We start from the raw sequence: 136,131 nt of genomic DNA, 5'->3' as shown, positions 1-136,131 counted from the left end.
ACATATTTTTTAAAAAGATTATTATGTATGTGATTTAAATATCATGCAAAAGAATAGTGGCATTTACAAACATTAAGTGCTACATAAGCTTTTTCTTTCTTAAAAGGAAATCAAACCCTTATATTTAGTGAGTAAATAATATGTATATATAGTTCATGTCTCTAAAAGGAAAATGAAACAAAAACTAAGATTAACTATCTAGATTCAGGTCAAAAGAATTTATTTTGCCTTAAATTATCAGAGTAATTGGAGCAAATTTGTTACCTGCTATGAAAGTGAATGGAATTTATAGTAGGTTTTCTTTTTTAAAAAAATGTTTTTATTGATTATTTTGTTTCTTGGAGTTTTTAAAAATTTATATATATATATATATATATATATATATATATATATTTGATTTCAGAGAGAAAGGAAGAGGGAGAAAGAAATAGAAATATCAATGATGAGAAAGAATCATTGACCGCTGCCTCCTGCATGCTCCCTACAGGGGATCGAGCCCACAACCTAGGCATATGCCCTTGACTGGAATCGAATCTGGGACCCTTTAGTCCACAGGCCAATGCTCTATCCACTGAACCAAACTGGCTAGGGCTATAGTAGATTTTCATAATAATTTTCAATTCAAGACCTAGATAACTTTTGAAGAGTTTTTAGAAAATCCAAATCATTTGGGCAAATGGTATTTGTTCCAAAATCAGCAGGAAAAGGTAAATGTGCAAACATTCTCTTTGCTTTGGCTGCCGTGCTTCAGCCTGTGTGAACCTTGGTGATTGGGTGGGTCACACGTGGAACATGGGCTCCTCTGTCAAACCCAACCTGAAGAATTACTATAAAACCTCTTTACAAAATTTAGTGTTTTTTAATGTTCATTGTTTTCATGTATTGATGTGATTTTTAAGAGTAGCGCATGCCCTTGTTTATCATCCATTGTCTTAATCACTTTTTTGGAACTTGATCTTGCCTGATCACCGTCAGACAGCCAAAGCTAAGCTACCCACTTTTCTGTATCAGGGGAGGAAATGGAGATAAAAGCGTAAAGGAAAATTCAGATTGAATTTTTCAGAAACGAATCCTTTCTTTTGGTGATCGCTGCAGAAAAATGTGGGCCAGTGTTTGTTAGCATGAAAGAAAAACTGTCCCTCTGCTCCCCACTCCCACCCATGAAAAGAAGTGTGAGTATGTAAACCCTATGTCTCAGTCTAGAACAGGTCTCATTGCAGTCAAGGGAAAGAGAGTAAAAACAACAGTCAATTGTCTTAAATAATAAAACCAAAAATATGTAAAGCAACCCCATCCCTCCAAAAAAAGCAAAATGATATATTGACTATTCCAATGTGATCAAAATACCGTGCCATTACTCAGTTCACACACGTGCACACACAGTTCACACAGGTATGTGCACGCGCGCGCACACACACACACACACACACACACAGGTGTCTGGGATGCTAGATTAAGGCATAACATTTTTCCCAGTTTATGACGTTATACATCATTAATTATTTTTAAATTATTTTCTATTTTATAATTTTTACATGACTACCAGTTTTGAACAGGTACTTGTAAAAGGTACTTTTTAAAAGACTGGAAGTAACATCAAAATGGTTCTCTCTGAGGAGAATTTAGAAAGGAGGTTTTTTTTGTTTGTTTGTTTTTGTTTAAATATATTTTATTGATTTCTTACAGAGAGTAAGGGAGAGAGATAGAGAGCCAAAAACATCGATGAGAGAGAAACATCGATCAGCCGCCTCCTGCACATCTCCCACTGGGGATATGCCTGCAACCAAGGCACATGCCCCCGACCGGAACCGAACCCGGGACCCCTCAGTCCGCAGGCCGACGCTCCATCCACTGAGCCAAACCGGTTACGGCTAGAAAGGAGTTTTATAATTTTTCTTATGCTTTTGTGTTATATTCTAAAATTACCTGCACTGAACTCATATAACTTTTACAAACTAAAATATAACGTTTTTTAAGATCTCTTATTTATTACAGGAATTTTAGAGTAATTTTTTGAGATTCAATAAGCTTGATATTCTTATAGGAATATCAATCGTCTTTATATATTTTCATAATTGTTGGCAGCGTTGTTTTTAACTACACAGAGATTTTTTCTTTTTCTATCATGAAAGAAGCAGAGCTGAGGAAACAATTAGCTAGGATCTGTTTATTGCTTCTGCTTTATAACTGTTTAAAGAACCTTGCTAATCACTTAATGTTATTAAAGAAGAAAGGAGGGAGGGAAGAGAGAAGGGGGAAGGGAGTGCAGGAAAGGAAGGGGAGGAGGAGAGACAGAGCCGAGGGAGGAAGAGAAAGGAGATGAGAAAAGAGGGAGAGGAAAACCCCAGGAAGAAGGAGGGGAGAACTGCCATTACTCACCATAACCATTTTGCCATCCTTAATTTCTCTTACAAAATTTGTTTCTTTGCCATCCCATTTCTGTACATGAACGAGTTTGTCTCCATCCAGGCTAACAACAGACTGAGAACAATCACCAGGAGCAGAACACAGAAATAGTTACAGACCCACTTTCTGAGATAAAAGTCAAAGGAAGTGATTTTTGAAAGAGCTGTATAACTGAATCAATTGTGTTCAACTAATTACTAAATTAGTACCATATCTTGTGTTGTGTCTGGAGTCATTGCTATGCACACTCTAATAATTCATCATTTGGTTGAAATGTGTACACCTAGATGCAAAAACTTCATACGTTAGAAATAAAAATTCTGAGCAGGGGCTTTCAGACTAGCCACCCTTCTTTAAGCAAAGCCTCGGAATGAGGTAAGCTGTTTATCCAATCTGAGGCAATCCGAGAGAGTAAATAAAACGCAAGCATTCTCTCAAACAAATGCTATTAAATACTTTTTGAAAAACAGGTTTAATAGGTAATGTGAAAACACATTGCAAAAAAATAAATTCAAGTTTTGAGTTACAGCAAGTACCCATTTTCCAGAACATAACCTATGCACGGGAGAATGCAAAACCAACCCTGATCTCCTTCTCTGTGAACTGAAATACGGAGGACATTCTTCCCTTTCCAACATCTAAAAAAAAGTCATCAGGAATCTCTTTTTCACCCCACCCCTCCCCGCATCCTCCCCCTGGACAAGTGGCTTCTTACCTTACAGTTTCTGTCGTCTGCAGTGGTTTCATCAAACTCTTCTCCAAGGTGGAAACTAATCTCCGTGTTCTTGAATGTGCTTTGAGTCCGGATCACCACCTTGCCCCCCTCCTGACTGATGATTACTGTGGGTTTTGTCACATTTCCCACCTGCCGAGTGGCAAAGCCCACACCTGAAATAGCAAAGGGAAGCAATGCAGGCAGCAGCAGCTTCCAAAATAGCTCCCTAAGCAGAAAACGGCTTTCCTAGTTTGGAATCCAGGTCCTAAGGTATAGGTTTCATGAGAGCATGTTTAGGTTCAGCCCATTCACCACGCAGCACAACTACTGCGCTGTAATAATATAGAGATGCCCACGTAGGGGCTGCTGGAGAGGAGAGGACACTGCAGACCATCAGATGCACCATGACTTGGCCCTGGGCAAGGAAGCAGGCACCTTCCACATTAAAAACCCACTCCCTGGGAAATGCACAGCCTGGGGAATGGATATTTTATTGCAATGTGATCTGCCTTTGTCACTTGCCAATCTAATGGGTAAAAAAAAAAAAAAAAAAAAAAAAAAAAAGGATGCAAGTGTCTGAAGCCGTAGGTTAAGAGAACATATTTGTACCCACCTAGAGCCTTCATGTACTCATCAAAGTTCTGGCTGTCCGTCAGCTTCCAGGTAGCACAGAAAGCCTCCACCATCCTGGCCCTTTCCCGTTAGCTCTGAAAACAGATGAGAGAGACCTGAGCGAGGATTTGTGAGTCCCAGGGCCTCTGCAATTCAGAAGATCCCCCCTGCACCTCGTAGCAGCTCCTGCCTTCTTATTTGGAGAAGAGGCGGGCAGAAAGCCAAGGATTTAAATTGCAAACACACCCCTCCAGTGTCCTTCCCAGGGGGCTGGTGCAGGGGGAGGGTGGGGGTGGGGGGAGGCTCAAGTGAGGTTCCAATCCTCTCTGCGATTGGCTCAGGCCACTAGGTCAGCGGAGTAGGTCGCGGTCTCCCAGTCCTCACGCTGCCGCCCTCCTGCCTGAGAAAGCTCCGCGAGGACTCAGTGGGGCTGGAAGCAGGGCACAGGGGAAATGAGAGAGGGTCTTTCAGGTTCAGCTGGAAAACTTGGCCATGGCAACTTCAGACTGTGAGGAGAGAGAAAAGACGCACAATAGAACATTCAGATTGATTTCCGTTAATGGCAAAGCGGGTTCCAAAAATGGGGACCCCTCGGAGAAAACCACTGAAATGCCAGACTTTGCAGACAAAGGCGGCTGAATAGTGTCTTTTACTTTCTCCCATATTTACAGGAAGAGCAGAACACCGGCTAGACGATGCCAAACGAGGAAAAGAAGAGAGGGGAGGTTGTAAATGCCTTCCTAGACTGTGCGGCTAGAAGGCCATTCTGAGGATCAGTGGGACACTAACTAATTTTGGCCTCTTCCCAACACCAACTGAATGAATTTAAAGATCCCATTGTTCTTTCTAAGAATGTGAGAACCAGACTGAGATGGAACAGTATGGTTCGGATTCACTAATGAGGTATACTAGTAAAAATAAAGAAAATAATGAGGTTTTTTTCCTTCTTTCAATAGATTATATAATCCACATGGGAAAACTGGACAGAAGACCATTTAGTAACTTTTAAGTAGCCTGAGCTACAGAACTTTTTATTTCTCAGAGGCTGCAATGACATGCATGCGATCTACATCTAAGCTGGGAGTCAGCCGTAGGGAGGGTGGGAAGTGGAGGAGCAGGGAGACTCAGAAGAGCTTTGGCCGCGCTTTGGCCTGGCTCAGGGTACCCCAAGATTGGCAGAATGCCTCGAGGATTCCAAGCAGAGTATTTAAAGAAGTCCTCAGAGCCTCCTCTTCACCAGAAGTTCTTCCTGCTTTACTAGTGTCGACCATGGATGATACACAGCAGGCTCCCTCCTGCTTTTCAGGACAGGGGAATCTGATTTGGCAATCCCTGCTCTTCCCTCTCCTCCCATTTAAACTTCTGTCCACACCAAATACAAGACAAGGCCCAGCACACATCTGACCCCAACGGCCAGCTCCAGGATTCTACTTTGGTGCCTCAAAGGGACCTCAAAGGTGCTCATGTAACATAAACTCAACCTTCCACCACGCCTGGTCTTCCTCCGGCTTCCCCATGTTTGTGAATGGCATCGTCGTCCACCCAACTGCATGAACCAGAAAACTTGGAATCATTTCCAACACTTTGCCCTCTGAAACCAAAGTCAATGTCAAGGCCTATCCATTTTGCTTCCTGACTATTTCCCTAATTTGTCGTTCTTCCCCTATCTCCGCAACCACCACCTCAATTCAAGCAGCCACTCCCTTTTACTAGTCCTAGGGCAATAGCCTCTGAACTGTTCTCTCTGCAGCCACTCCTGATCCCCAGCCCTTCCAGGGCATGAGGCCTGCGGGACCTTGGAAAATGCAAATCAGCATTTTCCTGGTGACTAGTGGTGCTGACACCTTGTCATGTGCTTCTCTGATGGGTGTATATCTTCTTTGGTGAAGTGACTGTTCAGATATTTTGTTTATCTTTAATTGGGTTATTTGTCTCCTTACTGAATTTTCAGATATATAAATATATGATAGATAAAAGTAATTTGTTGAATATGTGTTTTTAAAATAAAATTTCTTTCATTTTCTCAATTTGATAATGGTTTCTTTCATTGGTGTGCCAAAATTTATCAGGTGTATGCATTAAATACGTGCAACTAACTTATGTCAATTATACCATAGTAAAGGTATTTTTAAAGATCTAAATTTTATCTTGTCCTTCTCCTGCTTAAGCTCAAAATGACTTTTTCATGCTCTCAGTTTAAAGAGCAAAATTTCGGCCCTAACCGGTTTGGCTCAGTGGATAGAGTGTTGGCCTGTGGACTCAAGGGTCCCAGGTTCGATTCTGGTCAAGGGCATGTATCTTGGTTGTGGGCACATCCCCAGTAGGGAGTGTGCAGGAGGCAGCTGATCGATGTGACTCTCTCATAGATGTTTCTAACTCTCTATCCCTCTCCCTTCCTTTCTGTAAAAAAAAATCAATAAAATATATTTTTAAAGAGCAAAATTTCAAATGTTGCCTAACCCATGCCTGCCCCTAACAATTGAAGGACTTGGAGTAAGAATCCAAACAGAGGTTCACATGCCATATGTTTAAACAGTGAAAGCTATAGACCAAAGGATACTGAGGACTGGCCTGGAGTCCCAGTGGGGACTCAAAGCCTAGCCCTTCAATCCCTTCACTCCTTCCAACAGGCCACTCTGCAGCTGCCTGCAGGACTGAGCATTAACACAGACCCGGGGGGAGGGAAGGGGCACGCAGGAGTGTGGCTGGAACCTAGGGTTTCCAGTCAGTACCTGGAAAGCCACTAAACCTAGGATTGGGGTTTGGATTTATGCAGACATGAGTCTGAAGATGCCAGAATCCACCATGAAAATCTTAAAACTATTCCAAATGGCATTATTCAAGCCTTTGAACCATGTCCCTGAAGCTATGAACTTTTTATAAATTCTCTTTTTTGCTAAATCTAGATGACTAATTCATTTATGCAGCCCATTCCTTATGCCAGAGGTTCTCAGACCAATTCATTTTGTTACATCAAAGTATTCTTATATGTTCTATTTAATAGAACATATTTAAACTGTAGAATATTTAAGTATTATTCTAACATACAATAAATTATTTATTTTTCATAGTCTGAAATGTAAGATTGTCAAGAATAGGACCCATGTGATAGACATTTTCATCTTAGCTCCTTATAGATGTGGTGCTGAAATAGTTGTTCACATTCATTTCTTTCTTTTACTCTTTAGATGAGAAATATGAGCTGATGAAATATTTATCCTAACTTAAAGCATATATTCCTGTAATTCTGATTCTTTCGTACTTTATATAAAATGTAAAACCCCAGCAATTCAGAGACAGTGTTTTGTTGTATGTTAATTTAGTAACAAGTGAAAGAAAATTTTGCTATACAGATTTCTATAGTAGAAATTTTAGGAAAAGCCACTTAACTATTTTGTAATTCTCTGAATTGACACATTTAACCTGACTATTTTTAATTATTTATGAGGCAATAGATTTATACCTAAAATGGTTACTTTCAAATTGTAGATTTTTCTGATTATTGAAGATTTTATTTTATTTTATTTTATTTTTTAAAATATATTTTATTGATTTTTTACAGAAAGAAAGGGAGAGAGATAGTTAGAAACATCAATGAGAGAGAAACATCGATCAGCCGTCTCCTGCACATCTCCTACTGGGGATGTGCCCGCAACCCAGGCACATGCCCCTGACCAGAATCGAACCTGGGACCTCTCAGTCCGCAGGCCAACGCTCTATCCACTGAGCCAAACCGGTTTCGGCAGATTATTGAAGATTTTAATAAGAGAACAAGTGAAATAATAGAGAAGAGACTGTGTTGTGCTAAGAAGAATTAAACTGTATATTTTTTCCCCCAATTTTTCTAAATCTAGGAGCAATTTATGATTTTGTTGTGGCTTTTATAATATAAACTAGAGGCCTGGTGCACAAAAATTTGTGCACTCGGGGGAGGAGGGAGTCCCCCAGCCTGGCCTATGCCCTCTTGCACTCTGGGACCCCTCGGAGGATGTCCACCTGCTGGCTTAGGCCCGCTCCCTGGGGGATCGGGCCCAAGCTGGCAGTCAGACATCCCTCTAGCAGCCTGGGAGCCTCGGGGGATGTCCACTTGCCAGCGGGGACCAGGCCTAAGCTGCAGTTGGACATCCTTAGCGCTGCTGAAGAGGAGGGAGAGGCTCCTACCACCACCACTGTGCTGGCAGCCATCAGCCTGGCTTGTGGCTGAGCAGAGCTCCCCCTGTGGGAGTGCACTGACTACCAGGGGGCAGCTCCTGCATTGAGCGTCTGCTCCTGGTGGTCAGTGTGTGTCATAGTGACCAGTCGTTCTGCTGTTAGGGTCAATTTGCATATTACCCTTTTATTATATAGGATGTATCTACAGCAGCGGTTCTCAACTTGTGGGTCGTGACCCCTTTGGGGGTCGAACGACCCTTTCACAGGGGTCGCCTAAGACCATCAGAAAACACATATATAATTACATATTGTTTTTGTGATTAATCACCATGCTTTAATTATGTTCAATTTGTAACAATGAAAATATATCTTGCATATCAGATATTTACATTACGGTTCATAACAGTAGCAACATTACAGTTATGAAGTAGCAACGAAAATAATTTTATGGCTGGGGGTCACCACAACATGAGGAACTGTATTAAAGGGTTGCGGCATTAGGAAGGTTGAGAACCACTGATCTACAGGCTTAAAAAAGGAAAGATTATGACATCATGGCAATAAGGACTCTAAGTAATCCATTGTAAATACTTTCTAATAGTGAAATAAAAGTAATAAATAAAGAGAAGTTGCTTTGGGAGGTCTTGGCAAAATTTCCATATGAGGCTGAATCTCCTGGCACATGCTTTATGGCAATTTTTACTTTTTAAGAAAACAGAAGGTATTAATAAATTTGTATCACTGCTCTTGAGCAAAAGAAGCCAAACAAGGCCACAACACTATTTCTTATAAAATATGCAGAGATCTGTACCAAGAGAGGTTAAATGGCATTCAAAGTACTTGCCTGAGGTTCTTTTTCTTACTAAATTACACAATAAAAATGGTAATAGAACATTTCCATAGTTGGAAATAGGTAATTACACAATGTGATAGCAACTCTCTCATGATAGGCAATAGGTAAGGTCAGACAGCCCTCTTTTCTGAAACAGAGGTACAAAGTTACCTATGTGCTCAGCTGGCTGTCATGTGCACAGTTATACCCCCATCCCCCAAACAATCCACCAGCTAAACCAGCTTTAGGTGCCAGGAGTAATGAAGATTCCAACCTTCAAGCAGAGGGTTAATGTGACATTAGTAATAGAATTTAATGAAAGTGTGTATGTGGGGAGGAATTCTGTGAATTATATGTCTCTTGGTTTTGTGAATTTTTATATCATTGCACTTTTAATTTTTATTTTATTTTTTAGAAACAGAGGAAGGTAGAAGGAGAGAGAGAGAGAGAGAGAGAGAGAGAGAGAGAGAGAGGGTTCCACCTATTTATGCACTTACTGGTTGCTTCTTATATGTGCCTTGATCAGAGATCAAACCCACAACCTTGGATTATCAAGATGACACTCCAAGGCTATTGCACTTTTTCAAATTTGGAGTAGAGCAGAGAGAAAGTGCACCTCCCGGAGTGGCACACTCTTAAAAAGAGGTGTTGTGCTTGTCTACTGGAGAATGAAAAGCTGACAAAGACAGTAGGAAGTACTGACTGTCTTTCCTATGTCCTTCTCGTGGTTTTCTATCTTCTGCAGTTTGTGCTCCTTTATCTCCCATTGGCTAGGTATTCCACTCTCCGTATTTTCTTGGGCATAAAATGTAGAGGAAGTCCTTGACTTGCTCTCTTCAAGCCATTTATATTCCACAACTCTACCATGAAAACACCCCTCTCCAGCCCCCTAGTTCATTTACACTTGCTTTTCATAAGTTATCTCATATATTACTCCCTCAAGGGAGACTGGATCAGAATCCCAATGATGTCACCCCATGGTTTTATGTCTTTTTAAACATACTGCTATTTTAATTAAATGATTTTGTAATTAGTTGTATAATATCTTTCTCCCTCATTAGAACATAAGTTCCCTGTAGCATCTATGTTCTTTATTCTCTATTGTGCTTTATCTCTATTGTCTAGCACAGTATAAAGTCCACAGTGTTTATTCAACAAATGTTAAAGGTATGAACCAATATATAGAGTGAACACACAGAATCAGATGATTTTTTTTTAAAAAGGTAGGAATTTAAACTATTGTACATATCGTCTTTTTCAAGTTTCTATCCCTTTGCAACATATATAATTCCCCAGTAAGGATATCTAAACCTCTTTCTCATTTGTCATGTTTATTTGGGGAGGAAGGCTCACTGTTTTTTCTTTGAAATAAAAGCACATAGAGTAAGTAGTCTCAGAAAACTTCCAAATGCAGGATGGATTTACTAAATGCAAGAGTAAGAGACTTTTGTGACATGCCATATATAGAAACCCAGTGCCAATTAGTATGCATGCAAATTGTTCTTTCAATGGACCCTCCAGTCTGCTTATTAAGGGTTATTATAATTTACTAGAGGCCTGGTGCACCAAATTTGTGCACGGGGGTGGGGGTGGGGGGCACGGTCCTTCAGCCCTGCTTGCACCCTCTCATAATCCAGGATGCTTGCCTGCCAGCCTTCCTGATTGCCCCTAACCACTCTGCCTGCCTGATTGCCCCAACTGGTCACCTGCCTGCCTGATCGCCCCTAACTGCCTTTGCCTCGCCCCGCCACCACAGCTTCATCTGGAAGGATGTCTGGAATGATGTCCAGAAGGTCATTTGGCTATCCAGTCTAATTAGCATATTATACTTTTATTATTATAGATAAATCAAATATTTATAAGATTTTCTTTTTTTTTTTTTAGGAGTGGTGGTCTTAAAATCTTTGAAGATCTCTGTTGTTAACTTTGTAATATGAAGTCCAAATAAGCTTTGAGTAAGGATTACCAGACAGGCAGCTATAAAAGGAAGGCATTAACCTGGGATTAGTTGAAGATTAAGGAAACTGCTCTACCTATTTTTAACAGGGCAAAATATAGGGAACTCAATCCTTACAAAATTCTTAGAAGAGTTGAAGGACTAGGTTTTAGGCAGAGCTGAGCTTTTGGGAATACTCCCAAATACACAGCCACACCACAGAAACTGAGCTGTGAAGGAAACAGTTATCTCTATTATAATTTCAAAGCTGATGAGCCAGGAAGCTGTCTTAGGAATATCCTGCCTTAACTGTCACCAGCAATATTGATTCCAGAGCCAAGCCACCTGGACCAGATCTCAATAGCAAAATGGATGTCTCGGGTACATTTTCTTTCACCACTTAACTGAATTCTGATTTCAAGTCTTACACAAGTACATATGACAGGCATGACCTAAATCAAGTGTCAGGGTAGAAGTTTTAAATGTTTTACTCTCTGCTATCTCTGCAAAGCAGAGAGGACCACAGAAGCTAGTGGGAACAGAGATCAGGTGAGTCAATCTACCACACCCCATCCAATACTCAGAGATGACTGGATATGCTGAGGGAGGGGAATAAAAGACAGATCTATGTCTGGAAGCATTCTAGAGTAGTAGTTTCTAAAACTGAATGATCATTAGAATCACCTGGGGAGAGTCATAATAATGCAGATTTCAAGGTTATCCAAGAGATTTTGATATAGGTGTTGTAGGGTAAGGCTAGAATTTATAGTGAAAAACAAAATCTTAAGTTAAAATCCTATGCATTTAATGACTTATGAGTTATAAAATAAATAATATATTCCAGCCTGTCAGAATCATATGAGTAAATTTGAATTCAATGCTAAATAAAAAAATAAGTATAATTCGACCAGTAATGCGACTAGTTCCTTGACCCTACCCATAATTCCAGAAATGGTTTGTGACTCCTACCAAGGGTGCCTCCACAGTAAAAAAAAATGTATTATATGATACTCAGCAAAGAAGAAACATGACCCAATTATCTTAAGGGTAAAGTATGTTAAGCCAATCTAACATGTAAAGTTCTGTGTTGCAATGGAGCATATCCTAAATGATAATACAAATTTCTAGGATTCATAAATTTAATCAGTTCTCTGTTCATTTATACTGAGACATTTCTGAGAACATAGAAAAGTCTTATTTCAAGAGAGCATGTGGTCAACCTGCACCTTCTGATGAATAAGATATTTTCCTACTCATTTTATCGAAGAAACACAATCCTTAAATAAGTGTTTTCCACCTAAATTTTAACTCTTTGCAACATATTATTTTCCAGATTATTTATTGGAGCAGCTTTTTAAAAAATTTGTTTATTTATTTGAGAGAGAGAGAAAGATAGAGAGAGAGAGAGAGAAACATTGATTTGTTGCTCCACTTATTTATGTGTTCATTGGTTACTTCTTGCATGTGCCCTGACTGGAGATTGAACCTGAAACCTTGGGGTTTCAGGACAACACTCAAATCAACTGAGTTATCGGCCAGGGCTGGAGCAGCTCTTGACACAGTGTGATAAATGCCATCATTACAAATTATAAATGGGCTATTGAGATTTGTGGTATTTTTCACCCAATAGTTTATTGGAAAGCATAGTGTTATAAACACATCTTTAATGCTAGTGATAATTAAAATAAAATAAAATTGAGGAACTAATTCTTATTTTTTTCCTATCCAAAGCAAGTTTTTAAGCTGGAAATGTCTATTGAAATCATTATTATGATTATGTCATTTTTATTATTGGTTTTAAGCACATAGAAGTAACTTTACAAATGTTAGTGCTCATCAATTTGGTGAAACATGAGACTTCATTTGAGATTGTTTTTAAAAATGCCAGAATTTCATCAATTTATTGCTTTCTATGTTAACTTTTTATCCACTTGGAAACATTTAATATTTTAAAAATAATAACCTTGTGAGATAAATAAATATGAAGGACTCTATGGAGAAATTGCAGTAAGTTTGTTTCTGCAACCTAAATGCACTCACCTAGTATATCTTATTTCTCCCATATTGCTACGTATGAAAAGTGTTCATTACTGAAGAAACTGAGATGTCTATGTAAAACATATATAACAATGCATTTTGTGTATTGATGTGTTTTTACAAATAGGGCTTACAAAAGAATATAATTATACATTAAATTATTATAATTTTTCTTATAAATGTAATTTTTCTTAATTATAAAAAGCAGCAATTTTGAAAGACTATTGAATCATGCATGGGGAGTATATGCTGCTCATATCCCTAATCTGTAATATTTAAAACAAAATTGAAGGAGGCTAGATAACACTATCTGGACAGCCCTTCCATGTCCTGTGGAAATCCACATCATCATGTCTTCAAATGGCCCGAGATGAGTTTTCAGGGTCACTTCCAGATTCTTGTTGCTGTCAGCAATGGGAAATTTCAGGGTATGGCCTTGCAATCCTCATGTGCTCAATGTGTTTTGTATCTTGTCACATGGGTGTGGGAACTGTCCGTCATTTCCATAGAGAAACCAACTGAAAGAGGAAATTTGCAAAATTGGCACATCTTCCTAAAGGTTAGAGAAGACAAAGTTTACATTGCAAAAACCTGTATTTAAATGTATAATATCCCTACTCCTTCCCCTATTTCCCCCCTACAAGCAAATTTCTATTCATTTCTCTTTTTTTCATGTTCATTTTTAATGCAACTTATTAGGTTGACATTAGCCACCTCTTTTATTCCCTTGACACCTGTCAGCCCATGACTACAGTGTTAATTACTAAAGTATTTCCCAACAAAAGATAGGTCCTTCCTTGAGAGAAAATTCTGATGCAATAGGGTTATTATCTGGAACACTAAGTTTGTTTAATTATACTCCTTTGTTAATGTCATAATCTTATCATTTGTCTATACAGGGCCAATTTCTATTTACTTTATGTTACTTTATAACTAATTATTTTCATTAATATGATAAACAAACACAAGTGGATCCTTCATCCAAAACAAAGCCTAGGACTTTGACACAATCACGTGGTTTTTCTACATCCATTTCCCTGCTTCTTTCCACCAAAATACCCATCTTCCTGAATGTCATGTTTACCTTATCCTTGCTTTATTTAGTTTTAGTGTATCAATATGTTTTTCTGAAACATATATTAGTGTAGTTTTCTTATCTTTATAAAAACTTTTACACGATTATATAATAACCTGGGTATTAACTTTTACATCTGCAATAGTTTTTTGTGTGTTCGTTTTGTTTTTATTGCTTTTTTGTTGTTGTTGTTGTTGCTTTGCGGGGGGGCGGGAGGTTGGTATATAGTTTGAATTGGGATTGCTGGGTCATAGGTTAACCTTCAGTCTTAAACAATAATGCCAAATTGTTTTCTGAATTGGCTTCACCCACTTAGGCCTTTACCACTGGATTCACATCTTCCCCAACACAGTATCGACAGGCTTTTTAATGTTGACCAATCAGAAGCATATAAATTGATCATTAATTTTGTTTTGATTTGTACTTTCCTAACCAATAATGAGGTAAACATCTCTTCGTGTGTTGATTGGCCTGTGGTTTCTTTCTCTGTGAGATGTCTGTTTATCTTCTCACTTTCCGTAGGTGGTATTTTTCTTCTTGTGCATTATTGATCCTAATCATTTTGGAGTGTGGGCATCATGAATGTCTTCTGCCAGTGTGTGGCTTTCTCTAATGTAGCTTCCGATGGCCAAAACTTCTTCCTTTTAATATTGCCAAATTTATTAATGCTTCATTTTTATGTTCAGTATGTTTCATGTCTTGTTTAGTGAAACAGCCTACCTAAGGCCCAAAGATAATCATCTATATTTTCTACCAGGAGTTTTATGGTTTTAACATTGAGTTTTTAACTATCTGGACTATTATAGTTCTGTTCCCTCTTTCCTGTACTTTCTGCCTCCTCCCCGCCCCCCTTTCCCCAACCCCTTGAAATTATAGAAGGATCCGAAGTAGCATATTGCACCCTGATAAGTGTGGTTTCTATATACAAGGTACTATCATCTTGAACATATATTTAAAAAACAGTTAAAGCAGTAAATAATGAATATGGTAGTTCTTCCTACTTACTAGCCTATGTCAAAAGCAACAGAGAGTTAGGCAGTAGGGCAGAGAAGAATATGTATTCCAACTCACTTCACAGTTGTTTGACAACTGGTAGCTGATCCTAGCACCCTATAGCTAAGCCAAGCTATGCTCCTGAGAGGAGAGTTCTACCAGTTACCATCTAGACAAGAAGTTTCCCAAAAAATAAAAATTAAAAATACTATCATTGTTTGTAACAAATCCCAGGTCTGTATAAATATTTCTCTTCATTTAAAGAGGAGAGGCAGAAAATAATAACCACATGCAGCATGAAATCGGTGGGCATATCTATTAAAAAAGTAGAGAACCATTATCTGAAAATAAAGAATATCCTTAAAAAAATGACTTATCAAAGCAGACAGAAGAAAAAAAAACCTGAAAAAATATCTATTTGGCATATCAATAGGTGCAAAAAGCTGTAAGCATAAAATAGATTGAAATAAAAAGATGATCCAGATGAAAATTTTAAAAAAGACTGAGATTCAAAAATAAACTGGATGTGATCAAAAGACTCAAGGAAATAACTAAATAGAAGGAATTAGATCAACCAAGGAGACAGTAATAAATAGCATGATATTGTTTGAAGAGAATTTTCAGAATGCAGAGACATTATGAATAGTGAAAGTAAAAATGTTAGACATGAAGAGCCTGGAAATACTGCCTGATAAATACAGCTATTACTAAGAAAGATATTGAAACAGTTGAAATAAGATATGTAATAAACAAAACTATAATTGAGGAAAGCTCTGCAGCTGAAAATAGGTATTAGTACAGGGACCAAAAGGCCACACCATTTAATATAATGAATGAAAAGAGAACCAAACTCTCTAATTCTAGTGATAGTTTTGAGTCAAATGCAATTCAAAAAAATAAATCTAAAAATAAGGAATAATCAAATAAGCATTCAGTCAGAAAAAGATGCATAAAATATTGTAAGAAGTATGGCTGACCATAGTCTTTTCCATTGTAGCATTTAGATACCAACTAAATATAGAGCAATGTTACAGAGTTTTTTGGGGGGAAACACACACACACACACACACACACAAACTGTGGCTCAATTTTTTTTGTTATTGTAAATGTAGAAGAGATGTGCTCTTTGAAAATGAACCAGCATTCTCATGATACTGTTTTTATATGTTGCTTGTCTGCAGAAAGAGAATACATTCAGCAATGGACCTGAATGATATTGAGTCTACAATGATATTTCTCCTGCAAATTAGTAAATTCTGATTGCATATTCTGTCTTAACAGCTTTGTGTCTGCCGCTGAGATGATATTTCTCCTGCAAATTAGTAAATTCTGATTGCATATTCTGTCTTAACAGCTTTGTGTCTGCCGCTGAGATGAAACCAAACTTTGCAGTCAAATCATGTTTCAAAATCCTCAGGATCAAGTACAGATTATGAACAATAACAAGCACTTTAAGCTACTGATTTTCAACTTATAGATACACATGCACATCCCTTCCCGGAGGGGAGATCTTGGGTGCAGGATGGGTGGATGTGTTCAGTTTAAGAAACCAAGGTCAAATTGCTATTGTTTTGGCTTACAATGTCAAGGGAAAGCATGTAGGTTTTTAAAATATATATATATATATATTTTTATTGATTTCAGAGAGGAATGGAGAGGGAAAAAGAGATAGAAAGATCAATGATGGCAGAGTCATTGATCGGCTGCCTCTTGCACGCCCCACACTAGGGATCTAGCCCACAACCAGGGCATGTGTCCTGACCAGAATCGAAACGTGACCTCCTGGTTCAAAGGTCAACACTCAACCACTGAGCCATGCCAGCTGGCAAAAGCATGCAGTTTTTATCAAAAAGAGAATAGGTTGTAAAGTTTGAAGTAATGCCTCAATTCAGCATTTCTTGGGAATCCTTCGAGATAGGATTATCCTGTTTCTTTGAACATCTTCCTTTCTAAACTTTATCAGATCAGAATTGAGTTAAAATTTATGACTATTTTCAGAGAGGATTGACTCATTATTACACGTAGTCTTTCAATTTAGAGACCATAAGGTTTTAGCTCCAATTATTCAAAAGTGTGACACTTCTTTCAGTAATGTGTTTATTTTCTATATATAATTCTGTGTTCTTAATCCTTATACTTTCTTCAACATAGCCTTCGGTTTAAAAAAAAAATTAAAATAAAAACAAAAGGATTAGCATTCTTGATCTTAAATCTGTTCAAATCCAATACTTAAATAAATTAATATGGTAATCTTTGACTGCCCTATATTATAATACTATTATGAGAAGATTTTTTTTGTTTTAACTTTGAAAGATTGCTAGTTAGGTTCAAAACATAGGGTTTATTCCACCAACTATATATTTATCATTAAATTATCTCATCACTTTAGCATTTGAATCATAGCCTGGAAATGATGGTTGCTACTCTGGATCATCACTTATGTTCCTTCTTCTGTAATATCCTAGGACTTTTTGGTATTTCTACATTATGTTGGTCTGTTTTCAGATGTTAACAGTCACCCAGTCACCTTGAAGAGGTCTCATACCTCAGACCTCATGAAGTAATCCAATTCTAATTCAGGACAAACAAAACAATTCTACTGAAGTAATACTTTTTTTTTTATCTTTAAATTCTTTATTAGTTAAGGAATTACAAATGTGTCCTTGAGGACACATTTGAAGTAATACTTTGAGAGAGAAAACACTTTAAATGTTTATCTGAGGATGGAATTGGGAAAGGGAAAAGAAACTAACTAGCTATGTTTGATTTTCTTGGGTAAATCAAGCTAGATTTAACCTGGAAATATCATAAATTTTGCTTCAATGTGAGTTTTATTAAAAATCCGATTATCTAGTTAATAAGGAATTGTATACTAATCATTTGCAAAACTACAAAAACATTCATTTTTAGTTGTTATAGTGATATCTGCTCAATCCACTTTTCTTTTAAGTATTATGATTAACAAAGTGGCCCTAGTCAACATCAAGAAAATGCTCATCAAAGACTAATTTTACTGTTCACATCAATTTTTAAAAGAATAGTATATTAAGGAGCCACACTTACAGAGTCATCTTTCAAAAAAAATCCATCTTTTCAATTCTTGTATTTTGTTGCTTTTATTATATCCATTATGTTAACCATAACATAACAATGTTATTTAATTTAGATAAAGTTATTCCCATGTAATATTATAATAAATTAAGCCATTCATTATTACTAAAAAAAGGGCCACTTATAAAACATTAATTATTCCATTGACCAATTTAATAATTAATGTAAATTAGTCAACAGTCATATTTTTGTAGTCAAAAAATGAAGTGGCATAGCTAAAAAAATATTTGTGCCTCAGTTTCTCTTTAAAATGAGCATTGTCATAATTAATTGGTCAGTAGAATGATTATACAAGTTGATATAAATAAAGTGTTACAGCAAGTACTCAATAGATGTTAACTATTATCCTATTCTGTATCCTCTACTTAATCCTGATTGACAGTGGAGGCTTCTGACAATCTGTAACATTGTTTTAATGCAAAGATAGGAGGAAAATAGGAGGAGGAGTAAGAAAAGTACCTCTTTATTGGAAATCAGTTTTTAAACTAGGAATTAACTAGAATTAATTTGCATGCCCAGGTTTTTCAGCTTGAGCAATGACAGACCTCTTCCTGTAATTTTGATTTGCATAATTGGCACACACCCTATGAGGAAAGATGGCAACCCAATACAACTTAAAATTGTTGCCAAGAATTCTTGTTACTTGATTTAGAAACTCAGGAGGAACCTATGGGCTCTGTCTTGTCACACTCTCCACATAGGATGTGCTTAATATGTATGTTTGCATAAATTAATGAATGAGAGGGTGTGGGAGTAATTCTGAGTATGTGACACTAGTGGCCCTGCTTTATAACTTTACAAAGGAAAACTCCAAGAAGAGAACAAAATATGATATTGGTTCCTCATCAAACTGATGCCGTTGTAATAACCTGGGTATTATTTAACAGCAAAGGAGGAAAGGAAAGACAGAGTAGATATGGTTAGAACCTTGGGTTGTGAAACCAGATAGACTGTAAATTCTGAATGCTATAAAACTTGGTTGGTTGATGGGAGAGAGAATATCCCAAATCACACTTGTTGTTCTGGCATAATAATCAACAGTGTCTCCTTTCACCCTCAGAAGTGTCATAAACTAAGACGAAGGGTACAAAGCACCCTATCTATAAGCGAAGCCAACTCCTCACCACTTGTGCAAGAGGTTTCATCGGGGATTATTCATGGACAGCTTTAGTCTGCATCGTGGCCACTGTGTCCAGAGGAGGGTAAGGAAGGAGGGGAGAGGCCTAGGCCGGCAGGTAAAGGCAAGTCTAGTCAAGGAAGTTGCATATGGAACCTACTGTTAAGGCTTAACCCTGGAGAGGACTAGAAAATGTCAGCCAGAGAACCACGGGCTTCATTGATTACCTAACGAGAAAGTTACTCCTCTTGTGAAATAAATTCTGTATAGGAAACTGGTCCTCACCCTTTGATTACAGACGGGCAAACACACCTAAATGAGAAGTCAGTTTTCCTCTTCAGAACACAAGCAGCAAGTTTAGAATGATAAGTCATAAAAATTTTAAAACCTGATAATCAGTTGCCTAAAAGACCATGTAATTCCAAAAACAAAATTGAATGAGTTCATTATCAAAAAGCCAGAGGAAAACACTAATTTGATTGAAGTGTTTCATGACACTATATTGGAAATTAAGATTAAGTCTTTTTACTGTTTGAAAGGAATTAAGAATTACCATAGGAAGGGTTTTACATACGAGGGCATTATGATAGTCAGCTTTTTATAAATATGCTGTCATTCTTATCAAATATTTAAAAAGCTTACAAGTATAAAAGTATTTTCTTGATTGATTAAAAATGTTTTATGCCTAATATCTCTATGTTTCTTGGAGATTAGGTGCTATATAAGTAGCTATAGGCTTATTGTAAACATTAAATAAACTAGAAGATTTTATAAGAATTCCATATCTAAAAAGCAATGTGGTTAAGTAATAGTTATTTGACTATGAGAATATCAATATTTTTGCAAATAAATAAGTTTATTGAATTTAAGCATTAATTTGTAAGTAGTTGTGCTTTTAAAACTGTATAGCTAGGAATTTTAGAGATAATTTTTAAAAAATTGTTATACCTCTGAAAAATACACCTGAAATACATTTTTTTATTTCCATGAAAAGAATCTCATGTTCAAATTATCAAAATAACATGCAGAATTTATTATGCAATGGTGATAGAAAACATATCCTTTAAGAACCATTGATATTAACAGCTTTTGCTAAAGGGACAATCTAGGAACACTGAATTCATTGTGGTTCCCAAACTGGGACTGCTAGATCCATTTTCCAGTGTTATTAAAAACGATTGAAAGCATGTTAAGGACTACTTAATATTTCATCAATCCATTAGCCAAATTGCTTATTAAAATGTGTGTCACTGTACATTTTCACCAGCATGAGAGCAACAATAATTTATTAAGATTAAACTCTTAATCTGTGCTAGGCACTGTGCTAAGCACATTAAAGTAATCCTGTTTAAATCATCATTAATCACCCTATGGCTAAAGGCTATGGTTATCCCCAGTCTACACTGGGAACATGGAGGCTTGCTCAAGGCTTGCAGTAGGTAAGAGATACAGCAACTCCCATCAGCCTCGTCTGCTGCAGAGCTCATGCTATTAACCAGTGGTTCTCAACCATCCTAATGCTGCAACCCTTTAATACCGTTCCTCATGTTGTGGTGACCCCCAATTTCATTGTTACAAATTGAACATAATTAAAGCATAGTCTTAGGCAACCCCTGTGAAAGGGTCGTTCGACCCCCAAAGGGTCTTAACCAACATGCATATTGCTTTATCTTGGCTAATTCAACAGTCAAACATTAAATTTGTATTTTATTCACATTCTCTTATTTTTTCAAATATTTGTTTTTCCTCCTTTGTGAACTATTGTCTGGAGTTGTCCTATATTTACTTTTTAATCTAAATACTAACGTATTTTTATTGTTTTATTTGTCTAAGCAAATATCAATATTTCTCTCAATTTTTTATATTTCCTTTGTTTTTATATAAGAAATTCTTTTTTGCATAGCAGCACCTACAGAATTATTTTGGAATAAAACGATTAGAAGAGCATTTTGGTCCATTTCCTCATGTAATATTTGAGGAGAATCAAGGTCATAAACTCAGCTAATTGCTAATTCCCAGATATAACTTGGAAGGCAGGAGCTAAGAAATATACTATATTAACATTATAATAAAGATTTGATTGGAATTTTTAAAATTATTTATTTTATTATAATCTTTATTCTTGAACTAGATTATTTTTTGCTCTTTTGCAAGAATTATTAGAATTAAAATGTGTGGCTGTCTTGCTCAACTAAAACATAAAGACCTATAAACATATACATACCTACATAAACTGTGCCTGAGTGGTTTAACATATATGAGCTATAAAATGTATACCTGACTTTTTTTCAGTGTTACCTAGGTCCAGTAAAATAAATAAATATAACCAGAACAAAAATCCACCATACTTTTCTTGGCTTTCTCTCCCCTATTCCTCTTTTGGAAAAAAGCTTGGCCTTAGTCCAGATAGGTGGCCAAAGGTTGAGTATTATATTTGCTTTGCTACTAGTCTTGCTGTGAACTTCTTAGATTTTATTTTTTCCTACGCTAGATGAAAGTAAGGAGTAGTAAATGATTGACAAAATGAATTCAAAAGAGGAAATCCAAACAGTTGCCAAAGGGTAAAGATTTTGTTGTCGTTTTATGCTATGTCTTTCTAATTTGTTGTCTATAAGCATAAATATTTATGACTTATGATTCATTCTATCCCACAGATTAGCATATGGTTTTCCCTTATAGAAAACCTGTGTTAATGTGAAAGGAAAATAGAGTGCTGTAACCAAAGTATGTTTCCAAACAATGGCACAAATTCTCACATGCTTAACTCCTTTTTTTTTTTTTAAGGAAAAAGAGATGGTGTGAGAAAAATAATGGAATTTGATAGCTTTCATCTCATTGCTTTACTACTCACTCTGAATAATCATCTCTCTAAATCCTGTTGCCCCCTCTCTCCTATCCTCCCACACCACTTTAAACACACACACACACACACACACACACACACACTCACACTCTCACAGACCAAGAATTTTGCCAAAGATATGCAATAGAAATAGGTTCATTTATAAAAATGTAATATTACAATTTTCTAGAAAATCAGTAAACTATAAGAAAGGCAAATTCAAATGGGAGCAGTCAAGCATTTTTTAATGTTCTTTGTTCTTTAAAATCCTTTGATTAGAGGGAAAACAGTGATAATAGAATGCATAGGAACTGCATGAAAATGGAAGATAAAAAAATTGCTTTGTAATGTAAAATTTCTTTTGCCTCTACACTACATGACCCCAAGTGTACCAAGCTCTTTACATGGAAAAATGGTTTTCAACGGCATATTGTCACACTGTGAAGATGGTCTCACATTGCCAAATGGACTTTGAGCTGCTTCCTAATTTACTTTTTCCACGGTGTGTTACTCAATGTTACACATACTAATGTGCCATCCTAGACTAATCTGACTTTTCAAAAATTTCAGCATGCCTGTTTCAATCTTACTGATCCTCTCCTATTACCCTCCAAAAGTGGTGAAATCAAACACTTCTACTGTTAGGGGAAAAGCATGATGTGGAAAAAATGGTGCTCACAACCAATATGTCTGAAATGTGTTTGTTTTCCAGTTGATAATGGCAGAACCAACAGACTCTAAATACAGTGTTCTTCAACAACGATTCAGTAGAGAGAGAGAACCACTCCTGGTCAAGTTTATTAGGCAACCATTTGGTGAAAAATCTGTAGTTATATTTTTTCTCTCACTTTCTATTTTTCTAGACTGGCTAATATGTTCCCCTTATCTTCTAATACCCATTCCTCCTCACATTTCTCTCTATACATTATCTTTAGTATTTCTTCTCCTTTTGCATTTCTCTCTTAGTCTCTTTGTTAGTGTAGGCCAAGCATATCAAACTCAAAGGCTAACATGGGCCAAATAAACAAGGTTTAAGTTTATGTGGGCCGCAAAAAAACAAAAGCTTCAATTTTCATAGAAATGTAGGTTTATTTCGATAGAGACATGCTGAATATAAAGGGCTGAAATAAATGAGTAATCATTAACACAAAATAATATAACATTTTAATAAAAATTAATATTTTTCTTGAACATTAACTTACCAGACACTGAATAACTGCACAAATTAATAAGCATAATGCAAATAAACCTATTTTTCTTGTTCTCTGAAAGTGAAATATTTCCTGTTGCGCACACCACGAGTCAGTCCAAGACTAATGACGTGGCCATCGGCTGCTAGAATATTCACTGCTGGTATTAGTGGAGGAAAATGGTGCGCCTGCGACACGATTATAGTAATCGGTCATTAGCGAACGTTGTAGTTCGTTATTAATAACTATGTATAAAGGATATTGTAAAAAGTAAGTTACAAAAATTAAAAAAAAACATTTCTTACATACCGTTATATTGGCTGGGCTGCAAAAATATTCGTTGTGGGCCGCAAGTTTGACATGCTTGGTGTAGGCCCGTGGTCGGCAAACCTCGGCTTGTGAGCCACATGCGGCTCTTTGGCCCCTTGAGTGTGAATCTTCCACAAAATATCGCCACACTCAAGGGGCCAAAGAACCGCATGTGGCTCGCGAGCTGTGGTTTGCCAAGCTGCAAGTTTGCCGACCACTGATGTAGGCAGTTAGACAGACATAAGCAGAGTAGAAATGATAAGCCAAGTACAGAAGGTCACCAGAGTGGAAAGTTTTGGGTGCCTAGCAATGAGCAAAACTGGGAAAGCAAATATTATAAAGTGGGACCTCACCCCAGGGTGACCTTTCCTCCCCTAGCATATCGTTACTCATATGGTTTAGACCCCCAGACCTTTCATATTGCTGGCCATGCAGTTCAGACCCTCCCCTGACCTTTCTTCCCCTGGCTGTTGCTAGGCAGGTGGTAGACGCCCTTAGAGGAGGAACAAGGGGGGCAGAGAATAGCATCATGTGACTCCCATATAAGCCCTTGGACAACCACTTCCTTGAGCATTAAGGCCTCAGGACAGTGAGGTTCTGGCCCACATCAAATATCTTAAGAACAAAGCCTTGGGTCTGCTGACCACAGAGACAGTTAACATCTAGGCCTTAGTTGTGTTTTGGCTCCAAGCCCAGAAGAATAGTAAAACCAGATGAAGCAACACCACAGTTGACAGATATCAGGTGCAATAACTAACAACCCTCTCCCCTATCACCAGCCCATCAGTAGAGACCAGGACTCTGACAGGACATACCTGGAAAGCTGATGGATATTGCATCTCGAACCTTCCCTGAATCCTTTGGAAATCCTTAAGACAAGGACCCAGTGCACTCGCTCCTTCTCTCTCTTTCTTGAGCACACCTGTGCCTTTTCTCCCCCCTTTAATCCCGAAAGGTGTGTGCCTTTGTTTTTTTCTAAGCTCTAAGGGCCCTTCTTTTGCCTCTGCAACTTGATTCCTGAGTCTACACAGCCCAGCTGACTCACTTCTTTCACCTGTGACCTTCTAAATCTGTGGTTCCCAACCTTGGCTGCACATTAGAATCACCTGGGAATCTTTTTAAAATCCTGATTTCTGGGCCTCATCCTTCAGAAATTCTGTTTCTTTGTTATGGGGTGGGGCCACAACATTAGTAACAAAGAAACGGAATTTCTGGGGGATGAGGCCCAGAAATCAGTATTTTATAAGTACCGCGCGCTAACCGATTGCGCCACTGGAGCCCCTAGAAATCAGTATTTTAAAAAGATTCCCAGGTGATTCTATTGTGCAGCCAAGGTTGAGAACCACTGTTTTAAATAAACTGTTGCTTGTATTTGAGTTCTTGATTCTGAATTCTTTCTTCACTGAACTCAAGGACCGAGGTCTAACTCAACCAGTAACATCTGGTGCCGTTCGCAGTTAGCATCTTTTCTTCTATTAATTATTTTTTCCCCTTAGGAAAGATATCAAAACAAATACTTGCCTTTAAAGTTGGCCTGCCAGCTACTCCCTGGTTACTGATTTGTCCCTTCTTAAAAAATCAACCGTCAATACTTTGTGACTGTGGAAATTCTGCTCATTTGTGCAAGAGAGCATTGTTGTTAAAATGGTTAAAAACTAGCCTCTTGCCGAAACCGGTTTGGCTCAGTGGATAGAGCGTTGGCCTGCGGACTGAAAGGTCCTAGGCTCGATTCCGGTCAAGGGCATGTACCTGGGTTGCGGGCGCATCCCCAGTAGGAGATGTGCAGGAGGCAGCTGGTCGATGTTTCTCTCTCATCGATGTTTCTAACTCTCTATCTCTCTCCCTTCCTCTCTGTAAAAAAATCCATAAAATATATTAAAAAAAAAAACTAGCTTCTTAAAATGCAGACGTCTTAGTGATAGAGACAAAGTGGTTCAGATTCTAATTTCCACATCCACCTGCTTCTCTGAACGCTGAAGGCATTTGAAATGTTATCTCTTACACACCACTAAAACCGACAAACAAACGAAACAGAAAGAGTGAAGAAACGTTATCTGAGGCGAGACCATTTTTGTTAGCAGGTCACCAACTAAGGTCAGTCAGATATGCAAGAAGCACACCAAGTGTCCTGGGAGGGGAATGTGTGAATGCTGACCGGCCATTTGTATGGACTGGGCTTTCTCACAGCATCCAGGCCTTGTTCTCGGACGTGAGGATCTTTTTAATGCAGTTGGCTAATTTTTGTTAGGTGCCACCCATTTCCCATGTATTGACTATGAATAAGGGATGAAATATTTTCATTTATATAGTTTAAAAATCTATAGATGTTTGATGGATTGAATCTCATTGCTTCACTACTCAAAACAATTTCTTTTCAAGCTTTCTTATTGCCTACAGATGAGCTCCAGATGCCTTCGCCTGCCTTTCCCAAGTCTCTAGAATCTATTCTGAGTCTCATTTTCAGTCTTATTTGCCATCTCTCCCATGACTTCTCTCAGCACCTTAATGCCAACCACACCAGCCCATTTCTTTCCGCATATGCCTGGGGCATATCTGCCTCCTCTCAGCCCCTTGGTCCAATCTGAAATGCTTCCCCAGTCTCACTAATAGTGTTGTCCGTCATCTGCAGTTGGGCCTGTATTCAGGGAGGAAGTAGATGCTCTGAGAGAACACAGAAAGGCAGCCACGGTAGTTTCCCTTCCTCCCTTTTCTGACCATTGTTCCCAGAAGACCTCAAATGTGGTAACTCCAGAGCCACTAAGAATAAGGACATGATGAGATGAAGAGGAACAGGAAGATTATTTCAAGGGATGAAAGTCAATACAGGCGAGGAATGGCTTATGGTCACTGGCCACTGAGATGGGGTGGCTCCTTACCAGGTGTAACATGGTGTTTTAGGACATTTGGGAGTTGGACGTGTGTCAGTGTGGAGCTGCCTGTTTCTACCTCTTGGGAAAGCAGGGAGGGGAGAGTGACAGCATTAGGAGAGAACACAATGTAATTAAGTTGAGTAAGTGAAAGGTTTATATTGCATTACTTACTTGCTGTGCAGATTCTGATCATTTCTTCAGTACTGAGAATTTATCTTGTCACTCACTTGTTGACTATGCAGTTGTGAAGACGGCACACACAGTGTCCAGTCTGTTTCTTCTTAGCTGGGAAACTGAAATAAATAGCACAGAAAACAACTTTATTTAAAAAAATTTTTTTAAAGTATTTTTTTTTCTTGATTTCACAGGGGAAGGGAGAGGGAGAGAGAGATGGGAACACCAAAGATGAGAGAGAATCATTGATTGGCTGCCTCCTGCATGCCCCCCACTGGGGATTGAGCCCATAACCCAGGCATGTGCCCTTAATGGGAATCAAACCTGGGACCCTCCAGTTTGCAGGCTGACGCTCTATCCACTGAGCCAAACTGGCTAGGGCTGTTTTGTTTGTTTTAAAGTTGTTTACCCTAGCAGATGTGGCTCAATGAATAGAACGCTGGCCTGCAGACTGAAGGGTCCTGGGTTTGATTCTGGTCAGGGGCACATGCCCGGGTTTGGGGCTTGATCCCCAATAGGGGGCATGCAGGAAACAGCTAATCAATGATTCTCTCTCATCTTTGATGTTCCTATATATATCTCTCTCTCCCTTCTTCTCTGAAATCAATAAAAATATATTAAAAACAAAACAAAAAATAAAATAAGAATTTGTACATATGCTACTATTTTTATTCTCTCAATTTTATTCTCAAAATATCTCTTAAAATGAGTCCAAAAATCAGAGACTATCAGAATCCGGTAGATTTTAGAGGATTTTTCAGTAAGTTCATTCTACACATAAGAAAACCAAAGTTCCAAGAAATAAAAAATGCTTTTTATTTTAAAAGATCCTGTGAATGGGGGCGGGAAATCCAACAGCACTCTTCCTTCTTCTCTTGGAGTTCCTGTCAGTGGCAGAACCAGCAGGCTCCTTGGCCTTGTTTCCTGCTAACAGGTGAAGTAACACGTTATCTCCCTGGGTCTTTGACCTTTGATGGAGCAACCTCCTCCTCACATTCTCTCCTGACCAACCATCTACATACCCATTGCTGTAGGGAGGCAGGTGTTCTCCCCGGAAGAGTGGATCTCACGCTGTAAATGAAAGTAGAGGAAACAAACATTTACCGAGGAGTCCAAGGCCGTGGCTGTGCGGGGAGCTGAAGAGAGGTAGAGAGAGGCACCCCTGGAGGGCAGGATGGTGCTGAGAAGCAGGCAGGCTTCAGTGAATTTGCCCCAGAACCTGGTTGCTAAAGTAGCCGTATCTCAGGGTGTAGTGCTCAGTGCAGAGGAAGTTAGTTTCCTGTTCTCCCTCTGTATTCAGTGTCTTGTTGTTCTTTTTTGTTGTTTACATCCCACCCTTGACAAGAAGCACCAAGAGAAGAAGCTCATTCCTGCTTAGACCAAAGCCACCAAAGAGAGGCGGGGAGGCTCGCAGGCAGCCTGGAGGGAGGGGGCCATCAGTGGAAGTGAGAGAACCTCCAGGAAAAGGAGAAGGGGGAGGAGGTCAGAGCTGAATTCCATATCTGCTGTGTATCTTTCAAATGGACTTTATTTTAGTCTTTTTTTTTTTTTTAATAAATCTTTATTGTTCAGATTATTACATTTGTTCCTCTTTTTTCCCCCCATAACTCCCCTCCTTCCAGCTCCCACCCCACCCTCCACCCTCACTCCCCACCCACTGAGTTCATCCATAGGTGCATGATTTTTGTCCAGTCACTTCCCGCATCTCCCACACCCCTTTTCCCCCCAAGAATAGTCAGTCCATTCCCTTTCCATGTCCCTGATTCATTATAGTCACCAGTTCATTCTGTACATCAGGTTATTTATTCACTTGATTCTTAGATTCATTTGTTTATAGATGCATGTTTGTTGTTCATAATTTGTATCTTTACATTTTTCTTCTTCTTCCTCTTCTTAAAGGATACCTTTCAGCATTTCATATAATACTGGTTTGGCGGTGATGAACTCCTTTAGTTTTTCCTTATCTGTGAAGCTCTTTATCTGACCTTCAATTCTGAATGATAGCTTTGCTGGATAAAGTAATCTTGGTTGTAGGTTCTTGGTATTCAGCACTTTGAATATTTCTTGCCATTCCCTTCTGGCCTGCAAAGTTTCTGTTGAGAAATCAGCTGACAGTCGTATGGGTATTCCCTTGTAGGTAATTGAGCCTCTTTCTCTTGCTGCTTTTAAGATTTTCTCTTTGTCTTTTGCTCTTGGCATTTTAATGATGATGTGTCTTGGTGTGGTCCTCTTTGGATTCCTTTTGTTTGGGGTTCTCTGCGCTTCTTGGACCTGTAAGTCCATTTCTTTCTCCAGGTGGGGGAAGTTTTCTGCCATTATTTCTTGAAATAGGTTTTCAATATCTTGCTGTCTCTCATCTTCTGGCACTCCAATGACTCTGATATTAGTCCACTTAAAGCTGTCCCAGAGGCTCCTTACACTATCTTCACACTTTCGGATTCTTTTTTCATTTTGCTTTTCCAATTGGGTGTTTTTTGTTGAATCTTTGGTAAGATTCTTGTGCTCCTCTGGTCTGCTATTGGGTATAATATTCTTTATTTCAGTCCGTGTATGCTTACTTTCTAATTTCTTTATCGTAGCATCGAGGGTCTCATTAGTTTTCGTGAGGCTCTGCACAAATTTATGGCAAGCCCTCAAAATTGCGATTCTTAGCTCCATATCCTCCATTTCTATCATGTTTTTTTGTCTCCGCATCTTTTATGCTTTCTTGGTGCACCCCCTTGTGGTCTCTGTGCGCAGTCTTGTTCTAGCCAAGCCTTAATTGTTGTAGTTAACACTAGAGGGATTTGACCACCAGGCCGACTGGCTGTGGAAATCAGCTGTGGGAAAACTTCAGTCCTCAGGGGAGGTGCTAGTCCAGCCCTTGCCTGAGGCGATCGGCAAATGGCTCTGCGTAGGGCTTGGGCGGGGCGGGCTCAACAGGGCGGGGGGAGGGAGCAGCTATGGCCGCTCTCAGTCCGTCCCCAGGGGCTCTGCCTCTCTGTCCCAGCAATCGCTGCAAACCTCGGAGGGGCCGTAGCCAGACAGTCCCGCTTCTCCCGTTTGAGTCTGGGTCCCTAGAGACTCGCCCGGATCTGTAGCCCAGAGTCTGAGACCCGCTCCTGATTGAAAACGACAATCGCGCCCTCAGCCGCCACCCGCTTTGCGCGCGCACCCTCACCACCGCACCGCCGTACCTTTAAATTTTCCACACTGCGCCTCCGCTGAGCGTTGGAATGCTGTTGTTTTTGCTTCTAGTTGAAGAGACTCTCCTCAGCCAGCCTTCCCGTGGTTCTGGTTGATGTCCGCTCCGACTTTTAGTTGTATTTTTGAAGTGGTTGTCCACGGCGGCAGTCTCCGGTGTTTACCTATGCCGCCATCTTCGATTCTCTTTAGTCTTATTTTTAATTACACACTCAACTTCCCTCACTCTTAACCTTTTAACTGATCCGTACCTCAGTTTCCTCAGCTGTAAAATGAGGGCAATAATACCTACCTCATGGGGTTGTGAGAATTGAAAGGGTGAGGGCTATGCCCTCCCCTCCATCTTGCCTGTATCCTCCATGTTGGGGGCCACGTGTAGCCTTCTTCCCGGAAGCCCAGGCCTCTGCTGGCCATGCCCGGGATTTTAAACTAACCAATGACAATCAAGGGAAGTGCGCGCCATAGATATGACCACATCCTGTGTAACAAGACCCGGCTCACGCCTGGCCAATCGGCAGGGCCCACAATCCCCTTGCGTCACCCCCCCTATTAAAGCCGGTTTTTTCCATGGGAGGGGACTCTGTTCTTGTCGCCGGGGCCGGCTGGGAGCAGGGCCGGGCCGGCCGGGAACGGAGTCGGTCTAGCTAGCCCAAAATAAAAGGACCTTCTGCTTTTGCATCGAACTGGCTCCCAGTGTGGTATTTTGGGGATCTTGGAATCTGGGCATAACAAGAATGAAAAGCATTATGGGTAAAGCACATATTACAGTATCAGTATCTGGCATCCAGTAGTCACGGTAGAAGCATTTGCTCTTATTTAGGGAGATGATGTAGGTTCATGGTTAAAAGCACAGATTCTTGATTCAATCTTGGGCAAAGACTTCTCCGGGCCTGTGTTGCCATGTGCAGGGCTATTGTGAGGCTAAATAAATAACACATACAGTCTTTAATGCATATTACGTGTCAGCCATTCATGCATATTAAGCATTACCCCCCTTCCCCTCCCTACTCACCCACATGCAGTCCATCACTGAATACAGGGCTTCTTGTCCAGTGACAGCACTCCAGGGATAGGAGGAGCTGTGCTCAGGACCTCTTGCCCCCAGCAGGTACCTTGCCAAGACTACTTGGTGGGCATCTCCTTTGTGTACTCAACTTTCCCACACAACTAACAGCAGGATTTCTGGGAAAAGTTTTCTCTGTTTTCTATTCCTGCCCTTGGAAGACCAGGAATAATCACTTAGTTACCCCCCATTCTGTGTTCATGAGACCCGTCTTTCTCCAAAGTGAAAGGGGAAACTGTTAAGTGATAGGAGGTATTTAAATTTAATCAAGAATAAAGCTATACATTCACATACCATTTACTTGGGCTCAAGGTGCCAGGCGGGGGGGGGGGGGGGGGGGGGGGGAAGGGGGGTGGGGGGGGCGGGGGGGGGCGCTTTTCAAAGTCTCAAGGTCACAATGGAAAAGAGTACTTTTAAATTGAAAACCATCAAAGGCCAATTTTAAATCTAAGATTGTAGAAAATTCAGAATTGTTTTTAACTTAATTTTAATGATTTGCGCATGACTATTTTAAATTTAAAAATAGGAAAGAAATCCGGTGGACCCCACTATACAGAAAAAGAACTCTTTGTCACATGAAAGTAAACATTCTATTTTTGCATTCCTAAGAAATGTATTTTAAAAATGCATTAGAGCACTCTTCTTGCCTAAAAGCCTAGAAGCAGTAGTTCTCAAACTTCTGGCCCTTTAAATACAGTTCCTCATGTTGTGACTCAACCATAAAATCATTTTCGTTGTTACTTCATAACTATAGTGTTGCTACTGTTATGAATCATAATGTAAATATCTGATATGCAGGATGGTCTTAGGCGACCACTGTGAAAGGGTCATTCGACCACCAAAGGGGTCGCGACCCACAGGTTGAGAACCACTGGCCTAGGGTATTCTAAATAATCAAAAGCCAAAGATTAGCACACTTTTTATCACTTTCTATTATAATTTCCTTTCCATACTGCCTCTCAGAAAAATTGTGTTTGAAATACTAAAGTTTGTGTTTGTTTTATTTTGTTTTTACAACAACCCTGGTCAACACATCTAGCAGAACTGGTAAAGCAAACAGATTGTGGAATCTCAGAGGGAAGGTCGGGGAGGGAGGGTGGGTAGGTGGGAAGAGATCAACCAAAGAACTTGTATGCATATATGCATAACCCATAGACACAGCAATCGGGTGGTGAAGGCCTGGGGCCGGGCGTGGGGGCAGATTAGAAGAGGTCAATGGGGGGAGGGGGGAAGGGGGTCAAATGTAATACTTTCAACAATAAAGATTAAAAAAACAAATTGGAAACAACAAATCTGATTAAATTTGACTTTTGCGATGTAAGAAGTGTAATGCCAGCACCACCTAGTGTCGATTTTGAGTAAATCTCGAAAATGAAAACTAAAGAGGAAAACAATTTACCCAAAGGCACATAGTCAGGTTAGGTTAAATTTAGGCCAAAATCCACATTTATTGACTGAGAGTCTCCTGGGTAGTTTTTTAAAAATTATTATTATTGTTCCCTACAATATCAAATTAAGGAAATATTTAAAAAGCAAATCCCTTCTACTAATAGAAATTTAACTTAGGTGGAAATCCTAATATATAAAGAGCCAGGGTCTATAACGTCCAAAACAACCGAATGGATGACTAAACACCAGGCTGTGCACGCAGCAGGCTCGGGTGGACGGGGACTGGCGAGCGGGCTGAACTGCTGACCTCTTCGTCTCTCCTGAGTCGCAGGCTCCGCGGCGACTCAGCACTGACTGCCACCGCCAAGACGGGTGCGATGCAATTGGTTGGGGTCCCCGCCATCGCCCCACGATTGCCCTGCATAGGGAGGCCCAAGCCACCAGCAGGGAGGCTCTGCGATTGCCCCAAAGAGGGAGGCCCAGACTACCTGGCCAGCGGTGGTGGGCAGGGCCTCCCTCTGTGGGGCGGTCGATCACGGGGCTCCCAGACTGCAAGAGGGTGCAGGCCGGACTGAAGGACTCCCCTACCCTGAGTGCACAAATTTCGCACACCGGGCCTCTAGTTTTATTATAAAACAGGAATATTTGAATGTCTAGTGTGTCTAAAGCACCGTGAGAGCCTTCACAGAGCTGCCGAAGTCAACTTCATATACTGTAAGGTGGGGCAAGACTGTTTTCTGGTTTCTTGCTTTGAGAAGAGGCAACCCCCATCTAGTACTTCTGGTACTTCTCTGCTAATCAGTACTGCCAAACAGTATTTGACCTCTGTAATATTCGACCTCTGTGATACATGGAACAAAGGTATTATGTTTGCCTATGTGGCCCTCCTTTTATGATATTTATAGTTAATTCAGACTCTGGAGGCAACTCCTCTGAGACCACCGGTGTAATAAAGCTGTAAAGTCCATTTCTCTAAGCATTGCTTGGGTTTCTTCGGTCTTCTACAACACCATAAACCCGCTGCTTATACAGGGTAAGACCAAGATTACTTGGGGAGGTAGGGATTACAGGCATGGGACGTAGGCAATGCAGGCCGGGGTGGGACTCCACTGTTTGGGCAACAAGGATGTTAATCTTTTCATGATAATCAATCTTGAATAAGGCTGGACCACATTCCAAGGTGGACTCCCAGGTCCCCGATTGCTTCCCAGGTCTAAGGTTGACTCCCAGGTCCCGGGGGCATAAACTCCCAGCCAGGTTAGAATGACCTTTCTTTAACCAACAGAAGTTCAATCATGATTAACAGAGCATGATTAATATTTCCCATAACCATAGCTAGTCCCCAATATTCTATTTTTGCCCCTAACAAATACACAATACCACATATAGATGATGGATTATAGAATTTTACACCTGAAATATATATAATTTTATTAACCAATGCCACCCTAAGAAATTCAATAAAAATTGAAATATTAAAAACCCACAAACACAAAGCCCATAGATGTGATGGTTTGGGGCAGAGGACCTTTTGGTGCGGGCGAGGCAGAGTATGTCCTGGATCTGAGGACCCTGTCTCAGACCACAGTTGCCACTTTCTTGAGTGAATTCTGAAAGGCAATCCCTAAATCCATTTTCTTCATCTGTAAAGTTGTAACTGGACAACCAATGGGTCCGTGCTGCCTGTCACTACTTGAGCCAATTAAGCAGAGACACAGTTGAATCATATATGAGCATTTATTCCAATACTGCTGGCACTATGGGAGAGGATTAGGTCATTCACAAAAATCTGCTCTGCAGCGCCCCCATAAGCCCGCTGTTTATATAAAGTAGGACAACGATTACATGGGGAAGTAGGGATTACAGGCATGGGGAAGTAGGAGGCTGAGGTGGGACTCCATTGTTTGGGCAACAAGCTTGTTAATCTTTCCATGATAATAGGCAGTTCTTGAATGAGAATGGTTGCAAGGTTGATTCCTAGGTCCAAGGTTGACTCCCAGGTCCTGGGGGCATACAACTCCCAGCCAGGTCAGAATGTCCTTTCTTTAACCAACACAAGGCAATCGTGGTAAACAGAGCATGATTAATATTTCCCACACCCAAAGCTAGTCCTCAATATTCTATTTTTGCCCCAAACAAAATGAGAAACATTAACAACTATCTTGTATGATTATTATCATGAAGCTTCAAAAGGATCTACTAGGGTGCTGAGTAATCACCAGTCACACAAAGCGTGGCTGTAATAATAAAATTATTCCTATTGATATGTGCTCAGTAAGAAATCCATTCTAGGTTTTTAACAGGTAGCAACAGAACCTTCCCTTAGCCCTTTGTTTGTTATATTTTAAATAGCTGCAGATTATTTTCTTAGAGTTGCCATCAATAACTCTTGGAAAAAATCCACTCTCTTTAATCAATCCTAGTTTCAGCTAAGCAGTTGCTGCTTGTGGAAAGAAAAGAAAGAAAAGGAATAAAAGGAAAATCTATAGAAAAATAACATAGAAAATGTTATTGGCAAATAACATAGAAAAATATCAACAGATGTAGGACATTCACCTTAAAGTCACCACCACCCTTTATTCTCAGAAAATTAATAACAACGTTTGCTATGTATCAGGCACTTTCCTTAGCAATTTATCAGTGTTCACTAATTTAATTTCCAAAGTAATTCACCATTTTGCACATTGAAGAAGTTGAAGCATAGAGTAAAAAAACCAAAGTCATGAGAGCAAATGGCAAAGCTGTAATTTGAACTTGAGGAGTCTGTTTCCACTGATAAGGCATCAGGCTAGTGTGCTTTGGTAATTCTTCCTCTTGTTCCCTCTTTTTTTCTTTTTTAATTTTTTAAATATATTTTATTGATTCTTCACAGAGAGGAAGAGAGAGAGATAGTTAGAAACATCGATGAGAGAGAAACATCGATCAGCTGCCTTCTGCACACCCTCTACTGGGGATGTGCCTGCAACCAAGGTACATGCCCTTGACTGGAATCGAAGCTGGGACCCTTGAGTCCATAGGCTGACGCTCTATCCACTGAGCCAAACTGGTTAGGGCTTGTTCCCTCTTTCTTCATCACCTACCCAAGCTGCTCAATCCCCTGAGCAAGCAAAACTGAAGCAAATGCACCATTTCCTTTGGCCTCCCCCTGCAGTCACTCACATTGTAAGGAGGTTCAAATCTTTGCAGCCAGATCACAAAAATATCTTTGGGCACATGACACAGAACAGTTTCTTTTTGTTTCTTCTCTCTCCTCTTTTGTATAGAATCAAGTTTCCAGACAGCTGGCTTATCGTCCGCTTTTGTCTTGGTTTATCTCACAGTATTAATTAAGACTTTACAGCCACTAAATAAAGCAAGAGGTTTGTAAAAAGAAAAAGGCAAAATGGGCATGAAGACTTCCTTAATGAGCCTCAACTGGGTAGCTTTGTTGAAAGTATGTACTTGCTATGACAAAATACTGTACTATACATTCCCCCAAATACCTTGATTTAAAAAAAAAATTGGTAGATGGATTCAACTTTGTCTTTAAACTATTGATCTCTTGTTCTTTGTCTGAATTCCTTCTCAGGAAAAAAAAAATCTGTTGGCAAATATTCAACAAGCTTGATACCCTCCGTAATGCAAAAATACTTATAAATATGTATATGATGGGACATTTATGTGTGCGTTGTGGTGAATAAGTGATTTAGCACATACAGCTCTCAGACTATATGTCATCACTAGCAATAACGAGGGAGAACATGGCTTCATTTCTGGCTTCTAAAGGAGAGATGAGCACCCAATAAAACTGTGACCCAAGAGATGGGTTGCTTTTTTTTTTCCTACATTTTCATGGAACAAGTTACTCATCTAGATACTGACACGAAATTGTTTTGTTGCAGTAACTGTCATAACACTAGTGAGTGACTCATCGTTAAAGCATGTCAGCAGCTCATTAGCATGATTGAATTGGCACTAATGTGGTAATTACCATGAATTGTCAATTTCCATCACAGTGTCCTCTCCCAGCACCAAGAATTGGGGATGTTTGTGAAATTGCAGAGGAAGGCAGAAGACAGCCAAATGAACAAATTCAGCTGCTGCCACCTTCACTCTCAGAGAATAATGGCAAAAGCATCTGGAGTAAAAAATGATGACAGCTAATATTTATTGAATTGTTCTCTGCCAGGAATTAGTCAAGTGTTTTACATACACAGTAAGTCCTCACTTCACATCGTCAGTAGATTCTTGGAAACCACAATTTAAGTGAAACTCTGTGTAACACCACCAAAACCCCTAGGCTAATTGATATAAACAAGAGTAAAGTCCTTATGGCATATTTCTGGTCACAAAAATATCACCAAACTTCTATCTCAAGACCCAAAACACTTTTCACATTAAACATTGAAATAAATGTGAGTGATACATAAACTTAACAAACATTAATTGAAACAAGTAAGAATTACTTTCCAACTTGCTTGTTCTAGTTTAGGGATGCAGGTGGCTGGAGCCTATCCTGGCAGCTCAGGGCACGAGGTGGGAACCAACCCTAGACAACACGCCCCACCGCAGGACCACTCACACACACTCAGAGTGGGACAAGGTAGACACACTAATTCACCTAACATGCGTACCTTCGGGGTGTGGGAGGAAGCGGGAGTACCCAGAGAAGAGCCACGCAGACATGGGGACAAGGTGCCAACTCCACACAGGCAGTGGCCCTGGCCTGGAATTGAATTCTTTTTCTCTTCACCAACATTGTAACAAAACAACGTTGAACAAAACAACCGTATTTGAGGACCTGCTGTATTGTTTTGTTTACCACTTCCACCAGGCCTATAAATATGTGCTATTATTAATGCCATTCCAAGAGGATTACACTGAGACGTAGAGTCATGATGTAAATTGACAAAGGTCACACAGATTGTGAGCAGCAGAGCTAGAATTCAAACCCCGATCATCTGAATCCAAAATTCATGTGCTTGCTGATTAAACTGTACTCCGGGGTTTCTCAGCCGCAGCAACACACACACACACACACACACACACACACACACACACACACACACACAGGGCCAGATCATTCTTTGCTGTAAGAGTCTGCCCTGTAGGACTGCAGGATGCTTAGCAGTTTAGCAGCATGCCTGGCCTCTGCCCACTAGATGCCAGTAGCGCCCTCTCTCCCCAACCCACTCCCCTGTTGATGGCAGCCAAAAATGTATCCAGGCACTGCCCAATGTCCTTTAGGAGGTAAAATTGCCCCTTCCCCCAGGATGAAAACCACTGTTCTACTCTCACCCATCTTTACAATGATTATACAGGCTGTCCCAAAAACATGTATACACACTTTAACAGCTGATAACTTACTTTTCACTCCTTTTCAGGTTTAACTGATTTGAAATAAAGGTTGAAGCCAGACTAAGCTTTGAGCAAAGAAAATGTATGCATTAGACTTTTTAATGGGGATACATAAAAGATAAAGTTTATGGTACTGTTGTATCGTAAATTAGCGAGTGAGATACAAGACGCCTTAATGAGCCAATTAATATGGAGTCTTATTGCACCCGGCCCAGAGGGAGGTGTTTCTTCCAAATCTCTGAGCCAAGTCATACAGGAAGTTTTCCCATATTTATACCTTTTGAGCTTCTTTGTCTGCAGATTTAATGAAGAGCTCTGTGAGAGTTATTGTTACAGACAGTTTGTAATCTTGGATACATAAAGAACAAACATTTGGCATAAGAATATGGGAATTATTATCAGTATTAGTCGATTATGTTAGATGGCTAGCTTGCAAGGTCAGACAGTTAAGTTTTTATCTTTTTCTATTATTCAAACTAAAAGTTATTTTATAGAATAAGAGACTGTCTAAAAATGACAGAGTTTACAGAACAAGGGACTATCTAACAATAGCAGAGAATTTCAAACAGCAGTTTTTATACAAGATGGAGGTTACTATGCTTCAGTACAAAACCAGCAACCACTGACGAAGTAAGAGTGCACAAATACCAAAAGAAATGATTCTTGATGTTTGTGATTCCACTGTCCCATTATCAGCAGTCCCTGGACCAGAACGGTCATCAGTTTGAAAACAGGCATTGACAAAAAAGTTTATTCATTTCTGTAGATTCTTTTAAATTTTGAAAATGAACTGTATCTTAATAAACACTGACTTTATAATCATTTAAAATGTGTATACATTGTTTGGGACACCCTATATAATATTGTGTTATTAAACCACTCAGAAATATCATTTTAATGGCTAAAAATATATTTTATTGAATATTAAATAAGTGCTACACCTAAAATAGTACTTTTGATTAATTTATAAAGAAAAATTTGTATTTGAGAATTTAAAATAATCAGGTTCTTTGAAATCTACCCTTTTGTGTACATTATATATGAATATGAACTTCATAAATAATAATCAGGAGGTGTTTTATATCACACAGATTATTAATTTCCTCTTTTAAAATACATTGTCAACAAATTTTAAAAAATGTGTTGTCATTTTTCACCTGGTATACTTTAGAAGATAAAAACGAAGGACTCTTGTGTGGGTAACAGATTTAACAGTGAAAGAGTTTATTTGATTACTGTATACAGACATGGCCCAAGTTACAATCAAATAAGGTAAAACTGCAAGCATATATATCTGAAAATAAAAATAATTTATTGGTAATTTTTTAAAAAATTCAGAATTCTATTCTTTTCCTAAAATGTCTAATAAATCAACATTTACTAAGGCTTTGGTTTTGTTTAAAACATACTTAGATATATATTAAAAGCAAGTATTTTGCTATTTATACCCACCTCATTCTTCAAATATTTAAGTGCCTACTCTTATGTTATCTACTTTAGGAAAGATATAAAAATTAAAGTCTGAGAAAATTACTTTAGAAACAAGTCATATATACCCAAAAGCCCGAAGAATAAGAAAAGACTATAAAGCAAGTAATAAAGTGTTTTTGCATAATTCACATTAAATAAAAACATACACATACACACACCAAGTTAAGGAAGATAATAAAATTCATTTAATAGGCATATTACATATAAACAATTGATCACAAATTTTGGATCTTAAGAGTCCACATGAAAAGTCACAGTATGCATAGACTAGAAGCAATGTATGTCAGACAAAAACATCCTGGAAATGTTCAGATTGTCAAGGTTTTACACTTTTCCTCTAAATCTTTTTAGGGGTTGGGACCAAAAAAAAAAACCAGTTAAAAACATTCTATCCTTGTGGTTTGACCTATTATTCCTTCTTACCAAAACAAACCACCAACCAAACAAAAAAAGCCCACCATAAATTCCTCCAAATTCCATACATTAGTGGTGTTTGGTTTAAATGTTTTATCTACTACCATAAAAACAGAATTAAAACCACATCTGGCTAAATAAATCTAAAAGAGAACAGTGGATTTTATTGGATTTATAGACAATGATATGTATTTAAATGACCATACATTCTTAATCTTTTCCTTGGGTGCAATTTGGATGTAATCTGCCTTTTAATAACCTATAGTGGACATCATGGTTGCAATCCAAATGAGTAGCATCACAACAAAATTATCTAGTACACACATGTTGCTTAGGGCTGCAATGTTACCATGGTTACTACCAGATCGAACATCTCAGGAAAGCAGAACCACTAAAGTCTTTCACCTTGCAGAAATTCAGCACTCTTGATAGGTTATGAGCCTTCATTTTCCTTCATTTGGGGGCTTTTCCGGTTGGTCTTGTGTTTTTCCTTCATCTTTCTTTTTTACATCTAAAAAATAAATAATTTTCATTCATATATGTAATATGTTAAGATTTTCCTTTATGCACCCTAGTCATTTTCTACTTGATTAAGACATACTTGCCATCAGTCCAGACATGAAAACTACACAAAGAAAAGTCAGACCCCAACTTTTTTTTTGATTAGCAATTGGAAACTACTAATTTTTAAACACTTAATAATATCTGTACTTAGCTAACCAAAAAGAAAATAGGCCTTAAATCCAGTTATTTATAGCTCTGTTAATAAAACATTGTCTATGCCATCTACCTCTGTAGATGCGCTTCCTTTTGTGTATTCTTTAACATCTCGTGACTGTATTTTTAGTACTTTAAGTTTCTTAGTTGATGCCCTTGACTTTATTTCAAAACGATTTAACGAATCATATAAAAATAGTAGCAATATTCTTTCAGATAATAGTTTCTCTAGTGATCAGAATATAAAACGATGAAGACTACTAACTCTCTTCCAGTATATTAGCTTTCGTTACCTTAACTGAGTAATGTCAACATGTATTTTGTTGTGTGTGTCTGTGTGTGTGTTTATAAACTTTAATTAGACCTTTTATATTAACAAGTAACTTCTCTACCTCATTAGCTAGAGATGCCCAGTCAACAGCTACATCATGTTCTGATAATCATACAGTTGTCCCCCCCTTAACCACGGTTTCACTTTCTGCAGTTTTAGTTACCATGGCCCCAAAATATTAAATGGAAAATTCCAGATATATACATTCACAAGTTTTAAATTGCACACTGTTCTGAGTAGTTGTGATGAAATCTCATGTCATCCTGCTCCGTTCCACCTGGGACATGATTCATCCCTTTGTCCAGTGTCTCCAGGCTAAACATACATGCTTCCCACCAGTTGGTTATGTGGTAGCTGTCTTGGTTATCAGCTGGACTGTTGCAATTTTGCAGTGTTTATGTTTAAGTGACCCTTATTTTAGCTAAAATGGCCCCGAAGCCATTCCCATAATTCTATTCCAGTATATTGTTGTAATTGTTTTATTTTATTACAGTCATTGTTGTTATTGTTACTGTGCCTAATTTATAATTTAAACTTTACCGTAGGTATGAATATTTAGGAGAAAACATAGTATATGTAGGGTTTGGTAATATCTGTGGTTTCAGGCATCTACTGGGAGTCTGAGAACATATCCCCTGTGGATAAGGGAGGTCTATTGTATATGGCATTTTCAAACTTAAAAAGCCAAAAAAACATATTTACTTTATTTCTTTTATTTCTTCCATTTTTTTTCATCTTATGTGTATACTTTTTTAAAAAAGATTTTTTTTATTTAGTTTCAGAGAGAGAGGAAGGAAGAGGGAGAGAGAGAAACATCCATTTAGGAGGGAAACATCAATCGGCTGCCTCCTGATTGAGCCGGAAACCAGGGAATGTGCAACCAGCAACCTTTCCATGCACGGAATGACACCCAACCAGCTGAGCCACACTGGCCAGGGCTTATGTGTACACTTCGTAACTTTTACTTGTAGTGTCCCATATGAGAAGTGCAGTGACCTTTGGAAAAAGGTGAGGTAACCACGGGACTCCAGGATCTGTCCACAGCCCCTGGCCTAACAATGGCATGTTTATTTCATGGGAATCAAACCAGGAACATTTGTAAGTTTACCAGGTAGTAAATAACCTCCTGAGGCAAAGAACTAAGAGCCTTCTCTGGGGCTCCCATTAATGGGGTAGATGTGAAGAAGCTTCCAGCTCTCTCATTCTTCACTGTCAGCAGGAATACATTTCTATACACACACACACACACACACACACACACACACACACACGTCTACCTTGACATCTAAAATGGGATGACCCAGCGATTCCACTTTTGGAAATATATCCGAAGAAACCTGAAACACTAATTTGAAAGAATATATGCACACTTATGTTCACTGCAGTGCTATTAACAATAGTGAGGATTTGGAAGCAGCCTAAGTGCCCATCAGTAGATGATTGGGTAAAAAAGCTGTGGCACATTTACACAATGGAATATGACATGGCTGTGAAAAGAAAGAAATCTTACCTTTTGTGATAGCATAGATGGGCCTGGAGGGCATTATGCTAAGTGAAATAAGCCAGTCAGAGAAAGACAAATACCATATGATTTCATTCATATGTGGAATCTAATGAACAAAATTAAACTAACCAACAAAATGAAAATAGAAGCATAGATCTAGAGAACATACTGACAGCTGTCAGAGGGGAGGGTGGTTGGTGAGCTGGGTAAAAAAGGTGAAGAGATTAAAAAGAAGAAAAAAACACACATAGGCACACACCACAGTGTGGTGATAGCAGAAGAGGGTATAGGGGGGAACAAATGGTGGCAGAAAGAGATTTTGATTTGAGTAGTGAGCGCCAATGCAGTATGCAGATGATGTGCTATTGAATTGTACACTTGAAACCTGCATGGTTTTATTAACCAATGTCACCCCAATAAATTCAATTTAAAAAAATTAAAAAATAGAGCACATGACACAGGCATTTTGGTAATGACTTGGAACTGAAATTATCTTTAACTTCTTTGAATGTTTTCAAATGAAGGGACTTTTATAGACCTTTATTGAAATTATTATTATATTTAGTCTCAGAAAACAACTCTGCAAAAGCTAGATGGGCTGTATGTAAGCCATGGGGAGAAAGACTCAAGATTTTCCTTCATTTGCTTGACAGCTCTTTTTTTTTCTCTTAATTCAACTACTGGTTGAAGTCTGATCACCTTTTATACAAATGCCTTAAAGATCTCATCTCTAGTTGATAATAAACTTCCTCTAAGAGAAATAGCTAAGCTTATGGAATACTGCAGTGAGCCTGGCTGGCGTGACTCAGTCAGTGGTTGAGTGTTGACCTATGAGCCAGGAGGTCAAGGTTCTATTCCCGGTCAGGCACATGCCCCGGTTGCGGGCTGGATCCCCAGTGTGGGGTGTGCAGGAAGCAGCCAATCAATGATTCTCTGTCATCATCGATGTTTCCATCTCTTCCTCCCTCTCCCTTTCTCTCTGAATCAATAAACATATATTTTAAAAAATTAGTGCAGTGAAGCAGAGGCTCCTAAAGTGATTTGTCAGTGGGTGGCAGAAGAGAAATTATGTTCTTTCTGAGAACTTCTCAATCAATTTTGTAAGCTCCTTGAGGGAAAGGATAATATGTGCTGTCCTTTTACTCCCAATCACCAGCTCTGTGTATGACAATACACATCCAATGAATACATAAATGCTCAGTTTCCACATACAAAACACCAGGAGACAAAAAGATGAAACTGTCCACTTTCGGAAAGCCTGAAAAATCTACTGAACCATAAACACAAAAGATGAAAGGTTTTAGTAAACAGTAGGAGAAACCAGTACTTAACAGGGAGACTTGCAGAGGAAAGAATTGCTTCAGAGAGAAGTGCTGCTGAATTTAAGAGAAATTTACTGTTACCTTCCTTTATGGAGAGGGTCTCCAGTTTGACGGGCAACTCGGAAGTCCCACCTGTCCCTTCTGAACCCTGGATATCTGGGACGGCATTCCGGCGGCCTGCCCTTGCTGAAGATGCAAAATTGTCGACCCCAAGCTCCACATCAGTCATTTCTGGCGAATCTGTCCTCATAGCAACATCTACAAATAGAATGTGCACATGAAGAAGAGGATGAGCCTATTCCGAGGTAAACACTCACCATGGTGGCTGGAAGGCATGGCTTGCTCAAAACCACAACAGGCTTGGGAATCTCATGGTTGCTCACACCCTGCATCTACGTCTACTGTTCTGGTCCCAGAGTTTCCATCTGCACAGAGTAGAGCAGGAAGTTCTCAGTGTGAGCCAGATTGCTAAAAATAACCCCTGAGCCAAAAGAGCCACTTGCATGTTTTAGGGTGCAGCAATCTCTTGCCTTTTGTTCTGCTTTTCTATGGCAGGATCAGCCAAAGGGGGCTGGGAAGGAAATGAACACTGACTTGTTTGGCCACTCCCAAACAGACTCTGCCTGCCAGGATCTGCTTTGAGTGTTTGTTCAGCCTAAAACCAAATCACTATAATCTGTGAGGAGCAAACGAAATACACGCTGTTCCTACTCTTTAGAAATAAGAAATTCAACTTTATCTCAAAGGCTCCCCCTCCACCCCCCAGGGACAGCTGTGTATTTCTCTCTGTGCTCTTCTCAGATCTAATTTTTAATGTTGCATGTTCTGTTGGGGAGAGTAGGACTCGTTTTATCTTTTCTTGCCTTCAAATGGACATGGTAATTCCTAGCACTTTCCTAAAGCATCCTTCACCTTCCCAGCAATTGTCGGTCTCTACGAAAAGGTTCTCAAGAGATCATTCACTATACAGAGAGAGAGGTAGCCGATATTGCTTATTCTAAAACTATTTCATATGATGTTTTCTTTTTTCACCTTTGAAAAATGTTTAATTACAGTTGACATACAATAATATATTAGTTCATGGTGTACAACCACATGATTATATATTTATATGACTTATGAAGTGATCCCCAGTAAGTCTACTATTCATCTGACACCATATATAGTTATTACAATATTGACTATATTTCCTATGCTGTACTTTACATCCCCGTGACTATTTTGTAACCTCAATTTGTACTTCTTAATCCCTTCTCCTTTTTCACCCATCCCCCTGCCCCCAACTCTCCTCCCCTCTAGCAATCATCAAAATGTTCTCTGTATCATATGATGCTTCCTAATGAATCTATCCTAAGAAGTCAACACCGAACAGTATCGCAAATGCAGCAGGAGCAGGAACAAGAATTTACTGAGAAGCTATTAAATGTTAGTCCCTCAGCTAGGCATTGAGAGTACAGAGGAATGACACATTCTCTGTTTTTAGGGGACTTGTACTCTCAAAGGGAAGAAAGAAGGTAAGCATGCAAGCACAGATAACAACACAGAATGTGCGGAGTATCAACCAAAGGATGGAGATAATCATCACTTGTGGCTCGTGAGGGTAGAAATTTGTGAACATTGGCCTATATACACAAAGCAAATCAAACTTTTCATGAAGAGAGCCCTTTCCAATCAGTGAGCTTCAGTTCAGGAAATGCTAAAAATGAAGGGAAACAGTCACATAATATGTGCATTTGATATTAAAAATGCAACTCTTTTGGGCCCATAGCATGCACATTGAGTTTAGTGTTGGCCTGGGGAATCCAGGAGTAACTAGGCTACTTCTCCAGACAGTTTCATTTTTCTAGGAATTAGGGGAAATTTGAGAACAATTCTATAATTTAAGACACAATTTTGAGCTCAATTAGACTTCTAATTGTTTAATATTTGCCAACTGTCTGGCATTGAAAGAGTACAAGTTAATGTAAAGAGCACTGGACTATTATTCAAAAAGAACATTCCTGGCTTACAAAATTATATTGGTTAATTCATTTAATTTCTCTGAGTCACTATAAAAAAAATGACCTGACTCATTCAGAGAATTCTTGCAGAAAAACTAACGAGATAAAGGGTATAGAAACTCTTTGTAACTACAAAACCATATGGTTGATTACTGGCATCATTGCTCATGTCTCACTAAGTTTTATTTACTATACCACTCTCCTGTGTGCCCACTTTAATCCTAACAAGAAATATCTTCTGCCTGGAAAACCTCCTAAGTTTTCTAAGAGGGAAACCAGCATTTATTCAACACTGCATGAACATTTTCATGTCTATTATTCTCACTTAAACCTCCCACTAACCCTACGAGGTAGTGAGGGATCACCCTCACTATGTGGATGTGGAAACTGGAGCACAGGGAGGTTAAGTGACTTATTAGAGTTGCACAGCTGCTAATCTAGCATCTAGTTTCAGCTTACTCTGAAAGAGGACAATGTGGGTTACCACAAAATTAGCTTTCCAAGTCTCTGAGATATGTCTAAACAGCTCTCACCATTGATGTTTCTATCTCTCCCTCTCCCTTCCTCTCTGAAATCAAGAAAAATATATATTAAAAAATTAAAGATAATGACAGATATAAAAAATTAAGATGAATAATTACATACTATATAATTTATGTTAAATAAAAATGGGTAGACTCTTTTCAGCAAAAGGGGATATGTTAAAAGAGTCCTGGGTTAGCATTTGTGCATTGAAAGAAAACTTCCAAAAGGTCGCTGGGAATAGGTCATCCACACGGAAGAAGGGATGCTGGCCTCCAAGTTGATGTCAAGGTTTCGTTGCTGCTGGCTGCTATTTTGGAAGTTTTTGCTTTTGCCTCTATTATTTTTCTAAATTAGTCCTTTTTTATAAACTGATGCTAGAAAACAAGCTCATCACAAAACCAAATGTTTGTCAACGTTAACTCACTAACTACCCTTTTCAGATAAAAAACAGAACTGGACGTGCAGGGAGGCTAAGCCACAGGCCCATTTCTCTGGAGCTTGCCTGGGTCATCTCCCAACTCCCACCACTTGGCACCGTCTTCCTCTGAGAGCCACATGGACGGAGTGACCAGGATGCCATGCTCCACCACGAGACGAGCACTTCCGCCAGCCCATTCCCACGGGGCTGTGGGGAGGAAGCCCCTACAGTGACAGGCACTTGACCTTCCTGACAGAAGGTGTCTGTGATTTAGAGGTCGCTGGCCAGGCATTGGAACCCACAGGGTGATTCTAAACTGAGCTCTTTTCATTACAAGGAGGCTTAACGCAGCATCGAAAATAATCCGAAAGCCCATGAAGGAAAAATGAGTCTGAAAAAGCTGTATGGATTCTATTACCTGCTGTTGTAAGGAATGTATTAAATCCAATTAGATCTATCCACAGAGATGTGTCTTTGACACCTTGTAAAACAAAGCAAATTTAAAAAGTAATATTTACAGTGTGTGTGGGGGGGGGGGGTCATGAATATAATGTAATTTCAACTTTGTAAATAGAATAAAAATCCTAGTTGGGAATGTGAGAACAAGGAGAATATTAATAATTTTTCAGTACCTCTTTATATATTTTAGATGGCAATAATGAGCATATGTTACTTTTTTGTGATTTCAAAGAATTAAAACATTTACCTGGCAAAATTATGAATACACAGCTATTCTAGCACAGAAAGGTTCTATAAATAACACTTTGGCAACTTAACAAAAATAGCATTATTTCTAACTAAAAGCTTCTCTGTCCTCCAATTACTCATCTTACTTGTCTGTTATTATCCTATGCAACCGTAATTGCCTATGCTTGACTTTTTTTAAAGGGATGATATATATGTATATGAGGATTGCTCTCTTCAAGTGCTTTGTGACATTGAAAACGTATATAGCATATAGAAAGATGAGGAAACATTGATGAGAAAAACAAAATAGAGATAACTTGCAGGTTCTTGTAATTTTCTGGGCTTAAAAAGCTATGTTTGTTTGCTAACCAAGGCAGCTGACTCACTGACAACTCTTCCCTTTTCTTCTACAGAATTAGCAGAGAAATTTGGATGAGTTCTGCTTTGTCAACTGCGGCTGATTACAGGAGCTGAAACCACTTGGACATTTGGAGATTTTGCAGAAGTCCTTGGATGCCCACAGCAAGGTAATGTGATTTACATCACAAATTTTAGAATGGCTTAACAAAACACTGCTACACGGGCATGTTTACACACACATTCCAGCATCTTCTCAGTATCTGAAAAAATGAAAATGCTATGGCTGCACCATGGAAGAAGATAAAGATGGTTAAGCTAAATGGAACACTGTATACACACACACACACACACACACACACACACACACACACACACACACACACTAGAGGCCAAGTGCACGAATTTCGTGCACTGGTAGGGTCCCTCGCGGCTGCCAGCTGCTGGCTGGGTAATCCCTCCCTTCCCTGGCCACCTGCCGCAGCCGCTGGCCAGGGCCTCCCACCCTTCCCCCAGCCGCCCTGCCCCCTGGTAGAACTCCTGGAAAAACTCCAATAGAGGGGACAATTTGCATACTATGCTTTTATTACATAGGATTTTAAAATCACTAGTCAGCTCTCAGTGGGCTCAAAAGAGCCTGCTAAGAAAAGTGTGTTATTAAGTGATAAGCATACTTAAAAACAAACAGAAGGGTTTGCAAGCTCTTTCCTTCCCAACAGAGACAGCCCATCCTTTGGGCTCACACCCATTCTTTTCTAAGCTTTCTTACTTGAAGCGAAGCCTCAAGTAAGGAGGCGGAGACCGCTTTTCCTACTCTGGATCCATATCACGTACCCCATCTCCCACAATGAAATCATTACCTATTCTGCATGTAGAACTGGAAATAAACTTCTGACCCGCTGAATTAGTTCTCTGGGGGTTTGAGTCAGGCTATCTGAAAAAACACTAAAGTAACAAATAAAGAAGGAAGAACATGCATCTTGGAAAGTCAGTGTTCCTCGTGGCCAAAAGATAGAGAAAGAATAGAGACATACACGGGTCTAGGCTGATAACTGCTTCTCCGCTTTTAATATCTTAATACTGTATGCTATGTTTTTTTTAGTTCTCTGCCTACAGATCATTCTTCTGAATGATCTTCTCTTTAGAACATACAAACCTCTTCCGAACAAACAAAAAAAAACTATAAAAATTGCCTCTTAATACGGACCGACAGAAGCAGATAATTACTTACTTATCCAGTCACCATGTATCGAGCTCCTATGAAATTAAGTGCCAGGCCTGTGCTAGGCTCACAGCTACAAAGAGGAACACAGAGTGTGGTGAGATCAAACACACTGTAATCTTTTCAGTGACCTTTTTTGAACTCAAAACCTATTCTTTGCAAATCAAGTAAAAGTCTCCACTCTAAAATGTGAGTCCTTTAACACAACTCTTATTCACTTAAGTAGCAAGGCCATTTTAGGCTAAATAGAGCTTACATAGAATGTGTGTACATCTATAGAAATTAGTTTTTTAACATGGATACCTTCCTCTTTTTAAAAATCCCTTCATATATGGCATTGCTGTGCTTCAAGCATAAGCCAGAGGAAATCCTACCTTTTTTCTGTTGGTTGACCCACCTATTTTTTTTCAAGCTTAGGTTCTTGCTTGGTAATTTAAACAGACCCCTCAACATATAATTGATAGGTACAAGGAGGTGATTTTTACCACAGAAAGTTTTTGACAGCTTAAACTTGTAAAATTCAAAATGCAAAGCCAACTGATTTTCCCATAATCTTCCAGGTAAAGTAATGAACAAATCTGAATATCTTCCCAGCACTATGACACTTGTTATACTAAGATAAGGCACTCAGAATAATAATATGGACTGATGTGAATAAAGATGAGAAAAAGATTAACTGCATTATGCTATGTAACCCCTTGAGTATGAGGGTCACACTTAACTGGTTATCCTACTTTAGTTTCCTTCTAGAAAAACTTCTTTAACCCACACCCTCCATAAAGAATTGTTGGCAGTTAGGCTGTCACAGGGCTTCCTTGACCTCTTGCAACTCCCCTAAAGGACTATAAAACTTTTCCCATTATTTCAGGATTTTTAATTTGAAAGGACCCCATAGTGCAACCTTCCAGACCCTAATACTTAAGGGATACATTAACATAGCACAGCCAGTTTGTGTCAAAGTTTTTCCTAAGTTCCCACAGCACTCTTTCCACCATGAGCATGACTCACCCTGTTCAATCTCCAAATTTATTAGTACATTATCTTGGGGTGTGTGTGTGTGTGTGTGTGTGTGTGTGTGTGTGTGTGTATGCACACAGTGGGTGGTCTCCAGGATACAGAGTAATATTTTCAATTTTCCTTTAAATGAGCATAATTCTAAATGGCTAGAAGCCATAGAAAGCATCCTTCCTACTTACATCTTACATAGTTTTGCCCTTTCACCCTCCACCTTTTCATTTCTATCTTTCTGAGCATCAGAATTAAGAGGAGTTGGCATGGATTAGAAGGAGCCATTCTCATTTTCCCCCACCCTGCCTACCCCAAGCCCTTCCTGTTTGAGAATGTTCCTCCAGTCTCATTTATTCCTCATGTTATCCTTTCCCATCATTGACTCCATTACCCTGTGTTATTTTATTAAGCTCCTGGAGCTTAAGAAAGGAAGTATTTGGATTCAACTCAAAAAGTACTTAACACCAACTCTGTGCAGAACACGGTGCTAGTTACTATGGAATTAGCCACAATAAGGAAGAACTTCCCTGCCTCAACTGCACAACTGGGAAGGCTGTGTGCCAGGCAGCTCCTCACAGCACAGAGGAGGGAGTGGTTAAGTCCATGGAGAAATGGGGCAGGGCTGCCCGGGGAACATGGCATTAGAGTGGGTCCCAGAGAAGGAGTAAGCAAATTCCAGGGAGAACTGCTCTCAATCCATCCATTTCTCTCATCTCTGCCCTTTTCCAACTGTTTAGGACACAGTGCTCCTAGAGTTCAAAGAAAACTCAAATATTCTCCAAGCTCACAAAAGCCCAAGAACTGAGTTTGCACTAGCGAGAAAAAGCTACAATTTTGAGGTTCATGTGGTTTGCTTGCCCCCTTCCCGTCTCACAATGAACACAGCCTGTCTATGCAGGGGGTTCAGACACAAGACCCGAGAGGTCGGTTCCTTTTTCATGAGACGGTGGTTTTAAAATGACATCAGTAGGAAGGAGAGAAGGGGAAGTTAACTATGACCAACGTGGTCACGCTAGAAATGTCTCTGTCTGGTACATGGACTTTATATTCATAGATAACATAATGGTAGAATAACACCATATTTAAAATATAACATTATATTTTACAGTGAACTGTTTTTAATTAAAAACTGTATGTCCCACACCATACATCGTTATCACCGCGGATGGTGTCATGCATGGTGTCAGGTGGGTACTAGACTTATTGGGGTGACCACTTTGAGTTATATAAATGTCTAATCACTGTTTTATACCTGAAAGTAATAAAATACTGTATTTTATTGTCATTGTACTGGAAAAATAATAATTTAAAATAACTGTATGTTTCATTTGACCACCATCTCTTTGAGCTAAGTATAACTTCAGGTTCTTTTCAAAGCCTTTAGACTTGTGTATATTCAGAAGAAAAGTTTTTAGTTGAGCAGTGAGATTACTGAACTACAGCAACACAGCCTGAGATGACAGCCTTTAAATTAGTCCTCATGTGTGTTCAACAGTCTACATGGATGGAGCAACAGGTAGTCTGGTTGACTGAAAGTGAACGTTCCTGAAGTTGGACCCTGCATTGCCTTCTAACAGACTTGTGACTTCCAATGCGATCTCTCTGCTAATTAAGTTCCACATTTATCAAAAGTAAGATTAATGTTACATTGATATTACCTATTTTACTCCCTTAGAACCAAACGAACAGATATAAATGTGCTTAGTTAACAACCACACAAATGAAATTTGTTTAGAAATCAGTCATATTAATTTATAGGCACTATAGTAGATCATCACTATGAACATCCATTATCTTGTTAAATTCTGATGTCGATATGGCTTAAGAGACAGCCTGTGATGTTGTGAGTTATAAAGACAAAAATAGATTCACAAAGAGACATTGCTAGAAACTTGGTGTTCAGGGTTGGGGGGGAAAGAGCATTAAAAACCATTTATAATCCCCACCCCCCCACCACACACACCCCACAAACTTGGCTGCCTTTCTGCAACTCATGGAAGACCACATCTTCCTGAACACTCATCATAATTTCTCCCTAAAGGTGAACTTTTGCACAAAAACCATATTTAAGTGTTCCTTGAATAGTTAAAATGGGATTAAAATTCTCAATTTCTTCATGATTCCTGAATAACAATTCTTAGTTTGAATCCTATATAATAAAAGCCTAATATGCTAAGTGTCCAGTCGTCCAGTTGGCCCCTCAACCAATCAAAGTGTAATATGCTAATGATATGCTAAGGCTGCTCAATCGCTCACTATGACATGCACTGACCACCAGGGGCAATCGATTGGTCGACCAGTCACTATGACATGCACTGACCACCAGGGGGCAGATGCTCTGACCAGTAGGTTAGCTTGCTTCTGGCTAATTGGGACTGAGCGAGATGGGCCAGACATGCCCTGGAGCCCTCCTGCAGTCCCCCCGCCCCTGCTGGCCAACCTCCCATGTCCCTCCCCCGCCCTGATCATGCACCAATGGGGTCCCTCAGCCTGGCCTGCACCCTCTCACAATCCGGGACCCCTCAGGGGATGTCAGAGAGCTGCTTTCAGCACAATCCCACAGGCCAGGCCAAGGGACTCCACTGGTGCATGAATTCATGCACCGGGCCTCTAGTAATAACATAATGCCAAGCTATGGTGAGGAAAGAAGGGTCACAGAATTTTCTAGAGAGCTCTGCTTTCTCAGTGAGGCTAACCCTGATCACCCCATTTGAAATAGTGTTTCCTCCCTGAAGCTCTTAATCCCCCTCACCTTGCTCTACTTGCCCCCAGGACTTAGTAGCTTCAACACGCATAACTTACTATGACTGCACTTGCTGTTTGTTTACTATCTGTCTCCATCCACTAGAATATAAGCTCCGCAGAAGCAGAGGTTTCTGTAGGCTGTTTCACTGATGTATTCATTGCGCTCAAAGCCATGCATGGCACTCCCTCAGCAGGTAATCCATAAATGTTTGCTGAATGAAACAATTATTGTTCCACTTTTCTTTTTCAAAATGAGTTCCTTTCTGTTTGCATATGAAAGTAATACATGCTCATCGTTGAAAAAAAAAATGACAATTCCAAAAGGCATAATGAAGAAAAGAATCAAATTGCCTCATATCTCATTATTTAGTGACAGTACTGGTATCATCCTGCTGCATATACTTCCAGAATTTTTTTCAGTGCTCATATATACAAGTTTATCACATACTTATCTTACACATACATATTTCGAAGCTAGGTCACGTTTATTTGCTATCATTTCATTAGATCTTCAAAATACAATCTTTTCCAGACCAAGGCAATTCTAAATTTTAAATGAAAGCTTTGAAAAAAAGTTTTCTGAAAAGCTAATATTTCAGGGTAAAATGCTATGTAAAATACACACAACCAAAGGCCAAATGCAATGATAGAAGTAAGGGACATGGCTGAGAACTGAAATCATTCACAAACCTTTCCTTAGTTAAATTGGATAAAGTTAATGTACAGGTAAGATGCAGTAGGAACACAAAAGACTGTGTACCCCTTAAAAGGTTCCAGTAATGTCTTTTTTCCTTCTATTTCATTAATTTAAAGAAAAATTCTTTGGGATATCCCTTAGTCCCTCTTTTGAATGGATTTAATTTTCATCATTTTTTTTTTCTTTCAGCTGAGAAAAGGGGGGAAATAATTGAGCCTTTCTAGCTCTGATTTGTTTTCTAAGTTCTCTTCAGTACTTTCCTTTGAAGAAAAGAAATCATGTTAGTGTTTCGTCAAGCACAAAATTCATTTAAAATTACAGTAGCAAATATTTTAAGGTTGTTTTGAGGTTCTTCTGGGTCATATAGGTAAAAATATTCCCAACCAAATAAAAAATAACATCAGAGAGAAAAGACATTGAAATATTTTTGTTCAGCAAATGATGTATATTGTTATTAATCTATAATTAAGTTTAATCAAAGTGAAATTATTGATATGAATGCATTTACCTTGTACAAATTCCTTTTGTAAAAATAAGAAATTCTGTTACTGTATTAATAGTAAATCTATTACATAAATTGAATAGAAAAGAGACACAATAAAAATGATATATAAAATATATTCAACAGACATAACAGATAAAAAAGTTCAAAATTAGAGTATACATATAATATTAATTTTAAAAATATATGAACAGAAAAACATGGTAAGGGGAATATACCAAAATTTTAACAGTAGTTATTTCTTGGTAGTGTTATTATAGATTATTTTTATTTTCTTCTCTGACCTTTATTGTGTCTTTCAAATTCCTATAATAAAGACTTTTACATATAAAAACAGCATAAACATGTGTTGAGTACATACTGTTTAAAGCACTTTAATGAAAATTAGCTCATGTGATTCTCCACCTTGGGGAAGTCATTACTATCTTCATTTTAAATGTGAGGACACTGAGGGTGATAAGTATGAAATGGTTTGGCTAAAGCAACCCAGTTAGTAAGTGACAGAGACGTGACCAGAACCCATTTCATCTGATCTCATTGATTGCTCTTTCTGGCATACCTCACCAAATATCTGTTGAAAAAAGACTCAGTCTTTATTCAACTAATTTTTAGTAGCTCTATTACATCCTTCACTCTGCCAGATAGTAGAGAAATAGTGCCAAATAAGACTAAACATATGATGGACATAGTAGGGAAACACAAAATTGTGTGACCTAATGGTACAAATGAAATACATGCATATTAAAGGAAGTCTAAAAATAGGAGTCAACATATGATATATTAAAATAAGTATTATAAATAAAAATGCTATAAAATGTAGGAGTTACTGAATTTGGGAGCAATTAAGAGCGACTTCATAGAAGCCGTAGAACACATACTGGGCCTTAATATTTGGAAGGGAGTTATACAAGTAAGAAAGATTTATACATCCAAATGTGGATGAGCATCATCCAATCCACTAAAGGCCTAAATAGAAAAAAAAGGTTGAATTTGCTCTCTCTGTCTGTCTTAGAACTAGCGCATTGGTCTTCTGGTGCCTTTAGACTCAAACAATATCACCAGATCTCCTATTTCTCAGGCCTTTAGATTTGGAACAGAATTATACTATTGGTTCTGGGTCTCCAACTTGCTGACTGCAGATCTTGGGACTTCTTAGTCTCCATCATAGCTTGAGCTAATTCCTTATAGTAGGTAAATATATATCCTATTGGTTCTGTTTCTCTGGAGCACCCTAATACACTGAGATATAATTGTCATTTTTTTATGGTTTATAGAGGGTGGTTTTTTTTCTGGTATATTTTGAGGATTTAATATCTTTGGTGTTTCTGAATGTCATTACAAGGTACCTGGATACCTGTATTTTTCTTCTTTTTAGTATTTGTTAGGATTCCTAAATTTGAGACTTTAATCAATTCTGGAAAATTCTCAGGTATTATTTCTTTGAATATTACTTTCTATCCTTTCTGCTATTACTTCATTGGAAATTCCAATTAGACATATGTAATAAATACTCTCATTCTATTGACCATGTCTCTCAACCTTTCTTTCATATTTCCCATCTCTTTGTCTCTCTGTAATGCATTGTGTATAATGTCTTCAGATCTATCTCCCTATTCACTAGTTCTCTCTTCATCTGTGTCTAATCTGCTCCATATGGTATACAACAAGTTTATATTTCTAATTATGTTTTTCATTTCTAGACAATTTGGCTCTTTTTTAAGTCTATCTCATTGTATTTTAGTATCTAATTCTTTAGTCATACATAATTAAAATACCCTCACTTATTCTTTCCAAATATATTAAGCCTATGTTTTTAAATTTCATATAATTCCAACATGTGACTTCTTTATAGTCTGATTCTCTTGTTTATTGTTTCTGTAAAATATCTCTCATGGTAGCTTATTTCCTTGCATTTAAAAAAATATATTTTGAGTTGTGAGCTTATGTTTTTTTTTTAAATATATTTTATTGATTTTTTACAGAGAGGAAGGGAGAGGGATAGAGAGTTAGAAACATCAATGAGCGAGAAACATCGATCAGCTGCCTCCTGCACACCCCCAACTGGAGATGTGCCCACAGCCAAGGTACATGCCCTTGCCTGGAATCGAACCTGGGACCTTTGAGTCCGCAGGCCAATGCTCTATCCACTGAGCCAAACCGGTTAGGGCGAGCTTATGTTTTTTTAAACTTCCTTGAAGTTACTTGAGATCTGAGATAAAGTGTTTTCCTCTACACGAGCTCTGAATTTGCCTCTACTGGGTGTCTGGGGCCACTACCAAATTGATTAGCTTTAAATTCTTAACATGAAATTATTCAGACTACACAGACTGTAGTTTCAAACATTTGAGGTTCTACTTCTGGTAATAAATGATGAGTAGAGCTCTCCCCTCCCTTTCTACCCAAGGCAAGGCCAAAATATCAAAAAACAAACAAAAACAAAAACAAAAACCTTGCTGTTTTTCTTTGAAGGTTAGGGTTTTGCCATAATATCCTTTGGCTGAATATGTAACTCTTCAGCATTCTATGTCTTATGCTGATTCCCTATCTTGAGAGGGTCCTAAGTTTCTTCCCTTGTCCCAAGAATATGACTCTTTAAGACAGTGGTTCTGAGACATTAGGGAACTCAGGGAAGCCTCTGAGTACAGCACTCACCTGCCTCTAGATTTTGGATTTCTTGTTGTCCTGGGCTTATGCAGTATTCTCTTAGTTATTTGCCAATATAGACATTCATTTAAAAAAGAGTTTTGAAAATACGTTATCCTACATTTTAGTGTGTTGTGCACTAGAGCTTTTTTAAAGGACAATACATTTTCCATAGTGCCAGAAAAGGAAGTTCTAGCTAAGGTTCAATACTTTTGTATCTGAGACTCAAGCTATCCATTTCCTTGAGTCACAGAAAACAATGTGCAATAATGTAACTGCATTATTCTTTAGCAGAACTTATTTCAACACACAGAGCCCCATTTTTCCTTCATAGAAAAAACCAGTCTTGTGATTCAAAGCAAAATCATTCACTTCCACTTTAATCCACAAGAGTCATTCCTCCATGTAGAAAGGCCTACAATTAGGGTGCAATATTACATGCTGCCCTGACATCTAGTAAAATTGGGAGTGCTTCAAACATTCCCTCTCCAGCCCGGCTGGTGTGGCTCAGAGGTTGAGTGTTGACCTGTAAACCAGAATGTCAAGGTTCAATTCCCGGTTAGGACACATGCCACGGTTGTGGGCTTCAACCCCAATAGGTGTGCAGGAGGCAGCTGATCAATGATTCTCTCTCATCATTGATGTTTCTATCTATCTCTCCCTCTCCCTCTCCCTCTCTGAAAACAATCAAAATACATTTTAAAAAGTACATATCCTATATTATAAAAGCCTAATATGCTAAGTGTCTGGTCTTCTGGTCAACCAATCAAAGCATAATATGCTAATAATATGCTAAGGCTGCTCAACAGCTTGCTATGAAATGCACTGACCACCGGGGGCAGGTGCTCTGACTGATAGGTTAGCTTGCTGCTGGGGTCCAGCTGATCCGGACTGAGCGAGATGGGCTGGACATGCCCTGGAGCCCTCATGCGGTCCCTCCCTGCTGGCCAACCTCCTGTTTCCCTCCCCGGCCCCAATCATGCACCGGTGGGGTCCATCAGCCTGGCCTGCATCCTTTTGCAATCCGGGACCCCTCGGGGGATGTTGGAGAGCCAGCTTCGGCCCAATCCCACAGGCCAGGCCGAGGGACCCCACTGGTGCATGAATTCGTGCACTGGGCCTCCAGTCTTAATGATAATAAAAAAAGTTCCCTTTTCACTCTGCTCCCATGAATAAGTTACCCTAGCCAAATAACCCCTTTTGTATCCAAGGGATCAGGCACAGTCCCTGCTTATTTCTGAGCAGTGGTTTTCAGTTCCATGCCAGCCTGTGGGATTATTCAAATGAGCCAATCACATCCTCTTGTGGAAACCAGGAGACACCACACCCTCTTGTTACTATGAAGTTTGCCTTCCACAGCCCTTGGTTATTTACTCTGTTACTGAGTACAATCCCCATGTGGCCGTGCATGATCGATATTGTCTTTCCTGGGCTGTGAATATTTGTGGCTAATAAACTGCTGTTGATCTCATCTGTCCAGTGTCAAGTGTTGTGTGTTTAGCCAACTCCATATCCCTAGGGCAGGAATCCGTCCCTCACCAACAGGGTGAATAGGGGCCAATAAAAATCACTGATGTCACAAACCACATGACACGCCCAGCCATGAACAAGGACACCTGGTCAGCTTTAATTAACAGCTCTTGGCTAACTTAACAGGTTTTGTGCTATGATGAAGGCTGCCGGAGATGGAACCACTAATTGCTGCACAGGCTTGAGCTATGTCCTGTGTGGTATTCTGTTGTCCTTGTTAGCCATTGCTATCTCCTTCCACCCTAAAACCCTCGTGTCCCCAAGACAAGAATGGTTATTTGATATTCCCTGGCCTAACCTGGTGCTGTCATGTTTAGCCTGTGTTTGGCAGGTGGTCTCTGAGTCTCACACATGTAAAGGCAGTGAAAACACAGTGACTTAACCAGTCAGAGCTTCAATCCTGCTTACTGGGGGTTAGGTTAGGTGACTGCATCTAGCCTGGTGACCATCACTGGCTGCCTGGGGACGCTGTACAGACATTGTTTGTAACTGGGCCCTTTTGGAACAGGCCCAGAGACAGTTCCTTGTGAGGCAAATGTGGGGGCGGGGGGGGGTGGAGGAGAAGGAGACCGCCACCCCATCGAGAATTAAGCATACATCCCAGTTGTTGCTTTTCACGCAAGGGTAGTGACCTTGCCAATGTCCTGTGCTGCCGCTTCCCTTGCTGCTCTTGCTTGCGCGCTCCTGACCCCCGAGGTGCACATCCATGGTGGCCTGTGGCCCAGGGGCTGATGAAAACAAAAAGGGTAGGGGAAGGAAGGAGCATTTGGTACTCAACTGCTCTCCTAAGGCAAAGTCCATAGCCGCTGCACCTAAGCTTTGCTCAGTACTGCTGCTTACCTGCACACTAACGTGCTAACCTTGCCATCGTTCGTCTACGGCCTCCATCCAAGCCATAGACAACATGAGTTACCGGATGTGGACCTGACCCGGAAGACTGGCGTTCCCTAGGAAGAGGCTGCCACCTACAAGAGGGGCTACCAAGCTCCCGAACCTTTCCCATAAACACAATCACAGGTGACTGTGCAGACGAGACTGAAAGCTGCCACTCTGGCTAGAAGCCCTACACACTCACAGGGATTTGTACAGAGAGGGGGAATGAAAGGAAGACTGCATGACAGAAAAGGTGGGTCCGTAGCAGAGGATGGTTTTGATCCATCAAGGCTGGCGTGGGCCCCACGCTCTTCCCTTGCACCACTGCTATCTGCACCTCTGTTGTAACAAAGATCCTGATCTTCAGGATTACGGGGGAATGCCCATGGCACCTGGTGGCACCAGGAAGAGGTTAATTAAAACATGACTTAGGCTTAGGGTCTTTAAACCTTATAAATCAACCATTGGTAAGGGAGAGACCCCTAACTCTGATAATATTGATCTGAGGTTCTCTGAGGAAAAAACTTATAAATATGATAGCAGTAGAAAGACACCTCCCCCCTCCCCCCAAGTATATCTAGTGACCAAAAACAATAGCAAGATAAAACAAGAAAAGAAAGACGGCTGGGTATAAGGAGGGAAAACCAACAAATAACACCTTAAACAAATGCTCATAATTTTACCTAATTGGAAACCCAAAATTTACTAAAATAATTTATACAGCAAACAAAGGAAGAATACTGATTGGCTCTTGTGCACCTACAACATAGGCTCTGAATTAACTTTAATATCTGCTAAAATCCACCAACTATCAAACCATCATGGCCTTAACCAATACTAGGGCTAAAATTACAGTTATATCAGGGATCCCACCATATTTAAATGTGGCATTCTCCACAATGGGGGATTTACTTAAGGAAACTACTGAATAGAGGACAAATAGGTATGCCTTACTTTAACTGTCAGAACGCTTCTTGCTTAAATTACCCATGGTTGTAGCACTCATTGCTCTAAAATAGCCTATAGTGGGCATGAACGCTCTGACCCAATAAAAAATAAATAAAAATTAAATTAAGTCTTTGACACATTTTGGGCTTGACAAAATGATATGACACTCCCCCTTCTCTCATTAAAATAGGTTAAACTAGTAACATGACTCAGTGTAATTTAAAACAGGTTCTTCAAGGATTAAAAAGTGTTATATTACACGCCATGTGTGAAGGGTAATTAACCCTACTATTTCTTCATTTTGCAACCCAATTGGGCCTGTTCTTAAACAAATCAGTGGTGCCCCATAGTGGACTGCTGCAACCTAACACCATGGTCCTATCCCATTAAGGGCTTTACACCCAACAACTTAATTACTGAAATTGCTGATTCCATCCAATGAACAACAGGTAAATATTTTGCTCCTACAAATTTGGCTAATATGTTCTGTTCAATGGCTATTTTCAATCGCCTCTCAAGCACAGTTTGCCTTTATTACTCAAGGTGCACACACAAGGCTGTCCCTGAAATCCGAGGGTCAGCACAATGGGCGCACTTCAATCAACAACTGGCATCATCTGTATATTATTACAAATTCTTAGGCCATTCCCTAAGAGCTGCCCCCTTTAGGGTAAAGAACTCTGGGAATCTCTTGCTTTACAGATACCCAAAATATAAATCAAGGGAACGGATTTCTATATTAAGTTAAGGCCACAATACTTGGCCTCTCTAGGATACCCTGTATCCCTTTTGGAGTTCTAGACACTACTAATAGTGACCAACGTGCTCATTTACTTCTCAGAATGTGTGGTGCTGGGCTCTTGAAGAAGGCAAGAGAACCTCAGATCTCCCCTGGAGGCCCCAGGCAGCCAGTACCAAGAAGTGCCCACCTCCTGCGGATACCTATTTCCTAAACCAATGTCACACAGTTCTCTCAATTGCCTTTCTTGATTGTAAATTGGGACACTTCTAAAGTTTATATATATATAAACTGCTCTCCTAAGGCAATACATACATACATATTTTTAATAGATTTTTATTGATTGAGAGGTAGAAACATCAATGATGAGAACAAAATCATTGATCGGCTGCCTCCTGCACGCCCCCTACTGGGGATCAAGCCCGAAACCCAGGCATGTGGTCTTGACTGGACTTGACCAGGATCTTTCAGTCCGCAGGCTGACGCTTTATCCACTGAGCCAAACCAGCTAGGGCTAAAGTTCGTATTTTTGACAACCACCTCTCCCTGTAGCCCTCTCCCTCCTGGTCAAGTGCCTACTTTGCTCCCTAAAAGTCTCAGTCATCTCAGTTTAAACTGATGTTTCAACGGGTCAACTATGGCAGATGGCCACAAATTAAGAATCATGTGGTACCTTGACATTTGATAAAATAAGCCTTGAATGGCATACCCCAACTTTTCCCCTCTTGGATAAGGTCCCTTAGCAAACAACCCTCCTCACCAAAGTCACCAGGCTGAGTTCCTGTTCATCCCTGAGTAGCAGGGTTCAGTTCCCTGCCTGCATGCAGAGTTATTTAAACAAGCCAATCATATTCTCTCACAGGAACCAAGACATGCTCCACCCTCTTAATACTAAAGTCTGTTTCCCATAGCCCTGGTTGTTCCCAACTGCAGCCCCCCGCCCCCTACCCCCCCCCCCCCCCCCCCCCCGCTTGGCCCTGCATGGGGTCCCCCTCCCCAAGGCTGTGAGTATACATGACTAATAAATTGCTGTCAATCTCATATGATCTCACCTATCCAGTGTCAGGTGTCGTGCCTCCTCATAACCCTAGGCTGCAAATCCCTCCTTCATCAATGAGGCAAATAGGAGGCAATTAAAACATCCTACTACCAACACTCCTTACCTTTCTCTCCTGACAGGGAGCGTACGTATAGAGAGGACAAGCATTAATGTCCTGTGTCCAGTGAGATGCAGAGAGGGTTGTTCTGTTTCACCTTCGTGCACTGGGATTCACTGCTATTGTTTCAGGCATAACCTCAGGTATGCGCATCTGCATCTTATTTGTTACTGCCCTACAATACTTAGGGTCCATGGTCTATTTAAACCACTCTTTGCCCTTCTTGGGGTCATTTCAGTCACCTGCCTGCACTCCTTTGCGGGCCTGGGAGCCCCGGAGGCATCCATCACTCAGGCCCATCTGCCAAGGACTTCCCCTCACCATTGCTTCTCTGTCTTCCTAAGGCTGTTTCAGACATGAAGCTTCTTTAAGATGCTCATTTTCCTGGGAATTAAGGCATAGTCCTCTCTACACTTGAATTTCTTAATCCCATTCAAATTTCTATTATTTAATCTCCCTCTGGCTCAATCCAATGAACCTGGGTCCTGGGCACCTTCCCAGAGACTCAAACAAAGCTTGGGCCTCATCACAGGCTGAATTCTACTCCCACCAGCTAGTCAATGACTCAGTTGCTTCCCAGAAACATAAAACTAACTCTTAGTTGATGGTGAAAATATTCATCATCTATACGCATTTTAAAAGCTACTTTTAATTGAGCCCTTACTTAGCTAAGTAGTACACTTGTTTTTGATACATTATTTTTTAAAATTTAATCCTTACCACAAATGTCAGAGACACAAGGTAGGGGGGATTTTCTCCATAATTCAAGTGAGATGAGAAATTAAGTCTTCCAGGTATTAGGAACATGCTCTTAATTAGAATTTAAGACCTGCTACATGTAATTTCAAGACATGGGATTTTAATAATTTCATTACATCACCTCTCTTCTAGAGTCACAGACACTTATAGATTACAATAGCATAGAAATACCTATGTGTAAACTTAGGGACCAGAAGCCACCTAAAACTTACTTACTATGCCATCTACCATATGCACAAATCCTTCAGCAAGAATATTTTCTTTCATTGAACCACATATTCACCATAGTGTTGAACCAACTCAAAACATTCAATTTTGAATCTTAAAAATGAAGAGCATCTGAATAAAATAATAAGCATAATTTTGAATACAAATTGTTTTCTTTACAATTCTCATTAACTATTATATAATATACATAGACAGTATAACCATAAAATCTGTGAAAACATACATTAACATTCCTTAAAATTCTTTCACAGAATAACATGGAAGCAAAGTCCTATTGCTGGTGGTATATTTTGATGTATAATTTAATTATGAATATTTTCAGGTATGATAGTTTTAACTTCTAACTTATCTGCAATGACACAGAAGTTAGCATTGAAAACATTTAAGGCATCAATATGAAATATTGTTTAAATAAAGATTTTAAGATTTTTTTGGTTTAATTTTAGACTTTATTTATCGCTAAATTTTATCTTTGCAGTTTTTTGTTAAATATGAAAATACTAGAGGCCCAGTGCATGAAATTCATGCATGGGTAGCATCCCTAGTGGCTGCCAGCTGCTAGCCGGGGCCTTCCTTCATTCTGCACAGCCCCCTGGTGGTCATAGTGAGCGATCGAACTCCCAGTCGGTTGAACTCCCTAGGGGACACTTTGCATAGTAGGCTTTTATATAGATAGAAGTTTGCATTTGATGGAAAGACATATTCTAATAACCAAGGAGAAAAGACCCCAAAGAATGCAGCAAAGGAAACCCACTATTAGACTCCCTGGAGGTAATTGACAGTTGCATTGTATTTGCCATACCATTTAGTTATTTTTATAGAGTAAGACAAATAAATTTGCATTTTACTATAAAATTTTGAACCTTCCCTTTGAAAGCTATTACAATTTGGTGACCTTCTCCAAGCTGCCCTAGCTATGTACACCTTGGCCCGAATATCCTTTTAGCTCAGTAGCTGCTACATGATCAGGCACTCAGCTTCATCCATCTGCTCTAACGGTGACCTCCTTCGAATTTTTTATAAGCTTTGGATATTTTCTTTTTATAGCTTTGCCAACATAATCATATTACATCCTGACACCAGGCAGTGTAAATTAATTCCTCTTCTGTCTTATGAGCCATGCTACCGAGAAAAACTAGATTTTTCACCTTAACACTTGATTAAAATGTGGAAAGCACAAGACAAAAAAAGTGAGGTCTCTGGAAAAAGTTCTCACCTTTCTCCACCTGCAGACTAACAGAGTGAATTTAAAGCAAATTATTTCTTCCAAAGATTTTTAAAAAATCTTAGTGGAGGAGAAAAATAGAAAAAGTGAGCAGGGTGGATAAAAAGCCTAGAATCTTATTCCAGGTGAACTAGAGCATAGTTTCCCAAACTTGCCTCCTCAAAGGGTCACCTAGGACATCGGTTAACAATACAGACTCCTAGAGCCTTCAATTCAGTGTGTTTGCACCATATGTATTGCAAGTACCCTAGGAAGCTACACAAGTTTGACAAGAACTGAATGAGAGTAAAAGTTGGGTCAGGTTCTCCTCCATCCATCTTTCTCTAATATACTTTAAAAAACATACAACCATAAATTATGTTGCTTCATGGTCTAACAGTTTGTATCACCTACTATTAGAATAAACTATAAACTGGTCATTTTAGCAAAGCATATCAATGCATACCCACAGCCCTGGAGATCTACTCATCCAATTTCAGACCTTATTAAAAAAGTCCTTGTAGCAGATTAAAAATTAAATGAATTACAAACTAATTCTGTCCAGACCTGCTCTAGCAGGACATATACTGATGGCCTTGGCTACACCAGTCATCCCCGGGTTCTTTCTCCTCTCACTCTGATAACCAACCCTGAAGTGCACCACTAACAGAGTTTAATATGTTGTTCACTAAACATTCTACGTAGGTGACTTGTTTTAGACACCCCCCTCCCCGAAGGCCATATCTCCCGGGAGGCAAGAGCTAATAGGTTCTAGGTGTGGACAGTAGGTGTTCAATGAGTGCTTTCTGAATAAACTTCATATGGAACTGAGCGTGCAGTCCACATCATTTGAAGATCCTGTCTGTGTGGATAGGAAGCTTATGTTATCAAACTGGATAAAAGAGCTCTGTTGTTTTAAGCAAATACCCTAAGTTGGCAGTATGCCTGAATGAGGAAAGACCTTACAAGTCATCCTGCCACTCTTACTCATGTCACATCAAATTTCTCATTGTTATTCTTTGACATTTGATTAAGGATGCTGAAGAACATTAGTTGGAAAAACTCTCCCAAATCCATCATAATTAAAATAACTGAAGGAAATACTAAAACACTGATTCAGTTTGTAATAATAAAAAATAGTATAATTGCAGACATTCTCAGAGATCCTCACTAGCAGGGTAGGTGAGGAGAAAAGTAAACATGGACACATTGAAAAAAGCAGAAAGGATTGCTCACCAAGGCTTTTTTTTTTTTTTCCCCAAGAGAGTGGGCCTGAGAGGCCAGAATAGCCTGGGTGATATTAACTAAGACCTCTCTGGGTATCTCAGAGATTGTAAAAAAAAAATGAACTAAGAAAAAGGCAGGATTGAAAATCTCATTTAATTCAACTAATATTTGGGGGCATCATTGATAGACATTCATTTTCTGAATAAAAAAATCAGAAGCAGTTTTTTGAAATGTGATCAATGTACAACAGCTATTGGTAATAGGACAAATACTGAGAGTGAGCATAACAAAGGCATTGAAATAAGGGAGGCAACCCTGCATGATCACTTTAGAACACATTTCAGAGCACAATTTCCTTACAGCAATAGGCTCAGCCTCTGGTCAACTGCAGGTTCCCAGACTATCTCCTCCTCTTACCGTACACACAAATCTGCTTAAACCAACTCCATCTAAATTTCCCAGTCATTCCTCAAAAATAGCCAGAAACCAAGGAGGAAAGTAGTAAATCCACGCATATTCTAATTTATCTGTAAGTATTGAAAAGCCTACTGGATTCACAATTTTAAGACTTATAGACTGTGTGTATTCATTACAATAACCTCAAACTTTGGATTTCCTTAGCTAGATGAGTAAAAATTACTAAAAAAAAAATGCTTTACTTGCATTAAAAACTGTGAGCTTAAAGAAAAATTGATCAGTATGTATATGCTAGCTCTTGTTGCACTTGAATGAAGAGTGCTCGGGTTCAAGTTACTCTTGTGTCACCAGGCAATTGTCCTTGGGTCCTTCAACCTCAAGGGAGTTGGCTTTCAAATTCCACTCTACACACTCAGCTTCAGAGTACTAGCATTTGGGGATTGGCAGGGTAGTGACAATCATACATCACAGGACCCAGAGAGGGGAGCATTTTGGCACTTTCAGAAGCCTCTATCATGGGTGTGGAAATAATTTAAAAATTATGTTCATAGGTTTTGTTTTTACCTATTTGTGTTGACTTACTCAGGAAATCTCAGTGGAGCATGGAGAGAGAGCAAAGATGCCTATCTTCTGTTAACCTGAATAGCCTCTATATTTTAAAGTATTATTAATTGCCAAGATTAAAATTCAAACCCAGTTTTCCAGTAAATTGTAAATCAGAAGGCTCTCTGTAGTCTAAAACACCATGTTCCCTTGATGCACTCTTAATTTAATATGAGCTTAGCAGAATGTTTTCACTGAGTATTTTTTTGGTAAACATTTGTTCTACTGAGGCCATAAAGATTGGCCATTTCGCTGCGGTGTTTATACATGAGGTAAACTTTTTGAACCTGAGAATCTTCTCTTTCTTTTAGTCCTATCTATACCTTGCCTCCAGATTTATCTGGGAAACATATGTTGAATCATTCTCATCTCTATTTCTCATTACATAGTAGTAACTATAACTACAAATAGAATTTTTAGTCTTTTTAAAACTGCAATTTTAAATTATCATCTGCACTCTGGCACAATCTCTCCCTCCAATTTATTTTAGTGGTGACTTCCATTTTTTAAATTAAGGATAGTGACAGAAACACATGATTCAGCTCCTAACACCATCTCTAACTGGGGGCAAGTCACTAGCTGTTCATAACACATTTTTAATGACCTGTGAAGTTCAGTAGCTGGGTGAAGATTAACAAATGTGTTTTCTGAATTTAAAAATATATAGAAATATTTGTATTTATGTTTTATTTTATTTTTAAAATTGAATTTATTGGGGGTGACATTGGTTAATAAAATCATATAGGTTTCAGGTATACAGTTCTATAATACATAATCTGTATATTGTATTGTGTGTTCATCACCCCAAGATAAGTCTTCTTCCATCACCATTTATCCCCCCTGTACTACCCTTTGTGACAGCATGGATGGACCTGGAGAGTATTGTGCTAAGTGAAATAAGCCAGTCAGAGAAAGACAAGTACCATATGATTTTACGTATATGTGGAATCAAATGAACAAAATAAACTAACGAACAAAATGGAAACAGGCTCATAGATACAGAGAACAGACTGATAGCTATCAGAGGGAGGGGGTTGGGGGGCTGGGTAGAAAAGGTGACTGGATTAAGAAAAAATGCATAGAAATAGACTAATTTTTAAGATTGAGATGTAATGTTTTACACAACTCAAATGTCTATTTGACCTTGACCAAGGCCATGCCTAATCCAGTTTCTTTTTCCTATTTTACAACTTAATGGAATTAATGTAAAGTCAAAATAATCAATGCCATTAAAAACAGTCAAGAGAAAAACAAAACAATTGACAATCCATAAGTAACTTGGAGATAGCTGAGAATTTTGGAGCTAAAAAAAACATTACTCATCAATATATTAATAAACAAACAAACAAAGCAACACTGATTTTAAAGATAAGGAAAAGGAGACCAGACTGCTGCTTCAGTAGAGATCTGCTTAACTTCTGAATCAAGTTTAAACATCATGTCACTGCATATTTGGGTCAGAACTTCCCCCACAATAATGGTTATAATTTTTTTAAGGCTAAAAATCACTTTTTAATAGCAGATCACTTGTGTGGATATGGTGGATATAATTTGTAAAGGGAAAAGGCCCAGTCAATGATGGTGGAGGGGGAAGGGTAATCCTTCTGCCAGGCCTTCATCTGCTTAGAGAAAGGTTTCTGATTGTGAGGTCTACTAGGGAAAGACATGTCCATATCTTGACCTTGAGCCTTGCTGAGAAGTCAACCAGTGTTCTAAAGTTTTATGAAAAAAAAAATCACTCACCCCTTTGAATGGCAAAGCTCTTTTATTTAGGAGCAGATTGTTGAGGTGTAGGAGTCTTGGTGAAATGAGAATCCCACTTTGTAATGATGCAATTCAGACAAAAAGAGTTACTGTTGTGATTTAAAAGTTGTGGTCATTGGAATCTGAATTGCATAACTGTCAGAATAGTTAGTAACAGATACTGATTTATTTATGTGCAAGGAGAGGAATTTTAGCCTAGATTCCAGGGAGACATGACCAGATTGAAACCACCCTGCCTGTGGCAGGTGGGAAGATACATGAAACAAGGTGATAGGCTGGATGCTAAAGAGAGATCCAACCAGTAGGGGATCCCTGTGCGCAGGCACAATTAACAGACACTAGTAGTAATGATGTTGAATATCCAATTCCAGGTTTCTCATTTCTGCATTATAATCTGGGGATTCTCAGAAATACTAGGTGTGGAGAAGATAAAAAAATAAGTACAGTCTGATATGGGAGCCATAACTATGTTTATTAAGATTTAATCGCAAGATGACCCCTCAAGTTTGAAGAACCTATTTTTTTATATATCTGTTGATTGAGAATATATATAACAAGTGAAAAGTTACTATGAAGTAAATATTTTTAAAAAATTAGTTTTTATTTTATAGTAATAATTTGCATTTTTAAAATGCTAGTATATATGGTATGTGACTATATTTATTTAGACAGATACATGGCTTTGTGGACCCCTCTAATAATTGTACAAAATCCTAGGAGACCAGGATCCCCATGTTGGCAAACACTGGACTATATCATAAACCATGGTCCTAGTGGTCAGCATTCTGTCCCCTATAACAGCCATCACTTTAACCTCTAATATATAAGCCTTCTTCCACGTACTTTTAATTCACCCCTTTATCCATTTAGAATTAGAATTATTCAAGTTTAAAAAAATTGCTTAATTCCCTCTGTTGGCTCTTAGAGATTGGAAGACTAGATAATTATGATGGTCAATGTTCATAGACAGTTCCAAGGGGGTGTTCGCAATATTACTTGAAGAATAGAATACAAAAATCTGTCACACTGAATTCCATCCCACAGTCCAATGATTTATTCAGTCCACAGTCCTAGGAGCCAATTTTATGCACTGACAGCCCACCTTCGCTTTAGGGGTTGGGCTGACACATTAGTAGCATCCTTCCCTAGGCCTTATCCAAGCTTCATTTGTTAGACTCCGATAATCACATGACAGAGAATCATTCTTGAAAAAGAAAACACAAAATATCACTCCTGATTTAATTATAAATTATTTTCAGTGAGGCTAGGAAAGTGTCATTTAATTAGCAAGTGCAATAAAGATGTGACATTTAAAAACAAATTAGAACACATTTCTATCCTTCATTGGTACACTAAATGATGACAGATTGTTCTTTTATAGTTGCCATTTCCAAGTTTTAATTGCTTTGGTTTAATTCAAAAAATGTCAATTCGGTAATTACCCTTATGGTGTTGGAATTAGCTTCATTTATCGAGCAAAACAAAATTGACTTCAGAAAGGGAAAACAATTACAACATAATACCAGGGGAAATACTATATCATTGAAGTATTAAAAAATAATATTGTGTACTACTGAAAGTCAGTTTATTTTACAGGAATAAAAGAAAATATTCTGTTTTCAATTCTAAACAGGAATTTACCAAATAAGCAGTCAGTTATAAATTAGTTACTCCAAAATCACCTTCATTCATTTATAAATGTATTAATTTACTTGGGATATATCTACTGAGTACCAATTATGTGCCTGGCACAAATCCACATATAAATACAAAATGCGGTAAGTCTTAGATGAGAAATTACAAAGTGTTGTGTGAATATATCAGAACCTGACTCATTGACAATAGGAACTGAGATAGAAAGCAAGAAAAGACATTAGCGAGTATAGAGACAGAAACAGAGCACAGGACACACCAGAAACTGAAGGAAGACCAATGTGTCGTGAGCACAGAGAAGGTAGAACATGGCACAAGATGGGGCAGATCAGTTAGCAGGCGCCACATCACTGAGGTGTGCTAAGGAGTTGGTCTGTCCTAATAGTAGCTGGGAAGACATTGAAGGTTTTTAAGCTATGGCATGACAATCAAAATTGAATTTTAAAAAGATCACTTTGGCTGCAACAAATGGAATAGCTTTGGAAAATAAGAGAGGATTCAAAAGATGAGTTTGGAGGCAATTGCAGTATTCCAAGTGAGAGAGAATGAAACATTAGAAATTAGAGTTTATGCCCTCATTTTAACACTCCAGAAAATCTAAAGTGATTTGTATTCTACACATGACCTATTTTCACAGACTTATATGTGCCAGGGCTACACGGAAGGCAAAGTGGTATAATAAAAGGTACAGGTGCAGTAGAAGGAAATACACCTGGCTCACCACACTGGTCTGAAATTTTGGCTCCACTACTTATTAGCTAAGAGACCTTAGGCAAGGCATTAAGCTCTCTGAGGCTCAGCTTCCACATCTTTTGAGACCACATAATAATACCTCCCACAGTTGAGAAGATTAAGTATGACAACATGTGATATTCTCAGCATGTGGAAGGCGAGTTAATATCGAACAACCCCAGGAGAGATCAGCTGGTCTCATCCACTCATGTTAGAGATCTTCATCTTCCTTTTGAAACCTGGTCCTCCTCCTGGTGTTCTTTCTCAGTGTATAGCACTCTAACCCACCCTGATGCACAAATCAGAAGCCCGGGAAGCATCCTTGTCCCTCACCTCTTATAGTTACCAAGTCATACAAACTTCATTCTCTAAGCAGCTCTTCAGCAGATGGACCAACTGCTCCACTCACCCTCTTCCACTATCCTAAAGTCACCAGCCTCTGCATCAGATTATCCTCTTCACTGCTTACCCTGCCTCAGTCTTGTTGCCCTCCAGGACACTTTTCACACAGCTGAGCAATTTCACTACTTGGTTTCTCGTTCACTCCCCATATGCCAGAAAATGTAATTTTGTAATTTCTTACCCAGTTCCTTAGCCTAACAACCCTTACATGATCTACACTCTGCTTGCTCCCCAGGCTCGCCTTCTTTACTCCCCTCTGATGCAGTAGTTGAAAGAAACTGCTACCTGGTCACCTCCAGGTTCAGGCCAACGGGTGGCTACAGCTCCTCCTGGCTGGAGCGCTCTCCTTCCGAAGCTTCTCTTCCCCAGGTCAACAAGTTCTCAAAACCGAGGCCTCCATCCAGACAGCACTTTGTCTTGGAGGCACTTTTCCTCCACCTGACTCTGCATATAGGACAGCCTGTAACATGAATTCCACTATTTGAATATATTGAATGAGTAGCCAAATGAGGCCTGGAGAGTCTGATCGGATTGCCGACAGACACCTAGCTTGGAGGTGGTAGCATGAGAAGACCCAGTCTCCTGACACACATTGCAGTGTCTCTCTCCATCAGGGTGACACCTGCCTTATAGATCTCAGTTGCACCAGCTGCCTTCATCAAGCCTTAGAAACATGTTCTGCATGTGGTTTCAACATGTTACACATTTACCAGGTATACGGTGGGTTTTGACTTAGGAACCCAAAACAGACCACTTGTCACCTTCTTGCCAAAGCTTTCTTTGACTCCCCTAAGAAGTGGCTCAAGGCTCCTGGGGGACCAAGTGCTCCTGCAGCATTTTCCATACCAGTCTCCCTCCCCATGATCCTGTGAACTCTTCGGAAACTAGGACCATGCTGAATTCGTTTGACATCTCTGGTACCCAAGACCACTCTTGGGATGAAATAGTACTTAATATTTGTTGAACTCAATGGCACTCAGAGATGAATACTGTCTAAATAAGGGCAAGCCCTAGCTGGTTTGGCTCAGTGGATAAAGCATCGGCCTGCGGACTGAAGGTCTTGGGTTCAATTGCTGGTCAGGGCACATGCCTGGGTTGTGGGCTCAATCCACAGTGGGGGGCCTGCAGAAGGCAGCCAGCCAATGATTCTCTCTAATCTTTGATGTTTCTATCTCTCGCTCCCTCTCCCTTCCTCTCTGAAATCCATACAAATATAAAATAAACAAAATAAAATAAGGGCAAGTAAAGTGATATAAGGAACACCATGAAAAAAATGATGCAAGAATAAGAAGACAGATAAAATGAAGATGGTGTTGTCATTGAGAGACATGGAATTTGAGAAAAGGCACGGACAGCTCTGGCTAAGAAAAAGCATCAAGAAGGTGAGGAAGAAGATGGTGCCACTGCTGGAACAGGCCTCCTCTCCCGGTGATACCTTCGGCCCCTCAGAGGCCTGCCTGCTGCTTTTCCTTTGTGGCAGAGAACTGGAGTTGGAAAGGAAAAAGCTCTCACCACCAGACAGCCAGACAATAAGTAGGGAGGCTCTACGCCTGCCTTAAAGATAAAGCCAGCACTGGAAAAGCTGGTTTCACAAGTGCTGCAGGTGTTGAAATGTCAGAATTAAAGCCAAACAATGGTAATAAAATGGAACTGAGCTAGGGACAGAAATCCAAGTATAATTCCAGGTTTTGTCCTGTGGTCTTGGGCAAATCTGTGAGCCACTCTTTCCTCCTCTGTGAAGGAAGAGGTTTGAAAGAGATGGTCTCTCAGAGCCCTTTCTTATTCAAGAATTCTTCAATTTATGGGTTTGGCCTTATATTTCCTTAAAGCTGTGACACAACCAAGGGGCGAGAAGACTGTCAGTCTGCAGATATCCAAACTCATCCTTTTGACTCCTGTAAACTTCATCTGGACTAGCTAAAACACATACCCATAATGATTTCCCCTCATCCACATACGGTAAGTACAGTCAAAAGCTTTATCGATAGAATGTTAGAGGTACAGTGAGGCTGCAAAGCAGTGGTTTGCAAATATCAAAATCAGCCTGGTAACTTTTTGAAAACACAAGTTCCAAATAAACAATTTTCTGAGATCTTATTTGATGAAGCATGTTAGGACCCTACCTGAGTTCCTGTTGGTTGGTTTTATTAGCTACTACACAAATATTAATATCATTATAATAATCCCATATTAAACAAGATAAAGTAACTATTAACTACTAAGCAACCATGTTTCAGGGACTTCCTGGAATCATAAAATCACCTAAGGGAGTCTTCATTTCTAGTCAACAACTTTAAAACACAAATATTAATTATAGTTGAGAAGCCCAGACTGTCTAAATTCTTACTCACCTAGTGAGGAATTATCCAACTCCAGACGTTAGTTACTTAACTCTGCTTCCCTAATCTGTCTTTACATCATGGGCCCTAGACTCCATGCTCTTCAACTCAATGTACTGCCTCTCTTAGTGCTAGAAGAGGACTACATTCTACCTGAAATGTGCTTCAAGGAATAAAATATAAAAATGCGATTACTACAGATATATTTTTATTTTATTTGTAGTTAGTTATTTGCAATTCTTGTGTTAATTTTAATGATAAAAGGGCACGAGAGTAAAAACTTGATAGTTCACTTACACTAAGTGGCCAGATTATTATGACCACCTGACGTTTGTAGGCAAATTAGCCGTTCACTGCATCGTATGGGATATGGAAGCTGAAGGCCTGTTCGAACACCTTTGCTGTCTGCAGTTACCAAGATAAAACATCTCCAACTCGCACAGGAACACAAGGATTGGACAGTCGAGCATTGGAAAAGAGTCATGTGGTCCGATGGATCACGTTTCCAGTTGCATCATGCAGATGGCAGAGTGAGAATTTGGCGGAAACAGCATGAAAGCATGCACCCCACATGAATGAGTATAACCCTTCAAGCTGGTGGGGGCAGTGTTATGGTTTGGGGCATGTTTTCCTGGCATGATTTGGGCTCTTTAATTCGTGTGGAACAACGTCTGAATAGCGCAACATACCTAAGTATTGTTGCTGATCAGGTTCATTCTATCATGTTGATGGCGTATCCCAATGGAGATGGCTTCTTCCAACAAGACAATGCGCCATGCCACGGTGCTCGTATGGTGCATTTGTGGGACGAAGTTAAAAGAGCCACCAGGCAGCTGATTCCACAACCATCAAATCTCACAGAACTGGACAGTGCTATTCATCAGGCATGGTGTCAGATTCCTCACATCACCTTTCAACATCTCGTGGAGTCAATGCCAAGAAGAATCACCGCAGTATTGAAGGCAAAAGGTGGCCCAACGAAGTACTGATGGGGTAGTCATAATAATCTGGCCACTCAGTGTATATTGCATAACAAGCTAACCAAACTGGACATGGAGGATAAATCATAAAACAAATCATTTTACCAGATATACTTTTAGAACAGACCTTTCTTTTTCCCCTCATTGGTTCTTCACAACTCATCTAATAAAATGCCTGTTTGTGGAAAGATCCTTGCCTTAATCTATTGCTAAGTGGAAACAGAAAGGGTCTCTCAGATTCCCCATTACTGAGTTGACCATTTTGGAGTTTAGCATAGTAATGGGTATTTCACAAAAATGATGAAACTGAATGGACCTTAGTTATGAGACCAAGCATTAATAAAAAAAAAAATTCACTGAAAGTGTTAATGGAAAATACAAAGCTGCTCAAAGCCATATAACTTTTAGCAGAATACAAATGTTTTCCTTCCCTGTGTTCACACGCTGCCCTTTTCCTCTTTCTCCCCTTGACGTTACAGGCTTTCTGAAATATGTGGACACAAAGGTATTTTCACAAAAAGAAAGAAGTAATGAAAATGACATCAAGAAGAGAATGTGCCAAAAAATAAATCAATCCTTCACTAGCTGGAGAGAGATATGGGAAGGTTTTCTGATTCAGCTTTGATTTCTTTGTTTTGCTTTTGAAGGATTTATTTTTGTATGTTTTATCCTCACAAGAAAAAAATTTGCATGTCAACTCAAGATTGTATAGTTATATCCTGTCGAGTGTTTTACAAAGGAGCTATTTCTTCCACAAAAATCAGTATTTAATTTCCCAATAAAGAAGAAAAAGATACTTACAAATCATTGATTAAAATATGTTATTTATAAGATAGTTTAGGAAGAAATCCTGATAAACTTTCTTTCCTGCAAATAAAAATATATATTTATGAAGAATCAGAAAAGGTAAAAATCGAATTAGATTATCAAATTTTAATCATTTTGTCTGTTTGTTGTTGTTGTTATTGTTGTCTTTATTGAGTTGTAACAGGTAAAAACCATGACTTGCCTGACTTTCTTGGGACAAGCAGAATCCCAGATTCTACACTAAAATCTATAATAATAAAAGCATAATATGCTAATTAGACTGGACAGCCAAACAACCTTCTGAAGGACATCCTTCTGGAGGACATCCTTCCGAACAAAGTCGCGGTGGCGGGGGCTGAGGCAGAGGTGGTTAGGGACAATCAGGCAGGCAGGCGAGTGGTTAGGGGAAATCAGGCAGGCAGGCAAGTGGTTAGGGGCGATCAGGCAGGTAGGCGAGTGGTTAGGTCTGATAAGGCAGGCAGGCAGAGTGGTTAGGAGCCAGCAATCCCAAATTGTGAGAGGGTGCAGGCTGGGCTGAGGGACACCCCCTCCCGCCCTGTGCACGAATTTTGTGCACCGGGCCTCTAGTTTTCTAATAAAAGTCGAAAGGGCTTCATTTCAAGTAACAGGTGTTTGTACCTAGAATTACCAACTACAAAATGCAGTGGATAATTACTTCAGCAATCCTTTTAGGGATTAATGGTAAGTTGAGAAAGTCATTCCCTAAAAATGACTGACCATTACAGCAAACATTTGTAGGCATAGAAAAATGACTCTTAAGAAAATACTGGGCTCAATAGATATTTTGTTTATTGAAAATAAAATTTTGTAATTCTGTACTATATAAAAAAAAAGAAAATACTTGACATGATTACATATTTGGGAGGTTGTAGAAACACATCCCACTTTTGGAATTCAACTATAGAAAATGTCTGCATTTGTTGCATCTTCCTTCAATGCCCTGAGGCATTGTGCCAATATTCCCAGCAACCACACTCACCATGTGGGAAAAAATCCAATCATCTTGCTCCTAGAAACCAAGATAAACTGAACAGATATAATTCTTGTTCACAGAGTGAACCCTGTGTCTCAGGGCTTAGCACTTGACACAAGAAGGATGAAAAATACTAGGAGTATGAACCATCAGTATTCACATTAGCCACTCAGGGAAATAGGGCACTTCCTCCCAAATTCCCTCCCCCACACTCCCACTGCCCTAGTACAGCCTGCCATTCATTCTTCCTGGACTACTGAACAGCATCCTAAAATGATTTTCTTGTGCTCATTCTCGCTTCCTATAAATCCTTCTTTACACAAATCACAGGTGGAATTACTGCAAAGTAAATTTATTCATGATCATCCTATGATCAATCCTTCACAGCCTCCCCATCACCTATAGAATCAATTCCAAACTCCTTCACAGGGTGCATGGTGCCAGGAGTTGCCCCCACCCCCATCTACCTCTCTTCATTGTCACCTCTGCATGACCTGCACTAATCCTAGAGCTCTGCAGACACGCCCAGTCAATGGCACCTGTGTGCCTTGTTTATATTGCCTCTGTGGCTGAAGTTCTTCTCCCTCATCCCCCTTCTTATCCCCAGGCTAGCATCTACTCATCCATTCAGGGTTAACTTGGGCATCCCTTTCCCAGAAGCCTTCTCTGCCCCCCGGGCTAGGTAGGTACCCTCCTCTGGGTTCTAAAATACTCTGATATCTCTGTTGTTGAAGTTATCACATGTAAGTTTCTGATTATTGCCTGCACCTTCTGGCCCCACCTCACATAAGTTTTTGTTTAGCCTTTTGAGGGCATGGACTATGACTCATTTGTCTTGCACAGTATTTTGCACATGGTGGGAGGAATGCAATAAATATCTGTTTGAGTTTCAAGATGCTTTTCAGACTCAGAGCTGCCTGAATGAACACTCTATCATCTTGGGAGAATTTAAAATCAAAAGCAGATATTTTTTAACCTCATTCCTACCCAGCTTCCCATATGGTTTTCGCTGTTCCTCTCACTCTGTATCCGGGACTGTTTCCCCTCAATTTAGTTCTATTTGTTCAGGCTGAATATAAGGAACTGAAAAGAGGAAGAGAAAAATAAATGAAAAAAAAATCACATGGGAAGTAGTAAAAATAAAAATTTATAAACTTCAAATTTTTTTGTGATATAATGCAAATATGCACCCCTAAGAAATAAGATTAAGAAAACATATTTTATAGTCCTAATATTTTTCACACTTGCATACAATTCTTGTCAAAGCTCTAGTAGAGACAACCAAGAAGAATCTAGTTTAAAGTTAGTTAGATAAAACTAAGCATTGCTATTTGTGTTTTTAAAATGTGTGTTTAAAAAAATCCCTACAATTGTGGTACCTAGTCTATGATTACATTCATTTTGCTTTTATAAATTTCCATCTATCTCTGCTCATAGAAATAGAACCAAAAAACAAAAAATAGAAGAATAACATATTTTCTCCCTCCACTTCTTTGTACTTATATTATACCCAAATATACTTATATATTCCATACATAATTTTGATTACTCACATACATTAAAATTTAGATTTAGATATGCTAAACCCAAATATGCTAAAGATCTACTCAACTTTTAAATTATCAGTTACCAAAAATTTTACTGACAAAAAAGTAATTTCTGAAAAAGTTCTTCAACAGTGGCATGCCCCTAACAACAACAAAAAAATGATATTTGGGGCACACATCTCCTATATATGAATATTTATTTTTATATAAGTATTACTATACTAATAGACTAATATAATTTATGTTACATTATAATTGTCATATATGTTAAATACATTGACAGAAACTTAAAATGCAATAAATATAACTACATGCTCTAATATGCTCTTTCTGAACTTTAATACAGAATGAAGAATTTGCAAGATGTTGCTATTTCACAAGGTCTAATTCTCTCTCCATTATCTTGGAACTACAATTAAATCTAGAGAAAACCTGGTTTCTCTATATGACAGCTACAAGACAGCAAGGTAAAAAAGCCAATGGTCTCACCAAAGGGTGGTGCGTGCCTTACAAGGTGTGGGTGGATCAGTAGAAATCCATCATATCAGAAACACATGCACACTTGGAGTTGTGAATTAACAGAGATCTTGAAAATCACCTAGTCCAGTGATGTTCCTACTATATATATATACTAGTATATATATACTAAAGGCCCAATGCACGAAATTCGTGCAAGGGGCTCGGCCCCCTGCCACTGCAGTGGCCACCTCTGCCTCGGCCCTCACAGACCTGGCTTCTTCTGGAAGGTCGACCGGAAGGACATCCTGTCTAATTAGCTTATTACGCTTTTATTATTATAGATATTATTATAGATATTTTAGCTGAGGAATTTTTTAAAATGACTCTTTAGCAGATGGCCAGTATCCAAGTGAACTAATAATGTAACAACACTTTTATGTTAGCTACAAATTCTCTCTTTCCAACATGGGAAATCTGACCTGGTTTGTACTTCTGATTCAGAGAAAGGTGGCCATCTCCAACAGAGAAAGTGGTAATGGCTCTTCTTCCCATTTTCTTGTCGTAAAATAAAATGTATTCTGTATATAATTTACAGATAAACATTTTATTTTAATTGTTATTTATTTAGACATTTAATTGTTATTTAATTGTCTTATTATTTAGACATTTTCTTAACACTCAAATTTGTACAATTAAGACCATTTAAGGGTATGGTTTCAGAGAAATGGGAATTTCAATAAGCCACAGAACATCTGCAATCTTTCTATAGCAGCTTCAATTTGGTGTCAACATTTCATGTATTTGAATGAGTTAAAACAACCATTATTAAATAAGAGACTTTAAAAAGCAGCAGCAGCAAGAGTTTGGAAATCTGTATCACTTGCCAGATGCATTCACCTGTATCACTAATACTGGAAGGTCTCCAGCATCCCCGAGTATTCAGGTACCATTGCTGTACCATGCCCTCCAACAGTCCTTGTTCCCCCTGGACTCACCCACCCAACCAAGAGGGCATTTTTTTAGGACAAAGTCAGACCAAAGATTCCTGTTTTTCATCCCGCTGTCCACTAAAGATGGATGAAGCCTGCCATATTCACTTTTCCTTAAGATTCTTTTCTCTCTAGTTTTAGCCTGCAGAATGTACTTGAGAGCCATCCTAGGGACATCAGGGGAAATTCTAGGATTCTTTACCATTACATCCTCATTGAAACCAATCATAGGAATTCACTTTGCATGAGAAATTGATATTCCCCTCCTTTCCTTTGAAGAAAAGTCTGTTAGTAATCGCCTTTTCCTCTTCACAGAGTGATTGCATTACCCATGGCCTTTAAGCTGCTCTGGAGATAATTTTTGTCCTTGTTTTTGAGTGTTACACTTGAGTTTCATAATCCCTCCTTTTTTAAGTTATTAATACTGACTTGAATTTTAGAATTCCACACCCCCTCTTTATTTTTTTCTAATACAATGACCAGACATCACTATCCACTCCTCCAAGTAAATCAGGGTGGGAAGTTCTGCTCTAAAATGACCTCCCCTTTATAATGTTTGTAAAATACCTTAACAGAGGCTACAGTACACCATCAAACTAGCTTGAGAAAGAAAAAATAAAAAGCTTTTTTTTAAAAGTTAGTATAAGGGAAGAGTGTCTGTGTGTCAGGGGTGGGAAAAGGAGGTGTTATGATTCTTGGTACTTAGAATACTAAGTACCAAGAAATGCAAAATTGTCATGCTTCACCCATCTGTCCTGCCCATCTCCTCGGGGTGGCTTGTGTGGTTCTAAAATTCCTGGCATTTAACATATAATTTGAAAGCCACTCTCATCATTCAGGAAAGCCCCTTTCTCTACCCTCTTACTATGTTTCATATGAAAACCACAGCACCAAGCACCAAATGAACATTTATTATAAACTACTCATTGCTTCTTAATGTTTGTTTGCAAAGTGTCAATAAAGGAAGTAACTTCAAATTTTTCCCAACACTATTACATTTCTTAGCCTATATTCCTTTCTTATATCATAATCCTAAAACACCAGGAAATCAGCTCGTACGCCTCAGATATGTGACTCACAATGGTTTAATAGGTATATCTGGGGCTAAATAGAAAACTGTTAGGCATCACAGTTAATAAAAGAATCTTTATGTTAATTATAAAAGAGTTAGGTTTTAAGTACTAACCCTCATGCTGGTATATTCCTACTAGCAGATTTAGATCTGGTGTTCAAACATTTATGCTCACAAAAGCCAATGAAAACTGCTATACAATAAAGTGACTATGCCAACATGTATGTGTGGTGGGCAGGGACAAGGTGGGGGGAGCAAACAATTTGCTGGGTGCTCCTGACTTTCCAGATGTCTTAAATATTCTCTCACTGAATCCTTACAAAAGCCCTAAGAAGTAAACAGTGATACCATACCATGGGATGCCTGAGGTTTTCATAGAGCCAGTGCCCAGCAGTGTCAACACTGGAACCCAGGTCTGCCTGACACAAAGGCATACTGACTCAGTAATGGTAGTGGTGCTCGATAAGTCAACCCATAAGAGCAGCAAAGAGCAAACACGAGGGAAAGTAGAGTTGATGCCTCTACTTTAGAGGTCACCTTGGACATGCCACATTTTTTTCTATGTGGTTGTTTATAAGACTTCCTGTTAGCATTATATTTTAACACCAGATGTTCCTTCCCCTCCCACCTTGATAAGACCAGAAACCTGTTCAATTGCAGGATTGTTTAAAAAGTACAGACATGTCCTTGCAGGCTGGCAGTTCAGGACTAGCTTTAAATGTGTTGTCATCTTGCATATTTTCCAGAAAGTTGTCTGACACACTCCTAGAGGAACAGAGGTGGCAGCTGGAGAGGAGTACAAAAATAACTTAGATCCCCAATTTTTAAAATTGTTTTTAAAATAAAGATTATTACAGTGTGGTGCCCTTTCAAGTAGGGCAAGATGCTCTTAGAAAATGACCTTTTCACAAAACATTAAACTCTTGGGACTTTAATTTCCGTACCTTCACAGATGGCCTGTAGGAGCTTTAAGGGCCTTTACAAGGTTAACTTTCTTGAGTCTGGTTGAGAGGCAGTGTCAATGGTGACAACACTGGGTAAAGGAAGTCAGACAGTCCTTAGGACAGTGGTTCTCAACCTGTGGGTCGTGACCCCTTTGGGGTCGCCTAAGACCATTGGAAAACACATATATAATTACATATTGTTTTTGTGATTAATCACTATGCTTTAATTATGTTCAATTTGTAACAATGAAATTGGGGGTCACCACAACATGAGGAACTGTATTAAAGGGTCTCGGCAGTAGGAAGGTTGAGAACCACTGCCTTAGGGTCTTATCAGAGAAGGCTAAAGCTGGGAGAGATTCTAACACTAAAGGTCATGTAATGCTGTACATATGAGGCCCAGAAATCAGGATTTTAAAAAGATTCCCAGGTGATTCTAATTTGCAGCCCAGGTTGAGAACCACTGTTCTAGAGAGTAACAGCTATAACTTGGGCAATTTCAGCCCAACTTCCCTTATTTATAATGTGGAAATAAAACTTCAGCCTTACAGTGTTACAAAGATTAAATGAGACGATGCCTGAAAAGTACTTAGTATAATGTCTAACATGGTGCTTAAAAAAAATAAGAGTCATTAATAGGATGTTCTTTGTACTAAAGGAGAAACTGCACGTTAGAAGATTAACTGTCTAGCACAGGATCTCAGGCCATTTCTCTGTTGGGGAATAAGGAGTCTCAACTCAGCTCCATCTAAAACCAGATTGCCTCTAAATAATGTTACCAACACAGGACCAGAAAAGGTCGGTGAAATTTTCAAATGCTCTGTAATTTTTTCTTTTCATTAATAGAACTGACTTTATAGCCAACTTTTTTCACTTTTCCTGACCTCCACTTCCTTTCGAAACTAACTCTGAATTCCTGTGTGTTTTGTCCCTGCTATTTCTTGGGCTGCAAGCTCTTGAATCTTCTTTGCCCTGACGTTCTGTCACTGCTATTTGCTAGTCTAAAGAAAGCAGACATAAGAGAGAAAGGTATTGGAGGAATCTTATTTAGGGAAATATTTCCTTGCTAACTATATAACATGCTGTGTACTAGTATATAGATGTGTCTCTGTAAATAAGATACAGACTGTTGATTTCAGATTTTGAATCACATAAAGAAAAAATCTGCAGTGGCATTTAGAAATCAATTCATTTTAAAGGGCCTATTGAAGAGTGAGTCTTGGGCACTGTCTGTAAGCACACCCTCTGAGAAGCAAACTGAGTTAAGATTTCATACTTAGTTCATCAACAAAGAGGCCCAGGCAGAAATGCTCATTCCTGGTCCTCCTGTTTGTCTTCATTAGTGGTGCAGCTCAGCCTTGTTTCTTTCTGTCGTCGTCATTGTCGTCATTTTGAGGATTTTTAAAAAATCCAGGTAAATGGGTCAACTTAAAAAAGGGGGGAGGGTTCGCTTTTCTAATCCATGTCCATTTAGAGCCGATGAGGCAATTATAGCCGGCCGCTGCTTTAGGCCCCACAGTCTGCGCACTTCACAACTGCCATCCGCATTGTCCGCCAAGGGACACTCACTCATAGCTGAACTTAAAAACTATTCACGTCATTAAAGTCTAAATTTAGAACGAAAGGAAGTCTTAACATACTTTTTACAAGGATGTATTTTTCCCTAGAGTGTTGTTGATGAGGCACGCTAAGTTCTTTACACTAAATATATTTGCTTTTGAGAGATGATTTAATTTATTTAGATGTGCTTCACGTCAAGACAGAAAGATGATGAACAGGACAAAAACTCAACAAAAATAGATTGAATGCCAAAATGATCTTCTTTGAATTTGAGAATGACTACTTGTCTCATACGCCAGTGACTTTCAATTACTAGTTGAATTTACACCTCCTAGAACAGCAGCTTGTTCGTGTCAGGATTTATCTGGCTCCGAGAGAAATGGCAGCTGCAGGGGTGAATCACGGAAACCAGCTCTCAGCGAAGCAGCTGCTGCTGAAGCTCTGCTCCACACATCAATCACTTGCTGATTGTCGCAGCTAGTTCAGTCACATCATCTGCCTGGGTGGTTGATTTTGTGGTTGCCGATATTAGGATTGCAGGATTACTGCTGTCAGAGCAGACTGCGCTAGTTGAAATAACATCATCTTGTGGGCCTTCACGTATGAGGAAATCCACGCAATCGTGACAATACAAACATTGGTGAAAGAAGTGATGAAAGGAGCATTCATGCTTAATGGAAAGAGCCTGATTTCCAGCAGAATGATTCCACTCACCTCCACGCTTCTCAAACTGAAATAAATATCGACTGTCCATAATTTGGTATTTTCAAAACCTTTTCCAATCTGTTGTTAAGCAGTTAAAATATTGAACCTAAATATCGTTATTTACTTTTAAGGCTGACAAATTTCATATTGTTGGTTTCAGTTCATCAATCTGGACTAAGTATCAATTCTACAAATGCCGTCCCTTCCAGGCTTATGTCATTAACAAAGTTGGAAAAGAATGCCTTCTGATACTTAACAAAGCTCTGCCAAGAACAGCGCTATGGAGAATGTCACTAGAGATTTTCCTCTGCCTCAAAATTGGTCCATGAAAGAAAGGAAGGTAGATTTTTATAGATAGACTAGAGGCCTGGTGCATGAAGTTGGTGCACGGGGGCGGGGGTGTCCCTCAGCCCAGCCTGCACCCTCTCCAATCTGGGACCCCTCGGACATCCCTCTCACAATCCGGGACTGCTGACTCCCAACCACTCACCTGCCTGATTGCCCCTAACTGCTTCTGCCTGCCAGCCTGATCACCCCCTAATCACTTCCCTACCAGCCTGATCAATGCCTAACTGCTCCCCTGCAGGCCCAATTGCCCCCAACTGCCCTCCCCTGCCAGCCCAGTTGCCCCTAACTACTCTCCCCTGCCAGCCTGGTCACCCATAACTGCCCTCCCCTGTAGGCCTGGTCACCCCCAACTGCCCTCCCCTGCCAGCCTGGTCGCCCATAACTGCCCTCCCCTGCTGGCCTGGTCAGCCACAACTGCCCACCCCTGCCGGCCATATTGTGGCTGTGGGCGCTGCTATCTTTGAGGGCATGGTAGTCAATTAGCATATTTCCTCCCTATTGGCTGTGGGTGCTGCCATCTTTGAGGGCATGGTAGTCAATTAGCATATTCCCTCCTTATTGGCTGTGGGTGCCACAATCTTTGTGATGGTGTGAGGGTCAATTAGCATATTCCCTCTTTATTACCTAAGATTTTGGATCTGAAGACTGAATATGGTTAAGATGGTAATACTCCCCAAACTGATATACAAATTCAAGCACAAGCCTCAGCAAAATTCTCGACTGCTTTTCTGCAGAAATTGACAAGCTGATTCTAAAATTCAACTGGAATGCACGGAACGTAAAGTAACCAAAGCAATCTTAAATAATAACAAAGCTGGAGGATTCATATGTTTTCTGAACACAGCAGAACCTAGTGGATTCCGACATGCATAAGGAAAGCCCCAGGAAACATGGTGGGTGTATCACGCTTGTATGCACATTCATTGATGTTGAGAACGTGGGCAAGAGCAGAGAAGCCCATGTTGCCTTATGCACTGAAAAGACAATATGATGTGGTGAGAAGAACACTGGAGAGGCTCTCAGAAGACCTGGGCTCTAATTCTGCCTCTGCTCTTCATTGGCAACTCATTCGGACAATGGCATATAGGACCTCAGAAATTAGAGGACTGATATTAAAGAGTCAAATGTATTCTTCTCCAAGGCCCCATCCAACTCTAGCATTCTATAGGTCTTTTATAGATCGGCTCTCTTATAAACTAAACCATAGACACAGTCATGTCCTCTTTGCTCAGACTTCATGGCCAAAGGAGTTTATTATATGTTTGGAATGATAATCACTGGAACGCCTAAAAGGCATGAATATTTTGGAATTAAATAAGCATAAGACTAAAGGCTTAGTCTTCTCACTCATCCAGAAATTTGTTTGGCATTTCCAACTCATTTGTCAAGGCAAATTAAAGTAGATGATTAATTTTCATGTTCTTCAGAATATTTTAATATCATGCTGCACAGGATAAATGTTTTTCATTTTTTCTTGTTTGTGCAGCTCTTTCTACTGCTGACTGTCATTCTCTGTCTTTCTATGTAAAAGGTCCTTGGTTTTTACTTTTTTCTTTATTTGTGTCTTCTCAAGATAGCATAAGCAGAAATATCTCAGCTAATAGATTTGCCAATTACTTTACTTTTGCATTTACAATTTCCCCTCTTGCTACTTCATTAAATCAATATTAGTCACATACATAGACAACTTTACGGCTAAAAGGTTTGAGACTTGAGTTTACTAAATTAGAAATTCAAATGCTAATTAAGAATGTCTTCCTTCAAAATGTGAAATCCTTGCCATGAGCCTTAGTGATGGGAGAAGGATATTCTCCTTCACTAAGTTAAAGCTTATCCCATACTTGTGTGAGGAAATAAAGTACCTATAGATAAATCATGTAATATCCAAATGGCCTTGCAGGATGATTTTGTACTTAGTTTGATTTATCAATAGATTCATCATTCCCAGTGTTTCCCCTGAGGGAAACAGCATGATAACAGCTCAATATTCCGATGCCAACGATTTTGAAACTATGTACTAACTCTCTGGCTAGAAATTTAAAAATATTCAGATGTATTCTACGTGTGTATATAAAGCCTCAATAATTTTGTTATTTAAACTAATAGAGTAAATAAAATTCTGAGAGGCAGAGATCTTCAAACATCAAGAAAAAATTATTTTAAAGTATTTAGAAGCGCACCCATCTTCACGTAAATAATATGCAAATAAAACATCTTTATTCATTTGAAAAGTCCATCTGGCTTCCATTTGGTAAAGTCTAGTTTTTGTTCTTCATAAAAAAATAGTTTTGATTAAAAAATTCAAGCCTACTGTTTAATATTTTTATAAAATGTTAGTTCCATTAGGCCATGATTCTGTTGTACTTAATACTATGTCTCCAGTATCTAGAAGAGTGCCAAGCAGATGGTAAGTAGGTGCTTAATAAAACTTCATCGAATGAATATTAAATAAATTAATAACTGCCATTGTTAATATAAATATCTAGCATTATCAAGTGCCTCAAATGAGCCAGGAACTCATAATTTTGTTGTCTTTTATCCTCAAACAGCTCTATTGGGGAGGAACCAATGTCATCTCCATTTTAAGGATGAAACTAAATTCATAGAGGCTAAGTAAATAGCCAAGGTTGCCCATTTAGAAAGTTTGGGGATTTAATCCCAGTTCTCCCTGACTACAGAGCCTAAACTTAATCCCTGTTTTACAGGAACAATAATAGCATTATTAGTACTAGCAACAATATAGTAATAATAACATTCTCAAGATATATGATTATCCTCAATTCATTGATGAGAAGCTGAAGCTGTGAGAGGTTGCCAAGCCAACCTCCGGTTAGTGCTAGGATCAAAACTCAAACTCAGGTGTTGAGTCCAATTCAAACACACTAACCAATTATTACTGCTCCTTCTTATTTTCTGGAGAGAAGGATTTTCCTAGAGCTTTGGCAAACTAGAACTGATGCTTTCTTGAAACTGTTCCCCAAAGCAGCCTTTTCTCTCTGAGCCTTGCGACTGTGATTTTAATAATAGCACATCAAAGCAACAAAGACAGAAGGGGCACATATCACCGGGACCGTTTCAATAATGGTTCCTGGATAAGAAATCCATTAATAGTTATCTGATTTATTTTCACTCCATCTCCTCATAGAATATAAACCCTCCCATTTGCCTTTAGTAATGTTTATGCCTTATGGTTCTGAAACTGCACTGTTCATGTTTAGTCACATCCAAAGTTGACCAAATCCATTCATGGGAATATCTCCTTAATTCCCACAACTTCTCTGAGATTACAACATATCCTTCCTTTATTTTGTGATGAACTGTGGAGAGGCAAAGGCACAATTAGAATGAATGCTGAAGCTTCCCTATTGAGGAGACTCCTGTTTCCTCCAGACACCTTGTCGTCAGTGACTCCCTGGTTCAGATTAAAGGTAAGAAGATATAGCAGCCAGGCATGGTCCTGAGTCAGGGCTGCTCTTGCCAAGAACATGAGACCCTCCCCTGGCACTAATTTATAAAGAATGCTTCACACAGAGGGCCCCTAGCGCTAAGGAACTCAATCTCATTGAATTTCCATAGTGATGTGCACATTACATCATGAGAACAATAACTGTAAGCTTGATGAAAAGGTGAAATGAGTGTACAAATAATGAAGGCAATTAGTGAAACATAAAAGTTGGGTGATTGGATTTATTGCACCTCAAGGGATAATATTTAAGTCATAATCTTGAAGCACTCAGCCAAGCCAATATATTTCCTACTCCATTTTAGAGTAATAGGTAGCCAAAAGTTATAAATATCATACATATATTACTTTTCTGAATTTATTAATTGAATTTGACTCATCATTTTAGTAAGGATCATTCAATTACCATAATTATATAGTAACGAATCCAACTCCCATATGTGCAGATGTTGTCAAGGCATGATAATAAATGACATCACCCAAAACACTTTTGCACATATAATATCTAATATTATGTCTAATATCCTACTAAGTACTCCAGCATAGCACAAAACCAACATATCCCAAAAACATTTTAGAGACCTTTAGAAGATAAAAAGTACATAATATTTCTAATTATTCCCAATTAGTAAACTAAGGGTCCTGGCAGGTTTTTCTTTAAAATTTGTCTGAAATATTAGTAAATTTAATTTTAATGCATATCCTAATCAACATTATGTAAAGAGCTTAATCTAGAGATTTGGGACAATAGCAGAGAACTATAATCTATGAGTGGTTTTTTTTAAGGTTAACATGTACACCAGCACATATTGGATATTTGACAAAGCCCTTATCTTTAGTTATGTTCTTTAATTGCTCTAGCAAGAGCTGCATGGTTTCTGCATCTGTGAACCTGTAGTGAGAGGACTTTTATTGGTAGCATAAATACTTTTAGATGTGGGCGAGAGCCAATGTTTAAATTTAATTACTCCTTCGTCTTTCAAAGCTTAGAAACACAAAGCTGAAGAGAACTCAATAAATATCAATACAGTTTGTAAGAAAGATCCCACACAGCCCTTGCTTAACTATGATGGAAAAGGAAGCAGCCTGCAGATATCCCCAAAGCAAGAGACAATCCAAATGCTTTCTGTAATCATTCTCTCATAAATTCCCCTCACTATTCATTCTACACATTACCCTGAAAACTAAAGCTAAATTAGTTCTAAAGTATCATCTTAACATCCGTCATTGGTATCAATAAAAAGTAACTATTGACGTGAACATAAATCACGATACTAATTTATGAAGAACAGGTTCACTTTGGGTGTAAACAATCACCAACACCTATTGCAAGTCAACTGAATAAGCACTCCAGAAAGCAAAACAAAATGAACATAAGCATTCCTGAACATTTGGGTGACCTTTATGAGAGCTTCAAAGAAACAAGTAGCCAAGAGCAGCAATGTTAAACTCACGCTGGATAAAGGGAAAAGCCAAGAGCAACCAATTGAAAGCTTTCATTGTCATTCATTTATTTAACAACCAGGACTAAACAACTAGAAGCTAGTGTGGGGGTAGGTAATGTGGTAAACAAAAAAGACAAGAACCTGTCTCAACCTGTGGGTCGCGACCCCTTCGGCGGTCGAACGACCCTTTCACAGGGGTCGCCTAAGACCATCCTGCATATCAGATATTTACATGACGATTCATAACAGTAGCAACATTACAGTTATGAAGTAGCAACGAAAATAATTTTATGGTTGGGTCACAACATGAGGAACTGTATTTAAGGGCCAGAAGGTTGAGAACCACTGACCTAAAGACTAAGGGAGATAATAGAACATATATAAGTGATCAAATACATATTTTGCAGTTTTCATGAAGGCTATAAAGGGGGTACGTTGGTTGTTAGGGAATAATGAGAACTCAAGAACAATCTAAATTAGGGGAAGAGTTCAGAGACAGCCCCTCTGAAGAGGTGAACCCAGTGAAGCTATACATGGCAAATATATTGTGTGCCTTGGAGCAAACATATGGATCACCGGTGACCTTGTCTTCCTTGATAAATGATTTATTTTTACCCACATGCCATTTCTACCTCTACATTCTCAATATCACATCTTACAATGTTGGGATGCTCTTGCTTCCCTTCTCTTCCACCAGCAAGAGTCCCAACTTCTCCATCAACCTCCTTGCTCCCTCGTTCCTCCCAGCTGGGCTTCTGGTTGGCGGGCTGCATGTCTAAAGCTGTAACTCGGTGGTCCTGCTACATCATGTGGCCAGGGTCAGAGGAGTGAGACCATCCAGCTGACACACTGATCTCAGCACTGATAAATCAGTTTGTCTAAGAAGCTTTTCGTGATGTTATAGGAACAATTTCTTGCCACAATAGCTAGGCAAATTTATTTTTCTCAAATTCAAGTACTATATTTAAAATCTATTTAAGTAAACAAATTTCATTCAATTCCCTATGAACTGATACTTGCCAGTTATTCAAAAACTAGAGGACTGTTGCACGAAAAGATTCATGCAATAGGCCTTCCCTTCCCCTGGCGGCCAGCACTGGTTTTCCTCCAGTACCCGGGACCCAGGCCTTCACTCCGGCCAGAGCCGCCTTCACAGCCCTCGCTGCTACGACCAGAGCCACCTTCAGTCTTCACTCGGATGCTTTGTGCCTAATTATGCAAATTAACCGCCATCTTTGTTGGTGGTTAATTTGCATATCTTGCCGATTATCCAATGGGAGGCATAGCGAAGGTACAGTCAATTACCATGTTTATCTATTATTAGATAGGATATGCTTAAACCAAAGGACTTGAATGCATGCATAACCAATGGACATAGACACTGGGGCAGTGGTGGCTTGCCTGGGGTGGGAATGGCTGGGGCGGGGGAAGGGCCAATTGGGGGGAAAAAAGATATATGTAAAACTTTAGACAATTAAAAAAATAAATTTTAAAAAAAGGCAAAAGAAAAAGTTGTAGTGTTTGGTTTACCAAAAACAAAAATGAGATTTATGCTATTGTTGCTATTTTTAAAAAGATCATTTAAAGTTTGATGATATGATTTCTACAACACAATATTCTTTTATGCAACAGACTTACTGGATCTGTTATTTAATGGCGATAGGCCTTACACTGGTCAGATTCTGCTGGCACCGACAATAGCTCAATAAACAATTGTTTTTAGGTATAAAATTTGCAGGTGCTAAACCTGAAATTCCTAGTTAAAAAGAAAGAAAAAAAAAACAATTCCTAAGAATATTATAAACCCAGGCAAACAAAAAACTCACAATGCCATATAAGATAAATTACTATCAAGGGAAGAAGAAAAATATAATACTATTGTCATTGAGCTCAAATTTTGCAATTTCAAGCACCTTCTTTAGTTTCTAAGTTTCAAAGCCTTATAGCTGGACAGAACATAAATATTTCTCAGTGTTTTATAAATAGAAGAGTAAAACCTAAAATGACTATTTTCCTATGAATTTTCTTATAACAGTTATCCAATTTTTTAAAAAAATTAAGTGACTTTTGTTAGCACTATAAGTAGTAAGTTTAAGCTTTCAAACAATCCACATTACCCTCCCTCCCCCATAACACTCATGACAATTAGCAGCTATTTCTATGTGTAGTATATCTGTCTTCTCTACTAGACTATTACCAGTAACTCCCATGACAGCAAGTACCATGTCCATTTTTGTTCCATATCCTCAGATCTTCAGGATTAGAGCTTGGGAAAGCCTGGGAGAGGCAACAGAAGGAATTTGGCCTCAGGCACCAAGATTATTTGGTCTAAAATAAGACAGAGGTGATCACAAATGGAAGCTGGGAAAGGCACCTAGTGGAAGAGGGAGGTGCTGATTGTCAGAGATTAACTATTGGATTGGTCAGTTTAATGTGTCAGCTCAGGTAGGCTCTAGTCCCAGTTATTCAAACTAATCTAGATGATGCTGTAAAAAAGTTTTACAGATGTGATGAACATCTATAATTAATTGGTTTAAATAGGGGAGATTATCCTCAATAATCTGGGTGGGCCTAACCCAATCAGTTGAAAGAACAGAGCAGTGGTTTCCCTGAGGAAGAAGAAATTCCACCTATCGACTGTGGCTTCAGTTCCTGCCAGAATTTTCCCATCCTGCCAACCTGTCCTATGGATTTTGGACTTGCCTAACCAGCCTCCACATAAACCATAATCATAACATCTCTTCCTTGGCCTGTTCCTCCTTAACCATGCTATAGAAGAAGGGAACTAAAACAATGAGCTCAGGGCTTGAAATTCTCAGTTCAAGCTCTATACACACATGGCTGAAAGCTTCTATGTCCAACTGGAAAGAAACCTGTATTTCCTGTAGCTGCAGGATTGAGATTTCAAACGCCAAAACGTATCCTCTAAATTATTGAATTACAACACAAACTGAATTCCCAATCTTGCAGAACGGCTTCTGTTAAAGTGAGGGCATTGGGTGGGAAAGAATTGGATCCGAAAATTGGAATAGAGACATCTGAGAAATCCCAAAGAAGCTGAAGATATCAAACCCCTAACTTCTTCTTAGTCATCTTTGCCAGTAAAAGGCACCTTTTCACTTCTGTCTGAGGAGGTCAAGCCCTGCTTTGCCTGAAGAACCTGTACTAGCCTCTCCTTACCTTGAAAGACAATGCTGAGTCTCCTTGGGAGCGAACAGTGCCACCTCTCTTTGCTTTTAGAATTGCAGCTAGACTGTCTTGTAGACCCCAAAGGGTGAGGTACAATGTCCATGAGGAAGTGTGCTAAATGTCAGAAGACCTGCGTAGTTTTTCCAACTTATACAGACAGAAACCTATCTGGGGAATCAGTGTGTACATGGATAGTAAGGGTGTTGGATCATTGTGGAAGTCAAAATGCCAAAACTGAGCACCTTGGTATACTGTAAAATAGATGCTAACGTGGCTTTATCATGTTAAACCTGTTCACCTACCTCTAGAGTAGCTACCCTGAAAGAAATGAATTTGTGAAGAGAGCCCCAGCATCCTTGAGGAACTCTGTGGTCACACTTCTCTACAGATCAGAAATTGCAGTAAAAATTGCTGCCATTGAACTTGGATTTCTGAATGCAATGGGGATAACTGGATGCCAGGGTGGCAGGGGCAAGTTGCAGCCCTTATTCACCAAAGACAAGGTAGATGTGGTTACTACAATGGACAGCCGAGTCAAAGCAATAATCAGAATAGTCTGACTTGCAAAGAGAGACCAAGGGTACGGCTAGTTGATTGTGGTGTCCCTAGAAAATAGATGGGCGATTTAAAAAATTCTTACTTGATCTGTATAAGCATATGAGTTCTGGGACAACTGAACAGATGCCTATTTTAAATGATCAAAACAGAGTCACAACCTCTCAGTCAATTCATAGTCCTGACCTACTTTATAGACCGAGAGCCCCTTAAATAAAGGGAAAGCTGGCTCCTTTGAAAACCTGCTATACTGTCAAAAATTCACATTGTTGACCTTTCTCCTAGCCTTCTCCAAAAGAGCCTGTAACAACTATTTACTAAGGTAACTATGCACTGGGAAAAGGAAAATTATCAAAGTGGCCCAAATGCCCATGGCCCCTTCTCCTACTATATTGCCTTCTACCAGCCCATACCTATTGCCTCCTGGGGAGTTCCCTAAAACTAGTTGACGGAGGAAGAGAAAACTTGAGACTGGTTCTGGACAATGTGTGGGCACGCCCTGAAAGTGGACAGCTGTTGCATGCCAGCCCCTTTGTCATACATCCTGGAGGACAATGGTGAAGGGAAACCCTCCCAGGGAGCAGAACTTCGAACAGTGATTCTAGGTATTGATTTGATTGGGGAGGGAAATGGCCAGAGGTACAAAACTGTACTAACTGACAGGCTGTGGCTAATGACATGACTGGATAGTAATTTGGAAAGAAAATAATTGGAAAATTGGTGAAAAGAAAATTTGGGACGAGTTATATGAATAGACCACTTTTTTTATTTTATTATTGTCTAAGGTTTTACATACATTTCCTTTTTCCCCCCGATTGACCCTCCTCCACTCCCGCTCACCCATTCCCACCCCGGGCAAGCCCCCACCACCCCAGTGTCTGTGTCCATTGGTTATGCTAATATGCATGCATACAAGCCCTTTGGTTGCTCTCTAACCCCCCACCTCCCTACCATTTGTCTCTGGATCTATTCTTGTTCATCAGTTTATGTTGATCATTATATCCCACATATGAGTGATATCATGTGATATTTATCTTTCTCTGACTGGCTTATTTCGCTTAGCATAATGCTCTCCAGTTCCATCCATGCTGTTGCAAATGGTAAAAGTTCCTTCTTTTTTATAGTGGCATAGTATTCCATTGTGTAGATGTGACTAGACCACTCTTAATGGGCAAAGAACATAAACATATATGTGTCCTATGTGGATGCTCACCAAACGGTCACCTCAGCACAGGAGGATTTTAATGATGAAATGGATAGGACGACCTATTTTGTGCAAACACTGCCCTTTCCCCAGACACTGCTGTCATTGCCCAATGGGCATATGAATAATAGTCATCAAGGCCGAGGTAAAGATCATATGTGGGCTCAATAACGCTGAATTCCTCTCATCAAGGTGGACCTGGCTACAGCCACCGCTGAGTGCACAATCTGCTAGCAGCAGATACAACACTGAGTTCCCAATATGGCACACGGATGATCAGCCAGCTATCTGGTGGCAGATTGATTATACTGGACTGCTTCCATCACAGAAAGGGAGAAGTTTTATTCGTATTGCAACAGACACTCTGGATATCAATTTTCTTTCCTGCTGCCAAAACTACTATCCATACATTTACAGAATGCCTTATTCATCATCACGGTATTCCACACAGCATTGCCTCTGATCAAAGGGCTCACTTCACACCAAATTAAGTCAGTGCTCATTCCCTGGGATTACCATGTTCTCCAACTCCCTCCAAAATGGGCCTCTGGATACCAGGCCCCAGCCCCAGCCCCAACCCTGGACTCCCACTATCTGTGATCAGACTCTCTGTTTATCTGCCTGGATATCTAGCGCCTGCTTCCAGACTCTGTGTCACCAGGGCCTACCCACAAGCTGGGACACCATCTGTTACACCTTGCTGGCTTTCCTGGATTCCTACCCCCTGCCTGTCAGGACTGCCTCCTCCTGTTGCCGTCATCATTCTCTCTAAATAATAAGCCCACTATCTTGGCTGGACTTTCTCCCATCAGCGGAAATGAGTTCCAGTTTCAATGGTCTCTTTCACGCTGGTAGGCATGTCCTGTCTTTGACGAACAAACGAATCCATCCATCTACCACCAATCTCTTATTCTGAAGTAAGACTGCTATATGGCCTACAAAATATTTCAACTTAACAGGTATCAAGCTCGATTAAAAGAGACTGTGGATTGTTTCACAAAGAGTTATGGGTGTGTGACAAGACAAAAAGATAGAAGTCATGTACCAACCTGTACTAAAGAAAACTGATAAACAGTGAAATATTTTCACGGACACTACAGAGGTGAAAAGCAATCATCACATTGTTTTCCAAATAGACTGCCATCCAATAGAACATTTATAAAGACAGAAATTGAAAAGTGAAATAAGGGACATTAACCCTTTAGAAGGTAAAGAAAATGTCCACACAATGTGAAAACAAGTTCCAAGCCCAGTTATAGGGGCTCTCACATCTACACAACTCTGAGATACTGTATATAGATTTTTGCCTAGATTTCAAAGCCATTTTTTAGTTACACATGGGCCTTAAGTTAAAACAAATTAAGACAAAAAATTACCGATGGTTAAACACATAGCCACTACCACTGTACATAGAAACAATGTCCTCACCAGCATGTTTAGTAAGTTAAAGGTGTGTTCAAAACAAACGCAAGAAACAGAAACTTAAAATAATGGAATCTTCCAACTGGACTCTTAGAGACATCAAATCCAATGAAACCCAATCATGTTAAAGTTTTATTAAACAGTCATATAGGCACTATGCTAAGTACTTCACGAATGGAGACTGATTTAATCTTCTTAATAACTTTATAAGGCAGGTACTATTGTCAGTTCTATTTTACAGATGGGAACCTGGAGACAGAGAGGTGAGGTAATTTGCCTGAGGACCAACAGCTAATAAATGGCCCTTATTAAACAGCTAGTAAGTGGGACTCAAATTTGGCAATCAGTGATTCGATCCAGTGGATCGTTCTGTACCTCTGAGTGACTTCCTAAGACTCATGTAGCTAGATGGTAGCGAAGCAAGGTATAGAACAGAGATTAAACTTACATCATTCAGTGCTCTTTCAACAAAATCTTTTGTGTCATTTAAACATTCACCTCATGTCAGAAGACTACAAACGCCCATATAATGGGCTAGAAAACTGCCATAAGAGAAACAGTCAAAGAACTATTACAGTGTACTTGTTGAAATCACAAAGTGATGCGATGTGATTAAGCTATGCTATGCATTTAAATACTCAAGCACCACAAACTAACATGAAGGATAATTTTAAGTGAAGTGGCTCATTTTCAGTGACCCCCGAGCAGTCAGCTCACAAAGTGACGCCATGTTGCACATGACACACAAGTAACATACGACCACGAACTAAACTAAACCAAAGAGGAGCCTTCACAGACAGACAATGTTTATATGACGTTGAGGGACACCGTCCTTTCAGCCGCCCTGCAGCAGCCGGGCCTCCGAATATGGAATTGTTATACCCGGATGGCTTTAATAATAATCAGCGGCTAAAGTATTCATGATGTCTTTCAGAAATTTAAAGATGCACCATCAGAGACAAATAACAAAAATCAGCTCATGTGCAGCTTTTGGACAATGGTTTCATCTTTTCAAATGTTATATTCTTGACTTTTAGGGTTGTGTTTAAAATAACCACAAGCACTTATACTCCCCCACCAATGGATTTTTATTTTTTATGACTATAGTTACAACTTCTATGCTATGTACAATGTAGAATAAAAGGTTGACATCAATCAAAAATAGCATGTGTTCTCAACCCTCTGTACATTAGGATTTTACAGGCTGAATTTATTTGAAAATTAACAAAATTACCCAATTTTATAAGTACATAATTAGGTACTTGATACTTAACACATGTTAAATCTTTACTTTCAATGTATTATTTATCTTACATAGAGTACTTTAGCAATTATATTTCCAGCAGGTGGTCAAGAATACTGGTTATGTTTATCTTATAAATGTATGAAACAACTTTAAAAAATAATAACAAATTTGAAATTAGTGAAATTAAAAAATTATTTGCAAGACTTTTAATCCTAGGAGTTGTATTAGAAATTTAAAATAAAAATGAAATGACTGATTTGTCCTAACTCCATGTACTATAAATGACATAATTACAATATCACCCTACTATGAAAAACAGCTGAGACTGGGCCTGGGACAGGAAACTGCAGACCTGAGTTGGAACCAAAACCCCTGGTTAATTAATGAGTCAGTTCTCTGTCTCCCATACAATCTTGGCACACCCAAACCTTGCAGAAACAGATATGCCACATTCATTAGCTAGCCAGCTGTTATCAAGACAACTAGGGCAAAGCTAACCTGACAAATAAGTGGAAAAAAGATGACTTCTGATCACCAAGGAAACCTGACTTACCTGGCCACACTTTGCTACCTATTGCAACAAATGGGACTTTATCCAGTGGAAAGAGGCAGTAATTAGATTTTTCTGAGCAGGGAGAAAGCAAGCATAAGGAAAAAAATGGATTAAAACCATACTGTAACTAGCCATTCTAAAGGCAGGATATTAGGCATTTCCTTGATGAGGTAGCCTTAAGAATCCATTATCTTCTCTCTCTCTCTCTCTTTCTCTCTCTCTCTCTCTCTCTATATATATATATATACACACACACACACACACATATATATATATATATATTTTATTTGTCAGGGGGCATTTAAATATTTTATTTAATTGTTGATAGTATTACAGATATCTCCCATTTTTCCCCCTTTACTCCCTCCTCCTAGGTGCTACCCACCCCCCACCCCCCCACCCCCACCAAACCAGGTCTTCACTACCCTACTGCTCATGTCCATGGGCTATGCATATTCTGCATCGTTTTTAAACATAACAGCATGATGAAAAGAACAATGGGCTGGAAAGGTATATATCTTTTGGATGTTACCCCAAGCAATTGTTTGCTTTGGAGACTTGGGCTGAGTATTTCAAGGACTGCATTAAACCAACTGTGCTGCTCAGAACGTCATTTCCCTCCCACAACCCTGTTTTTTTCAGATGCAGGCTAATCCTCCATTGTGACTTCCTGGGAGAGTCCTAGTTTACTTACATTTTCCCAACTTCCCATTTGGCTTAGTTTTTGTCATTTTCAAAAGTTCTCAGTGTTGACAATACATAAAGACATAAATTAGAAGGATGTTTTCTCCTAACTCTTCCAGCAATAACATCCTGTCATCCATGATCACCAGATGTGAATAGCAAATGTCTTATCAAGGAAAACAGACATTTCACCAGGGAGAACAGAGCTGGAACTATATATAACTACGCAGATCTCAAAAACATTGTGTTGTTAAAAAGCAATGTGGTATTATTTTTGTAAAATTTAAAAATACAACCAGGACTAAATATTCAAATGATTGCATAAATACATGGGCAAAAGTATAAAATGGATTGGAACAATATACACTAATTTATAGATGCTTCTGAAAGGAGACTTAACTAATTGTAGGATTTTGTTACTTTAAAAGTATTTTAAGTCAATTCTGAGAGGTGGGAGTTGATTTTATTCTTTGTTCTTCTCTGTCTTGTTTAAACGTCTAAAATATAAATACAATAATATAAAACAGAACATGGACTAGTGAATCAAAGAGAAGGTGGAGCTAAGAAAGACCTGGGAAAGTGAACAGAGTATTGAAATGGCTCATTTATTGCAGCTGGTAAACACAACTTGCAGTCTACCAGTCTTTTGAGTTGATGTTACAGGCAATCACAAATTGTTTCATTGGCTCGTGTTGGCATAACCAAGCTGCAGCATAACCACCTTTTGGCTTTCTTAATGGCTAATTCAAATTCTTCAATGGTCAATACCAACAACATGACTAAAACACAGAAACTGATTGCAACACAGATACTTAGTTACAGCCAAAGCCCCAGCAACTCAAATTCATCCAAGTGCATGAGCAGGCTTTCTTTGAACAGGCCATTGCACACTGTCCCATATCCTTTCTGATACAACAAATGGAGGGTGACAATATAGGTCCCTTAGCATAATTCAAAGAGTTACAGGCTGAGCTGAAAAGGGAATCTTTCCAACAACAGAACAAATAAGCAAATACTAACAAAATGCAACAATTGGCCCAAATTGTTTTGGGGTTGTTAAATACATTTTTATTGATTTCAGAAATGAAGGGAAAGAGAGATATAGAAACATCAATGATGAGAATCATTGATTGGATGCCTCTTGCACCCCTGCAACACTCCATTGGGGATCCAGCCCACAACCTGTGCACATGCCCTGACCGGGAATTGAACCGTGACCTTCTGGATCATAGGTTGACCCTCAACCACTGAGCCACGCCGGCCTGGCGGCCCAATTTGTTTTTTAATGTCATGCACTTACTATCTCTCACTGCACATTTTAGAAAGATTTTGTTTTTACAAACCCCAGGACAGGGAGAGAGGGACTTACTACATTAATGGGTATCATTTTAACTTTCTGGATTGTTTGAAGCAGTCTAAGTGTTTCCCAAGACAAGACTCCAGGTCCCCAAAACAGTCCCATTTATTGCATGCCTAGTACAGGCTAAACATTTTAAATTAGTTCATTTACACTCATTATTTTATTCAGTCCTCACTACAGTCCTGTGAGACATATACTATTACTATCCCCATTTCTCTGATGTAGGGACTAAGACACAGAGATGAGAAAGTTGGCCAAGGTCTAAGAGTGAAGGGCAAAGCTGGTAGGCTTGACTCCAAAGCAGCCTGAGAGTCCTTCAATATATTGTCATCAGGGGAGTCCTTCCCATTAATGAGCCCAATAACATTTCCTGCAACCTTTGTCCTCAGGGATGAGTTCATTACCAACCTTCCATCCTCAACCTGTCACCACCCCATAGGCAAATCCCCTGTGCCACACTCCTTCCTAGTGGGACCAAGCTTCTGGAACCATCTCTGTTACCAGGGGTAGCTTCTTAGAATTACAGGCAGCCATTTCTTTGATTAAGTAAAAATGTGTCTTCCTCTCATTCCCATCCACGCAACCAAGCTTTGCCTTCTCAATCACACAGAACAGATGATAGTCCTCATATAATTGAACAAAGCTAGCATGTCATCCCTAAGATTTCCCCAAGTACTAACCATCAGCCAGTCACTCCTGACAGGATGCTCTTAGTCCCTCACAGACCTGTAGTCAGTTTTTTTCTTGGTCAGCATCTCCAGTTCACAAACCCTGGGTTAGTGCAAAGCAGCTACACTCCGTATCCTCAGTGCTCCGAAAGGTGCCGGCACAGGGGGGTAAGGGCTCAATAAATACTTACTGAACAAGGAATGAGAGCTTGCAGACACTGTGAACATTGAATGGCGATTATATTGTGATCACTACCAATTAGTGCTAAACTGTCAATGACCACCTCCATTCTTTGTATATTTTTTTTTCTCTCCTTTGCAAGGGTTGTCTGTTCTGCTCTTTTGTTTGTTGGTTGTTTTCCCACCCATTTTACCCTCCAGAACTCACCACTTTCAAATAGTTCTTTAACAGTCTTCAAAAAGTGACAGCCAGGCTAGCATGAAAATTAACAAGATTTATTTCTTGATCTCTAGGTTTATGCTTGTTTGATTTTGTTATTCTTATTTAACACAAAATGTCTAAGCCTCTCTTTTGCTTTTATTACTCATGAGAAGAAAACATTTTATGCATTTCTTTTGGCTACATCTAGGCCTTTTTTCCGAGGATGGTCAATAATATATAAACTAAATATATATCTATGCACAAACAAAGAGTCATGCTTAAACCAGTATTTGTTTGGGGGGGGGGGGGGCAGGGGTTGAAGCTAGGATCTAAACTCTATAATAATATTTACTATTATTTAGATTCAGGCATTTCCAGGCATGTCTCATGGGCCAGCAGGATAGATCTGCCCAGGATATAACTTCATGAATTCTTATAAAAAGAGCATTGATGATGGCTGTTAGCCAACACCCAGGACCAAGACCTCTAATTTTCCTGATAAAATGCCACCTAAATTATTAACAGTCCTAGTCCTTGTGTCAGAGAGGGAAGAACCTCTTTAGAGTTGATGGGTAAAGAGAGTGGAAGAAACAAACCTGATCCAAGGACAATGGTCAGGTTAGAAAGGAGGGGAAACGTGGCTGAATGCAGAACATTGGGCAATTTGTTTGTGGGAACTAAAGAGCACCACAGCTGAGTCAGAGGCAGGGGTGGGGATGGTCCATGTCAGCCGAGGGACCACTCGCAGAAAGACCTGGAGCAGAGTGAGAGAGGAACAGCAGTGGCCACGAATCAACCCATTGCCAATGGACACGGAGACAGATTGGATATAAACCAGAAGACTGGGAAGTTCATGGGCCTGCTGGTTACTCTTTTCATGAGCTATTTTGGGACTTGGAGTCTAGTAATTTTCCTACTAGAACCCAGAAGGAAAAAAAAAATCACTGTCTTGTTAACATTCATGTGAATTGATTGCCAAAGTCCAGGCTGATATCACACACACACACACACACACACACACACACACACACACACAAAAACACCACCTTTTCCTCTTCATTTCATTGTTCATTGATCATAATACATTTTCCTGCCCCACTTGTTCTGGGGTCCCAGCATTAAAAAAGCAGAGCTACGCTGGAGGGAGATTAAGAAAACAATCTTTCCTGCACCATACTCTACCTTAGAACGGGAAATACTTCTCTCCAAATGCTATCATTGTGGCACTCCTCTCCAAGTATCCACTGCATAATTGAAGACAGAAAACTGGAATTATTGCATTGTTATTAGTGATAACATGTTTTAAGACTTTATAAAAATTCAGGAATTACTCAATGACATTGTGAATAACTTCTACTGAAATGCGATGCTCTGGCATGTGCAAGAAGTATAAAACTCTCTAGTTGCAATCCCTTACTCTCTTGGATGCTATAACTCAAATTTAGTTGACCTTTTTAGGTGAAACAATCCTAATTTCTAAGACATTGTCTTCTCTCGAACTCCACCTTTATTTTTAACAAGGACATACTACATATTCACCCTACAAACATTTCTGTGAATGCTCTGTGCCTGCAGCGGGTACAATACCACACGAGTACTAGCCCAGGAAGGGCTCTGCTTCAGGAAGCCTTCAAAATGTAGTGCATTTGGAATATTAGTCAGACATTTCTGGTTTATTAATTCTATCCCCCCAAACATCAAGGAAAGGACTTTCAAACACATTGTTAGGCATGCAACCTGGGCATGCATCTTTTCTGTTTATATGTATCCAAGTTCTAATATGTCCATAATCTTCACCTATGGTTTCTGCCTTTAATGTCATAATAGACACCATTATAAAATTAGTCACCAATATATTTTCCTTCAGTTGTTTCCTTGTGTTTTCTTTCTTAACTAATCTGATATTTATTTTATATCATATGAATATACAGATAATGTAAAATAAAATGCTACCTTTATTTTGCTTAAATCTGTTTTGGGAATTTTCAAGCTGATTTAGCTCCTCTAAGTTTCTAGTAAAAAGAAACTTAAGTTTTTAGTAAAAAGTACCATATTGTATTAGTGATTGTAACTTTGTAATATTTTTTTAATACTTAGAATTAGAAGTTCCTTCTTCATTAATCTTTATTTTCTGTTTGTTTATTTGTTTTTGTTAATCCTCACCCGAGGATATTTTTCACTGATTTTTAGGGAGAGTGGTAGAGAGAGGGGAAGACAGAGAAATATTGATGTGGGAGAAATACATCATTGGTTGCCTCCTGCATGAGCCCTGACCAGAGTCCGGGCCGGGGAGGAGCCTGCAACCAAGGTGCTTGTCCTTGACCAGAATGGAACCCGGGACCCTTTGGTTAGCAGGCCGACACTTTATCCACTGAGCCAAACTGGCTAGGGCCATTAATCTTTATTTTCAAAATTTTATTTTTCCCAGGATGTCCATTATTCCTGATGAATTTTAATAGCTATTTTGTCAACCTCTCCATGAAAATCTCGTTTGGTTTTAAATTGACTTTCATTAACTTTATAATTAATTTGGGGATGCTACATTTTTCCGATATTTATTATTCTCATCCAGGAATACAACACAAATCTCCATTACAGCTAATATTTTGTGTTTCTCAATAAAATGTTTTATTTAATTATTCTTGTACATTTCTTACATATTTTATTCATACATATGTGATATTTCATTGCTATGATAAATGGGATTTCTTCATCGTTTTCAATTTGTAGCTGTAATAGGAAAGTCAATTGGTTTAAACACATTTATTTTTTTTTGAATGGCTACTTAACTGAAGTCTCTTATTCTAATAATTCTTTAGTTGATTTTCTTGGAATTTTTTAGTAAAAAATACATTTTTTAAGAAAAAAAGCTGCCACCTCTTTTCAAATAATTGTAACTTTTGAGAGGCAGCATACTGTGTATTATACTATTAAAGATTAAAGACACAAGTTAAGACACTTGAGTTTTAATTAAGCTCTACCACTTATTAGCCTTCTCTGGGATTCAGCTTTCTAATTTGTAAAATGAGAATGACAGTCCATATTCCAGGATTGTTGTGAAGATTAAGTGAGTTAATATTTGTCAAGTATTTAGAACTGTTTCTAGCATATACAATAAAGAATTTTAAAAATGTTAGTCTTTTAAAAAATGTACAGCATTGGCTGGAATTTATAGAACGATGTTAACTATAAGTGATGGAGCTGGGCTTACCTCTAACATTTTTCTGTTTTCTTGAATTGACTTTTCACAATTTCATAACATTTCCTCTATTCCTAAATTACTATGTTGTGGGTGTATTTTCTTAAAAGAAATACAATTGCACCCTAGCCAGTTTGGCTCAATGGATAGAGCATTGGCCTGCAGACTGAAGGGTCCCAGGTTCGATTCTGGGTTGCAGGCTTGATCCCCAGTGGAGGGCGTGCAGGAGGCAGCAGATCAGTGATTCTCTCTCATCGTTGATGTTTCTATCTCTCTTTCCTCTTTGAAATCAATAAAATATATTTTTAAAACAGAAAGAAATACAATTGCATTTTATTAAATATTATTTGGAATCTATTAGGAAGTAAAAAAATAGGGGTTTTATTCTTTCGTCTTGACTATACAACTATTTTAATAAATTTCCCAATATTGAACCATTTTTATAATCCTAGAATACACATCATTTTTTGTATTATTCTATTTTGTTCGTTTCTATATTCCTGTATTTAGTATTTCAATGAATTTTTGTGATTTTCTTTTTTGTGCTCCTTTTATTAGTTTTTTTTCTTGTTTTCTAGTATTATGCTTTTCATTAAAGAAATCATAATAATGTTCCATCTCTTTGTAGAGTTTATAGAGTGTGGAATAATATGTTCCTTAACGATATATTTTTTCAATCGCTAATTATAAATTCCCGATGAAAACAAGATAGTTTGCTCATCTAAACAGAGTATTTCGGCTCCTGCCAAGTCTTCCTGTCCAAACTGATCAAAGATGGACAAAATGAGGCTCAAATCCTAACTTCACACCCACCAGCTAAATGTGTGCACTTGGCAAGGTGCATTTATATCACAGGGACTCACCACACCTTCCTTACATCCTCACAAAGTTATTATGAGGATTACATGAGATTATGTTTATAAATTACTACACACTCCACCAGCAATAGATTCAATAAACTGTTTTACAGCTTCGTTCTTATTTTCCTTAAATACAAAATTAATGTTTACCATTTATTTGCTATTTTTTCCTTAGTATGGATAGTTTAGTTATGTAGAAATATAAATGTTGCTGGTAAAATTATTTGTGTGAAATTGCTTCATGATAAAAGATAGATTTCAATGAAGACATTCTCTAGTGACATAAATGTAAAAGCTGACATGGCAGTGAAAATGCTCTGAGAACACATGAAAATGAACCCACTGTCATTGTCTAAATGAAATCACAGTGAAAGCTGTACTGTTTTGAGAAAACCAGGCAATGAGCCTAAACCAAATGTAATGTCTTCCACTCTTTCCTGTTCCCTTGGAGCTTTGTTCTCATGGAAATCCGAGAGTGGGAGGAGAAGGTTAGTGCCTTTACCCAGGCTGAGGCTCACTCCTCGTTCCCTGATCTCATCTAAACTGCCTAGGGGAGCAAGTCTTCACTCCAGGCGGGAGAACGCAGCACTGAGGGGTTGGGTGGCCTCAGATACAAATCCTACCGACACAATACAACTTTTGTGAATTATTAAGACGGCAACATGAATATAGCCTCAGTTTTAAAGGGCACACAATTTGTATAGGTGAATATAAATATATATATATTCACACACACAGAGAGATATACTGTATGTACAGTATAAAGTGTATATACAGGGTGGGACAAAAAGTAGGGTTACAGTTGTGACTATTGCAAAACACAGAGCTTATTCTTGTATCATTGTATTATTTTCCATATAAATAACTGCAAACCTACATTAGCCCCACCCTGTATATATGCTATAGATATAGTCTATATAGTATATGTAGTATATACACATGTAAGTATAAACAGAAATCTCTATATATATTCATATTCACCTCCACAATTGATGTCATTTATATATATCATTGTCACATATATGCCATTTTTATACAGGGGTGGGCAAAAGTAGGTTAATAATAACAAATAATATAATAATTTATAAATAAATAATAATACAAGAATAAACTGCTTTGTGTATTCACAACTGTAAACCTACTTTTGCCTACCCTGTATATAAAATATATATGATATATAGAAGGATATCCTATATAATAAAAGGCTAATATGCAAATTGACTGAACAGCTGAACGACTGGTTGCTATGATGCGCACTGACCACCAGGGGGCAGACGCTCACTGCAGGAGCTGCCCCCTGGTGGTCAGTGTGCTTCCACAGGGGGAGTGCTGCTCAGCCAGAAGCTGGGCTCACGGCTGGCAAGCCCAGCAGCAGTGGTGGAAGCCTCTCCTGCCTCTGCGGCAATGCTAAGGATGTCTGACTGACAGCTTAGGCCCGGTCCCCGTGGAAAGCTGTCAGTTGGACATCTCCCAAGGGCTCCCTGACTATGAGAGGGTGCAGGCCAGGCTGAAGGACAACCCCCGCCCTGAGTGCACAAATTTTGTGCATCGGGCCTCTAGTATAGATATATATGTCATTAGCACACAGAAACCTGTTTCTCAAAAAAGTGAGATTTATGTCCACTTTCTGATTATAAATCTTTTACTGTGTAGTTACTCAACTTTTCTGGGCAGGACTAGACTTCCCCATATGTAAAATAATAGTACCTATTACATAGAGTTGTTGGGAGACTTAAATGACATACTTTGTCATACAGAACAATGTCTGACACATACTGTACTTAATATGTTTTAGATTCATACTCTTAAATAACAACAGTAAATAGGATGCTTCTGCCAATGATATATACATATGTGTGTGTATATATATGTGTATATATATATGTATTTATGATACAATTAGTAAAGAAGTCACTTTTAAACATTAAGTAGCTTTGAATAAGGCATCTTAGAAAAACATTTAAATGTTCCATTACTGTTAGATTTCTCAGGAGTACTCTAATTGAATGGTTTAGGCACATGAGTGGGTATGCACATACATGTGTGTGAAACAAAAACCTGTATGTACTTCTTCAGAAGAATTTTAATTTTTCTTTTTTAAAGAATATAGGTCCTTATACAAGAGTATAGATCCAGTGCCAACAAAGAAGCTTCCCCTTTGTACCCTCGCAAAGTCACGGCTCCCAAACCCTTTGAATCAGCAGGCAGTCACCACCCAAGGCCAGAAGTACTGGCTGCAAAGGTAGTGGGAAGGAAGGAGATAAGAAAGGTTTATACCACTTCCCTCTAGCTGGCCAATGTTAATTATTTCTCAAATCTAACAGTTGCAGGCTTCTCTGCTTTACAATTTAGCCTCAGATGCAGCTGTGTGCTATTCCCAAGACACGGAAAGAGCTCAATTTTGGCTGTTCAAATATGTGCCTAGATCTTCAGGAGAAGCCATTGCTCAACACCGGCAGCTCGGAGTCCTTAAAGCAGAGCTCAAGCCCCTTTCAAGAGCCGGTTAGTTTCGACATGTTATCAACTCTCCCGGAGAGTCATTTACGGACTAGGTTAAATATTAAAAACAAAATAAGATGTGGTCCTGGTGAGTTGTCTTTTGACTTTTCTATACAGAAAAAAATTCAAAGCAGTATCTCATGTGGTCCTGGTGAATTATCTTTTGACTTTTCTATTCAGAAAAAAAATAATTCAAAGCAGTATCTCAAATATTAGCAGCAAGTGCTTGCATTGATATTGAGTCAAATAATTTGCCACTGTAGGCCCACTTGACAAGGCCAGAGTTAGCTTGCTGGCTTTTCTCAAATGTAAATATTTGCTTTGGCTAAATAATGTTAATAGGAAAAGTTACATATTTAATGTGGCATAAAGAAAAAGTACTTTCCATTGACCCGGAAAATTTACCTTGCAACTCAGCCTGGAGGAGAAAGAAACTGGAAGAAAAGGACCTGAAATGAGAACTCCAGCTGCCACAACTACCTCCCTTGCACCAAGTTCATGGTTAATTGAATTTCCATCAATAATTCCATACATTGCTTGCAGGTTCATAGAGCACAAGTTATTGACTTAGATTCTGAGGTCCAATACTTACTGCTAGCAACCCTTGTGCCTCTGAGGGAGGCTTGGCCCCCTGCCAGATTGTACTGCTTCTCCCATGGGGGCAGGCCTGAAACTGCTGTAAAGCTGCATGGGGGGTGATGTGCCACCATGAGCCCCTGGTTGCTCAGCAACAACCCCTTATGACTGATCCTCGGGGACTGCTAGGCAACAGCACTGAGTCTGACCCAGCTGCTCCCAGAGCACTGCCTCTCAAGAGGGCCAGGCTAACAGGAGGCCAAGGGCCCTACGTGACTAGTTACATAACTTACACACATTTCTCGGAATGCTCTCCAACTGTCACTAAATAAAAACTAGAGCAGAGCTAGCTCCTACCCTGAGGGACACCCCTGAATGTATCCTTACTTTAAACTCTATCCTTGGATCTTTAAAGAAGCTGACAAGTGAGAAAAGTGAAAGGACTAAGAAGTTCAAATTGGTAGTTACAAAGTAGTCATGATGATGCAACGTACAGTATAGGGGATATAGTCAATAATATTGGAATAACTATGTATGGTGGCAGGTGGGTACTGGAAATTACAGGGGGAACACTTTGTAAAGTATATGATTGTCCAACTACTGTGCTGTACACCTGAAACGAATACAAAATAGTATTAAGTGTAAACTGTAAATGAGAAATAAAATTTGAAAAACAAAGCTGAAGGACTTAAATGCTAGATATAAGAGGAGAAATGAAATAGGAAATAATGTAATAAAGATCAGCAAAAAACGTATACAACTGTTGTATTTATTTACACATAAACAAACTGTCAAAATACTTCTTTTTTCAAAATACTTTTTGACTCATAAAATACACCACTGATTATATAACGCCCTACTCAGAATCATCCAAGGATGCAAATTAGCTACAAATTTAACATTAAAGTCTTCAGCCCGGCGTTTAAGATTCTTCACTACAGCCCCAATCTACCTTTCTACCCTTGTCTTCTCCCACTCCCTACAATTCTACACAACTCTGCCTCCTCCTTTCCTGTATTTGTACCTTTGATCATACTGTTCTTCCAATCAGGAATGTTTTGCCCACTCATTGAAATTCCATCAGTCCTTCATCCTCTATGAAATCTTTCTGATCAATTTCAAAGTTTATCTTTCTTTCCTTTGAAATCCCACAGCACTTTTTACTTCTTTTGTGGCACCCATTACAGTCAGCCTAGCAGAAATGTTATTATGTGTATTATCTTCCTTCATCTCCCCCAAATGGATAGAATTCTAAGCTTCCTATAGAAAGGATGGAGTGTCAATCTTTCTTGCATGCACCATATCACTAACATGAGTACCCAAATCCAGGAGGGTGCTTTTTTTTCTTTTTTCTTTTTCTCAGGAGGGTGTTTTTAAACAAGTATTTGCTTATTTGAATTAGGTAACCATTCATCTCAGATAGGTATGTATTAAGTTCCAAATTCATTAGAAACTTAAATAAAGGACATCTATAAATATGCACAGAAAGGAACCTAAAAATAAATGAGCACACGTAGCACTAAAATATGGAATTATAGACTCTGTTTAGAATAATGCAAGTACTTTGTTCAATGTACTGATTTAACGATGAAGAACTGAAATCAAATTCAGAAATACTGGTGTAACTGTTGACAAAAAATTGGAATCTCAAGAGATTAGGAAACTTCTTCAGATTCACATGACTACTTAAAAGTTGAATTGGCCTCATGTCAAAGTTTTTAAATTTCTACTTTAGTTATCTGTTCCACTATTACCACTCAAATTATCTGTTGATTTTATTTTTAATGTTAGCTCCAAAAATGTTTATGTAAAAAAGAAAGATTAACTTTAATTTATTATTTATCTTCAAAATATTATTTGAATAGACAGAATTTTTTAAAAATCCATTAACAGTGATTAAACAGAATTATATTGAACAAAATTTATTTACACAAAGCTTACTTATTTTGCAACTTCACAACAAAGAATATAGTCAAGAATCAGGATATTAAGAAATACTGCTGTTCAGTTAAAATAAATGTCATAAAACCTATACACTAATCATGTTCAGCTTGTTTACTTATAAGTCATTGCTACAGGTTTAATCAGATCCTGTTAATGCCTCTGTTTTGTTTTTAACCTGACCAGTTTAAAGGGTAGTAAAGTTTGCCTGCCCCTAGCTATTTGGCTCAGTGGATAGAGTGTCGGCCTGCAGGCTGAAGGACCCTGGGTTCAATTCCAGTCAAGGGCACATGCCCAGGTTGCCGGCTCGATCCCCAGTAGAGGGCGTGCAGGAGGCAGCCCATCAATGATTCTCTCTCATCATTGATGTTTCTATCTGTCTCTCCCCGCTTCCTCTCTGAAATCAATAAAAATATATATATTTTTAAAAGTTTGCCTGCCCAACATCCATTCCCTTTTGAAGAGATGTCCCTCCTGTTTTCACTCCATGTGATTCAGTTGTTTCTAAGAGTGAAGTTGAGAGCCAGACCTGACAAATCAGAGTTCCCTATATGCCCATAGCCACAGTGATCAGTTCAGAGGTGATGACTGACTCAAACCCATCCCAGCAAGCTTAGGATGTTTTTCCAACCCAGCAAATGCTGAAAGAGTGGGTTCACGATGCAGGTTAGTCTATCTTAGGTCTGGTGCCAAACCTACTAAGTAAAGGTGCTTTTTTCTCTTTGAATTTAAACTTGAGACGTTAGACCTGGAGCTTTTGATAGCAGCTTTGTCACTAAGCAGGGCCTAAGAATAAAGCCAAATTGAAAGAGAGTAGAGCCAAAAAGTAAAAGGAAATTGGGTCGTTACAAAATAATTTGAGTCCTAGATCAACTGTGACTGAAGTTTGGCTTACATAAATCTGATAAATTCTCCCTATCTCCTCAAGCCAATTTGGTGCTGATTTTCTATCATAGGCAACTATAACATTCCTAAGTAATGCACTTGGTCATCTGAGTTTCTCAACCCACACTAAATTAAAAGGGAGAGATAGAGAAATAGAGAGGGAGAGAAGGAACAGCAAGAGCCATCACATACATCCTTACTCAACATCATAGACAGGTTCTGAGACTAAGCAAAACAACGTATAATGAAACTAATTTTACTATACAATAATTGATATAAGTAAGAATTAAGTTCCTACAGTATCTCACCAAAGTTATAACAAAATAACATTATTCAAGGATCTTCTGTACTTTAGATGAACTAGTAACTTATAGCTTGAAAGGTGACATGTCAAAAAAAATAATGAATTTCAAAATTTTCAAAAATTTGAAGTCTTTATGTCAAGGACTTATGCCACATGGCATCCTGGGAGACCTCCCAGTCCCAGGGAAACCAAAACAGTTGATCATGCTACTTGGAAGTATAAGGATTTTGCAATAATTTGCACAAACAAGAAGATAGAGGTCATAAGGTCATAGAGGAATCAAGGCAGGTGGTGGTGAGACTGAGGTTACTGTAGTTGTAAGGGAGAGGGTGGCAAGAGACTATCCAGAAGCACCCAGAATTCTTAGGTTCTCCATTGACTTGTGGTAATGGAAATGGAATCCACTGAGAAACATCTGACTTCAAACAATAAGAGCATGGGTGGGTCAAAGTATTGGCCAACCCAATGAACAAGTGTAGGTGTAAATCTTTGCATTGGTGTAAATATATATATATATATAAAATGCTATGCCAGAGAGTTTCTGAATTTGAAATTTTAGGAAGGAACAATTTCACATGATAGCAAGCCCAAAGTGTGGCTACAGACATGGTTGGGTGAGCAGTAAACGAGGTTACTGCTTGACTTGTGGAGGTCAAAGACTGATAGGTTGTGGTGTTGGGTGTAGATATGGAGTCACTCAGACTGAGCACAGGAGAAGAAAACTGTATATCAATTTCTGGAGTGCTCAATGAAGGAGTGGTTTGTTCAAGTGGTGAGTAGATAATAGGAATGAGCAATGGTAGAGGATAGCGTAGCCAGATGGCTCAAGGGAACAGGGATGAGTAAGATGGTGGAGAAATAATGATCTGGAGATGGCATATAGGTGCTTGAAGGGCATTTGACCCATCTCCAACCCGGAGATTCATGAACTATGAAATAATAAATAGTCTCCAAGAAAGAGGGGGAAGTGGGAGGTCCAGGGGAGAGTCAAGTTTCAGGACTGGGGGAAAAAGTGGAGGTTAAGAGGAGTTTACTGTGATTTAATAGGTGTTCCAAAAGGCATGATGGAATGATTTCGAAGGAAGAATAAAGAGCAGAAGTTAGATCAGAAAGAGGCAGCACAAAGGATAATAATATTTCAAGGCAAAGAGGAAAAATAAGTAGACAAATGATAAAAACAAATTTTAATCATTAGAAAATTATGTCTTTCAGGGCTAACAATATGATACGTTCCCAAACTGGTAATGTGGGAATTTAGGGAGCGCCAACAGCTCTGATAGGGGACATGGCATGCCTTTTACTGCTGGGGAAGGTGTGAGTGACAGATGTGTGTCAAGGCATCGTAGAGAGATGATCAAAGAGGCTGCAGCCAGGAAAGCTTATGAAAAGGAAAAGTCTGCGGGACTTCACAATGGTAGAGGCAGCTATGAGGAAGTTTGGCTTCAAGGAGATGCAGGGGTGGGGGGCACAGGAGGTACACGGATTTGTGCACATTGAAAGGAAATTAATTAGAAGAAATATTTTAATATCGCTATTTGCCTTTTCTCTATAATACTGTAGAAGTGTCAGAGATAAAAGAAAATTAGTAAAATGTATATGAAAATAATATATAAAATGATTAATAAATGAACAATGACAACATGATATAACAACAAAGGCATGATATAAAAAGAACAAAAACATGATATAAAAACAAAAGCATGATATAAAAACAACATTGATAAAAACAATGACTGATAAATTGATTAAACTTATTCTAATATCTCCCTGTATACCACATTAAAAGTAAAAACACTTTCAGAGTGCTTGACTAATTTCCCTTGTGATGAAGTATTTACAACTTTAACATCACACCCTCTTCGAACTCAAGAAAAAGCAACATGTGTCCAAAAACGGGTTCAGGTAGGACTATTCCTACTCTGTCTAGAGTTTGTCCTTGTGATTTATTAATAGTCATTGCAAATGCTGTCATCACAGGAAACTGTCTTCGAATTAATTTAAATGGGAGGCCAGTGTCAGACAGGGACAAATATCGTGCATGCACAAGTCAACGTTTATTTTTAAATTGCCAGTGCGCATCATATGTACCTGTGGTCAGTCAGTAGGACGGTCAGTCGCTTAGCCTTTTATATATATAGATTAGTGGGGAAGGAATCAGTTATGGAACAAGTGGATTTGAGATGACTAGCCATTAAAAAATAGCAATTATAAAGTTAGATAACCTACTAAATTAACTTCCAAAGGGTAAAAATGTTAAATAAGAAAGGACATCAAAAGTACTTTAAAAAGTGTAGATGAATATATATATATATATATATATATATTTTTTAATATATTTTATTGATTTTTTACAGAGAGGAAGGGAGAGAGATAGAGAGTTAGAAACATCGATGAGAGAGAAACATCGACCAGCTGCCTCCTGCACATCTCCCACTGGGGATGTGCCCGCAACCCAGGTACATGCCCTTGACCGGAATCGAACCCGGGACCCTTGAGTCCGCGGGCTGACGCTCTATCCACTGAGCCAAACCGGTTTCGGCTAGATGAATATTTTTACAAGTGGGAAAGTCCTTCTCAAGCTTAATAAAGTCAGAATGCGAGAAGAAATTGGTAGCAGCTTTGACATCGATCAAATTTAAGTATACTGCAAAGCAGTGTGCACCAAATAGTTAATGGCAAAAATCAACTGATTCAAAAATTGCAACTTAATAGATACACAGAGTTAATATCCTTATGAATAAAAAGCTCTTGAAACAAATAAACAAAAAAAAAAGGATTAAAAATAGGCAAAGAATATAGAAGAGCAACTCATAAAAGTAAATCCAAAATATCTGTTAAGCATTTTGGCCAACTAAAATTATTCAGCCTCATTAACAACCGAAGAAATAAAAATAAGAGCTTTCTTTCCTCCCTGATTTCTAAATTTTAAAATTTTGACACAGTATTAGTATGTTAATAAAAATGGTATTTTGAGTAGAAATAGCTATAGGACTTCTGAAAAAAAATTTAGCAGAATGTATCACAAATCTTTAAAAAGTGAATATGCTCTTACATAGCAATTCTATGAAAATTTATTCAAAGAAAATAATCAAATAGGTCTGTACAGTGTATAAAATTATGAATAGTTATCTACTATGATATTGTTTGTAAAACCAAATTTGGAGAAATTTTGCATGCTTGCCAAAAGAAATTAGTTAAAAATTTAATAGAACACTATAACAGCCATTAAAAGTATGATTTCCTATGAAAGATATATTAAGATGATTTCTTCATTGGGAAATGGAGCATATCTATGACATTACTTTTGTTTTTTTAAAAAACTACAGATAAAGCAAAGAATTTTATAATTAATGGTGAAAATAAATATAGGTGAACTTATTTTCTTAATACAATTCTGAAATTTCTGATTATCATTGACCAGCTGGGGACATACTAACAGAAGACAAACAGGGTTTTCAAAATGCTGGTCTTAACCAACCCTGACTCAGAACCTACCCCATTACTTCTTGTGACCTTATGGCCCTCAGATCTCATTTTAATAATCCGAATTCCGAGCTTTGGAATAGTAAATCCCTGAACAATTTTTTAAAATGTGTAGCAAGCAATGTCAATAAAGACGAAGGCATCTTGGATTTTGAATCTACATGCATCCAAAACGAAATGCAATACTCCAAGTAAATCTAATCCAATACTTTTTCAGTATCCAAAGCATTAATATAAGTTTTCGGGGTTTTTTGTTTTGCTTCCCCCCCCCCCCCGTCGCCCCCCCGCCCCCCCAGGTGAATGTTTAAAGTGATCATCAGGCTCACATCTCCACCTTCCAGTCCGGTACAGACTCTGACTAACAACAACACCTGCAGAGTTTGGGTTTCTTCCTTTACATATTTTTAAATGTTTCCCGGGGCCCCCACTCAGGCCAAGCGCTTTTCCAAAAGGAACCGGGTTGGGCTGCGCTCACTCGGAGGATGAGCTCTGGGAAGATGGGGCTGGCGGGTCCGGCTCAGCCTCCCTCGGCAGGAATCGCCAGCCCCAGCCAGGGCAGCGGGGCCAGAACCTTCGTCCCCCTCACCCACCCCCACCCGGGCGGCACTTTCAGGAGCTCCCCCGGGGGCAGCAGCCGCCAGGACCCAAGCCCCCCGCTCTCCCGAGCCTCTGCGGCCGCGTTACATTCGCGCGTCTCCCTGGCGCCAGCCGGAGTCCCACGCTCCGGGGACATCCCACCGCTGCCGGGGACCCTTGGGATCATCGGCCTAATCATCCCCAGGTTTCATCGAAGAAGGGACGGACCCCGCTGGGGGAGGTGACCCGGCTAAAGACACGCGGGTCTGCTCCCCCCGCAGACGCGAGCAGTTGCCGGGGGTGGCAACGCGCAACCCGCGGAAACCGGCGTGGCCTCGCCTGCGCGGGGGGCGAGGGGCTCAGCAACTTAGGGCAGGAGGTCACCGGTGTCCACCTCCAGGTCCGAGCGGGCACGCAGCAGGTGGCCAGACCTCCCCGGTTATGTTCCTGGACCCGAGCGCCCCCTTTCACTCTAAAAGTGCCCCGGTTTGCCTGTGAATGGTGTGGTCCCCGAAGCAAAGGGGGCATCGGCTGGAACCCCCTCCCGGCCCCAGTGCCGGTGCCCACGGGCGCAACATGGGAAAGTTGCACTCACCACCTTTCCGCTGGCTCCGTCTCCCCCCGACTCCCCAAGTCCTTTCCCTCCACCCGCACCCGGGACACCCACCCCGCCGCCCCTCCACCGGGTACGCACCAGCCGCGCGCGGAGCCGCCCGCCGAGCCGGGGCCAGGTGTCCTCCTGCGCGCGGGCTCGCCCAGCCTCGGTGGCCGGGGGCTGCGGCGCGGGCTCCAGCGCTGCCGCCTGCACAGCCCGGGGGATGCGGCGGCGTCTGAGCTGCGGGCTGCGGCGCAGGCGGGCGGCGGCGATGACTCCGGGGGCGGAGGGAGCGGCCGCAGGGACCCGCCCCCCGGCTCCGAGCGCGGTTTCCCACGCGGCGTGCGGCTCTGCCTGCAGCCCGGGTCGCCAGCGGCTCTCCCGGTGGGCGCCGGGTGCGGGACTCTTTTTTTCCTGCGAGCGCATTAACAGACAACTAATCAGCCGTGATCATCCCAGAACCCGTGCCCTCCCGCGTCCGCCGGCCATTCTCAGTTCCTCTGGGTGATTGCTCAGGTTCTGTTAAGAATTTGCTTGATGTGACTGCGGGAATTCCGCTTCGCTCCCTGCTCCCAGACGCTGCAACTTGACCCTCCGACCTAGGCGTACGCTCCCCGAGGTTTTTGCTCTCCAAGAGTCTTAAGGTTGCCCTTCGATCCAATGGCGGCTGTTTGGAGAAGGTAGGAATTGCATAATGTTCTCATCCGCACCTGGAATCAACAGATGGGGAAGCAACGTGCAATGCTGACAACTTTGGGGCAAAGCAAAGCAGACAACAATGCATATCAAGTTTCACTTTCAAGTTCTCACGAGGAAAAGGAGGTCCTTACTACTGAGGTCTTATTGTGTCCTTTAAACCCCATATTAAATGGATGAGATGCTGCTGCAAAAATTAAGGTGCTCTTCTCCGCTTCCGGAGAAGGTGGCTAGTCCTCCCTCCCAAGATCTCTGGTGTCCTTATGTGTGTCCAGAGTCTTCTTAACACCAGTGTGCTCATTGATACTGCGCTCTGGCTTCCTATTCAGAGCCTAGGATAGCTGCGATTCACTACTGACTACTTCCAAATTCCTTTTAGGCAGAGGTTATGCCTTCCCATATTCTGTGTTTCTGCTCTACTGTCTGTATTCTCCTCTTATAAAAACACTTGTTGGATTTAGGATCCACCCCATTCATTCAGAAGGATCTCATCTGGAGCCCCTGATGCTCATTACATCTCCAAAGGCCCTTTGCAAATCAGACCTTAGCTTTACCAATCAATACATATGCATAAGATATCGATTAGGTAAGGAAGGGAGAGATTTGGAAGGAAAGAAGAGGGAATGGCTGCAGCTTTACCAGACAAGGCCCATGCTTTCCTCACTTATTCCAAACTCTATAGTGAAGATTCCTTTTTTGTGGAGAGCGGCTACAGTGTTGGAAAGGTTCAAGCCTTGGACTGATGAGAGGGCACGTGGTCCTCTCGTGGCAAAACCACCTACAAGTCCCAGCATAACTATAGCCAAAGGCTATAGTTGTAAGCTTGACCTTATGGTCTGAACCTGTGGTCCCACGTGGCTGAGTGATGTGGGCTTGATAGAGTTCAGGTGCATGTAATTGAGTAGATTCAAAACCCACGAGAACATTATAAACATCTTGACCACGCCCTTACTTTACCTCCTGGAATCTGGCTATAAAATAAAGACTGGGCTTGCAGGCCGTGTTGCTGTCTCTCTAAGAGCGGCCTCCCACCAAGGCCCAGCTTTATTATGGTGTCTGTCTTCTTTAATACTTCACCACCACCCCTCCCCCCTCAGGTTCACCCATGGCTGTGCTGGCGCGCTACACCTTTTAAGTAAAAAAGAGGACTTTGATACAGAATTCTAATTTGAAAGGATTTTCCCCTCAATACTTTAAAAAAGCTACTGTACTTTGTCCTATGTACAAACTATGACTTTTATTGTCTGTTAAGATTTTCTTTTCCTGGTGATTTCAAGTACTTTCAGGCAGGAGGGCAAATCTGGTCCCTATTCCACCTTCCTGCTTAAAAGCAGAAGTCTGTTTAGTAATTTGTTTTTGCCTTTTAGTTTTGTTTCATTTTTCATATAAATGCTTTTCCAAAAAACACTTAGTAATAGTTCGGTGCACACAAGGGACATTTTATAAATACTTTGGACTGCATGAAGTACATCTTAAAGAAAAAAGGGAAATCCTGTTCACTTACATTCTTCTCAGAGGAAAACTTGCCTGGAGAAGTTAGTGGAGGAGCTCTGGTCTGACAATTTCTATTGCCTTAACTTTTTATGCCTAAGTTTTCATATAAAATGGTACTGGGTGTTGACATTCTTCTCTAAAATTAAGAAAGGTTTTTGACATTAGATTCAAACAAGGACGGACTTAATTAGGGTTAAATGGAAATCTAACTATCTTGCTTTTGAAGTACCTTGACAGTTGTGAATGTTATCTTTTATACGCTATTCATTATCATCAAGGGATCTAATACCAAGTCATGCTCTGGAAATCATGTGATGAAGTCACCACTAATAGCAACACTGAGGCTGCATCTCAAAAAAGGGGACAAATAAAAATTATTTCTCAGTCCAACAGTGAGAATCTCAGCTTTTACATGAACTAAAAGACAACAAACCATTGCTGTGATAGTTATACATAAACAGCTTCTGCAAATTTCTGTTTTATTGCAAAAGAAAAAGCGTGTAAACTTGCTGCATTCAACTCTTTCCCACCCTGTCTTCAGGTTCATACCAAGCCATCTGGGGCATCCAAATTACATACAGAAAATTAAACAGCACAGATACGTGAAAGAATTCTGTATTTACCCGAAAACCCATGTACATAGATTAGTAGACACAGTTGGCCTGGTGTGTTAGAAGATTTAGTTTCACTACAGTAAACAAATCCTCTCAGTAAAGGGACAATTTATGGATGAAAATATTAGCTTGGTACCACACACCTTCACCATCAATACTTTTAGTCTATGAAGGTTGATGAGAGAAAGTGATCTCTAAGCATTCTTAGATTTCAAATAAAAATATTAACCTTACCTAACCCTAAATATCAGTATTACGTACATCATTATGTGAGATTCCTCAGACCAGTAGAATTCGTACCATCAGGGAACTTGTTAGAAATGTAAGATCTCTAGCCCTACCCCAGACCTACTGAGTCTTGCTGACCCCCATTCCTGCTAAAAGTTGCACAAAGCTTTCTTCGCAGTGCTTCTAAGCATTTTAGAGCCCTGCGGCGGTCTTTAAAATCCAGCCCCTTTCAGGTAAGTTCTATTCTCATACTGCTGGTGGCTGGGCTAGAAACAATGAAACGCTTCCCACATGCCTGGATAGTGAGCTTTTAAGAAACATTTTTTACATTACACAAATAATTCATGAATGCATTCTATTTTTTACAGGTTTAAAACCTGGAGATGAAATCGAGCTGTCTTTGCAAGCCACCTTCAACTTTTAGCCCTGCCATCCCCAGAGGTAACTATTTCTATTACAAATTTATCATATTCATTCTCCACCCTTTGTTAATACCTTTTACATAAATGTGATATGGATCCAGAACTATTTATAACTTTCATTTTTTATTGTACAACGTCTTTTTATTGTACAATGTTTGCTACTACTAAACAGGTCTGACTCATTCTTCTTAGCTGTTGCATAGTATTTCATAGAATAAAAATATTAAGATTTATTTCACCACTCCTCATTCAGAAACATTTAGGTACTTACCAGGATTTTCTAATTATATACATTGCTGAAATATGTTTTTATGAATTCTTATATGTATGTGTTATTCTATGGTAGATATTGAAGTAGAATTTCTGGGTTGTTGCATAGTCTTACGCTAAGAGATATTTTTGTCTACAGTTACAGGGTCATAAAGGCTCAGGCACTAAAGTAAGAACCTCCTCAATCCTGGAGTCAAGAGTTTTAAAAAGTCTATCAATTTAGCTGTAGTTGTATTTTTCCAACGAAAAACATATTGTAATGGAAATCAAAGGAAAAGGACACCAGCCCCCTTCTATTTAGCAAGTTAGAAGTTACGCAGCCTCTCCAGATTTTCATTTCCTCCTTCTCTAGTATTAGGGGATGGGACTAGATGACTTATTTCTCAGATATGTTTCAGATCTGCATGGCATATTTCTGTTCTTCTTTTATTCATTCATTCAAAAAGCATAGATAAGGCATTACAATCTACATATGTTTCCATAAGGACTTAGCAACAAATAATACCAGGAAACAAAGCAATGTATAAACAGAGAAATGTCGCTTAAACAAATGTATCTAGGAAACAAAATGTGTGCTTTCCAAAAATAAAAATGGAGGAGTACAAAAGATAAACACTTATCATTTATTTGGCTTTCTTTGTTTGTCTGAATAAAGCAGCTGCTTTGGACAGCTGTATCTGCAAACAATAAAATCCCGTGTGAAGTTGCTGCCCCCTCCCACCACCCCACTCAGGTGGAGGCGTAGGGAGATTTGTTCTAACAAGTGCTCACATGTTTCCGTCCCCAATGTGGTCATTGCCTAGAAGAGCTGTGGCCAACACTAAAACTTTGAGTTCTGGCTGTTTCTTGTGTTCTCAAGATCTCAGCTACTCAAACTCTGTCTCAAGGCCCATCTGATAGACTGTTCTCTTAAAGAAATGTCCTTTCATTTGCAACATCATCAAACACAGGTAGCACGCACACACACTGAATCCGGAAGGGGTCAAGGAGGAGGAAGTACAGGAGATGGACTTCCTCAAGAGGAGACTTGTGCATATAATACTTATAAAAAGAAAAAGAAAAATATAACCATTTTATCCAAGTTTTTAGCATTGAGCCTGTATATCTCTTTATTTATTTTAGCTTTTTTTGAAGTTACAGTATCTTCAAAGGCAAAAGGACTTTGAAGACACAAAAAGATGAATCAAAACATAGACAAGATAAAGTAATTCAAAATATTGAATTATCAGTCTGCCCAAAGGACAGCCAGAAATAAATTTTGTAAAGTATAGCTATATTAAAATGAGGGAAACATGACAATAGCACAACTACATTTAACAATTACAACTCAAATAATGAGAAGAACCTAACTTAGGATAGAACCATAAGTAAGTTCCTGTTTAGCAATGCCATTCTTGGTTCAATAGATCAGATGAGTTTACTATCAATTTAACCCATTTCTTCCCACCCAAAGTGGAAAATTGAAACACGCCCTGAGTGGGTGATTTTTCAGCATGTTTCACTAAGCCTTTGTCCATTATATAAACTTGGTTAAGCTTAATTCAGTTCAGAAAACATTTATTATGCACCATGTGATAAAATGTGATCTCTACCAAAAAGAGTTTACCTTTCATTGGAAATATTTCAAACTTCTCAGTTCTCAAAACCAAATTAATTTCAGAGTGTGTCATCTTTAAACAAAGAAAATAAAAACAAAGAGGGTAAGAGAAACAGGTAGCATATATATTTTGCAAGGCCTCAGCATAATTAACATAATAAGAAAGTAATAGCTCTTAAAACATTAGAAATCACTGGTCGGATAATTCAAGAAAAATTTTAAAAAATATTTTATTGATTCCAGAGAGGAAGGGAGAGGGAGAGAGAGAGAGAGAGAGAGAAACATCAATGATGGGAGAGAATCATTGATCAGCTGCCTCCTGCATGCCCCACACTAGGGATGGAGCCCGAAACCTGGGCACGTACCCTGACCGGGAATCGAACTGTGACTTCCTGGTTCTTAGGTCGATGCTCAACTACTGAGCCATGCTGGTGGAACTCAAGGAAAATTTTTTTGCCCAGTTTAAACATTTTGTAACAAAGTGCTTGGGAGAAGCAGGATAGTAGCATGGAAAGAACACTGGATTGGAAGTAAAGAAACTAAGTTTTAACTATGGCTTTTTCATTAACTTGCAATGCATACTTTAAATAATTCTATTTCACATCTATAGACTTAACTTTCTTCAGTTGCGAGAGAGGGAGAGAATTAAACCTATGACCCCTTTGAGTCAGCTATTAGGGTTTCAGTTGTTTGTGTAGAAAAGTAGCAGATGAAGGTAGCCCGCATAGGTCAGTTCAGCAAAAGCCAAGTCAAGTTGAAAAGTGTTCAATTATTCAGTAGACCATATGCCGCTCTTTGTATATTTTACCTCATTGTATTGGATAAATACTCCTCCCTTGATCATTATACTTTGTGAATAAGGTATATAGTGAATTTAATACTTTGGAACAACAGTAAGTTCATCAGACATGTCATACTTAAGTCTCAACCTTCCATTTCAAAATCCTTTCCTAAGTGATTGAGGCCACTTCTCTGACTGTGAATAAATAATATGGTAAATATAATTTAACATTTGTTTGGTTTTATTCAACATAATATTTTTGTTTCTTTCTTCTAAATAAGGAATATAGGGAAAAAAATCCATAAGATTGTTAATCAGTGTATCACAGGCCTTTAGCTTGCTGCTATGCTATTTATTTATTGAATTAATTTATGCAAAAATTGAACACCTATTTATTGTTCAGTTAATCACAGATTTATAATTTTCAAATGATATTTCATTTTGTATTGCATTTAACCTCTGAAATCTCAATTAATTTATATATTTGATGTTCCCAAGAGATAAGACAAGTGATACCTCTTTGGGGAAATATATAGCGATAAGGTGGAGATACTGTCCTAAAATCTTGTACATGTAACCATTCTTACATTCTTCTCATTTTTAATGTATTTTCTTTCTGATTAAAGGTAAATGTTTTCATTAGATCTTCTTTTATTCTTAGAGTAAACGTATACTTTAGCTATTTGCTGCACTCATAACCACTAGTAGTGTATAAGATTTTATAGGTAAAATTAGGTCCATTCAGACATAGTTCTGTATCTACTTTGTATGCTAAGTGGTTTGTTGTACACCAGACTTACAACGACTTCCACTTAAATCATTCATCTCCATCTCTTCCAAGTCCAATGCTGGGCCCAGCATTGTGCATTCAAGTGAGTGTTGTATTCTCCTCAGCCAAAAGTTCATCTCAGGTAGACAAGTAAAAGTAGCACAGATAGTTCAAAGCATAAACTTAATCTAATGTCTGACAGGGGTAGAGGTGGTGATAGCAGTGCATTTTAGATCGATTCCAGCAGAGCTGCCATCTCTTCTTTGATTTCTTAAACTTTAAAATCAGCCTCTAACACAGCGGTTCTCAACCTGTGGGTCGCGACCCCTTTGGGGGTCGAACGACCTTTTCACAGGGGTCGCCTAAGACCATCGGAAAATACATATATAATTACATATTGTTTTTGTGATTAATCACTATGCTTTAATTATGTTCAATTTGTAACAATGAAATTGGGGCTCACCACAACATGAGGAACTGTATTAAAGGGTTGCGGCATTAGGAAGGTTGAGAACCACTACACACAAAAGGTAGTTCCTTGGCTATGGACAAGCTAAGAAGGGTTTAAACTTAGCTGGCATTCCTTCTAGTGTCAGATCCAATGCGTTCATATATTTCAAAAGAGGAGGCAGGTATCACACCACACCAAAAATAGTAGGTGAGACCTTCTTTCGTTGCTCTACAGCTTCTAAGTTAGAATCTCCCATACTGCAAAGACACTAAGTACTCTCCAGTTCTTCATCCAAGTGACACATCCAAGTCTCACATCCAAGGCTCCAATGCATCTCCCCGATCCAGGGTTCGGGGCGGGGTTTTGAGGGGTAGCAGTTAAGGGTTCACAAGAGTTATTCCTGAGTGGTGTTCACAAGCGTTACTCCTAAGTGGTGTATCTAAGGTTTAAACTTTGGTTCCGGGTCTTGTTAGAAACAGGACAGGAGCAGTTTGGATTGGTTCTATGGTTACAGTAAGTTTGGCTTGGTGAAGAACATCACTGGATTCTGGAGAGGCACACTAGGTTCAAGGATGACCTGGATGATTTTAGGTCTTTCACTTTCATTATTAGGATATTAACTATTATCAAATCAGTTCCTTGGAGATTACAGAAAATAAATTGCAGAGTCCTCTCAATCTATTCAAGAGGCACAAACATTTTTTAACAACTCCCATGACCCATACATTGAATCGTTCACAGTGGTAAAAGACAATCCCTGCACTGAAAGAAAGAAAGAAAGAAAGAAAGAAAGAAAGAAAGAAAGAAATATATATACTTATTTATTTATATATAAATATATATATATTACCACTATGAACAATGTATGGGTCATGGTTCATATGTATAGATTCATGTGTATATGTATGCATATTTATGTGTATGTATATATGTTCATATATATGTATGATATATATGTAAAAAGGGCATAAATATTTTTAAAATAGAGTGATGTCATAGTCCACACCTATACACACTTCCCAGCCCACATTCAGACCACTCGTGCCCATGTAGATAGAAAGCTAGAATAAAAATGTAATAATTGTTATGTGTAGAAAGATGGCAATCATGAAAACAGATCCTCATGGCTCAATCAACTAATATTTATTCAGTAGTCAGAGACATCTGGCACAATTAAAGATTTGCAGTGGTCCCTGCCCACAAAGGAGATTGCAATCAAATAAGAAAAAAAATATGGTAAGTTTAAATGCACATGGATAAATCACAAAATTACAAGAACAAAGCACATTGAAGGAGGATTAATTTTGTGCAACAAAGAAAATGAATCTTTTAAACCTTTAATCTAGCACCTGACACATAAGTGGTTTAATGTTTGATCTTGAAATTTTAAAGATCTGGTAATTGTTTTCCAACATTGATATGGCAAGTTAATTAAAGTTAAAGTAGTCTGGCATCTTCTCTTCTAAATCTACTTAAGTCCTTTGAGAGGTTCTCTGACCAAGTAATTTACATGACTGTTTTCTGTCTCAACATTGACAATAACTAGCAATCATAAGTCCAGATGGAAAGGAAAACCTTACACTGTAAAAGAAATGTGATAATAAAAACAACTCTGAGGTAGCTGGTAGAGGAGAGGACGTGCTCTAAACAGAAATCTGTGTTCCCCAGGAGGTTTTAAATTTCATTACCAAGAAACTGCTTTTTTAAAAGTCTATTCTATCCTCCATGTAGAAAAGTTGTGATAGGGTTATAATGGTTCCAAATCAGAGTGTGATGTAGTAATTAACTTTTTATTTCCACAAAATGACTAGGGCTATTTGAGGAATGAGTTGATACCCTGGCTATGCTATTTGAGGAATGAGTTGATACCCTGGCTATGCAATCACCATATGTGCTGCTAACTCATTTGCCAAATCCGCTGTCTTGGTTGAACCCTGGCTTTACTTTTGTCCAGAGCTCCCCAGTCTCGTTTCACTTGCAATTGAAGTACAATCGATCTTCCTGGCTCTTACGGTTTCTATCCACATTTCATTCTAACTCAAACAATATTTATTAATTTCTCATCAATCACATTTCTCCTTTCTTTGTACATCATCATAAGGTAATTTCTGCCCACGAAATTTTACCCCTTTATCATAAATTGTACAATGAATTATCTTTTCCCCCTAACTATGCTCTTTTCTGTTTCTCTCCAGTTTACATTTAAAATAAGTGTATATCTTTCCCATCTAAAATTAAAAAAAAACTTTTAATTTTTCCTCAGTGCTGTGTGTGTTTAATTTTTCTGTGGGGTGTGTGTGTGTGTGTGTGTGTGTGTGTGTGTGTTTTCATTTATATTTCACGGCAAATGGGTGCTGTGTTTCTGGGAAGATTTGACAAACTCACAAATCTGAACATCTTTATTACCTTTGTTTTGCAAATCTGTTTGAAATAGAGCATAACTATAAATTCCTAGGACAACATATAAACATAATAAGCCCAAACTCAAGGCCCACAGTTAGGATCTTGTCACTTTATTGCTTTTTCTTTGAGGTCTCTCCAACCCTGCCTCCCTCATCCCAGGAAAAAGGTATTCCACCATAGAGTTCTTATAGTAACACAGGTCAGGTTTAATTTCATTTTACTAATCTCATGATACTGTTTGGCTAAATGTCCTAATCAAACGATGAGCTATGTGTAGTCATTGTCTTTCCATCAAATTGTGAGGTCCTTGAAGACAGTGACCACCCCATCTTATATATCTTATGCCTGGCCTACTACCTGACACATAAGTGGTCTAATGTCTGATGAATAAGTACATGAAGAAATTAATGTGTAAATCGTGGAGATGAACCTAATGGCCTTACAGGCCATAGTACTTTGGAAGAACTGTGCTTAAAATGTCATATCTATTTGCTTGATTCTCTCTCCTTTGGTGGTTTCAATTTGTTTAATTACATGTAAAGCCAAGCAAGTTAGAATTTAAAAATGCGTAAGATAATATAGCATAGGCTTAACAAAATCAATGTGATGTTAAATATATGCTTTTAAACAAATAAATGTCAGTAATGTTTCTTTACTTATAAAGATAGAGCAAAGATAGGTTTACAGTTGTGATTCCATGAAACACAGAATTTATTCTTGTATTATTATTTATTTTATCTTCCACATGAACAACTTGTAAAGCTACTTTTGTCTCATTCTGTAGTTACATAAAAACTAAATGTAAGTTTTTTAAGTGAGTAGAAATATTAGTTAAATGCAAGTATTGGTAATATTTTGTGTGCCTAATAAGTGCATCGGTATGTTTTGTGAGTCATTCCCAAAATAACTTGTGTACCCTAAGATTTATTTAACCTTATATCTCTACCAACATGCACAATGTTTGAACAAAATAGGAACTTAATTAACACATATTTAAATATCTGCATTTCAAAGAAGATCTTTGAGACAGTACCTGGAAAATCCAGGAATCTTGGCTTCATAGTTGGAGTTAATTTTTTCTGCCGTTATTGTGGCTTAATTTTACTTCCATCCAAAAGAATCAAGTAGTTTGTAGTCATAGTAGTCTGATGTAGTAGTCCTCAGGTCTAGGTAAAATTCTAACCCAAGTATATTTCAGGTCAGTACTATGGAATCTTAAATGGACAAATTTAAGGTTTCTATAACCTGCTAAATTCTGAAATTTTTTTTTGAAAACTACAGAATCTCCATCACACCTGTTGACCTATAAATGTAAATATTCATCAGAGAACTGCAATACACTGCCAATTTGTTTTGCCTAAATTAGAAGTGTCACCTTACCCCAATTAAATTGGAAGTCTCACTGTGCCTCAGTCTTATGAGCTGTGAAAAACTCTAAGCTGGCTCGCTGGCCGGCAGCCGCCCTGGAATAGCAGGGTAGGGCAGGTGTAACTGTGGAGACAGCAGTGGAAATGAGGCTACACATCCAGGGAACATCATCCTACCATTTAACATTTCCTCCTCTCCTAAAATCTTAACTTGATTTTGCTTTATATTCATGGTTCATTTCCCTATGGAAGAAACTGTAAATTAGATTCCTGAAAAATTAAACACATTCATCCATTTCGCAAAGGTTATGAAGTTCTTCATATATAACTAAAGGGCAACGTGCTAAGTCTGGTAATAGAAGGAAAGATAACGGGTTCACTGTTAATTCAGAGAGACAGACCTGTGAATGGCTTGTGCCCTAAGGGAGCAAAAGGTAAAAACAACTAATTTGAAGAGAGAGGAAGGGCCAGGGAGTCTTTTCAGAAATGGTGGCATTGAGCAATGCTGGCAGATGACTATGCTGATGAGTTAAGCTATTTCTAGAGTGAGGAGATTGCATGTATTTTAAGGCCCAGGAGTATCGCTCTGCTTTGTGAACCCTGAAAACTACAGGAAATTTAGTACTTTGGGAAAAATACAATAAGTGTTTAGAGATGGACAGGAGCAGAGTACAAAGCAGTCAGGATAGCCAGGGGGGTAACTGGGTAGATGGTCAGGGGCAGATGGAGAAGAGTGCGCGTACCACACTATTATCCTGAGGGTGGCAGACAGCCTCCTTGGGCTTAAAGTTCAGACTCAAAGGGACTTCAGCAGTCAGGCCTGAATCACAGCAATTTGAACAGGGATAGTTTAATATAAAGAATTACTAACTTTATATTTAAAAATAAAGCCGGTTTTGCTCATTGGATAGAGCGTTGGCCCGTGGACTGAAGCAGGTCCCCGGTTCAATTCCTGTCAAGAGCACGTACCTAGGTTGCAGGCTCGATCCCGGGTCCTAGTCAGGGCATGTGTGGGATGTCACTCTCACACATCGATGTTTCTCTCTCCGTGTGTCTCCCTGTCCCTTCCACTCTCTCTAAAAATCAATGGAAAAATATCCCCCGTGAGGATTAACAACAACAAAAAAGAAATACTATAACAAGGGGATTGCAGTAACCAAGGAATAGCTAGCAAAAAGTACAAAGAACTCTAGTGAATACAGGAATAACAGATATAACAAGCAGCCATTACCTTATTTCTTCTCAAAGAAATAAGAGATATAAAGGAACATTTGAGAGACAAAAGAACATGATAAAAAGCGTGATAGCAACTTTTAAGTAACTTGATTGTAGAAATAGGGAGAGGAAGCAGAGATGGAAAATTTCAGGAGCTAAATCCTAATCACCGTATCAGAAAGTCAATAGGTAATACTTAAAATTGAATAATGAAAATATAGGACTATATGCATAGTACTGAGAAATACGTACACCCATGAAGATGAAATCGCTAAAAAGGTCAATAGTGATTGCCTCTGGGGAAAGGAATTGGAGGAGTTTGACAGAAAATTACTGTATTTTGTTATACATATTTGACTTATACACTATGTGTATGTGTTACTTTTTCAAAAATAAAATCAATTTTAAAAGGAATAAATAATAATGTAGCTATATATTAGTTATACATGTGTGCCTAGCTCACTGCTCTGAACTGCGGAAAAAATTGAAGAGTGTTCCTACCCTGAGAGTGCTCAGGAGGTTAGAAATTGACAGAAGGGTAAAAATAAACAAACTACAGGACATTGCCTTTAAGTGCTGGATATAGACTGAATTCTAGCACAGGGAATTCAGTTGTCTAAAAGAAATATAAGAGAAAAAGTTTCTCGAAAAGAAATGTTTTTATGGTTTAAGAGGTACTGTATTGGCTTATTAAAAACAACAATAGTAATAGCTGCTATTTTTTCCTTTTTACTTTCTCATATGTGTAAGACACACAGTCTAGGTCTTTTACCTACATCCTTTGATTTAATCCTAACTTTAATGAGGCCAAATCTTATTAGCCTCATTTTACAGACGAGCTGAATCAGAGTGGCTTTAAGAATAGAAAAGTTTCACATCTGTGTGGATGGCTAACACATGATTCAGCCTCAAAGGGAGGGAATGAACTAGATTATCTTACTGTGCATTTAGTGTATTTTTATCCATAGGTTGCTGCCAAGAAAGTTGAAAAGTCACTGCTGTAGGTTGCCAGAACCTACACAGGTGAAATAGACCTGTGTGCTAGAGCATGATGTCTTTGTCATGTAAAACATTCCTTTAAAAATTCAATATTATAATTATTGGTCACTACAGATACATGTATAGCTACCAGAGAATTTCTTTTTCTTTCTTCAAGTAAACTTCTTAGAATTTCCATGTGAATAAAGTCAAAACACAATCAAAATATTCTTGTGTTCTCTTCTTTTGTAATTTCTAAAATGCTAGTATTGTCAATTGTATTCAATATTCTGAATAAAGTAATTTAAACTCTAGCTACTTAACTCCATTTTCCTGTCAATTTAGTTATTGTGCACCTGCCATATTTGTCTCTCTTTATAACCTAAAATAAAGGATGAAAATGGAATAAAATAAAATGCTTAATTCTATTTTGTAATCATTCTGCCATCCTATTCTTGAAACACTTTGAATAGTGTCTACATGTGACCTGTATAACTATAACTGTCAGAAAACTGTGTTCTAAATTGAAATGAAATGATAACTACCATAAATATTTGATGTCCTTTCTCCTCTTATTCTCTATGTATGCTTTCCATCTTGATGTCAGATGACCATTCTGGGAAGAGTAGGATGAGATTTCATATTTGTTAAGAGATGTATTTTTTTAATGCTTCAGAAATGCTCAAGAAGTCAAGAGTTCAGCCGCTAGAAGTCTATAAACCACTGCCTAATTATAGAAGCTTTTAAAATTCTCACGATAAGTCTCATTAAAGGTTATTTTCATATTTAAAATTCAGTGCGAGTTTATTTTTTGATCAGGAAATGAATTGAGAGTTGTCTTTAAGCTTCTGTAATTCCCAGGTGTGTTTCTAATTTATTAGAGTCACGTCAGAACAGGTCTGTTGAAATTAAATTACCTTTGTCTTCCTTTATAACACATTTCCAAACCTGGGAGAAAAGAGATTCAATAAAATACCAGTAACAAGGTTCCTATTCTCTAAAATAGGAATAGTAAATAAAGGTACACACCGATCTATTTTATGGATTTAGTTTTGTTATTCACTGGTCTAAAGCCGACCTTTATGCATAAAAAGTAAATAAAAAAAATAACACAAGGCCGTAGTCATAATCCCTTCTTCCTGGCATCTGTACAGCACTTATTCTGAGCCCTCTTGTAACACTAGCTACATCCTACAACCTACACTGTATTGTCTAAGTCTCATCTCCCATGCTACAACACAACTCTTTAAGAATGGCATTTTCTCTTATTTATCTTTTTATTTATTCATATATTTTTATTGATTTCAGAGAGGAAGGGAGAGGGGGAGAGAGAAAGAAACATCAATAATGAGAGAGAATCATTGATTGTCTGCCTCCTGCATGCCCCACACCGGGAGTCAAGCCCGAAACTTGGGCATGTGCCCTGATCAGGAATCCAACTGTGACCTCCTGGCTCATAGGTTGACACTCAACCACTGAGCCACGTTGGCCAAGCTCTTATTACTCTTTTTATTCCCACTGTACCTAGCTCGGATTTTGCACATATTTAGCACTCAATACTTTATTTTATTATAGTGTTTTTTAAAAAAATCTGTCCACTAAAGAATATTTCAAAAACATAGTAAATTTTTTTAAAAAAATCACATGAACCACAGTCTCTTCATCTAAATATACTAGAGACAATGTTTTGAAATATTACCACTCCTTTACTGTTTTCCTGTTTGTGGCCATTTTTATATAGTTATAATGTTTGCATAATTTGTATGTGAAGGTAGACATCATAACATGATCAGTCTCCATGTTATTTTAAAATCAGAGTAAATTGACATAGCTACATGACATTTCATATAGTGGTTCTCAACCTTCTGGCCCTTTAAATACAGTTCCTCATGTTGTGACCCAACCATAAAATTATTTTTGTTGCTACTTCGTAACTGTAATGTTGCTACTGTTATGAATCATAATGTAAATATCTGATATGCAGGATGGTCTTAGGCGACCCCTGTGAAAGGGTCGTTCAACTGCCAAAGGGGTCGCGACCCACAGGTTGAGAACCGCTGATTTAGAGGATATTAAAACATAAAATTATTCATCATTCTTTTGTGGTGAGGCATAAAGGTTGTTGCAAACCACGTTGAACCGTGAAACCCCAGTGTTTTTGAAATGCTGTGAGTCATTTTGAGGATAGAAGTGTGCCCAGCAATTTCTTAATAAGACCAGATCTCAAAATGTAGGTTTTAGGATATATTATACCCAACTAAGGGATCTTTGTGTTACCCACAGCTCTGAAGTGTGAGACACTGGGGATCCTCAGATATTATTGTTCCCCTAATTTTTTCCCTTTACCACCCAAAAACTGACCTTCTCAAGAAGAGGAAGCAGTTTGCAACTTTCAGCAGCTGATGACCTACATTGCCTCAGTTCCTTCCTAGTAGACACTACGTCACCCCATAGTTACACTGTTAATTGGGAAACTTTCATTAAAGAGAAATGAGTGAGCCTTTAAGAAAAGACTCCTTCCTGTTCCTGGGACTTCCCCACCCACAGATGATACCCCCTGACTATATACATGGCCACCCATAGGTATCCTTATACAAAATGTTAGGATGCATTTCTTATAATTCCTATTAATGAAAATATTTTCTAGAACTCATACCAGAGCTAATTACCAATTATATCTGATAATTAAGTAGAAGCATTTCATATATTTTTTCAAGTAATGTTTTAATAACATAATTTTCCACTGAATTTTATCTGCAAAGACAACTTTTAAGACAATATAAAGGAAATTGCAGTTCAAGACATTAAGGTGTCAAGTTCCTAAGCCCTCGGAAGCCTGTCAGTTGACCCAAAGTGCCAAATGCAGTCAGTACCAGTGCTTTATAGATATTAGTCCAGTTAACCCTCAGATTAAAAACTTGGCTGCTATCATGACTCTTCTTTTGAAGATGAGGAAACCCAGGCTTAGACCACTTAAGAAAGTTCCTCAAAGTGCCACCGCTAATGGGTGCAAGGGTTTAAACCTAGATATGCCTTAATTTCCAAATCCTGATGCTTACCTTCGCAGTTTGCCTCTCCCATGTCCAGACAGTGCATAGAAAAGAATAACAATCCGCAGGTACAGCAGGAATAATAGAAGAGTCTCAAAAGAGTAAGAAGGCCCTGACCAGTTTGGCTCAGTGGATAGAGCATTGGCCTGCAGACTGAAGGGTCCTGGGTTTGATTCCAGTCAAGGTCATGTACCTTGGTTGCGGGCACATCCCCAGTAGGGAGTGTGCAGGAGGCAGCTGATCGATGTTTCTCTCTCATCAATGTTTCTGACTCTCAGAAACATCTCCCTTCCTCTCTGTAAAAAAAATCAATAAAGTATATTTTTTAAAAAAGAGGAAGAAGGTATCATGTTGCAAGGTTTGTGGATTTTTTAACCACACAAATTGTGGTTGGAATATAGGCTCTGCCATCATTATATACATGAGCATGTAAGATCATGGAGTCAAAATGTGAGAGTCGCCATTGTAATAATTAACTGCATAATCAAATCAAACTTTACTAATAAAAAACTAGTAAAGAACAAAAAGCAAATATTGTTTGAATGGTGATTCTATAAGATAAACTCATAATTGAATTTTTTTTAGGAACAAAAGAAAAAGGAAGCAGTCAATGATTTACAAAGAATGTTTTAAAAACTAAATTTTAAATTGGGTACTAGTAGTCAAAACTTAGTATGTGACCGAAACCGGTTTGGCTCAGTGGATAGAGCATCGGCCTGCAGACTGAAGGGTCTCGGGTTCGATTATGGTCAAGGGCATGTACGAGGCTTGCGGGCACATCCCCAGTAGGAGATATGCATGAAGCAGCTGATTGATGTTTCTCTCTCATCGATGTTTCTAACTCTCTATCTCTCTCCTTTCCTCTCTGTAAAAAATCAATAAAATATATTTAAAAAAAACAACTTAGTATGTGGTAAGGGAACTTCCTACCTAGATTATAAAGTCCCTGAAGATAAAGTTAATTAAATTTTCATTTTACAAAGAAAGACCAAACTGGCTGGAAGACATAGCTTAATTAAAAATAGATATCTAAATCTTCCAAACATTTATTGAGGAATAAAACACACACACACAGCAACACAGATCTGACTGAGCCTTTCAAATTTATAGGGGCGGGGGGAGGGGGAGAGGGAGCTTATTGAGGGTATTATATAAATTATCGCTGAAGCTGAAGTTGTGTCTATTTTCACAAAAGAAGAGTTGACCATTTCAATGCATTACAGTAATTATGAACATTCTGGATGAGGTAATATACGTGTGTTGAAGGAGAGGATCTCGCTAATCTGGAGAAACTGTGAATGAATGTTCACCAGACTCTTTGTTGGCATGTGGTACTCTAAATATTTCTCCTCTACCCCAGGACATAATCAATAACTTTATAAATTAAGTCAGGATTCTCAATCTTAAACATTCTGATTCAAGTTGCAAGTGTCTTAACATGTAGTTTCAAGGTAAAATTTGAACATCTACTAGTAGATAGAACAAGACTCTTATTTGGAATTGAAGAACCTATTTAAATATTAATATACGCAGAATCAACAACTGGTTTTTAAAATAGTCAGCTGCTTACTTCTCAGACAAAATATTGGTTTTATTTATATAAGAGCTACCATATTTATTGGTTGGCACATATAATGCCTACACAAATCTCTCAAGCATAATGCCTGATTTTTATGAAGCCTTCATTCTGACTTTAACTACAGAAGGAAGGTCAAGCTGTGAAAGTCAAAAGAATTTATGACATTGTTCCACTACCATGGCATACAGAAGAGGGTATTATTGAAGAAGAACTGAAAAGCTCTTAAAGAATAAAAAAAAAAAATCAATCCATTTGCAACAACTAACACTGGCCGCAAGCATTTTGGGGAAGGAATAAATGCATTTGAAAAATCTTATTTTACTTGTAAGTGAATATTAAATTAAAAATCCCCTGGGGGGTTTGAAAACAACAAATAACAGATAAGATGTACCTATAATGATGGAATTATTGGCAATCACACTGAGGGTGAAGTGTTTTGTTATTCACTTACATAATACAATCAAGCTTTATTCTTTCAGTTGTTTATCTTCCTGCTTCTCTCCTCAATGATTGAAAGCATCTCATGGGTTTTGTTGTCAAAACAACCACACTTCTGCAAGCCTTGCTTCCTTCTCCACATCGCTTTAATTCCAATTTCCTAAATCAATACTTCTGGAATAGAGGATGATTTGAATGTTGTGAGCCTTTAAATTATCTTGATATTCCTATGAGCTAAGAAGAAAAGTTTTTAAATTCTTCAAGGTTGCAAGGTATTTTTAAAAAAATATATTTTATTGATTTTTTACAGAGAGGAAGGGAGAGGAATAGAGAGTTAGAAACATCAATGAGAGAGAAACATTGATCATGCCCTTGGTACATGCCCTTGACTGGAATCAAACCTGGTACCCTCCAGCCCGCAGGCCAATGCTCTATCCACTGAGCCAAACCAATTGGGGCTGCAAGGTATTTCTTAGTTAAAAATTCATGGCAACATATTTATGGCTTTCTAAAAGTTCTAATTCATGGCAACTTGTATTTCTGACTTTTTAAGTTAAATTCCAAAATAAGCCATAGACTCAGTTTTGTTTCCAAGAAAGTCACTTGTTCTACCCCAGCACATATAAAGGTGGTCAAATGTTTTCAGGTCGCATTCAGTAGACAAGTGAAGTTATGTTGAGATATTTCATCATAATATACTACATATAACCCTTTTATCATTGAGAAAGAACAACATAGAAAATGAAATTTTGCTTTGTGAGCTAGAGTTCAACTTAATATTTTGCATTAAAGCTCTATTATTTTATTGGCATTTAGGGGATGGGATAGGAGATAGGAAGGAAACCCTACTGATTTTCCTCAATAGATAATGTCATAGATTGTGTTTCTCTACAATTGCTGATATTACAAGGTTTAGCAACAGCTATTCATTTAGGACTGTCAGCATAATTGTTTTTTTAATAGAAAATAATAAATCAATATAGGAAAAAATAAACATGATTTCCATATTTTTTTAAAAAATATTTTTTTATTGATTTCAGAGAGAAAGGGAGAGGGAGAGAGAGAAACATCAGTGATGGGAGAAGATCATTGATCGGCTGCCTCCCGCATGCCCCCTACTGGGGATGGAGCATGCAACCCTGTCTGGGAATCAAACCATGACCTCCTGGTTCATGGGTTGATGCTCAACCACTGAACAACATTGGCCTAGTGCTAAACATATTTTAGCTAACTGCCCTTGGGATACAAAATGTTCTGTAAATGCCATTAGCATTTCTTCAAGTAATCATTTTCAAGGATTATAAAATAATATATTAAACATTAGAAACATTTGAATTCTCTACTCTTTGTTATTTACATGATGAGTGCTTGCTTTTGTTCTCTAAATTTACTTTTGTTCTGCCTGAAATAAATATTATATTTTTGTAGTCATCTGCTTCACTAGTAGAAACATATCTGATTGTCATGGGAATTACTGGTTCAGATTTGGGCAAAAAAAGAAAATCTGTGTAGAAAGAAAATTGTTCACTTGCTATTTTAATGATTAAGATAATAATTTAAGAGAGTGTTTGTATCTTTAACACTATAGCTTGTTCTTTTTTTTAAAAATAAATACCAAAATCTGTCTTCACTGACATAGCTTGTCTTTAATCAGAATATGCTCTTCCAATTCTAAGTTTATACTGACCCCTATAGGTTATTATGTTCTTATTTATTTCTGGGTTATTCTTACAGGACATAAGTTGAACAATATTTAAATATGTTTACAGTTAGAATTTAATTATTTTAGGAGTAAAGCCATAAAATAGTCTTCATAGGCCCTTTCTCTCCTTATATTGTACAACATTAACTATGCACAAATTTCAGCCATCCTAATTTAAGACAATTTATTTTGGGGACCCAAGATGTTTTAAACCACATCAGTTTCAATGTTGGTCTGCTGAGGACAGGGAAAAATAAGCAGCATAATTTCTAACTGACATGATTTCTGATTAACCTGATTATTTTTCTCAAAATCTATTATATTCTCACAATTTTCATAGCTATAGTCCATTAAGAAATCAACTTTAAAGTTTATGCAGAGATGTATATAAAAGCAGAAAAGACTTAGGACCAAAGTAAGTCTGATTTTAGCTAAACTCGGTGGAGGGACACTGATTCTAGGTTAAACAGGGATCTTTTAATGTGGCGTGCAAGATTCTACATCATTTCCTTATGGATATGGATGAGGAAGTACAGGAGAGGGTGAAAGGCTACGGGCTACTCACTTCTGGGCAGAGGCATTTCCAGGAACAAGTAGTAGGGAAGGACTGGTCTCGACAATGCAGAAAGGAGCATGACCCCAGCAACCAGCCAAGGTATCAGTGAAAATTTACCTATGCAACAGGAACTCTATACATGTCATATGCTTCCTAAAACTGCCAATCTTGCATGAGATATAGAACTGATTCCTTCCTAGTCTACTCCTAGAGTATCTCAGGAGTAAATGTGTGGTACTACAAAAGGCCCAATGCCATGAACTCCAGATGTTGGTTCCATATTACTCTATTCTTAAACCCTTCATGAAGACTAGAGCGTTATTCCAAGGTGTCGGTAACCAACTTTTAGAAAGATACTTCATTATTCACACTTGTTCTGTAGAAAAACACCAGCCGTGGACTATGCTATGTGAATTCAATATGGAGCCCAGGCTACGGTCATTTTTCTTAAACTTGTACTTTAATATGAGAATTGGGGATAATAGACATGACCTCCTTACTGATCAGACAGTAATTTCCAGAGTATTATAAAGCAGAGATGTGTTTTGACCTTTCTTTTGACTTGAAGCCAGGCATAGATTGCCATAGAAAATATAAAGCTAAATATTTTCTTGTACATCGAAGATACAGTTTTATTGCCATAGGGGTAAGTAGTGAACCGAAATTATTATTTGGGTGTAGATATTCTCATAATACTTATGAGAGTGATAGGTCTATATTTCGAAGTAATTTATTTAGTTTCATAAGGGTAAATTTTGTGCCTAAATCATTCTGGGGATTATATTGGTTTAATTGACTTTTATGGATGCATTATTGAATTTTTTACTATTATTAGAATAAGCTTGATAATCTTGCTTTACATTTTTTCTCCAGCTCTATTTGGGAGCTTTGATTCTTTGTTTAACCATGTGTGAGAATGAACCCAGACTGTTTTGAGGAAAACCTTAAGCCTGTCTGTAGTATTCCAGAATTCTCTCAGCCCACTCTGTGCATGTCTATTCGGACTTGTGTCTTCTTGGTCATACTCATGGATTTTCCTAAGATACTATTAATTTTGTATTTATTTTTGGACTAGTGTTCTGTTTTGCTTGTCACTGAATCCTTACTACCTGAGGCCTAAGCACCAAATAATCAGTAGGAGTTAATTTTGTGTTGCAATAAAAGATGCTGTTACTGTAATTTTAGAAATTTAAAGGTATTGAGTGTGCAAACTTCTTTTAATATCTTAATAGGATAAGAAATTAAAATGCATGTCAACAGCATACAGACAGAAATGATACACCCAAATGAATGAAAATATTACAATAAAACTTGTCCCAGGCAGTGGGCTGCAGGAATAAACTTAGAAGGTAAGGGGGGAGGGGGCGCAATAGTGGAAAAAACAAACAAACCAAAAAAGGAGAACTAAGGGATGAACTTTGAGAAAGAGAAAGCAATCCTCCCGAATCAGGAAGAGGTTTCTCTAAAGGAGGAGGGAAAACAGCAACTGCAACCTCAGTTCCTACTAACACTCAAAGAAAAAGTAA

At 38.8% G+C, this 136,131-nt stretch overlaps 2 protein-coding genes across 5 annotated transcripts in view; both read right to left on the bottom strand.

The window, feature by feature from the left end:
* The window catches only part of FABP7 (fatty acid binding protein 7), a 27,042-nt gene extending 582 nt beyond the window's left edge, over positions 1-26,460 (bottom strand). Inside the window, exons 1-4 of one of the 2 annotated variants that reach the window (XM_070419221.1) lie at positions 26,369-26,460; positions 3,735-3,828; positions 3,122-3,294; positions 2,380-2,481 (exon numbers count right to left, since the gene is read on the bottom strand). In XM_070419221.1, the coding sequence (XP_070275322.1) occupies positions 2,380-2,481; positions 3,122-3,294; positions 3,735-3,807 (348 nt within the window). In that variant the 5' untranslated portion in view covers positions 3,808-3,828; positions 26,369-26,460. Of the gene's footprint in view, positions 1-2,379; positions 2,482-3,121; positions 3,295-3,734; positions 3,881-26,368 lie in introns of those variants that run through there. The other variant, XM_070419220.1, reaches the window with a different exon arrangement.
* Positions 26,461-38,996: 12,536 nt separating this feature from the next.
* PKIB (cAMP-dependent protein kinase inhibitor beta) lies at positions 38,997-114,222 on the bottom strand. Of its 3 annotated transcripts, XM_070419218.1 has the most exons (4): positions 114,095-114,222; positions 100,260-100,321; positions 43,204-43,380; positions 38,997-39,759 (listed from the first exon to the last, which is right to left on the bottom strand). In XM_070419218.1, the coding sequence occupies exons 3-4, from the start codon at positions 43,370-43,372 to the stop codon at positions 39,692-39,694; spliced, it is 237 nt and encodes a 78-aa protein (XP_070275319.1). In that variant the 5' UTR covers positions 43,373-43,380; positions 100,260-100,321; positions 114,095-114,222; the 3' UTR covers positions 38,997-39,691. The 3 variants fall into 3 exon arrangements, with proteins under 3 accessions (XP_070275319.1, XP_070275318.1, XP_070275320.1); XM_070419217.1 differs by lacking the exon at positions 100,260-100,321; XM_070419219.1 differs by lacking the exons at positions 100,260-100,321; positions 114,095-114,222 and adding an exon at positions 113,996-114,010.
* Positions 114,223-136,131: the final 21,909 nt, after the last annotated feature.

This window comes from Myotis yumanensis, unplaced genomic scaffold, assembly GCF_028538775.1.
Source record: "Myotis yumanensis isolate MYYU_CA2020_CCGP unplaced genomic scaffold, mMyoYum1.0.hap1 SCAF_6, whole genome shotgun sequence".
Classification (NCBI taxonomy): domain Eukaryota; kingdom Metazoa; phylum Chordata; class Mammalia; order Chiroptera; family Vespertilionidae; genus Myotis; species Myotis yumanensis.
This window is presented reverse-complemented; position numbering and strand designations above follow the sequence as displayed.

What these genes read in the sequence shown, in the direction of transcription:
- PKIB (XM_070419218.1), bottom strand. Translation starts at nt 43,372, where the DNA reads ATGAGGACAGATTCGCCAGAAATGACTGATGTGGAGCTTGGGGTCGAC. An exon ending in GACCCTCTCCATAAAGGAAG is followed by an intron (nt 39,760 to 43,203) that starts GTAACAGTAAAT and finishes TTTATTTTTTAG; the next exon opens with ATGTAAAAAAGAAAGATGAA.